This window comes from Capra hircus, chromosome 13 (assembly GCF_001704415.2).
Source record: "Capra hircus breed San Clemente chromosome 13, ASM170441v1, whole genome shotgun sequence".
In the NCBI taxonomy this organism is placed as follows: Eukaryota; Metazoa; Chordata; class Mammalia; order Artiodactyla; family Bovidae; genus Capra; species Capra hircus.
Window position 1 is genome coordinate 27,426,100 of NC_030820.1, and position 144,179 is coordinate 27,570,278.

At 43.9% G+C, this 144,179-nt stretch overlaps 1 protein-coding gene and 1 pseudogene across 5 annotated transcripts; both read right to left on the bottom strand.

Moving 5' to 3' along the window:
- Window positions 18,345-24,711, bottom strand: LOC102179492 (annotated as a pseudogene).
- On the bottom strand, window positions 24,918-109,966 carry BEND7 (BEN domain containing 7). 5 transcript variants are annotated; one of them, XM_018057123.1, is made up of 9 exons: window positions 109,475-109,961; window positions 107,000-107,083; window positions 80,220-80,519; window positions 77,126-77,248; window positions 73,295-73,560; window positions 61,775-62,000; window positions 39,724-39,843; window positions 30,560-30,613; window positions 24,918-28,826 (listed from the first exon to the last, which is right to left on the bottom strand). In XM_018057123.1, exons 1-9 carry the CDS (start codon window positions 109,533-109,535, stop codon window positions 28,813-28,815), a joined length of 1,248 nt encoding a protein of 415 aa, XP_017912612.1. In that variant the 5' UTR covers window positions 109,536-109,961; the 3' UTR covers window positions 24,918-28,812. The 5 variants fall into 5 exon arrangements, with proteins under 5 accessions (XP_017912612.1, XP_017912611.1, XP_017912613.1 ...); XM_018057122.1 differs by having other exon boundaries at window positions 24,918-30,613; XM_018057124.1 differs by lacking the exon at window positions 80,220-80,519 and having other exon boundaries at window positions 24,918-30,613; window positions 109,475-109,962.

The window sequence follows — 144,179 nt, forward strand, 5'->3', positions numbered from 1 at the left end:
GCTCTTCGCGACCCCGTGAATCGCAGCACGCCAGGCCTGCTATGTGTCTGGATGAACACAAATCTGGACTCTCAAAGTGTTCTCTGCGTGTTCAGTTTTCTTTTCACTGAAGATGTGTTTTCACTTTTCTTCCTTTTCTATCTTTTCTGCAGCCACTCGAGACGCTGCAGCCCAGCCTGTTTATCTTGTGAGCTGCAGAGGCACTCAGAGCCCCCGCTGCGGCTCCGACCCCGGGTGATTGCATCTCTCCTAGGTAATGGGGTTTTTGACCAGCCTTTTGTGTCATGCCAAGCCACAATGGGACAGGAATGTTCTCCCCTTATTTTTATCAGACGCTTTTATTTCCTGAGCTGTTTTATCAAGGGGGCCTGTTTCTGATTTTGCTCCTGGTTAGTAAAGGGGCCCAGGATTCAGGGAGATCAGATGCCCTGGAGTGTTGATGGGGCTTTAAAAGAATGAAACCAGAGTCCATCACGTGCTGAAGCCCAGGGCCAATGCAGTGCTGCCTCCCAAGAGGCCAATCAATTTCAATTAAGGAGATTAAAAGCCCTGAGCACAGGTCACGGGTTTCTGAATGCCTTGCTCCTCCAGCAGCCTGAAAGCAGGCCGCGGGCCCCAGAAGCGCTGGACGGTGTCATCTGGGTCAATGGCAAGACAGCAGTGAGGGGTCAAATGCAAAAAGAGAGCTGGCTTTAGGGACTCAATGATTCTTCAGGGGGCGCTACTGGCATATGGGGCAGGACTGACCTGTTAGAGTCCTCAGCCCTATTAAGTATCCAGTCCCAAGTCACTGGACTGTCACAACACCACACCATCCCTACTTCCAGATGGAACCACCCCAGGATCCCGGCAGCTGCCTCTGACCTGCTGTCCAGGCTGAGGGGCAAGCCTTCTGTGGCTTTTGGGTGGAGACCTGGTTCTTCTGGTCTGGACCCTCCTTCTCCATTGGGCATCCCAGAGGCTCTGGGTCTGCCTCTATCACTAGCTACTCAGGCATCCTAAAGGCCACACCCCAGAGGGGTAAGCACAGAGGCCAGGGCAGGACGTCTGGTGAAGGAGAAAGGCCTTTGATATCACACAGACCCAGGGCTGAGCTGCCTCTGCCTCTTGCACTGCGTTGACTGTGAGTCAGCACGTGACCACCCTGTGCTTGTTTTTTTTAAGCCCAGTGGACACCCCAAGTCATCCCGCTGTACCCAGGCACCCAAGTGAGCCTCCTTCCATGTTTATAAAAAGGAGCTTACTCCCCACCCCTGGCCTCATGAGGTTTGCCAGACCCACAGGAGGTACTTTATGTACATAAACCATCCCTGATTGCATGACCCAATTTTTGCAGGGCAAAAATTACACTCAGCTCTCAGATCTGGTGATTTTTGTTGTTCAGAAGCCAATACGTCAACAACATCATGAGAATTCGATGAATGTGCTTTGTCCATTGTAATGGACAAATTGTAAATGCTAGGTGGGTGTTAAAGGACGGGACGGGAGGACCGGGACCATGGGAGGAAGAGGAGGCAGGCTGCAGGAGAGGAAGGAGGAAGGAACCACACGAGGGGATGTGGCATGAGGCCGAAGGAAACCACAGGTATCTGTTGGACAGGAAAGAGAAACCAGATACAGCTTCCTGGGCAATGGAACTTCAGAGACAAGCACAGAGTTTGCTGGCAACTCCAGGAGGCTGAAGCCACCGGTCCCGCAGCCTTTGGGGGTGAGTTTATCTCAGAGGACTGGCTGTTTGTCAGGGCTCGGGTCTCTTCCTTCTCTTGGCTGTTTACCTTCTTGCTACTTTCCTATTAACAGCCCAGCCTGGAGACTGAAGGGAGCAGGAAGGGAGGCTCATTTCAGTCCATTTGGCTTCTTGTTTGATTATCTAAAGGACCGGATGGCTGCTGCAGAAAGTGACTTCATCAAGGATGCGGTCGCAGGGCTCCAAACCCTCATGGGGAGTCAGGGGCAAGGCAGGTCATGGACTTACCCAAGATCACCGTCAGTGAGGGCAGGGCCAGCCTCCTGCTGTCCTGCTACAGCCCCCAGCCTCCCGGCCTGCTTCCATTCCTGACCTACTTCTTCCAGGATAATTGAGAAATGAGTGATGGGAGCTGCAGGCTTCCACTGGTTGTCAAGAACTGGGATGGCTGCTCATAAACTTCTACAGCGTCTGCACTTTCCTCTAAAACAACAGCACGGACAGCCTTGTGCATGTTGTGTTGTATAAAAATGATCTCATTCTTTTTTTTTTGGCCATACTGCATGGCTTGTGGGATCTTAGTTCCCTGACCTGAGATTGAACCCAAGCCCTCAGAAGTGAAAGCGTGGAATTCTAACCACTGGGCCACTAGAGATGTCCCAAAGACCAGTTTTCTTATTTGCAATGAGATTTGATTGCAAATAAGATAAAAAATGAGATGCTTTTATAAACTACATGCCCGTTTCTCTTTTATGATAGGGCTCCACGGACCTAGCCCTGCTGTTGAATTGGCGTGGATGCCGCCAAGTGCTGCGCTCATTCTTGCGATCTGTCTCTATCCCATTCTGGAGCAGTGACCAAGCCCTGAGGGAGCTTCCTGCTGCAGACCACCCTTTCAGTGAGGCTGTTTAGAGCCCCACAGAAACCGTGCCACTAGCCATGGTGGAGCGGTGCCTGAAGCAGAGAGCAGAGAGCCTGAGTCAGAGAGCAGAAGGCAAAGTTGCTGCCTCCCCAGCTTGTGAGCCGTGTGGATTTGGGTCCAGCACTTAACTGGTCTGTGCCTCAGTCACTGCATCCAGCAAATGCCGGCGATGGCAGCTGCCCTCCTTAGGGAGACTGCGAAGACTAAGTGAGACGGTGCCTGGCAAGCACTTCACATGGTGCCTGTTACTCTGTCCTCTTCCTTCTTTAGAAAAAGGGCCCTAGTGGAGAGTCAGGACCCTGCCCCATGAAAGAGGGACACATGCCTAACAAGAGCAAAGGGGCCTCTTTCACAAAATCATAGGATGTCTGAACAGAAGGTCTGGGTGGATGCAACTTCTGGGAACCCAGAAAGGAGTGAAGTCTTCCCTGGAGAAAATTTCCCCAGCAAGAAGCCCTGGAGCAGGAAAACGAGGATGACCAGACTAGTTGACCAAATGGCTCAAATTTCAAATCCTGCATCCAGACTTGCTGAGGGATGACATCCTGACCAAAGAGAAGACTGATTTCCGTGGAATCTAAGATAAAAATCTAAGATAAAACACGACACACGTGAGCACCAAACAGTTGGTATGTCTGTGGTTTCTGGGTTTTGCTCAGTAAGCCTCAAAGGCACCATCTTAGGGCACTGAGATGAATGTCAGGAGACCAGGGGCCTCTGACATTGGGCCATCAGCACCAAAGTGGTAGCAGAGGCACCTGTGTCCATTTGTTCAGACTGCTATAATAAAGTCCCATGGAGCGGGATGCTTAAACAACAGAAACTTCTTGTCTCATGTTCTGGTGGCTAGAAATGTGAAATTGAGGTGTGGACAGGGTTTGTTACTTCTAAGGGTGATAAGGGAATGATCTGTTCCAGGTCTCTCTGTCTTGTGGGTGGCCATCTTCCCCCATGGTTTGTTTTGTTTTGTTTTGTTTTTTTAATTTTTCATTTATTTAATTTATTTCTGACTGCTCTGGGTCTTTGTTGTTACGCACAGGCTTTCTCTTGTTGTGGTGTGTGGGCTTCTTGCTGCAGTGACTTTCTTACTGTGGCTCACCAGCTCTAGAGCTCGGGCTCAGTAGTTGTGGCTCACGGGCTTTAGTTGCTCAGTGGAATGTGGGATTTTCCTGGACCAGGGACTGAACCCGTGTCATCTGCATTGACAGTTAACCACTGGACCACCAGAGACGTCTCCCCACCCCCTCCCCGTGTCTGCATCCACTGGACCTCCAGGGGCGTCTCCCCACCCCCTCCCCGTGTCTGCATCCACTGGATCACCAGGGGCGTCTCCCCACCCCCTCCCCGTGTCTGCATCCACTGGATCACCAGGGGCGTCTCCCCACCCGGCCCCTCCATGTCTGCATCGTCTTCCTTTTGTGCATGTCTGTGTTCAGATCTCCCCTTCTTACAAGGACACCAGTCATATTGAATTAGGGCCCACCCTAATCATGTCACTTTAAATTAATTACCTCTTTAACGGCCCTATCTCCAAATATAACCACATTCTGAGGTACTTGGGATGTAGGGATCCAGCATATGAATTCTGGGGCCAGTTCAACCCATTGCAGTCTTTTACCAACTGGTCTCAACTTCACCAGCAGAGAAATAATGGGTGAGCCTGTGGTTTCCCAGATTTCTCCCACTTTTAAGCAGTTTAAGGTTCAGCCTAGAATTGTGCATTGACCTGCCAAAGGCAACTGAATATGTAACTTAGACCGCATCATCTTTCCAGGTTAACATTTATTTATAAACTGCAGATAATAAAAATAACATCTATTTGTCTCCCTGAGAACACTCAAGGTGTTCTGAGCCTTAAATTATGGATGCAGCAATTATGCCTTTCAGAACCAAGCAAATCAGTCCTTAGGACAGACGACTCAGGCAAACCAGCCAGCACCACTGCCAGCAGCACAAAACAAGCTTTCAGACCCACACGAGAGAAGACAGGATTGTAATGCCTCCGTGACAACATTGCTTTATTGATGCAAGGCAAGGAAAACTACATTAGATTCTATTGATTCTCTTGGAGATCTAATAATATGCTTTATTCAGATCTTATTCACATCCCTCTTCCTCCACAGGGCTGTCTCAGGAGCTGAAATGGGCCAGTTAAAACAGAATTGGTTCTGCCGTCATAGAAAACCACAGAAGCGTATGTGCTTGCAGACACAAAAGCACCACACTTTCTTTGGAAAAGAAGGCACAGGTGAAAAAAAAAAAATCTCACTTCTAAACAGAATGGAAAGTATGGCTAACTTGAGATTTATCTGATTACAGTGTCTTTCTCCGGGCTAATCAGTTTTAAAACCCATTCCTATTGGTGCCGATGAGCCAATAAAAGATCCAGAAGAAAAGAAGTATTATATCAACTCAGAGACACAAGGTTTTTTTTTTTTTTTTTTTTTTTAAGCATTGACTTCATGTTTACACCACTGAGTCAGATTATTTATACATAGGCTATAGGTTTTGCGTCTCCAGAATTTGTTGGCACTTAAGAGTATGATAAATTGTACCTGACTGACTTGTGAAAAATCATCTCGAGAAAGATTTTTCCCCCTAGAAAAATGTGGGAATGACACATGGTGTGTACAGCCAGAAACAGTGAAAGGAAAGGCGGGTTTTGAGCTGTCACAGTGGATGGTTAAGAATTTCAGCTTTGGGGCAGAAGTTTTGCTCAAGTCACATTACCTCAAAACCTCATCGTCTTCATCTCTAGACTAGGTTCCAAGCTCAGGGTTTTCTGTATATATTCAATGGGATAGGGACTTTCCTGGTAGTCCAGTTATTAAGAATCCACCTGCCAATGCAGGGGCATGGGTTCGATCCCCAGTCAGGGAACTAAATCCCACATGCCACAGGGCGGCAAAGTCCACATGCCGCAACTAGAGAAGCCTGAACACTGGACAGCCAGAAAAATTCAGTGGGATAATTCATGCGCAAAGTTCAACATTAACCTCCCAGAGGCCAAATAAGAATCCAGTAAATGCCAATGTCTTTATCATTATTAAAAGGAATCTTTGCATGCTTTATCTCTCATCTGGAAAAAAAAAAATCACAAAAAAGGATTAAATTTGTTGGGGGGAATAGCACATGTGCACTCCATCCTTTCTAAAAAGTGAAGTTTGTAAGTTTACAGGTTTTAGGGAGAAAGGGAAGCAGCCAGAATGCTCCTACCTTACTGGTGGGGATGTCAAAGGTCACAGACCTTTTGGAAACTCTTTTGTGGCTCCTCAACAGTTAAACATAGATACAGCTCAGAAGTCTCACTCCTAGGTGAGGAAGTGAAAACATGCATTCATACAAAAACTTGTTCATAATGTTCACTTCAGGATTGCTGAAGTGAAATATTAGTTGCTCAGTCACGTCTGACTCTCTGCGACTCCATGGACTGTGGCCCACTGGGCTCCTCTATCCATGGGATTCTCCAGGCAAGAATACTGGAGCGGGTAGCCATGCCCTTCTCCAGGGGTTTCTCCCAATCCAGAGATCGAACCCGAGTCTCCTGCATTGCAGGCGAGTTCTTTATCACTGAGCCACCTAGGAGGCCCTAGCCAAAAGATGGAAAGACACAGCTCAATTGTCTATCGACATGATAAACAGATAAAATAGATTAAAAAAAATGTTGAACAGCCATACCATGGAATTTTATTTGGCAACGATAAGGACACAAGCTACAAGTGGATCAACCCTGAAAACGACTCTAGTTGTGAAGAAATCAGTCACAAAAGGCTACATACTGCATGACTTCATCCATATGAAACATCCAGAATAAACAACTCTATAGAGACAGAAAGTGATTAGTGATTGCCTGGGGCTGGGAGGGAGGGCAGTTATGGGGAGTGATTGCTCATGGAAATAAGGTATTTTTGTTTGGTTTCGCTTATCTTAATATTTACTAGTATTTGTTTGGCTGTGCCAGGTCTTAGTTGTGGCATTCCGGAACTTCGGTCTTCATCACAGCACTCAGGTTCCTTTTAATTGTGGCATGTGGGATCTAGTTCCCTGGTTCTCCAGGGATCAAACCTAGGTCCTTTGCATTGAGAGCACAGTCTCAGCCACTGGACCACCAGGAAAGTCCCCAGGGTTCCTTTTTGCAATGATGACAATTTTCTGGAACTAGATAGTGATGATGGTTGTACAGCTTTGTGAATAATCTCAAAAACACTGAACTGTACCTTCTAAAATGGTGAATTTTGTGGTTTACCAATGGTATCTGGAAAAAAATCAGTGAATGGTTAATGTGGAAAAAAAGAAAATAGAGAAGGCAATATTGTCATTGTAGCACCCAGAGATAATCACTGCAAATGCTTTGATGTAGATCCTTCCAGACTGATGCAGATATATATATTTAAAAAAATAAAATAAAATGGTGTCATACCATACATACTGTTGAATGAAAGTTTTGCTTTTTTTGTATTACTGTCACTTTTCAATATTAAGAAATTGCCTCTCTAAACATAGGTGGCATCCGACTCTGAATCTTCTCAAATGTCTTGCCTTTCCACTTCCCTCTGCCAAACTGTCTTTATTCTCTTTCCAGAGTTTTCTTAGGACTTTGCAGACAAATCTGTTCACCTTGGCTCGCCAAAATGTGTTCAGTGCTTGCTGTCACAACTTGACCTATGCTATAAGCTCTGTCATTCATATCGATGATATCAGTGGAATTGATCCCTAAATCCATATTTTTACTTTGACCTCTACCCCATATACTAGACCTTTATCTCCAAATGCCTACTAGAAATTCCCACTTGGACATTCATCACTGACACTATCATAAGACTAAAATCGAATTCATTATACTTTTTAGTCCTCCAGCTGGGCACAGAGGAAGATTGTGAATTATGAATTTTGAAATGGAGGTTCATGCCCACACTTAACCTTTCTCATTCAAGCCAAGCTTCTTACAAGCCATGGAAGCCTACCCTAGCTAACTTAGGAAAGGTTGATTTGGAGGGAGACAGGGTGGCTCACGCCATGGTCAGAAGAGAAGGCCAGGGAACCAGATTTGGAAAAAGAGCAGGTAAATGGCCTCCCAGGGCCTGCACGGCAGTGGCAACAGTGACGTTGGGCCCTGAGCACAGTCTGGGCTGATGTCTGCTGGCTGGGATGCAAATGGTCCTCATTCACCTCAAGTAATTCCTCAGAGTGCAGAGAGGAGTCGGATATGGGGCGATGTAAAGAAAAACAAACTCCTGTCCACATAGTCTGGGTTTCCTTAAACCAAGGAAAACAGAAGTAATTTTCCTCCCCACCTCATGGGATTGTAAGAAAGAGCTGGTGTGTTGGAAGATAGTCTGTGACCCACGGGTCCCTCCACAAAGTGTAGGTTGTTTCTACAGGTTTTCCTTCCAGTCTCTGTTCCTTACTTTGTGTACCTCTGTTCCTCCTCAGGGCTTCCATATTCCCTCAGTGTCCCCAGGCCCCCCTCACAGCCCCCACATCACCTCACTGATCCCCATCCCACTCATGGCCCCCGTATCTAAGCCATAAAGTCTTGCCTATAATTCCTTCTTCACCCCAGCTGTCCCTTATCGTCTTCATTGGCCCTTAGAATTCAGCTGCAACAGTGAAAACCAGTTGCTCCCAAGCTTGATGATACATTAGACTCACCTGGGTCAGTAACTGCTTCAGAGGAGCTGTGAAGAGACCTCCAAAGCTGTATTTTTCAAAAAACTGCTGAGGAAATCACAGCAAGAACAGACCCACTGACCCACCGACTGAAATCTACAAATTGAGCTTGTGACATGGCGCACTAGCCCTCAGTGAAAGGGTTCTGTATTGAAATGTTTGTAAAATGTAGCCTGCAACATACCCCTCCAGAGATGCACAATTGAAGAGGTCCTGCAGGTAAGATACCTGTGAAACCATCCAATCCAGGATATGTAAGACCTATGAGACTGCAAGACTCTTTTGTCTGGGATATTGTGATTTATAGTAAGAAATAGGCACATGGTTTTCATCCTATTTCTGGCAGAGAGCTTCTTGAACTCTAGGGATTTTCTAAGTGGTGATAGCCTCAAAGGTGTCTTTTGTTATCACTAGTGAGGTGACTTTTGGAGGCACATAAGGGTGGGGGCTGGTTGCCATGGAGTCTACCCTGTGATTGGAGGGCTGGAACTTTTAATCCCACCCCCCTGACCCAGCAGAGAGGGGCCAGTGGCCAATGATGTAATCAATCATGCCTACATAAGGATGTCAAACCATTAGAAATCAAAAGGAGTGGGTTAGAGAGCTTCTGGGTTGGTGAACACGTGGAGGTGTGAGGACAGTGGTACCTGGAGAGAGCATGGACTCTCCAGGCCCCCTTCCCTTTCCCTACCCATCTTGTCAGTCTAGCTGTTCCTGAGTTACATCCTCTCCTGCTGGTATAGTGAAATGAAAGCTGACACAGTGGACTTTTGAGCAAACTCCAGGAGATAGTGAGGGACAGGGAAGCCTGGCATGCTGCAGTCCCTGGTGTCGCAGAGTCAGACACCACTTAGTGACTGAACAGCAATAACAATGATCCGGTAAGTAAAATGTTTCTATGAGCTGCTTTAGCAAATTACTTGAACCTGAGAAAGCTGTGGCAACCTCTGGTTTATAGCTGGTTCATCAGAAGCATAGGTGACAACCTGGACTAGTCTGAGGGGAGCAGGGGCAGTCTTATAGGACCAAGCCCCTAAGCTGTGGGATCTGATGCTATCTCTGAGTAGAGACTGTCAGAACTGAGTGGATTTGCAGGATGCCTGACTGGGGTCCTGAGACTTTACCTGTTGGTATGGGTGCTAGAACCCATTTAGTCCCATAACATGTATTAAAATTCTTCCTAGAGAAAATTCTGTGAAATGTACTTCCACTATGGGGAAACCCTGGCCTATAGAATCTGTTCGGAATTAGTTACTCTAGTTTCCAAGGTTTTTGACCACTTGGCTGCAAGCTTTACCTCCTCCCATGTCTCTGTATATACAGTCAGCCCTGGGTGTCTGCAGGGGATGGGTTCCAGGAAACCCCGCAGATACCAAAATCCTTGCTTGCTCAATTCCCTTATATGAAATGGCCTAATGTTTGCATATAACCTACCTAATACCATTAATACCTAACACAATGTAAATGAAATATAAATAGCAGGCCAGGCATGGGGCAAATTCAAGTTTTGATTTGGGGAACTTTCTGGATTTTTTTTTTTTCCCTGAATGTTTTCTATTGGCAGTTAGAGGAACCTGAGGATCCAGAGCTCCTGGAGCTTGTCCAGCCTCTGTAATTGTGCTGTGTGATGTCCTACCCCCTCATCTACCCCTAAAAGGCAGGGACTGCATGTTGGGTACCTTAGTCCCCTTTCCTGGGGCAGGACCCCCTGCCATAGTGGCCTGGTAAATAGCTGTCAGTTTGCTGAATGTCTTTTGGGGTTTCTGGGCTTGGTTTCTTCTCCAGCTGATGCTGCCCAACCTCCTGGTCATCGTATCTGTGGGGTTTGGGGTCATCCTGGAGGGCAGAGTGCTAGTCAAGGCTGTGGAGTGGGTTATGTGACTGTCCAGGGCAACAACAGAAGGGATGGAGGGGAGGTCCAGAAGGAACACGCGCTGAGCAAGTCTAGGGGAGAGAGTGGCCAGCTAAGCATGTCGCCCAAGGGAGTGAGGGTTTTGGGGTTAGCCCCTGCCCTCTAGGGGCCTCTGTCCAGCAGCTAAAATAGAGAGGGCCCAGGTCTGAACTTCTTTACATGCTTGCCCTGCCTCCAACCAGCCACTGAGAGACTGGCACCTCCAGTAGCTTCTGTGATTAATACCTCCCGGTTCCCTCCGATCAGAAGGCCAGGGGCAGTGATGCTAGCCCGGGGAAAGCGCTGAATCCACCCTGACTTGTTAAGGAAGCAAATTCACATTGTCGTCCTTAGTCACTAGTTGCTGGTTGTCCACGTTGTGCTCTGAGGTTGGGGCCTCCCCATATCTCCCAGCTCTCCTGGGGCTGTGGCTCTCGAACTTCGGCATGCATCTGGGTGATCTGCAGGCCTCGTCCAAACACACTGAGCTTCCCACCAGATCTGTTGGGTCGGCAGACCTGGGGCGGGGCAGGAGGTTTTGCATCACTAAAAAGTTTCCCAGGTGATGCTGCTGCCGCCCATCTACAGAATCATACTCTGAGGGTCATTGATTTGGGGCATCACACCCTCTGGCTTGCCCAGCCCTGCCACCTGCAGCAAATGTTCCCACCGACGTGGAGGGTTTTCAGTGGCTCTCGTCATTCTGGGGATAGTCTGACCTGCATTTCAGTGTGTCTCCTCTAATTTTTTGAGTGGACAGATGGACAGTGAAGAGGCGGAGGAAATTAGGAATAAAAAGATAGCTGAGAGGACTTCCCTGGTGGTCTGGTGGTTAAGAATCTGCCTTCCAATGTAGAAGACTTGGGTTCCATTCCTGGTCAGGGAACTAAGGCTAAGATGCAGCCAAGTAAATAAATGTTAAAAAAAAAAAAAGATAGCTGAGTCAGTATTTAAACCATGGTCAATCTGATGACAAAAGTCTATCTGCTAACCACTCTGCTGTGTACATCTGGAATCCTTTTAACAAAGAAACTGTTTCAGATTAAGACACTGGCTATTTCCCTGGCTCTTTCTGACAGTATGTTGAGGGTATTTCAAACAAGATGATTTAGTTAAAACACTTAAAACAAGGGCTGACAGAGAACAGACATTCCCAAGACATGTACCTAGAAGTACATCCTATAGCACAGAGATTAGAAGCACAGGCTCTAGATCAGAATGCCTGGGTTTGAATCCCATCTCTGCCACTTATTAGCATTCTGGGCAAGTTACTTAAGCTAACCTGGTCTCCTCATCTGTAGAATGGGAAGAATCCTAGTAGTATTTCCAAGCTTAGAATTGAGATCAACTGAATTCTTGTCTGTAAAGTATATACAGACAAGAATATGTATAGACAGTGTTATCACTCCTGGTTCAATGCTTTTGTGTAAACTAAAATGCAGTGTAAATAAAAATGCAATGTAAAGGGCAGGTTGGGCATGGGGCAAATTCAAGTTTTGCTTTTTGGAACTTTCTGGAATTTTTTTTCCTGAATATTTTCTATTGGTGGTTAGAGGAACCTGCAGGTCCAGAGCTTCTGGAGCTTGTCCAGGTTCTATAATCGTGCTGGGTGATGTCCAATGCCCTCATCCACCCCTGAAAGCAGGGACCGCATGTTAGGTACTCTTAGTCCCCTTTCCTGGGGCAGGACCCCCTACTGTAGTGGCCTGGTAAAAAGTTGTCAGCTTGCTAAATGTCTTTTGGGATTTGTGGGTTTGGTTTCTTCTCCAGCTGATGCTGCCCAACCTCCTGGGAATTGTGTCTGTGGGGCTCAGGATCACCCTGGAAAGTGGAGTGCTGGTCAAGGCACTCTGACCAGCCTTGAGGTCAAGAATAAAGGGCTTAGTAAAGGTGACTCCTATAGGCCTGGCCCTCAGAGGGGTTATTCTGAGCATTTTACTGAAAGTCTGGGTGAATGGGAGCTGGTGTCACACTTCCTGGATTCAAATCTTGGCTAAAAATGACTCCTTAGTGAATTGGAATAAACTGCCTCCCTTTTTTCATCTGTTAAATGGGGATAAACGTAGTAGTTACTTCACAGGATGGTTTTGAGGATTAGGTGAGTTACACTGGACTTTAAAGCATTAGGACAGTGCCTGGCCTGTGCTATGTGTCCAATCTGTGTTGGTTGGTAGCCACAGAGAGTGGGTGTTACCTGTGGTCCTGACAGCCATCAGTCCCATCTGTTAGGTCCCTGTCACCTTGCACAGAGGGATAAGCATGTGAGTGAAGATTGTGGTGGCCTGGCTGCTCACGTCTTGGTTTCATTTATTACAGGAACCCACCGGTTTTATTTTTCTTAGGTAGCCATTCTCCCCAAATCCCAAGGGCCCTGGTGGAATTGTCTTCTGAACTGATGTGTCAGATGCATTTAGACGTCAGATGGGTTTCTTCTTATCTTGCAGCTGATACATTTTTTATAAAGCATCAGCTCCAGTGTCCTTTCAAGCTACAGAGACAATATGCGTTCCGTGTTAAGCTGCAGAATGACTTTTCCCCCCATTCAGAGTGAAGCACTGACTTCCCGAGCTCTGTAAATGGGTTCAACATACTTATTATTGGAGCAACAAGGTGAAGTTTTCACTGGAGCTTATATGATTCTTTGTAACTCTGTGTTATAAGACTTTACATCGATATTTCAGGTATTCCTAACAGTATCTAAGCAGTAAGCATGACACACATACACATAATATAGACCCGTGAGCCTTTTCTTCCTTTACCTTCAAATATTTAAATTTTTATTGGAATATAGTTGATTTACAATGTTGTGTTCACTTTTTCATTTTAGAAAATGATATGTGAACCCTGGTGTGCTGTAGTCCATGGGAATGCAAAAAATCGGACACAACTGAACGACTGAACAACAACAAAAAAGTGTTCATTTTAGAAAACTTACACAAATAATTTTTTCAGGCACATATAATTCTACCACCCAGAGCTAACCACTGTTAACAACTTCTTTTTTCTGTGTGTGTAAATATTGCTTTTACAGAATGTGATCAGGCCAATGGGTAACACAACGTCTGTACCTTTTTAGAGCTGTAGGAGGTTGTTGATGTAGGTATGTTTTTGAACATGCTGCAACTTGGCTATAGTTGCACACGATGACCATTAATCTAACTTTATAAAAATAAAGGCGTTTCTGAAATAAGAAGTGTGATCAGGCTGAACATACTATTTAATGTTTTGTTGTCATTTAGTTGCTCAGTCGTGTTCGACTCTTTGCGACCCTGTGGACTGCAGCACACCAGGCTTCTCGGTCCTTCACCATTTCCTGGAGTCCACTCAAACTCCTGTCCATTGGATGCCACCCAACCATCTCATGCACTGTCACCCCCTTCTCCTTTTGCCTTCAATCCCTCCCAGCACCAGGGTCTTTCCCAGTGAGTCAGCTCTTCGCATCAGGTGGCCAAAGTACTGGAGTTTCAGCGTCAGCCTCAGTCCTTCCAATGTATATTCGGGGTTGATTTCCTTCAAGATTGACTGGTTTGAGCTCGTTGCTGTCCAAGGGATTCTCAACAGTCTTCTCTAGCACTACAGTTCAAAAGCATCAATTCTTCAGTGCTCAGCCTTCTTTATGGTCCAACTCTCACATCTGTACATGACTAGCGGAAAAACCATAGCTTTAACTATATGGCATTTCTTCATGCTATGAATATTTTTCTGCACTATTAAAAAGTCTTAAGAATAACCTCCCTTTTCATTCCATGTTCATTACAGGAAAGTTAATTCAGGTAAATAACAAGAAAATTTTTAAGTTCCCATAATCTAACCATTCAGAGGTAGCTATCAGTAGTTGGGCGTATGTTCCCTTAGACTTTGAGTTTGTGTATTAAAAAAAAAAAATTAGTATTGTTCTTTTTGTTCATCTGCTTTTTTTTTGTCTCTAGACTGTTGATCTGTGTATACCACTGAAAATGGATGTGTAGTATTCTTTTCTAAAAACTTATTGAAGTTTAGTTGATTTACAGTGTTGTGTTCATTTCTGCTGTAAAGCAAAAGGACTCAGTTATACATATATATATGCATTCTTTTGCATATTATTTTCCATTATAGTTTATCACATGATATTGAATATAGTTCCCTGCACTATAATAGGACTTTGTTGTCCATTCCTTCTACAAATAATAGTTCGCATCTCCTAATTGCAAACTCCCAATCCACCCTTCTCCTACCTCCCCAACTTGACAACCACAAGTCTGTTCTCTGAGAGTCTGTTTGCTTCATAGATATATTCCTTTGTCCTTTAAACTCAACATATAAATGTTATCATATGATACTTGTCTTTCTCTTTCTGATTTACTTCACTTATTATGATAATCTCTAGGTCCATCCATGTGGCTGTGAATGGCATTATTTCATTTGGATTTTGTTGTTGTTGTTGAATTGTATGAACTGTTCATATATTTTGGAAATTAAGCCCTTGTTGGTCACATTATTTGCAAACATTTTCTCCTGGTCTATAGGATGCCTTCTTGTTTTGTTTATGGTTTCCTTTGCTGTACAAAAGCTTGTAAGTTTGATTAGGTCCCATCTGTTTATATTTGTTTTTATTTCTATTGCTTTGGCAGATTGACCTAAGAAAACACTGGTACAATTTATGTCTCAAAGAATGTTTTGCCGATCTATGTTCTTTTCTAGGAGTCTTATGGTGTTATTTCTTATATATTTAAGTCTTTAAGACACAAAATGCCTGTATAGTATTTTAATTTAAGGATGTATTATAATTTAAATATAAATTTATATTATAACATATAAATTATTTTAATTTTTAAAAATATTTAAACAATATTGTGATTAATACCCTGTACCTTGATTTGGGGGCAAATCTTTCTTTCTTACAGATGAATTCCTTCAGGTAAAATTGCTGGGTCACAAGTTTTAAACAAATTTGATATTTATTTCCAAACTGCCATCAGAAATATTGTAGCAATGAACATGCCTATTCATAATGGCTAAGAGTTCCCTTCAGCACAGAGAGAAACACTGGTGCTATCTTTCAATATTTGCCAACTGAATAACCATAATTTTCTTTCCACTATTTAATTTGCATTTCTTGGTTTAATTTTTAGCATTTAAATGTTTATTTGCCATTTGATTTATGAGAGTTGGATACGTGATAAGTATATTCTTTCTTAAAAATCATTTATTCTGCATATATTTTTCTCATCACTTGTTTTTCTTTGTAAACTTTTTGAAGTACACTTAAAAAATTTTAATTAAATAATTCTTAGTTGATTATTTCTTCCTATGGCAACATATTTAAGAAATCCCTATGGAATTTAGAAAGATGGCAATGACGACCCTGTATGCAAGACAGCATAAAAGACACAGATGTGTATAACGGACTTTTGGACTCAGAGGGAGAAGGAGAGGGTAGGATGATTTGGGAGAATGGCATTCTAACATGTATACTATCATGTAAGAATCGAATTGCCAGTCTATGTCTGACGCAGGATACAGCATGCTTGGGGCTGGTGCATGGGGATGACCCAGAGAGATGTTATGGGGAGGGAGGTAGGAGGGGTGTTCATGTTTGGGAACACATGTAAGAATTAAAGATTTTAAAATTAAAAAAATTAAAAAATAAAAAATAAAAAAAAGAAATCCTTTCTCTCCTCAAGCTTGTATAAATATTAATTTCAATTTTTCTAGTTTTTACTCAAATCCTTGAAATATCTGGAATTGTCACACATAGAGTAGGATAAGAGGGTCCAACTGTACTGTAATTTTTTAACAGCTTGATTGAGGTATAATTCACATACTATAAAACTTGCCCTTTTAAAGTGTATAGGCGATTTTCTTGGTGGTCCAGTGGTTAAGACTCTGTGCTCCCATGGCAGGACCACAGGTTTGATCCCTGGTTGGGGAGCTAAGATCCCACATGCTGCCAAAAAGTAAAATTTAGAAAAAGTTAAGTATACAAGTCAGTGGTTTTTAATGTATTCAGGGTTGTGCACCATCACCACTATCTAATTTTAGAACATATTCATAATTCCAAAGGGAAACTCTGCATCCCTTAGCAGTGACTTCCTATTACTGCTCCCCATCCTGGTGCTAAGCAACTGCTAATTACAATATTCTCAGTCTCTTCAGATTTGCCTAATGTGGACATTTCATATAAACAGAATCATAGTATATGTGACCTTTGTGTCTAGTTTCCTTCACTTAGCATAATGTTTTCAAGATTCATCCATATCAGCATGTATCAGTATTTCATTTTCTTTAATTGCTGAATAATATTTCATTGTATGGGTATACCACACTTTATCCATTCATCAGTTGATGGACTGATGTCCAGAAACTTGAGTCCAAATATTCAAGTTTCTGGGCTTTGGCTACTATGAATAATGCTGCTCTGAACATTTGTGTACAAATCTCTGTGTGCTCAGGAGTTTTTCAATTCTTTGACTTTCCCCTCCACTCTTTTCTTTTAAATTGTTTTGTGGGATCTTCTTGGATCACGGATTGAATCTGTCTCCCGCATGGGCAGGTGGGTTTATTTTTACCACTGAGCCACCAGGGAAGCCCCATTTCCCCTGCATTCTCCTCCCCTCCCCCTCCGCAGAGTCTTAAATATAGACTTGTGCTGGTGAGTCAGCTCTGACCACTTGGGTGAGGATGTCTCCCAGGGGTGACAGCACAATAAGATGGATATAGCTGGGTTTCTGGATGACCCCGTGAAGCAGAGCTGCCTATGACCACCCTGGACCCCGACACCCACTTCTAGGCTATTATCAGTTGGAGGGGAAAAAATCTGTTTTGCATTTGAGTGCCTTACTGGGTGGCAGGGCTCTTTGTTATAGCAGCTGAACATATGTTATGCTAATTATAATAATACTTTTAATATATGCTGTATAGAGGCGAATTTTTCCTTAAATCTCCACTCTGTTTCATGGATCTGTCTATTCTTGTACCAAAACCACAGCTTCAATTTCAATAATTTTATGTTTAAATGGGAGAAGGATGGGAGGGGCCTATGTCTCTCTCACAATTTCTAGAGCATTTCCTGACTTCTCTCCTGCATTCAATCTTTCAAATGAATTCACACTCATTTTATCAGCTTCCACCACCTCCAAAGTCATTGGGTACTGTCCAATCAAAAGTCATTTTTTGATCTCTGAGAGTTTGCTCATTTTCTAAAGCTACATGTCAAAATGCTAGCCTCAGCATTATCAAGGTGTATTTGGGCTCCTCTCTCTTAATATGCAATGGCAACCCACTCCAGTACTCTTGCCGGGAAGGTCCCATGGATGGAGGAGCCTGGTAGGCTGCAGTCCACTGGATCGCTAGGAGTCGGACACGACTTCACTTTCACTTTTCACTTTCATGCATAGGAGAAGGAAATGGCAACCCACTTCAGTATTCTTGCCTGGAGAATCCCAGGGATGGGAGAGCCGGGTGGGCTGCCGTCTATGGGGTCACACAGAGTCGGACACGACTGAAGCGACTTAGCAGCAGCAGCAGCAGCTCTTAATATGACCACCAGCCAACATCCAGGAGTCAGCTGGACATTTAAAATATACCCAGTCCTCCATGACCGTTGAGCCCATCAACCCAGAGAGAGGGAAAGACCAGCTGTGGTTATGGCTTCCAGGGAGGCAGGGAGGACACATACACTTGAACTGTCCATGATACAAACCACAGAAACAAGCAAAATCGTACTGAGTCCAAGATGCCCACAGCTCTGGGTCTGTGCTACAGGGAGTGTCTGTGAGGTCGCAGTGGAGGAAGGTGGCATTGCTTCACACCAGTGAGATACTTCTCCTAAAGACAGTGCAGTGCTGCAGTGTTGATTACAAGAGAGGAAGGGGACTGTTAACTGAGCCTGATTTCCCCCTATTCAGTGGTTAGGAATTCGTCATTGTAGAAGAATTCTTAATTCGGTCATATACAGAGTGAGTGCCATGTATTGTAATGTATCCTTCCCCCCTCCATTGCTCGAGGACGGCAGAAAGCAGTTCTCCTACTGGAATGTACAGTTGGTCCACCACTTCATTACCGATTTAGGATGCTCAATTTCCTTTTTTTTTTTTTTTTTGCTCCCTATTCACATCGAGGGCCCTCGACATTTGGAATCTGGAGGGCATCATTTTGGAGAGCATGCACATCTGGAGTTTAGGAATGTTCTCCGTTTAACACACTTGCATAAGCTTAATTGTTTTTCTAAAAGTCATTTCTATATTGTACAGATTGTTTACCTTAAAAACAAATTTCTCCTTATTTTTGCTATTGTTCACATCTCCATGGGTAACTTCATAGACTTGGGCAAAAGCCCCTTCTCCAAGAAGGTGATCAATGTAGACCAGCAAAGAGCCTAATTGGAATTCAATCTTGGGCTTGACGGCTGGAAGAGTACATGTCCATTCATAAGTATTTGGATAGGAACTCACTGGTTTAGAAAGCCTGGATAAAAGTTTGAGAATCAATTCCTCATCCCAGGAATTCTCAACAGTGAAGTTTGGAATGTCTACAATCCCAAGCAAGCCAGCCTGCATCAGTTCAGCCTGGAGCCCGGCGCTGGCTTCTGCCAGATCCTCTGCAATGGCAAAGTCAGGGGGTCCCATTCTGCCTTGCTGGTCAGCATGGCTGCAGGAGGCTGGCCCAGACGGAGCAAGGATGCAGAAGGGACATCTGTGAGGCACACTGAGTCTCGGCTTATCTCTTCAATTGGACTGAACTTTTTCTCTTTCAAGGGTTCCACCTTGTTTCTTTTGAAAGAATCCAAAGCCACATGGGTGTACTGGTTTGCTACCATATTTTCTTTATCTTCCAGTGGGTGCATGGGGTCCACAGGAAGCCTCTGGAAGGGCATAGACATGAGCTGCACGGCGAACCTAAAGTCTCCTGGGCTCTTGGGGCTGGGAGCCAGGGTTTTGTTGCAGTGGACACCCCCCATGGCTGAATCATCCAGAAACTCATCAGTGTGAGGCACTTCAGTTGGTTTTGTAGGAAACCAGCTAATGGAACGTTCTCCAAAAGTCCTGGCTCCTGCAGGTTTATTTTTTTGCCTGTGGTAACCCATAATTTTCTTTGTTTCCATCTTCAAATACAGGAAAAGCAGATGACAAAGAAGAGATGATTTTACTGACTCCCCAAGCCCCAGAAGATGTTACATTTTTTTGAAACTTGGCTTCGAATGCATCTTCATTTTGACCTAGATGGCCATTCCTCTTTGTCATCAGAAATATGAGGAACTGTAGGAGCCTGAAACATATTCACGATGAAATCGAGAGCTTACTTTGTGTGCACGGTGGGTGATGGCAGCACTTTGGATGGTGTTGCCTGAACCAGTGCCAGTGATGTGTTTGGAGTTGTGTGAAAGGAACTTGTGTTAATAACCTCTGTGTTTCACACCCTCCTTTGATTTCTGCTCCACTCTGTGGCCTAAATTCATGAGTACTTTTGTACACATACCTGGCATCTTTGCTGGCCCCTGAAAACATGGCGTCCATCACTGGCTGGCCTGCCAAAGGAACCGGGCAAGCTACACTCTGGTTGACGGCTGGGAACACCAAACCAGTGGTGACAGCATTTGCCATAACGGGAACAGAAGTTGCCTCTCTGGGTTTCTCATCTGCATTCTTCAAGGTCTGCTGAAGGATGGCTGGAAGACTCAGAGCTCTTAGCTCCTGTTGGGAGTCTGTGTGTGTCCCCAAACATGCTGGACTGACTTCAGACATCCCCTGGGAAGAGGGCAGGTTCTCATGAGACATCTCTGCTACTTGCTGTAACTTATGAAACTCATCCATTTTCTGTTTTAATAGTTGTTCTTCAAAAGCATTTGCTTCTTTCCTTTTCATATAATGTCTCTCTTCATTTACCATTGTTCATGCTTTCTCCGTAGATTGCATTTCTGGGCTCTCAGCTCTTTGAAGGAAAACTCCGATTCTCCGCGAATAAGCTTCTCCTTGCAATACATGACAAACTGCCGAACATCATCTTTGTCTGCCGTAGATGGGTGTGCAGAATATCCCAATTTAGAAATCATGATCACCCTTTGTTCCATGTTCGACCCTTTATCACCAGCTGCAGGTGTTGCTCCAGAAAGTTGTGGACTCTGATTCTTAGAAATGCAGGCTGAATTATTTCCTGGATTTGATTTTGAGTTACCTTTGATTTAAAATCTGAGCATCAAGCAGAGGTGCTGAGGTTCTCACTTGAGTTGGCAAATGGTTTTAGTGAGGCGTGTCTGAAACATCCTGTACAGTAGCTCCCTAGGTTTGATAGAGGAGCTGACCAGGTTCCGATCCCCTGGTTGTACAGAAACTCAAAAAACTGGTGATGGTCACTGTTGCACTCGGCAAATTTTAAACAATGGTTGATGAACCTTGGGTCACTGTGGTATCACTTCTTATCTAAAAATTCCTTCATTAGATGCTCTGATGAAGTTGTTCACAACAAACTGTGGAAAATTCTTCAAGAGATGGGAATACCAGACCACCTGACCTGCCTCCTGAGAAATCTGTATGCAGGTCAAGAAGCAACAGTTAGAACTGGACATGGAACAACAGACGGGTTCCAAATCAGGAAAGGAGTACGTCAGGCTGTATATTGTCACCCTGCTTATCTAACTTATATGCAGAGTACATCATGAGAAATGCTGGACTGGATGAAGCGCAGCTGGAATCAAGATCGCTGGGGAAAATATCAGTACCTCAGATGTGCAGATAACACCACACTTGTGGCAGAAAGCAAAGGAGAACTAAAGAGCCTCTTGATGAAAGTGAAAGAAGTGTGAAAAAGTTGGCTTAAAGCTCAACGTTCAGAAAACTAAGATCATGGCATCTGGTCCCATCACTTCATAGCAAATAGATGGGGAAACAATGGAAACATTGACAGACTTCATTATTTTGGGATTCCAAAATCACTGCAGATGGTGATTGCAGCCATGAAATTAAAAGACGCTTACTCCTTGGAAGGAAAGTTATGACCAACCTAGACAGCATATTAAAAAGCAGAGACATTATTTTGCCAACAAAGGTCCATCTAGTCAAGGCTATGGTTTTTCCAGTGGTCTTGTATGGATGTGAGAGTGGGACTATAAAGAAAGCTGAGCGCTGAAGAATTGATGCTTTTGAACTGTGGTGTTGGAGAACACTCTTGAGAGTCCCTTGGACTGCAAGGAGATCCAACCAGTCCATCCTGAAGGAGATCAGTCTTGGGTGTTCATTGGAAGGACTGATGTTGAAGCTGAAACTCCAATACTTTGGCCACCTCATATGAAGAGCTGACTCATTGGAAAAAACCCTGATGCTGGGAAAGATTGAGGGGAGAAGGAGATGACACAGGATGAGATGGTTGGATGACATCACTGACACAATGGACATGGGTTTTGGTGAACTCCGGGAGTTGGTGATGGACAGGGAGGCCTGGCGTGCTGCGGTTCATGGGGTCGCAAAGAGTCAGACACAACTGAGTGACTGAACTGAACTGATAGCATATTAAAAAGCAGAGACATTACTTTGCTAACAAAGGTCCATCTAGTCAAGGCTATGGTTTTTACAGTAGTCATGTATGGATGCGAGAATTGGACTATAAAGAAAGATGAGCACTGAAGAATTGATGCTTTCGAACTGTGGTGTTGGAGAAGACTCTTGAGAGTCCCTTGGACTGCAAGGAGATCCAACCAGCCAATCCTAAAGGAAATCAGTCCTGAATATTCATCAGAAGGACTGAAGCTGAAGCTCCAATACTTTGGCCACCTGATGCGAAGAATTGACTCATTTGAAAAGACCCTGATGCTAGGAAAGATTGAAGGCGGGAGGAGAATGGTTGGATGAGATGGTTGGACAGCATCACTGACTCAATGGACATGAGTTTGAGTAAACTCCAGGAATTGGTGATGGACAGGGAGGCCTGGCATGCTGCAGTCCATGGGGTTGGAAAGAGTCAGACACGACTGAGCAAGTGAACTGAAGTATTCTTTATTCTCAGGAAAATTCTCTTCTACCCATTGCATGTAACTTTCCCGTTAACCAAGTGGGTCATCGCCCTTGTAGCTCTGCATATGGGCTTCAAACATTTCAAAAACATTTTCCAGGTTATCCATGGTGAGAGGACCCAGGCCAGTAGCAGTTTCAACTGTTTAGCTTCATTTCTGAAATGTGTTTTAAAGGAATTAGCTTAAGTAGCTTAGTTTCAAAGTTTAAGTTTAAAATGTCCTTTGATGTCTCAGCATTAACAGATAAAAATGGCAAAAAAAAAAAAAAGAAAAAAGTAAAACACAATTAAGAGGCCCATAAGTATTGAGTCTATTTGGAACATCAGTATAAAAGCACAGAATGCTGTGGATTCTCCCACAAGGGCTCCATTTCTTTATTGTTCTTTAGCTTTCCCATTATGACTCATTTTACATTCTTTTAATTTCACCGGTAACGAAATAGAAATAAATAATACATGCATGCATATAACATGTATTTTGGGAGGGATGATCAATATCATACCTTCAGAGGTTACAAAAATGCAAACAGTTGGTTTGTGAAAATTCAAAGCTTTGTTCTGAATCATTAGTTACCGGATTCTACTGGGGAGCACCCATAACTCCAGCAGTTATGGACACATGAAGTGTCAACATAGGGACAGAAAGTCCATGTGATCGAAGGTTATGAGACACAGAAGAGGGTGAGGGAAGTGTGTGTCCTAGTCTGCCTCTGCTGGGAAGTGGGGTAAAACATGTTTTCCCCAAGGACTGAAATCTATGTGGCCTTAAACATCCCTGTGACATCATGGTGCTTAGATTCCAGAGGGAAAACAGATAATAAACATAAATAAGACAATCTCAGAGCATGGTAAGTGACCCAAAGGGACTGAAAGACTGTGACTTGATGGGGACTGGGGGCTTCTCGTGAGCTGACAGACCCCTCTGTTATGATGTAGTTTAGTTCAGACTTGAATTATGTGGAATGAATGGGGCTTCAAATCTTGATCAACTCTAGCTTGGGACAAAGCTGCTCAGTTTAAGTTCCCTCTTCTTGTTCCGGAACTCAGGAACTCAACAGAGTTAAAGCGCTGATGTTCCCTGGGGCTCACGGCTGTGCTCCCAGCCCCCAGACTGTACCAGGCAGACCCTAAGGGTTCAGCGACCACTCACTGAAGGAAGAAACAGAGTGCCCTGTGCACTCTGTCATCTTTTCCCAAACTGCCCCTCCCCCCACGTTTCCAATCTCATGGTTCTCCAGCCAGAGGCCTGGGTGTCATCTTCCACACCTCCTCCTCCAGCCGAGCTAGTGCATCACTGAGTCCTTGGTCCTCCTGTGCTTTAGCATGTGGGGCTTGGTCCTCTGGGGGTCTTCTATCCATCCTTAGTTGTTCCCACCATTTCTTAATGGGACTCCCTGCTCCTGAGTACCCCTCCCCTCAACTTAACATCCCAGACTTTGGCCAGACCCATCAAGGGTGCCTGTAACTCTGATCAGACCTCTTACTCAGAATCCTTCGGTGGCCCCCACAGCTGCCCCATTTTGTGGGATGGTCCCAGGCTGCCCCAGCTCCAGCCCTCAACCCTTGCTCCCCAACCCTGGCTGTGCTAAACCAACACAGCATCTACTGACAACGAGTATTCAGTAAATGCTTGGGCAGGACTCAGAGGGCAGGACTGGGAGATGAGTTAGCCGCCATCCACCCATACTTAGTTTTAAGGGCGGGCCTGTAGGAGGGAGACAAGTGAGGCAGGTGTGTGAGCTCTCATTCTAAAAAAATGCAAGCGGTGCCCCTTCTGGTGGTGAAACTCGACCCCCTCCCCTCACTGGATGAGAAAAGCTCTTCAGGGTGTCAACCAGGAGAACTAGAGAGCACAGATCTTCACCAGTAGGTGGGAACAAAGGTGTCCCGGGGCCAAATCACATGACATAGCAATAATTAAAAAAAGAAAAAATACAATTCCCCGGCAAAAGGGCTATGTCGAGCCCTGTGTGTGGCAGTGGAGTGGGGGCTGGGGGGAGGCAGGCAGGGGAGCAGTTACAGCGTAAGGGGCAGGTTGGGGCCAGACCCTCAGCTTCCAAGGGATGCGGGTACATGGAGGGTTCATGAAGGACCAGTTGGCAGGAGTTTCAATTTCCTTTCTTTCCAAGCAGCTCACCCTTGTCACCTTCATTCCTGAAGTCCAGCGTCTTTCTTACCCTCCTCCCAGCGGTGGACTAGCCCCACCACCCCCATACCCTCAAACGAGGGCCCAAGAACTGGACCTGAACCAAAGCCTGGACAGGGCTGACAGACCCTCCCGGGGGGGCCTTTGGAGGCAGGAGGGGGCAAGGACCCATGAAGAGTGGCGCCCTTCTGTGTTCAGAGAGGAGAATAAAAGCAATTAGGTTTCAACAGCCACTTTGCATTAGAGGAGATTGACTTGTCCTTCTGATGTGTTGTTTCCATAGAAGCGGGGCTTAACCTTTTAAGTGAAGATTATGAAGGCACCTAATTCATTTAAAATTAGGCTTCAAGCATATCAGTACTTACTGCTCAAGTGTTACTGTGGGGCTTACCATTGATCTGATCGCCAGGCATAGCCTGTGACTTGAGACGCTCCAAGACATTCTTTCTAGTGGAGATCTGGTCCGTGCGTTTATTTTTTAAAATTAACTTCATAAAGAGATGATAAAACTTTCACGTAAGATCACCAGAGTATTCATAAATACCTTTTAATTAATGGCTTGCACTGGCTCCTCTTCATAAACACGGGAGGGCTGGCACACAGGCACGAGACAGGCGCATTCAATTAAAGTAATTTATTGTTTTCTTCCAGAACAGACATAAAGGGCGTCTTGGGACTTGATATCACAACACATGTTATACACCATTTTCACAACTAGCCTTGCGTGGAATTTTTTTTTTAAAGAACATAGTAATCTTAAAAAAATCTAAATATTTACATATTAATAAAACATATATACAGAAGATTGAGACATGATCCATAGGTATGGAATAATTTTTTTTTTTTGCTAAGAAAGCCTATAAAAAGGATTTCTGAGTAGAGTCTGAACAGTAGTCACAGTTAAGTAAACACAAATACACTTTTAATTTACAAAAATGATTTTGCTGTTGCAGTTTTACAACACATATTTCCAATTTGTGAATCCATTGCACATATCTGTGAGCTGAACAATCCCCACCCCCCTCTCAAGTAGTGAAAAATTCAAGCTCTCGCCCAGTCTTGGCAGGAAGTGCTTTGAAGTTTCATGGTGTATATTTAACAGATTCCACAGCCGTAAGGTAAATGTTTCTACCTTTATTCCCAACCTATTCATCGTATTCATAGTATTGTAACAGAGGTGAAAGGTCACTAATTAATCTTTTCAATTCCCTCAAGACTTCCTTCTGAGAGGCAGAAGACAAATTTTAAAACACGCCTTGCAGAAAAACAAAAGCTTGGGTTCACAGTACTTCGTTAGACTCTGTGATGAACAGAGGGGTGGGTTTCAGGGAAGGGGTTATTAACTGGCCTGAAATGGAAAAGGCTGACTAAACTTGCGATGGAAACCATTTCTCTGAACCGTCCTGGAGGCTCCAAAAAGGAGACAAAAGACACACATGGATGAGATGTAGCACGCTGCGACCAGCATTGTCACTTCACAGGGACGCCTCCCATGGCCTTGGGTTAACTAGCTGGTCTTTAGTGGATTCCAGAATCCCCCTGGAGCTGTCCTCCTGGCTCAAGGTCAACTGCCCTGTGTCACATGTATGGCACAAGTACCTTGGGTAGGGTAGGAAGGAATTGAGGCTCCTGGTTTCGCTAGCTAGTTGACGAGTTGTTGCCCAGCCCAGGATGGCCCTAGCCCTCACTCCTCAGCCGCCTTACCGCAAAACGAGGGGATGGGACTGAAGGCCTGAGCTATAACTCTGAGCCCTAACACTCTCTGCTTCGATCAAATAAGTGTTAGGGACATGTGTTACGTGACAGTGTAGCATACCCCCTTTTCCAAGGTTTGGTGTTTGTGCTGTCCAAGTTCCTTTCAAGCCAACTTTTGGCCTTTGGGTCAAGTGTCAAAGATTCAAGGTAATTTGCTTTCTACAGTAAATGAGGTGTAAAAGTAATGCTTCTAAACAAATAGGTTATTTTAAATTCACCATCTCAACTAGAGAAAGGAATCTGGAGATAAATATCTCTGTAAAACAAATACCCACATGCCAAAATACTTCTTGGAAATGAACCCACATTTTCATTTGTTGGTTTTATGTCAAGTGGAGAGCACGTGTGCTAGAACTGAATGAAGTGTGAAGGGTAAGTACATTTGTGGCCAGTTGCCACATGATGCCACAAGCCTGGACTACTCAGTTAGAGCCGTATAGGGTATCATGTGGAAGGCTGCTTACTCTGAGTTTCTCACCTTTCAGTTAGGTATTTTGTCACTGTGTTGACACAACTACGTGAAAGGTTTTTCTTTCCTGACAATTCATGTATCATTTGCACTTATCAGGACATGATTATTTTGGGGGAAAATGATGTCACAAATGATTTCATCTAATTGGTTAGAGTCACCCTGTCTCTCAAAACAACTTTTCCATCTTCGAGGCTGATGACAGTTTTAATTAATCTTGGCTTTCACCACTGCTCCTTCAGTCCTGAAAGGGCCACTCTCCTTTATAAACTGCATTGAAGCAATTTATGTTAAAATGTGTGCTTCCAAACTCTCTACCATATTCATATTGAAAAAAAAAAAAAAAAGAAAACTGCTCCTTTTTGATGGACAACGAACCAACTGAATGATATGCTGGATGTCAAAAGGCTGAAAGTTCAACTCTAAAGATGATTTTTTAAAAATCTTAGACCAAATTGGAGGCTTGATTATTGCATATGACAAAGAAAGAATATGAAAACTATTCAGACATGACGGGTCAGCTCCACGGAACGCCCACACCTTGCAGTGACCTGAAATGCTAGTGGATCTTTGAGGAGATTCAAGTGAAAGAGCTGTGTGTACTAAGGAGCAGGGTCACTAAAGAAAGTCTAGGCAGTGAAAGCTGTCCCTGTGTCTTCCGGTTTTTCTCTCCTGGTGTCAAGTATATGACCTACAACAGAGACAAGAGCGTGAAGGGGGTCCCTTCTCTAGGGAGGGCTTGTGTGCTCTTCCATGACACAGCCAGACGTAGGACCTCTTGGGGAGGCGTCTGTGTCTTATCTCTAAATCACTATTTCTTAACCAAGGCTTTAGGTGTGCCAGATAAGCAATTTTAGGCCATTAGAAATCTGCAATAATGATTTTTTACAGGAAAATCCATGAATGTGTGTTACTTCTAGAGGATGTTCACATCTATTATCCAGCAATAGAAAATGGCTAAATAAAATATGATTTACCTATAAAACAGAATACTGTGCAGCTATTAAAAGAATGTGTATGGTGATTTGTAATACAATGGAAAATTCTTATTAGGTGGTCAACCAAAACAGAACAAAACCTTAGGGAACCAACTGGATGGATTTGACCTCCAGCATATAAATTTTTAAAAAATACAGAGAAAAGGCTGGGAAAAAAAAACACCCAATAATAATGACTGTGTCTGGGTGGCAAAAGTAATTTACTTTTTCTTTGTTACACTTTTCTGTACTTCTAAAAGTATGTAAATGGATGCCAAATGATGACCCCAAAATCTAAGCCTAGGTACACTCTGCACTAACCTATTTCAAATTCAGAAGTCTCCCAACTCAGTGCTGATTCCTGGCCTTGCTCAAAAACGCTTACTGAAAGGGTTGAGGGAAGAGAAATTAAGAAAATGTTTTTCCACTGTAAAATCTGTATTCATTTTGTTAAAACTAGACAAACAGAAGGTTGCTTAAGTGTGATGGATTGAGATTAATGTCATCTGACGCCTGACTATAAACTTGGCCTGGTTGGTTCTGGTTCATAGAAACACTTGGGGAGTTACACCCCTGCCCTAGCCCTCCTCAACACACATGAATTTGGAAGGAGCAAAAAGACCTTAACCGGATAATAAAGGCATTGTTAAATCTTTCATAAAAGACCAACTGTGGCTGGCTCAGATAGACCAGATGACCAGATGAGGACGACCTGGCCAGTGAGGTCTCAGATCTAGGAAGGAAGCTGCATGGGACGGTCTCAGACGGTCTCATTAGGAGACTCGTAAGAAGAGAGCATGCGGTGGTGGCACTGTGTTCAGAGAAGCCCCCGGATATGAGTTTAGGTTAGAGGCTCTGGGGAGACATGCTAGTCTCATCAAGATCATTTAATTCCACAACCGCAAGATTCGGGCACCAATCCGTGACTTCTTTTCCCTTTTCCGAGATGATTAAGTGGTATTATTTCTCATGCTGTCTAGTGATTTGTATCAAATCTCTAGCAGGAGTCTAGTGAAAAGACCTGCCGGGGGTGTCCCACAACTGCCCTCACTGGGACCTCACAGCCTCGAATCTGAAGACAAACCCGAGAGCTGAACTGCAGCAGACTTCAGGCCGGCTTATGACAGGGCGACACTGAAATGGAATCCTACAGGGATTAGTACATCCATCAATTCTTAGGATCTCTAGGAAACATGCAGAGAAGGTTTAAGAAAGCTACGCAGTGGACCGGCTGGGAGCTGAGAGGCCTGGGCTCCGGCCAGGCCACCAACCAGCTGTGAGACCTTGAGAAAGTCATTTAGTGTTTCTGGGCCTCAGGCTTTTTTACCTGTAAAATAAAAGGACTGGATAAAAACGGGGGACAGGACTAGATGATCTCTAACGTTCCTTTTTTCTCAGAGTCCTTGAAAGTGTTTTCAGTTCCATGAGGTGGTTCTACCATCCCAGATTCAATTTTCTCATCTGAAACATCTTTCTGCCTCCATCTTCAGATGGGAAAATGCAAAGGTATTATTTCAAGGGGAGTGGTTTTCAAATAATATACTTCTTAAAAGCTCACTGTGGCAGATGGTAGCCAGGATGGGCAGTGCAAATGCCCTGGGGACAATGAGGCTGGTTGGGGAGGAACCCTGAAAAGTACTGGGTTGGCCAAAGAGTTCATTGGGGGTTTTCCATAAGACTTTGGAAACAAAAGTTTCCAATGAACTTTTTGGCCAACAGATACAAGTAGAACAGCCAGGGGTTCCTCCAGAGGGCCTCCCGAAAGGGGACAATCTCATCATTAGTAGCAGCGCTTCCTGCCTCTACTGGGAGGGGGAGGTTAGAACAAGGATAATGGGAATTGTCCTGACACTCAGAGAAGGACAGGAACAATAGAGATCATGCATTTCAGTTCTCTTCCTTCATAAATATGGACACACAGCCAAACTAGAAGAGAAACCACTTTTCTGGCATTTCTGTAATGACTATATCCAGTGAGACCTTGATAGAAGCAGGTTGCTGTTGGCTTCTGCAGTTTATTTCATTTATCTATCCATCTAGCTGTTGCTTAGTTACTCAGTGACAGAGAAGGCATGTTCTCACTTGTGCAGCCGTGCCTACTCTGAAGTTCACTAATGTGTGTCTGTGCACCTTGAAGTCAGGGTGAGTGCTGCCTGTGTACACGTGGCCTGGCAGAGTTCCTACACATGCCTTTCATAGTTGCTGGCTTTATCATGTCAAAGGGAGCGAGAACACTGAGCTGAGCTTGTTCACTGACAGGGTTTTTGTCGGGGAGGTGCAGGGTAGGGGGTGTCTGGGTTTGGTTCGTAGAGGCTCTTCAGGTATTTCGAGAGCAGTCAATACAGAGTCTTGAGACCAACTGAGGGATAAACTCTGTCACGTGGCTCACTGATTGGACACCTGTCCCTCGGGCTTTCAGGTGAGAACTGAGGCACAGGTAGAGTCCAAGGTTGGAAGGATTACTGGAGAGTTAAATAATAAGTTTGAATGAAGTCTGCAGCTTATCCCTGCCGCAGATGCATCAGTGAGATGCTATATTCAGCTGATCCGGTTACAGTGTTAGCCACCCGGCTAAATGGATCAGCTTATTCACTCACTCAAAGCACAGTATTCAAAGGGTGCCCATTATAGGGAAAGTGGTGATACTGCCCCTCAAAGCCTTTTGGGGGAAGGAAGGAGAGGCCAGAACAGACAGGAGTCCCATCATAAAACAGATGATCCCCAACCTAAACAGAAATATCATTTTATGTTAAAATAGATATCTTTTTAATGTCCCAAGGTTTGGGAAGGCAAAATGTGACACTAAATTCTTAGGACTTGCTGTTCTGAGGTTTTGAAGAAGATGAAACAGAATGTGAGAAAACTGTAGCTTTTCATATTCAATTTGCAAAATCTCCCTGAACGCAGGGCACTGAGCTCCTCTGAGGACTAAGGGCTGGGTCTCTTAATGGAAGTAGTCTGCTCAAGCATCGGCATCTCTGATGTTAAAAATATTTTCAACGCAAATATTCTCATATGCCATATTTTCCAGTGGGTGATGAAAATGGAAATGTGTTTTACCTGTTGGGGTTAGAGAAACAGTGTCCAGCCGTTCATCACCGTCAACTGCCTCTGCTGGTTACAAACATAAAATACAAATCTCATTAGTTTCAAGGCATTCATTCATTCTGCCTAATACGGTAATACAATTTAAAAACTCCAGCATACATAATAGTTTTCGCCTTTCTTTTCCCTTCTCAGTTTACGCTGGATCACATTAGAGATTTTAGGAGCATTATTTAAATGAAAAAAAATTTTTTATTTTTTATTTTTTTGAAAAAAAATTTTTTTAATGATATAAAATCTTTTTGTGTGTTAAATTTTTTTATATCTTATGATCCTTATTATATCACTCATTGATGATTTCAGTTCATTTTCACTTATTTACATAGGCTTCAGTATATACCCAGAATCTGGGGTGAATTGTTTAAACATGATTGTTGAAAGCATGGAGGTCAGTGAATTCCTATGGCAGAATTTTACTGGTCATCCCCAGAAACATTCCAGTGGGGCAGGCTTATGACAGCTTGGGAATGAAACCTTTTTTGATGGCTGGAAACTCAATCTAAAATTGACATCAAGTCATGGATAAAATCAGAATAATAAGCATTTCTTCCAAAGATTCATGACTTCTATGCTTTAAAATGCAAAATGCTGCTCATCTCATATATTTCAATCGCCCTGAGGAGTTTTCCAAAGGTAGATCCTTTTGTCACAGAGAACCTTCCACCAAGTACAAAAAAAAGAAGGTGCCTGTTTGTTTCCTGGTAAGTGATGAGCTTGTCAATTTCCCGGACGTGCCGTGGACGGGCCGGAACATTCCACGGCTACTGGGATCACTCTGGCCTGCTCCCTCTGTCTGAAGGCTGTGGCTCTGTTGGAATTTCCTGCACGTGTGCCCAAGAGGGCAGTTGGGTGAGGGCTGATGTGTGCAACACGCTGTAATGCTGAGTTTGTGGGATGCAAACTAGTGCTTTGTTCTTGTTCTGCTTGCTGTGGTTTTGTTTTTTGGCTGCTTGACATCTTAATTCCCCCATCAGGTATGGAACCCATGCCCTCTGCAGAGGAAGTGCAGAGTCTTAACCACTGACTGCCAGGGAAGTCCCTGATCGTTGTGATTTTAGACACAATCAGGGTTCAGAGATGGATGGAGACATTCAGAGATTTCCCCTTGTTTACCTCTCTACCATCCTGTCTGCAGATTGCCACACGCGGGCCCGTGGAAAACCCATCGCCCCTCACCTGCTAAACCCTCCAGAAAGAGAAAACACCAAGAGAGTAGTCAAGACCAGTTTTGGTTGGAGAAGATGGAGATGTAGGTGAATGCTTAATAATGAAAAACATATCCAGATGGGACAAATGGTAAGATTAGAATTCTGACAATAGATTTATGGGCAAAACACGCTCACACTAAAATGTTAAGTGTTTCTCTCTGCATGAAAAGTTTATGGCTATTTAAAATTTTGTTCAAGTTTAACAAATTTTAAAATTTTATTTCATATTTAAAAAATAACAAGCATGTTATTTTCATATTTAGAAGACATTATTCTCTTAAAAATTATTTATTTATTTGGCTGTGCTGGGTCTTAGTTTCAGCATGTGGGATTTATTCCCCTCACCAGGGATTGAACTCAGGCCTCTTGTATTGGGAGTTTGGAGTCTTAGCCAATGGACCACTAGGGACATCCTGACATTATTCTCTTCTGATTGGTTTCAGTGAACTTAAATAGGAAGATGATCTTTCATTGGCTGGGATTTAAAATTTTCTTCAGTAATAATAATAGCTCTGATAGGCATCACCATTTACTAAACGCTTACCACCTACTGAGCACTTACTATATGCACCGTGTCATCTAATCCTTAGCAATCCCTACAAGGTAGGTCTAATTTATGCCCATTTTAACAAATGAGGCAATGGAGTCAGACATTAAGAAATTTACCTAAGGTAATAAAACAGCTAGTAAGTGACTCTACCAAGGACTTGACTCAGGTTAATGCCTTGACTTAATCTCTTTGCTATTAATAGTCCAAACATATATAACATGCATCACTATATGCTACATTTTTAAAACTTCAGGTTTTTTAAATTAATTTTTTAAATTGCAGTATAGCTGATTTTACAATGTTGTGCCAATCTCTGCTATACAGCAAAATAACTCAGTTACATACATAAAGGCATTCTTTTTTTATATTCTTTTCCATTATGGTTTATCCCAGGATATTGACTATAACTTCCTGTGCTGTACAGTAAAGGCTTACTGTTTATCTGTCCTATGTATAAAAGTTTGCATCTACTAATCCCACGCCTTCCCTCCCTCACTCCACTTCCCCTTGGCAACTACAGGTCTGCTCTCTAGGTTTATGAGTCTATAAAACTTCAAGTTTTAGTTCATTTTACACTTTAGTAACTTTCTCTACTTCCTATGAAAAACTGCATTTCACTTAGTGATGACAAAAATCAGTTCCAGGGATGAAGTTGATCACTTTGTAATTCAGCTATCCTCATTTTTTAAAAACAGGCCTGTGCAAATATGTGCTCTGTAAGAACCAAACATACACAACCCCCACATCTGTAAAGGATTATGTATAAATTAGCAGCTGACCGCTGCACGAACAGGGCCAAGTGTCTCGGATGAAGAACATGACTGTTACTTAAATTTAATTATAACATCTGTCTGTAACAACAAGCTCACAGTCTTTCTTCTCTGGTGACAGGCAAGTTGTGAGATTTGAGGAAGATTGAACAAGTCCAATAAAAATGTAATAGCAGCGACAGCTTTACTCTTAGATCCAACAACAACAAAAAAATTGTGATTTCCGTGCCAAGGAAATAATCTAATGAAAATTATAAAAAAAATCTACACCAGGAAAGGAATCATTCCAGTTATCGAAGAAAAATTATTACATGTGATGAGAGCCCTGAATGAGTTTCTATTTGGATTTGCAGAACAACCTTTCAAGCCTGTGGGGGGCACTCTTTTTTTTCTGGAGGCTGTGAGGGCTGGCTTTAGCAGTGAGTTGATTTTTTGCCCAGGTGGAGTTGTGTACCTAATTCCAGGAACTGGGCCAAATACGATAAATCAGGTCGAAGCTGTGGAATACCTTTGAGGCACTGTATTGTCACTTAGACCAAGAAGGAGACACAAAAAGAGCAAGCAATAGAATTGAAGCCCGGCCCCTTAGTTCCCATCACGTGACGACAGCAACACATGTGGCTCCTGCTCGTTTGCTGGGGTCCCACTTCCGTGCTGCTTGGAGAGAATGAAGTGGGGCAAGATTTGACAAAACTGGGAGACAGAGCCGACTTGGCAGTCACTGCAGACGCGCTGCCATTTTCGCTCTCCCGTGGTCTCTGTGTGGTCTCTATGTCACCTTCCACTTCTCAGACACTGATAGAACCTGCTAGAAGGGCAGGCGAGAACTGCCAAGGTGCCAATCACAGCTCTCTGCGCAGAGAATCTAAAGCCAGGGCCAGAAGTGAAAAAGTCCTAAATCAGATCAGACAACAACCCCAGAGCAGGGCAGGCAGTCATCTGGGCAGGTGAGATGGGGGAGGGGGGCGGAGACTGCACCCCATTCTGTACCAACAGGCATGGGAATTACTAGCCCAAACCCTGAGATGGTTAAGAAGTGTGTTCCCTGGCCAATCGGTCTGGGGATGTGGAGGAAGGTCCCCACTGTGTGTGTTACAGGGAAGGGAATGGAGGCCAGAGCTTAGAGTAATTGGTCTCAGCATCCGACAACAGAAAAAAACAACAAAAAAGAGGCGTGTTTATGTATAAAATATACACAGGAGTGGGGAACAACATCAAAACGGAGCCTGTTGCTCTAGTCCAGCGTCTCTGAGAACAGTGCTCTCCAGTGTACTCAGGGCAGGCCCAGCGCGCTACACCCGATGCACGTCTTCTGCCTTCGAAGGTGACTCTTCAGACTAGAACTTACCGGTCCTTTAGGGATCAGTGAGTCACTCGCCATCAGTCAGGTGCAGGCTCTGGGACACCGAGCCCGCTTCCTCCGGGTGGTCTCTGTAGCTCCTCAGGTAGCAGCGTCAGGATGAGAATTTATCCCATCCTTTCCCCACAAGCTTCCGAGGAGCTCCGAGCACTCCCTACACCCTCCGTGTGCTCCCATCAACCCCTTGTAACACAGGGAGCGGTTTTGGTGGAAGGAGCCTGTACAGATTTGCTGGAAGCTGATGGCACGACTGGGACCAGGGTGCAGGGACCAGGGTGCAGGGACCACAGGGCAGCAGGTGGCCGGGTGGGGCGGCTGTGGCTCGTGGGAGTAACCTTGTATTACATTTCAGTCTCTTCACAGTGATAAATCTCAATTCTGTCTGATAATAGACTTAGTGTCTTTTGTTCTGGGGGTTCGAGAATTTGCTCTGAAAAGCAACAGGTAGATACAAGTGCTCACGTACTCAAAACAGTCAGGATGGGTTAATGCGGAATTCAGGCAACATAAGACTTAATACTAACAGGGACAGTGTTCAGGCTTATTCTTGAAATTTGATTAGGGATCATCTGAGACATGCACCCAACATGACACCAGGGCTCACTGAACAAAGTGTGACGCACGGTGCTGTCCTTCCTAACACCTGTTAGTCAGCTGCAAAGAGCTCTTTCCTTGGAGCCTGAGATCTAAGGGGTCAAGAGTCACAAGGAGGCCTTTGTAAGGCATCTCCAGGTGGAGACAGGAGACCTTCAGTCTGAGAAGAGATGAGACCCGTGGCAGAAGGTTGATCTTCCCAGGTGTTACTCAGTTAATCCACTCGGCGTGAGGTCCAGGCATCCTGACCCACGACTCTGAACCTTTGGGGGAGGCTGGGAGAAGCGGCAATTGGGAGGGAAGAAAGAGGACTGAGGAGATGGGGGCACAGAAGTGAGAGGAAGGACCCGAGGAAGAAGGCCAGGCACCTGGAGAGTGGCTGCAGGGATGCCCAGGACACAGCCACCCCCAGGCTCTGGGGGTGTGGGGAAGCACTGGAACCTCAAGGAACTGACAGGTTATTCTCTGGGATTTCACGTGACTGCGATGAGCTAAGTCCTGTTTGCTGTGGACTGCTGTCCCTTTGTTTCTATTCATTGGTTCATTGGTTCATTCAACAAATATTCCCACGTGTCCACGCTGTGGCACACACTGCTCTAAACATTTAGGGACACACAGCCTCTGCTTCCAAGGATCTCGTGGAGGAGACACGTGTGTCCCTGTCATGATTCCGGTGGCGGAAGATCGAAGTGTCTGGGCTGCCTGTGAGGCCTCTGGGAGGAAGTAGCCTTTCAGATGCTGCATGTTTCCCAGGCAGAGAGAAAGTGGGTGTGGGGGTGGCAGCCGATTTCAGACCAGGGAGGGGGCTGATGTGGCTTCAGGGGGCAGAAGCTGATGGCAGGAGATGAGGCTGGTGCTAGATGGTGAAGAACCATGCATGCCGTGCTAAGAGGGGTGTTGAGCAGGGATTTTATTTGGGAGCCAATAGGAAGTCATATGTATTTAATCTGGGGAGGGGCATGAACAGACCCCATTAGCAGAGGCACAGGGAATGAAGACTCGGGTCTCAGGATATGGCCAAGCCTAGAGCCGAATGCTGGGGACGATGGGTCAGTGCACGTCACCAGGGAGGATGCAGAACAGAGGAGACAGGCAGAAGTGAAAGAGCCAGGGAAGGAGACCCCAGACACTGAGGGGGAATCTAGAAGAGAACCAGAATGAAATCACAGAACCTGGGGGAAGAGCGTGTCAAGAAGGAGACTAGACAGGGTAAAAATCACTATGGAGGTCAAGTTCAACTGTTAATATAAACAAGTGAAATCTGATGATCCGATGCGAACGTGGCAAATGTTCTTGTAGAGGAGTGAAGTCAGAGGGCAAAATGCAGTGGATTCTAAGCATGGGGAGCTTAGCCAGTGACCTGTGATGACCCAGCAGGGTCGGATGGGAGGGAGGGGATTATGTATATATATACATATAACCGATCCACGATGTTGTCTGCAGAAATTAACACAACATTGTAAAGTGATTATCCTCCAGTAAGAAATAAAGTGAACTGGGGATGGGGACATGAACTCTGAGAACACAGACCCTCTGGGAAGAAATCTGACCAACAATGCCAGGAGAAAGACACGGAAGTACTTTTAAGATGTGCAAGGAAAAAAGAGTCACTTTGTTTTGAGTTGGCAAAGGGAAGGAGAATAAGGTCATGGGCATTTTTTGAGCATTATATATCTGCTCTCCATCAGTGGCAATACTTTATCTAATTTTAACTCTGAAAACACCTCGTGGAAGGCATCAGCCTCGTTATATAAATGAAGAACCCAAGGCTCAGAGGTTGAGACATTGGTCTAGGTTGCCAGGAGATTGTAAATGGCAGACCAGAGCTAGCAGGGCAGCGTGTCCTCTGCACCGCACTATGCTGTTTATTGCTGATGATTTGGGGATGCAAGAGGCAGTGAAAACTGGAGACAAAGATGAGGTTGAGGGCATGACTTACTGTACAAGCCTGAAAACCTTTGAGAGCAAAAGGAGCATCACTTATAATCACGCCTGGACCATAAGAGCAAAGCAGCTGCCCTGGCATAGCAGGCCGGTGGGTCTCCTGACTCAGGATGCAACTGTGGCTGCCCCAGGGATCCCCACACTGCCAAGCATGGCTGTGCCCAAAGACAGACCTCTTCTGAGAGGTACGCTAACTTCATTGATAGACATTCCTGTACAGCACACACCAGGAGCCTCAGGACAGCGCTGAGACTGGCTGTACTTCTTGACCCCTTAGTGATGGAGACTCAAGGATAAGAAGGACCTAGTGACTTGTCTGAGGGCCAGAGCTGGTGAAGAGCAGACATAAGTCCTGGGAACTGGATCTACTGACCTCTCTGTGACTTGTTATCTAAAGCGATAATCCATTTGTTTACCAGTTAAATTAGTAGTCCACTGCTCTTTATAAAAAGAGAATCAGTTAAGTGTAAAAAGAAGCCAGAAGGGTAAAGAAGGAGGAAGGGAAAATTTTTAATAGAAAACTCATCCAGGAGTTGAGTCCTGCTGCTGCTGGTGCTGCTGCTAAGTCGCTTCAGTCGTGTCCGACTCTGTGTGACCCCATAGACGGCAGCCCATCAGGCTCCCCTGTTCCTGGGATTCTCCAGGCAAGAACACTGGAGTGGGTTGCCATTTCCTTCTCCATTGCATGAAAGTGAAAAGTGAAAGTGAAGTCGCTCAGTCGTGTCCAACTCTTAGCGACCCCATGGACTGCAACCCACCAGGCTCCCCCATCCATGGGATTTTCCAGGCAAGAGTACTGGAATGGGGTGCCATTGCCTTACTTTTATAGACCTGCAAGGGTTTATTTATTTATTTATTATTTATTTTTGGCTGTGCTGATGGGCTTTCTCTAGTTGTGGACAGCAGGGGCTATTCGGTGTTTTGGTGCGAGGGCTTCTCACGGTGGTGGTTTCCTGTTGCAGAGCACAGGCTCTCGGTGTAAGAGCTTCAGTAGTTGCGGTGCACAGGCTTAGTTGCTCCATGGCATGTGGAATCTTCCTGGACCAGGGACTGAACTCGTGTCCCCTCCACTGGCAGGTGGATTCTTATTCACAGTTGTGGTGCACAGGCTTAGTTGCTCCGTGGCATGTGGAATCTTCCTGGACCAGGGACTGAACTCGCGTCCCCTCCACTGGCAGGTGGATTCTTATTCACTGTGCCACCAGGGAAATCCGACTATAAGGTTTTTCACACCGAAAAACCACGCGGTCCCTCAGTGCTCTGTGTCCTGTCAAGGGCACTCTGAGCCTGAGCCCAGAGCTTTCCTTCCAGGGGCTGGTAACTGGGCTCCTCAGCAGGCTTGGTCACTGTTACTTCTACTCATGGTGAGAATTCCAAGAGGCTGTGTTACAGACAGTCTCCTGAGTTTGTACTGCTGTTCTCATGGAACCTCCAGATCTCTGTTGAATCCCAAAGTGTGACATTCTAGCATCTAAAATCTGTCTCCCCAGATGATGGGAAAATATATGGTACATATATGCAATGGAATATTACTCAGCCATAAAAAATGAAATAATGCCATTTGCAGCAACATGGATGCAACTAGAGATGATCATACCAAATGAAGTAAGTCAGAGGGAGGGATGCCGCGTGATGTCACTCATATGTGGAATCTGAAATATGGCACAAATGAGCCCGCCCACGAGACAGGAACAGACTTAGAGAACAAGCTTCTGGTCGCCAGAGAGAAAGGGGGAGGGGGAGAGATGGACTGGGAGTTTGGGGTTGGTAGATGCAAATTATCATATTTAGAATGGATACACAGCAAGGTCCTTCTGTACAGCACGGGGAACTATATTCAATATCCTGGGGTAAACAATAATGGAAAAGAGCATAAGAAAAGAATGTATGAGTTAGATGAGTCACTCTGTACAGCAGAGACTGGCACAACATTGCAAATCAGCTATATTTCAATAAAAATAAATAAAATCTGTCTGCCAAACTCTCACATCACAGCCACAGAAGCACAGAAGGCTCTTAGAAGGCCAGGGGTCCTGAGGTTTGATTAGGAATTTTTTTTTAATAATAACTACACAATGGCAGAAAAACGACTCCGAAGGGATTCTTCACTGGTAAACTGTCCCATTGCTAATTTGAGGAGACTGCAAATGCAGATACCCAAATCTAAATGGGCAAATGCAACCGCTGTTCACTTTTCCTGGAAGAATTATCCCAGAATAGCCAAGCCCAGGTTGAAAAAAAAAAAAGGTAAGTTAATATTTTACTTAAAAAGCCCTTTCTACTTCACATGGTATTTCTGGTAGGATGATTATTGTTATTTCATTTTTTTTAACCTTAAACAACTAGTACTTTTTATAAAGGCATGCAGATCCAAATAAAAAACCAATAGGTAACATAACAGATCATAAAAGAGGGACCTTGTTTCAAACTTAAAACTACCAATGAGATTAGCAATCTTTTTCATTTGTGCTAAAATAAATGGCCTGATGTAATTTTCACTGTTTAATCTTAGGGTGAATTTCAAAATCATTTGAATAAGATTTTAAAATACAAAACCAAGGCAAATTATATAAAGCTTCTCCTTCAAAAGACAAAAGACAATGAAGTATCCGAGAGTAAAGAACTGTATTTTGCAACATCTAAGAATTCAGTTGAGGGCTTCTGCAATTAATCTTCTTGCAGCTTATTCATACCTGAGCCTCTTTTTAACCTTCTTCTCGCCAGTTTGATTTGATCCTGCAGAATCTGAACCCAGTCTCTTGGGCCAGGAAGTTTATCCACGTGATTAGCAGTGCAATATTTTTCTGTGAAGACTGAAAGAAAATGTGAAATATTGTTAAACATTTGAAAAAAGAGAATGCATATTTGAAATAGGAACATAACCCCAAGAGGGGGGGCGGGGAAGAGTATATTTCTAAAAGATGTCACTTCTGCAGTGGCTATAGTCCAAATCCATATGACATTCTTTTGGTGAAGATGGAGCTTGGCAGGGCCCATCCTGCACACCATATCCTGTGCTTCTACTGAAACTGCTTTTTCTGATTGCTCCATGTCCATGTGTATGTGTCTTATAGACAGAGAAAATGCTTCCTAGGGGGTACCTTGGCCCCATGACAGAATTCTGCAAGTGTATTAATGTATTTCACTTTTCTGTTGTTAACTCAAAATCAAATGGAGGGGACTTCCCTGGCGGTTCAGTGGTTAAGACTTCCAATGCAGGAAGAGCGGGTTCAATCCCTGGTCAGGGAGCTAAGACCCCACACGCCTCGAGACCAAAAAACCCAAACACAAAACAGAAGCAATATTGTAACAGCTTCAATAAAGACTTTAGAAACGGCCCACATCAAAAAAATATCTTAAAAAGAAAATCAAATGGAAAATTACACAGAGAGATGATGTTCTCATGGTGATTCCCGCTAACTGTATCAGCGCTCAGTGGAGCAATGCAGTTGGGTCATAGTGAAAGCCCCAATCCTACTTTGAGTCAACTTCTTGCATCCTGAGCTAGCAGCTCCTAGAGAAGAGCTCCCTAAAAGCACAAAGGAAGCTCTGGGAGTTGTGTGCCAGGACACAAGGGAGCAGGACAATTATCTGAGCGAAGCCGCACAGCGTGCGGCGGTGCTGGGGCTGGCACTTCTGCTTCGCACTGCGTTCCCGAGCACTGTTCAGCCTGCTCCCCTCGAGGCCAAGGCCTGCCACGCGGTCACGGCACACTGCCTCTTCGGTGTTTAAAATAGTGATGGTTTTAATGTTTCAAAGGTTTCTTTTAAAAAGAAAGGACAGAGGGAAATGTCAGATTCATCTAACTGTAAACAATTTCTATTGAATAAAAAATAAAATTTTCATTTGAATGGGCAGAGCTAGTGGCACTAAATCCACCACCACAGGAAGAGCTCGTCCCAAATAAAAGTGTAACTTCAAGCCTCCATGGATAAATGGACAAAGCAGACTTAGCAAAAACAATATGGAAGACATTCAAGTAACATGTAAGCCTCTAAGCTGCAAAACACACTTTATACCTACTAAATTAGATAAGCGATTAAGATAACACTAAAATTGATAAAATTGTGTCAACCTGGCACATGCAAGTTTGACTGTCGGCATAAACTGGCAAAACCCTTTTGGGAAATAAGATGGCTGTGTATGACGAGGGATGTAAAACTGTTATTCCTCTGGATTGGTAATCCTACGTTGATAAATTTATCCTAAGTAAACAGTAATGTGAAAGAAGGGGAAAAAGTCATAAACAGTCTGGAATCTGTGGGGGATGGGTTTCAGGACCCCCATGGGTACCAAAATCCATGGATGCTTAAGTCCCATAGGTATAATTTGTATTATACGCATACCTTCCCATATACTTTAAATCATCTCAGGGATGATTTAGATTACCTAATACAATGCAAATACTATGTAAATAGATGCCTGCACTTGGCAAGTTTGTTTTGTTTGGAACTTTCTGGAATTTTTTCCCAAATATTTCGATTGGCAGCTGGTTGAAACTGCAGGTGCAAAATCCGAGGATGCGGGAGCGGGGTAGGGTTGGAGGGAGTGTACAAGCATCAACAATCCACTTGTGCAGGCAGAGATGCAGGGCGGCCTGGGGCGGGTAGCTATGTGTCGGGGTTGGGCGGGGGAGCACGGACGCCTTTGAGGAATGTGCAGAGTCATAGAGTCAGGGTGGCGCTAGTGAAGACAGAAGGGACGAAGGAACAGATGGGGAACTGGCATTTCTGGAGACTCACATGACTTGTAAATCCAGGAGGAGGGATTGTGAGGGGATGGGCCAGATGCATTAGGCACGGTTTGGGACACACTGAGTTTAGGGCATCTGTGGAGCCCCCACGGGGGATGGCTGGCAGTTGTTTCAACACAGATGCCTGTAGTTCAGGGAAGGGGTCTCTGCCGAAGACGTAGACTTCAGGGGCACAAATGTTGTGGTTGTTAAAATGACAAGAGAAAACACAGCGGGCAGGGAGGTTTCAACAGAGTGCTGGGCAAGCACAGAACAGCAGGAACCCCTGGGGTCTGAGGGAGGCTAAGGCACAGAGTCCAGGAAGCAGCTGGGAAGCATGGTCTGGTGCAGGTGGGAGTGTGTGAATACACTAAAGGGGAGCGACCCACAGTCCCCACTGCAGAAGAGCCAGGAAGGTGTGGAGAGGGTCCCTGGCAGCCAGCAAGGACGTGGGGAGGGTGACCAGAGTTAGCACTCTCCAAACACCAGGTTTGTGGGAGCAGGGAAGAAGAGGAGGAGGAGGGCTGGGGTGGGGGAAGGCAGGCAGCACTGTTGGAGGGGGTAGGATCCAGAGAGAAGGAGGGAACAATCAGAGGAACCATACACCAGAGGAACTGGGGGTTGGGATCCTGGAGAGAGAGGGGTGACCCTCAACCAGAATCAGGAGGAAAACTTCCTCCTCTGAACCCAGAGAAGGGGAAGACAGGGGTGGACTTGGAAGTGGCCAGAGGTGGTCATCACTGCCCCTGATGCCTCACTGAACCTGGAGAGTGTGGGAACATCTGTAAGGCAGTGAGGATGCAGGGTGCTGAGCAGGAGGGCTGCGTGCTTGTGGTGGCAACTGCAGGGCAGGCGTTTTCTCCAGGGCACCTGGCAATTCCTTGTCCAGAGTGGAGATAGCGATGGGAGGGCTGGTCCAGGGTTAGGCATTTGCTGCCTGGTTTTGGCAAAGGTACAGGATATAAAGGACAGCATTGGAGATGTTGGTGAAGATGCCCACTCCCCTCCCCGGAATGAATTACTGCTTCCTTCAGCCATTTTCCTTTCCACCCAAATCTAGGAAGCAAGTGAAGCCAGAAAATGGTTCAGACATAGGACGATCTAAGAGACCAGGGAATGGAAATATCAGTGGGGTTGGCAAGGAAGTGCCAGGGAGAAAGGGCAGCAGGATGTGCGGTTAGTGGTGTAGGGCTGAAGCGGAGGCTGAGAGCTAGTGCGGACGAGGTCGGGACACTCTAGCTCTAGGAAGTCACGTGGATGGTGAGGTTTTCCCAGATGCCAGCAGGACCTGGGGGAGAGAGGACGATGTGGAGTGGTGCTGATGGAACGGCTGTATCCTAACTCCCAACTGAGAGGAGGAGGAGGCAGAATTAAGGTCCAGGGAAAACATCGACAGGCTGCCCGCCACAGGGCACATGGGCCATGCAAGTAAGCAGCCTCCACCCGGGAGAGAGGCAGAGGGGACAACATCCTGGGGGTGGGGCTGCCTGTGAGTCTCCTCTACCAGGCTGTAGACAACTGCAGGGGCCTGTGTCTTGTCTCCCTAAAAGCACCTACTGCAGTGCCCCCAACTAAGAGCCCCATAAACATCTGAAGAATAAACAAACGTACTTTCTGCTTTTGTTTCTGATGGAAGTAAATACAATAGCTCAGACATTTAGGCCAACTGGAGGAGCAAGGCCTATCTGAATTAATAGAAAGTCTTAATGGCATATATTTAAAGTAACAGGTTTTATTATAGTCAAATACCCACAGTGACATTTCTTACTGTGACACTTCTTCATCAGAGTTGCAGAAAGGTTCTTGAAATTCTGTTTGAATGACTATAAAAAAGTACCTGTATTTGGCACCCTATTAGTTTATAAGAAAATTGTACCACAAAATGATTGAGTGTACCATCTTACAGGTAAACATCTCCCTCCTTCCTCATAATATTATTTATGTAATTAATTTCCATAGCAACCCCTCTCTTCCTAGACTGGGAAATGCATGCATCCAAATTAGCCCAGATTAGGAAGTAAAGATTTGAAATAAACCAAATAGATTTGGATTATGCTGACATCGAAGTGATTCTTAGCAGATGCATGTTCAGGAGTAGAGGGAAGGTCCCCTAACACGTGGGTGGCATCCAAGGGGATCTTTCTAATCTCATCCTGAGCTCAAGTATTCTGCTGCATGTTCAAAAGGCAACAATTGCTGGCTATTTTTTTCTCCTTTCAGCAAAAGCTTATCTGCTTTCAATCACAAGAGACCAGGGAACTCTCTGCCTCCTGGGTCTGCATCTGAGACCTTTGAAGGCAAAGTATTAGGCTTTCAGGAAAAAAATACATCTATAAACAATTATTTCCACTGAACATATTACTGACATTCCTGTTTCTGGCTTACATTCAAACTTAAAAGAAACTTTTAACTAGAATCTACCTACAGAGGACGAAATCCTATTCCTTGTGACATGGGTAGATGAGGCCTGAGAAAGGGGCCAAAGGTTTGTGGTTGGATTGATCTGAAAACATCCCATATGCTATGTGGATAGGTATTGGGTAAGCAGGACATATTTTTGCTATCTGAATCCATAGCTAAAGGTCAAGCTATTACCCTGCTAACAGTTTCATTAGGAGTAATGATGTGAAAAGAGGTACTGCAGTAATGCGTTGGGCTTCCTACTATGTTAATAGTGGGTCATTAACAATCAGAGGAGAACAATTTGCGTTTATCCTTAGAATGCGATAGGTCCTGGAAAGAAATTTCCCTTCTCTCCTAGTTTAATATATTAAGAGGAAGCGAGGGGTGATTTTACACAAGTCCAAATCTGAACAAGTGGATTAAGGCCAACCATTAAACTGAATACAACTGTGAAGCATCTACTCTGCTTGACATCATCTGAGGTCCCAAGGCACAAAGATGCGTGAAGTTGCCAGGGAAATGACAACAGTTCAGTTTCATCTGTAGACAAATAAGGACTTTTCTCAGATGCCTGCATGCATTCAAACCCTGCCCTTTAATTGGGCATCAATAATCAATAAGCTAGTGGTGGCTGAGCAGATCCTTCCCTGGGAACCTGGCATCTGATGTCATCATCAGTGAACACAGTGGTGTGACGCGTGTCTGGATGTAGCAGGGGAACAGGTCGGATTAGCCATGTTCCCCAAACAGCTGTCTGTTCAGTGATGGTTTCTAGAGCAGTGGTCCCCAACCTTTTTGGCACCAGGGACTGGTTTCTTGGAAGACAATTTTTCCATGGACCCGGCGGGGGGTGGGGGGATGGCTTTGGGATGATTCAAGTACTTTACATTTTGGGGCATGTTCTTTCTATCTTGGGGACCCTTGTTCTAGAAGGCTCTCCACGTGGGGTTTTCTGGCTATCTGCACTGGGAAAAGCAGGGCACTGTACGGATGTTGAAAGAAAGCCCCTTCATCACACAGACAATGTAAGAAGCAGGGGAAGGCTTGAATAACTCAAGGCAGCCCTGAGAGCCTACTTCTGATTGGCAGACTTGGTATAAACTTCTGATGAGAAAAACTAGCAGAAATCAAGGTTTATATCAAACAGAACTGAAAGTGGAGTCTTCCTTAGATCTGCCAAACACTTGGACCTTGTGAGGGGCTGGGGACTAAGAGTGAGAAAGACAACTGTCCACTGCAGGGTCCTGGGGATGTGCAAGTGGGGAGGAAGCTTGGGACCAACCCCAGAGGAGAGGTGGACAAGCCGACTAGGTTTCCCTGCAGGCTGCTTGCACCTACATCCACCCACCTAAGTGAGTATAAGACAGCCAGCACCCCAGCCCACAATCAACCATTCCCTCTTTCCTTTGCCTCTTTCCAAGCTATGATTTGAAACTCCCTATGTGCTGAGCACGGTCTATCTCATTTAAGCTTGGCAGGAGCCTGGTGGCACAGGTATTGTGATCCTATTTCTTTTGTGATGACAAGCTGAAAGCTCAGGCAGGTTAAATAACTGGTGCAAGGTGGCACAGCTAATAGGGTTATTTTCCATATAAGTTATTTAATTTTTAAGGCAGTCATGAAATTAAAAGACAATTGTTCCTTGGAAGAAAAGCTGTGACAAACCTAGACAACGTATTAAAAAGGAGAGACATCTCTTTGCTGACAAAGGTCCATTTAGTCAAAGCTATGGTTTCTCCAGTAGTCATGTTTGAATGTGAGAGTTGGACCATAAAGAAGGCTGAGCACCGAAGAACTGACGCTTTCAAACTGTGGAGCTGGAGAAGACTCCTGAGAGTCTCTTGGACAGCAAGGAGATCAAACCAGTCAATCCTAAAGGAAAACAATCCTGAACAGTCATTGGAAGGACTGATGCTAAAGCTGAAGCTCCAGTACTTTGGCCATCTGATGTGAAGAGCCAACTCATTGGAAAAGATCCTAATGCTTGGAAAGATTGAGGGCAGGAGGAGAAGGGGGTGATAGAGGATGACATGGTTGGATGGTAGCACTGAATCAATGGACATGAGTTTCAGCAAGCTCTGGGAAATAGTGAAGGACAGGGAAGCCTGGTGTGCTGCAGTCCATAGGGTTGCAAAGACACGACTTAGCAATTGAACAACAATGAGAACACAGATTCTGGAAGAGAACAATGGTTGAATTGTCCATAGGAACAGATCTATAGCTGACTGAGGTAATGCTTACGTATGACGGCTGTGAACACTGGTGGTACTTTACCCACACGACACAGAAGGTGGCAGCCCCGGGTCTGTAGGATCATGCCTCCCCCTCTAGAGCAAGGGGCCCCAGGTGGCCTTGGTAAGGGACACAGCCTCAGGCAGCTTGGGTGTATAGCAAGGATGAAATAAGACATATGCACAACAAAGATGGAAAGACAATGCCACATTGTGTTTCGGCATTCAAAGAATGGCCTAAGGCTGCACCTGAGGCAGAAGAAACAGAAGGTGGGGGGGAAGAACAGGAAGGGGGAGGGGGGAAAAGCGGACAGGACCTGCGGGATGGTAAGAATTACAGCAATGCCAGACTGATGGAGATTGAGTGGCACTGGCTCAGAGGCAGATAGAAGACCAAAGGTAGACATGGAAAAGGGGAGATTCATCTATCACAGAGCTGGATTACAATTCACATTAAAAGAAAAAAAAAGGATGGTGTTAAACAACTGATGACCCACAGGAAAAAAGGCATTCAATCCCTCCCTCAAATTTTATAGCAAAGGTAAATTCCAGATGGATAAAAGACTTGAATATGAAAGAGAAAACTTGAAAACTTTGTTGGGGGGAAAAAAAAAAAGAATATCATTACATAATCAGGGCAAGGAGGACTTCTTAAAAAGGGCACAAGAAATGCACTAGGCATAAAGTAATCCATCTGACTGCTAATTCTAAACTCTGGTATGATAAAGGTCAGAAGTTTCTACAAGCTGGAAAATAAGAAAAAAATATGTTTAACACCTGAAAACAGAGTAAAGAATTCATGTAAGTCAATAAGGAACCAAAAACCTGATGCGAAACACAGGAAAAGGATGGATGTTCACAGGCAAATAACCAAATAGTAATAAATCTGAAATGATGCTCAACCTCATTACTTATCAGGGAACCCACCCTTGAGGTGCTACTTGAGACCCATCAGACTGACAAAAGTCAAATCTGTTAACACCAGATGTCAGTGAAAATAAGGAAAAATGGGATTTTGGATCCATTGCTGGAGGATGTCTAAACGATACTGCTGGCATTACGGAGCTGTTGGACAAATCTCCGTGGTGATGACAACACTTCTACCCTGAGACTTGGTTCCACTGCCTGCTGCACATCTCCTTCCACAGAGAATCAAGAGCAAGGAGGACCAACATAACTGTCTCTTAACAGAAGACGGGAAAGAAAGTGCTTTATTTATACAGGGGTGAGCAGTTAAAAGGAATAAACTAGATTTATAATGGACTGATATGGATCAACTTGAGAAAAAAGGACACAAACTTGCAAAAAAAGTACCACATGAGGCCATGTATGTACACTCACAGATTTGCAAAATAGTAAATGTGATGAATGGATACATGAGCAGTAAAGATGGAAAAACACGTAGAACAGGGAAGATTCACACCAACTTCATGATACTCTGGAACAGGAGGGAGAAAGAGCAAGAGAGTCTGGTGGAGGAACACTGTGATTCTTAAAAAACTAAGGAGCAAGGCTGGGGTATGAAGTAAGTCTAACATCTGTTTTCGATCTCGGTGGTAAGACAGAAAAGGAATCTTGGAAAATATCTCCAACACACTCAAGATGAAGAGGAATGTATTATTTCCACTTTTGACCTCAAGACTACTTACTGCTAATTCGGACAAATGCTGTTTGAAGATCAGTCTATGAACGTATCAGACAACGTCTCCTAGGATGAGGTCGTGGATCTACCAGTGCTGACGGGTCTCAAGATCATGCCTTACACACACTTTCTCTTGGAATGAGCATCAGAAGCTTTCTGTAAAAGAGAGCCAGCAGGGACTTCTCTGGTGGTTCAGTGATTAAGACTTTGAGCTTCCACCACAGGGGACACGAGTTCGAGCCCTGGTAGGGGAACTAAGATCCTGCACGCTATGCAGCAAGGCCAAAATATAAATAAGAGACCCAAGAGAAGTCTGGGTGATTTGCCTGCTAGAAATAACAGGTGAAGGTGAGAATCCATCATCCTGCAGGTCTCAGCTGAAGTGTGACCTTCTCAGGAAGGGCCTCCCTGAGTTGGTTAACCAGTGGTTTTTAAATCATACCATCTAGTGATCGTCTGGACTATCAACTCAACAAGCGCAGAGATCGCAGCTCTCTTGTTTGTGGCTGGCACATGACAGGCAGCATAAGTGCGTGGTTGGTGGAAGAATACATGAGAGAAACTCTTTTTCTCAGGTCTGTGACTCAACTCAAAAAAACTGAAGGAAGAATTCTTCAGTAAATAGTCATCAATCTTGAAAGACACTGAGTCCTGGAGTTCATTTTGGGTTTGATTTAACAAGACTGAGCTTAAGTGTATCAACAAATACACCTAAATATGAAGTCTTCAGATTAGAAGGAAAGTTAAGGTAAAGCAGTCATGCAAACAATAATGTGTTTACTGATGAGATCAGAATATCATACTGAACTGCATACGGAGGAGCCTGCAGGGCAGTCAGCTGGCCCAGCAGAGTCATAGCTGACCTCAACGACCATGGAATACTTTGTCCTTGGTGCTGAGCCTTCCACAGGGCATGAACTTCTAGGTGGTTGTTGTAATGAAGAAGACTTTGGATAGCCATTTAATTATGAGAATTTGGACAAATTTGCTGAAGGTGGCATGAGTGGTAAAGAACCTGCCTGCCGAGAGACATGGGTTTGATCCCTGGGTCAGGAAGATCCCCTGGAGGAGGAAATGACAACTCACTCCAGTATTCTTGCCTGGAGAATGCCATGGCCAGAGGGGCCTGACGGGCCACAGTCCATGGGGTGGCAGAGTTGGACACGGCTGAAGCGACTTAGCAGCATTGAACCACAGAATTTCTGAACTGGAAGCAGTTGATAAATTAGCCAAGTCACACTTTTTTTTTTTTTTTCTCCCAGGAGAGGGTAGCATCTCAAGACCTTACGTGGCAGTCGGGAGTAAGTCTACATCCCACGATGCCCCTTTCATTGTCCCCAAACCGGTGGGACTTGGAGGTTGAACAGTCTTGGGTAAATCACAGCAATTCTCAAAGTATCAGAGGCCAGAGAAGAGTCAAGAGGAAAAGAACTAGATCCCTTGTCTCTTTTTTTAAATTTGGTTTTGGCTACAGTGGTGTGTGTCTAAGAGGAAGTGCCTCTAGTGGTGTCTTATATTAAACAAATTTAATTTTAATTTACGTTTATCTAAGGAAGCCCTCAAGGAGCCCTCGTGAAATACAGGAGATGCCAGAGACGTGGTTTCCATCCCTGGGTCAGGAAGATCCCCTGGAGGAGGAAATGGTAACCCACTCAACCCATGGACAGAGGAGCCTGGTGGGCTACAGTCCTTGGGGTCCTAACAGTTGGACATGACTGAGCGTGAGCACGCACACACACACAGGAGGAACCCCTCAGTAGGGCTCATCTGTAACACAACTAGTGAGAAGTGTAACACTTTCCTCTGACTTGTGGTGCAGCACGTGGAAACATGTTCACTTCCTGTGCTGGGTGTGTTTCAAGGGGATGAATTATACCTGCTAAATACTAAGGTCTGGTTAATAACAAACTTTGACCTAATGGTGTTTCACTATGTACCCCCTTTTTTGGCAAAGAGAAAATTTTCAAGATCATAGATGAAATTCTGCTTGGAAGGCATCCTGGAAATAATGTGACTCCTTTACTTCATAGATCAGGAACTGAGAGCCTCGGGTGAAACGAAATTTAAAAGCTCAGGAATCATCAGCTCAAATAGTTGGGCAGCGGCGTAAATCACGCATCCGTTGAGTGGCTAAGCATTGCTTGCCAGGACGCTTCTCTATGTATCTGTTCTTTATAGAAACAAATGAGGGGAAAGTGCTGAGTTTTCTTTCCTCTTGGTTTTTAAAGCTAGGATTCTCGGCTTGTGAACTTTTGAAGTCATTCCATGAGGTCCTGAGCACACCTGCTGGCCAGTTAATAGTCATAGGACCAGAATGAGTGATAACATATTTGGGAAGCTCAGGGACCACTCTGTCCCTCACCACCACCTAAATTCAGAGATGGCTGAGATGGGAAGGACAAGAATGACGAGCTGTGCAAGCAGTAGGGGTGCTGAGGTCTCGCCCATGGGGATCAGGCCAGCAGAGCAACACACTCACCCCATCCCTGCCTCCATCCGCCCATGGCTGATGTTGTTAGGGAGCATGGCAGTGAAGATGCTGGGCATTAGGACAGGGCTGATGCCTCGGAGCTGGGGTTCTATTTCCTCTTTTTTCTTAACAGTGAACAACTCCCTTCTAATTGAGATCGGCTTAAGGAAATTTGGGAGTTATGTTGAGACTGACAAGAGGAAGTTCTCAATCTTTCAGTACTTTCTTTTTGAGCCACTGAGGTGCTGTGATGATGGATGCTAGGGATGGATAACTATGCTGACATTATCAAGAAGCCTTGAGATGGTAAAGACCGAAAATGGCACAGTTAGCTTGCTTTGGAATTCAATTTGGGAGTTTATTTAAAATCAAAATCCCATGAGGAAATTATTACACTTTACCTTTTGGAGATGATGACTTTCTGGTGTGAATGAAAGTGGGAAAAACTACACTTCCTATATTGCATACTGTGGTGGCTGCTCTTTGATATATAATGATAATTCATGCTTTCAGAGCCTTCACAGAATACAAATTAGGCTTTACATTCAGGATTGCTTTGATGGTTTTGACTGACAAGATTTATACCATCCTCAACTGCTCTATACCACCTGATTTGTCTGTTACTGTTGTTTCTTCCATCTTCAAACTTATAATTCTGCCTTCTCTAATTTCAGTGGCTCTCTTCTAACTGGTCATGGAGAAGCTGTGTGCTTACCCTGGTTTCCTGTCCTGTGGGGTAGAGTTGTTTTGATTTTTAAGACACCAGCTTTTTCAGTGAGGATGAATTGACTGCCTAATTCCCTCCATCCATCTTTCCTTCCTTCCTGCATTTATTGATCATTAACTGCATTTCACATACCAAGGAGCACACAAAGCAAATAGCCCCCATGTAAGATTTGCCCTCTAGGCGTTCACAGTCTTGCAAAGATAAGATGCCCAAGCACAGTAGGATGACCAAAGATCCTGATTTTCACTGGAGAGTTCAAAATGCCCGTTTTCCCAGGGAAGCGATTAACAGCATTTTCACTCTCAAAGGGTTCCAGTTTGGGCAATAAATGATAGAGCCATCCTCCACCTAAACTATGAGTAGCAAAGCTAAGGGTGAGGATGTACTGCTAAGCTGGATAAAGGTAACGTGTGCTGTAAGAGTTTAGAGAAAGGAAAAATCGATGGAGGCTCAGGCACCAGGAGAGAGTCTCACCATCAAGGTAATGAGACCTGGGCTGGACCAAGAATGGGCAGGATTTGTCTACAAAGAGAGAAGAGCATTGTAGCCTGGGGAACATAGAGAGACTCAAAGTCCAAGACAAGCAAGTGATGCTTAAGGAACAGTGTCAGTGCTGGGCTGGTTCACCACGTAGGAGCCTGGGGGAAATGTGGTCAAGCTCCAGGGAGTTTGGGGAAAGGCCAGAGATTGCACTTGATTTAACAGGCAAAGAGGGGGTAGGAAAAATGCCATGGCTCTTATCTTACAAGTGGCTGTTAATATACCATTAGTACAACCTAGATGAAAAAGTGAGGGGTAGGAAGTATATTTAAAAAGTGTTTCTGCAGAGCTTCAGGGTCAAAGTGATAGACAGCTGGACTAGGATGGTGTCAGAGAAGCTGAGACCAGTGAACGGGAGAGAAAGGACAGAAAGCACTGATAGGACTGGGTCATGATCAGACCCAGTGATCAGTGGCAGAGAAGAAGAAAACGGCATTCATGATGTCTGAGCTTTCAAACTTGAAAAGCAGAATGCTGATGCTGCTGTCAATAATGATGTGTCTGGTGGTCCAGTGGTTAAGACTCTGTGCTTCCACTGCAGGGATTGTGGGTTTGATGCCTGGTCGGGGAACTAAGATCCTGCATGCCAAGTAGTACAGCCAAAAAAAAAAATTCCTGCCAGGGAATGTTAGTGTAAGAAGGCCCAAGCCACCTTTCAAGTGATGCACACTTGGGTAAGAAGGACCAGCCCTGACTCTAGAAAGGGGCCAGGACAGGTCCCCACATCTTCTAGTGGTTAGGTTGGATGGCCTGCATGTCTTGGTTCCTGCTGTCACCTGTCTCCTTAGCACCTGGCTTCCATTCACATTTCTAATTAAGATTTTCTCCTACTTAGTTGTAGGTGGCTAAGCTGCTTCCATGTGGGACGGGTGGTGATGGAGAGGTGTGGGGACTCCAGTACGTAACATAAGGCCTGCTGGATGGGCTCTGTGATCAAAAGCAAAGGGTTGCCAAGGGGACGATATGGTTCTGAGAAATACCAGGAGCTGATGATGGAGAAGCATCACAATTAAACCAAGTGCCAGAAGGAAGAAAGAAGATCCTGGAAACACAGTCAGCGTAACAGACTTGACTATAGGGAGAGTCGGTGTGAAAACCCGACTAATTCCAAGAGGCAGTCTCTCTCTCTTCTAAGACAGCTGCAGCCAGGCTTGCTGTTATACGGAGATGTCTTCCAGGCACCCACAATCCATGACAACTTTCAGTTCAATTTTAAATAAAGGCCCGTGGATTTTGAGGCATTTTCTTAATGGAAACTGACATGTATCCTAGGTTTTTTGTGAGCTGACCACCAGTCCCTGGTACCACAGTGACAGCAAATATCCCACGATCACTGCATAGACATCTGTGGGGCAGCTGTCCAAGCGAATGTCAATTCTCAAGTCTCAGAAGTCTGCTGAGTCTCTTGTAGGAGACAGTCAGCAACTGTTCATGGAAATGAATTAAAATAATTGCCAGATCACTAGCACCAATGATAGGTCCAGGAGAAAAGCAACGAGGAATGTAATTTGACTAGTTTGGGCCTTATTATCCAATTCCGCTTCCTGGCAATGGGAAGGAAAACAGAGACGAGGCATTACCTGAAGATGCTGATGAGCATTTCAGATTAGCCGCGCAATTCAGGGATTTAAAGAATAGTGATGTGGGCTAAGCAGAAAATACTGCTTCTTCTGTCCAGAACTGTGGCTAGGCCACATCATACTGTGCCGTGGCTAGAGATTAAAAAGGTACCTCTCCCTTAGGACATACGACTAGCATCTGCCGGAAAACTGTCATAAGAAATAAACAAAGTGACAATGTCCACCCTGGGAAGGGTGCCTGTAACGTCACAAAAAGCACAGTGATGTTGTGGTGGCCCTGCCTGTGTGACAGAAACAGGAGGCTGTTTACTTCAGCCCTGGCTGTGGTGTTGAAAGGCTGGCTGGGTGAGAATTCAGTACCCAGGACTTAGAACTGAGTCCCTGTGAGTTAATCCAGGGCAGGCTCGCGTCTGTGATGAAATGGGGTGGAGACAACATCAACAAAAGCCACAACATCCTTCTCAACAAACGTCTCCATGTGTCCCTTTGCTCCTTATGCAGATCGACTTGTCACTTTGAGGAAGGGGAGGAGGTTCCTTTTCTGAGCTTACACATGACCAGTGACAAATGAGGGACAATCTGGCTACTCCCTATGGCCCCAATCCCAAGTTTTCTGGTTCATTAAGTCCGGGATGGGGCTGAGGCAGCTTTAAGCAACTTTAAGAAGCACAGCCCCAGGGACTTCCCGGGCAGTTCAGTGGTTAAGACTTAATGCAGGGGGTGCAGGTTTGATCCCTCCCACTTAGCTGGGGAGCTAAGATTCTACATGCCTCCAGGCCAAAAAACCAAAACATAAAAAACAGAAGCAGTACGGTAGCAAATTCAATAAAGACTTAATACTTTAAAAAAATAAAAAGCACAGCCCAGGTGGAAAACCCCTGAGCGTAAACTATGTTGATGTCCATGGCAATTGGCGTTTATAGTCATGAAGTTAAACACTCGAAGGTAAACAGCTTGGTGAGGACTCAAGGCCCTATGCTTAGAATAGACTTTAAACTGTTCTGGAGGTGAAAGGCTCCAATGTCTTACTGTGTTGAAGCTTCATTAATCTTACTCGGTAAGTTAACCTTTTCCATTCTCTTTGCATCTAGGACAGTGCTCATCCTTCAAGGTTGAATTCCAACGCCACCTGTTCCGTGGGTCTTTCTCTGAACCGAGATTTGCAATCACTCCATCAGTAACGGGCACCTGACGTTCATCCTGTCCTGTCTTGGAGATGGTGCTAGGTTCGGCTCACTGTTTACAGGTCTGTGGCTCTGCGGGACTGCATACCCTGAAGGTCAGGGCACCTTTTCCCAGCTCTCAATGAGTCGGTAATAAGCCTGAGTGTTGTTACCAGAAATGTCTTGCCTGCTGATGATTTCTAAGTTTGTGAGGTCAATGAAACCACTGCAAATGTTTGGGTGTTCTTGTGACAACTGGAATCAGAAAAGCGGCCAAGACCACGTCTTCTGTGTGACACTGTTTGGTATGGAAGTTGGTGGCAAAGTGCTCCAGATATGCCATTGAGGAGGAGTCTAGACAAATGCTTGCCAAGAACAGAGATGACTTTCTGTGTAGTGACAGTAGAGCCTCCCAGCATCTACACATGTGTTTATTGATCCACACACTAGTCTCCAGCTGAGTCTGGCTATGCCCTTTTTCCACTTTGGGAAACGAGGCAGTTCATCCCTTGAGTTCTGGGGAGCCACTGAGGGTGTGTCTGAAACCAGAACTCTTGTGTCAGACGACAGGAAAAAATCAGGCTAAGCCCCAGACAGTCTGTGGACATAGGTTATCTTGTCATTTGCTCCAGGAGAGACGCAGGGCAGGCTTCAGAAAAGAAGCACTCTTAGCAAGTGGGGGATGGACATGTGCAGGAGGGCCAGGCGGCCCAGACAGACAGTGTCTCATTGGAACCAGTCATTACAACCTGAGCTGCGATGGCGCTGCTCTGCCAAGTGTGTGTGTGTTAGTAACTCAGTTGTGTCCAACTCTCTGCGACCCCATGGACCACAGCCCGCCAGGCTCCTCCGTCCACTGGATTTTCCAGGCAAGAATACTGGAATGGGTTGCCATTTTCTTCTTCAAGGGATCTTTCCAACCCAGGGATGGAACCCGGGTCTCCTACATTGCAAGTAGACGCTTTTCTGTCCGAGTCATCAGGGAAGTCCTGCCAAGGGGGTGGTCTGGAAATAGCTGCCATCAGTCATTGGCAGCTGCTTGCTCAAAATCCCGATTCCTGGACGACCCTATACCTACTGAATCAATCTCCAGGAGGGGACCCAGAAATCTGAATTTTGAACCAATACCTGCAGTAATTCTGATGCACCTTGAAATATGAGACCAGCTATGGCAGAGGTTGAACATAGAGGGTTCCAGGTGCAGAATAATCAAGGTTCAACATCCCCACGTGTTGCTGGGCCTCCATAAAAAGAGGAAGAATGCCAATAACAGCAACTCGGTAGTAGTCACAGACAAGTTATGAATGTGATGTCATTAAACAATCTCTTAGAGTTTGTCGTCATATAGTACGCAGTCCTGTCCTGTTCTAAGCTGATCTGATACGTAAACTGATGAACAGATATTTCACAAATGGTTCAGTTCAGTTCAGTCACTCAGTCATGTCCGACTCTTTGCAACCCCATGGACTGCAGCATGCCAGGCTTCCCTGTCCACAATGGTGAGTCATCTTCTAAAAGGATTCTTTTTTTTAAGTAATTTACTTTTTAATTGAAGGATAAATTATGTTTATCCTTTACAGAATTATGTTGGTTTCTGCCAAACATTAACATGGACACTTCCAGTATACAGAACCACAAGAACCACAGAGAAAGAGCATGCCAGTTGCACTGTGACTTCCAATGTTGTAACATGGAAACTAAAAGGATTCTTGAATGAAAGCATTCACTGATTGGCTCCAGTGGGCAAACACTTCACCTAGAACTGAATTTACATACAGTGCTGGAAGTCGCACATGCAGGGGGACCTGCATGCTCCTTCTCTGTGGTTCTATGTTCTGAAAGTGTCTCTTTCCCTAGGGAAAGGATCATGCTTCTATTTCCCTCCCTACTGTCAATGGGACTGATTCTCACTGTCTTCAAAGGAAGACCTGCCCTTGAAACTAGGAAATAAATGGAAGGAGAGCTAAGCTTATCTAGAAATTTGTTCTGAATACCACACAACTGACCAGTCATTTCAAATCATTAGCATGGCCACCTTCCCAGTGGAATTTATAAAGAATCCAAAATGCTAACATTTAAGATAAAAATTTAAAGTTGAGATACCTTCCTTTCTTTTCAATAGTCCTCATAGAAGAAACGAAGTAATGGCTTTGGGGAGAGGCCTGGGGTTCAATCTTGGGTTTCCCACTTACTAGCTGTTTCCTTTAAGTTTACTTAACTTCTCACAGCCTCAGCTTCCTTTCCCATAAATGGAACGAAAATCATCAGCATCACAGGCGTATCTGAATGCAAGCTGATGTTTCAGCCTTGTTCTTAAAGAGAGCTCTCAGAACACAAAGAAGTTACTATCAAGAAATAAGTAAGGGCTTCCCTGGTGGCTCAGTGGTGAGGAATCTGCCTGCTAATGCAGGAGACACAGGTCTGATCCTGTTCCAGGAAGATCCCACATGCCGTGGAGCAACTAAGCCCGTGCACCACAACCGAGCCTGTGCTCTGCAGCCCAAGAGCTGCAACTACTGAGCCCATGCGCTCTAGACCCAGTGCCCTGCAGCAAGAGAAGCCGTCACAGGGAGAAGCCCGTGCATTGCAACGAAGAGCATCCCCCGCTAGCAGCAACTGGGAAAGTCCTTGCAGCAACAAAGACCCGGCACGGCCAAAAATAAATATATAAATAATTATTTTTTTAAAAAAAGAAATGAATAAGAAACCAGATGTGGATTCCACCCCCAAACATATTAAAAGCCTATTAGAGACCAGAGAGAAAACAGCTATTCACTGTTGGGGAATAAATCCAAGGAAATGAGTGATGATAAAAAGGTGGAGAATAAAGGAGTTCTAAAATGGCAGGGACTTCCCTGGCAGTCCGGTGGTTAAGACTCTGCGCTTCCACTGCAGGGGGTGCAGGTTCGATCCCTGGTCAGGGAACTAAGATCCCACTTGCCAAGAGGCACAGCCAAAAAAGTTCAAAAAAATAAAATGACAAATATAGACCTTGGATGTCTCTTGAGTTTCTGGAGTAAAAGGAGAGCTTTTGGTTGTCTGTTCAGCAGAGCCTATGAAAGGGTGGGTCTCATGAAGTGTCAGAAACAGCACCACCCAAGGAGAGCACCCTCCTGGGGATGCGCTGATCCCTGTGGACCACCCCAGCAGGTCAGCAGCCTAGATGCCCCCAAGAGCGGCATCAAAGTCTGTGCTGCGTCATGTACTGCATGGAGTGAGCAAAGGGCAGTAGAGCGGTTCTTGCAATTGACAAGCAGACATAATTTGCTTTGAATGCAGGAGGATTCAAGAATCTTGTTTGTTGGATAGTACCGGGTTGGCCCAAAAGTTCGTTCAGGTTTTTACTTAAGACCATGGAAAACCCTAATGAACTTCTGGGCCAACTCAATAATAAAACTCTCTCAACTAATTACTCTGAAGCTGAATTAAAAACCATAACCCAGGCTCTAAAAACAGCTTTACTGCAACAATACTTTCTGAAGAGCCTTCAGACAGGAATGATTATGTCAATATCTAACAAAACTCTCACTAGGTCACCCTGCATGGTCTCCTGGCCTAAGACATTGAGAACCAGGTGGTCTCTGGCAGGTAAAGCATGAGGGAGGAAGGCCGGCCGAGGTTCTGACCTCAATGCTGCATCCTGGTTGTAAGATCATTCCCAAATTAAATCTAGGATTTAATTTAAACTCTCCTCAGCATCAAAACCCAAGACTCCACTTAATAAGATCCTAAGTTGCTTCTTCCCAGAGTTAAATTCAAAGTGCTCAGGTGGATGTTTCTAATTAAGGATCCTTCCATCACCAACACCTCGGGTCATAACCTATAAATGAATTTTTAATGAATTACCAATCAGTGTTAGCTACCATAAGACAGATGAGACTACGTTGAAAGCATGATCTCTATAAAGAGGTTTATATTTTATTTTCCAGGTACTATAGTATGGGGAATATTAATTATCACTACAAAGAGCTATGTTAACAATCGTACAATAAACTGTTTTTTCAGCACATTTCTGTTCCTATCTATAAGCATTTTACAGGTTTTCCTTCATCTTTGTTCCCATTCTTAACCAACCTTATCACTTCGAAACAAAATCCAGCCCCACTATTGTTTTCACTTTGAAGGTTTTATGAAATTGACTGGTCTTTGTATATCCCTAAGTTGTAAAACTAATATAGTTGCAAATTAATATAGTATTGGTGAACTGTCCCATAAAGGACAGAGGAAGGAAGACAGAACACTTAATATTTGCAAAATCTTTTCAAAGTATGTAGTAGACAGCAGGGGGTACATGAGTAGTTTTGCTATAATTATAAAGAAAGAAACCATTTTATTACTTTGCCAGATTACTGAGATTCAAAAGACTTGGTTGGGGAAATAAATTTCATTTTCGCTCTAATAATAGCAAGAAAAACTGGGTATAATTATTCTGTAAGACCTTAAAAGAGTTGCTTAGATTTCTTGGGTCTCTTTCATGTATGCATGTTATTTTGTTATTTTCTCTCTCTCTCTTTTTTTTTAAAGAACTGTGGGAATCCCTTGGTGGTCCAGTGCTTAGGGCTACGCTTACAGTGCCGGGGATCAGGGTTTAATCCCTGGTCAGGGAACTAAGACGCTGCAAGTCACACAGCACAGTGATAAACAAAACAAGACAAAACAAAAAACTTCAGTTAATAACTACTTCCAAAAATCACTTTATATTGTAGTATGTACGTCAATAAATTTTTAGTGAGTCAAAGTATGATATGAAAAGAAAATTAGGGCATTAAGAGAAGTGTCTTCAAATTTACATTCAATTTTTGTTTCCATATTTTTGGTTTCATTGGCACGTTATTAACAAGTAACAATTTATTACAACAACTGATGTCAGCTGTTCCAAATTAGGTGTGAGAAGCCCTGAGGATGGATGCTTAGTACTAGGCCCACTATGTCAATAGATTAAGGCAAAGTCAACATGAGAAACAAAAACTTAGGTCCATTTGCCCCGCATGTATTTATGGAAACCCGACTGGGGGTAGAGCTCTCAGTGAGGTGCAACAGGTAATAAAAAAAAAACAAAACAGGATGACAAAGCTTGTCCTCAAGGTGCTTGTAAGAAATTGTCAGAAAAATCAGGTAAAAATGCTGGCTGATTAGTATGAACAGAATGTTCTCGTTAGAGAGACAAACCCGACACCTCATTCATAGTTTGAACGAAGATTACAGGAATGCACACAGATACTCTGAAGAGCCGGGGGATGGAAGCCTTTCAGCTTTCTGTGTCTTTTCATGGTTTGGATTTCTTTTTTTTTAACAAGCATGTGTTATTTTTGTAAGAAGGAAAAGAAATCAAAATAAAAATGTTTCTATGAATCAACACTGGAAGCAAACAAGTGACTGTGTGGTATCTGTTGACTTAGGCTGTTGGTGCCTGATGGGTGGATTTCCGTCTGTCTTAAAGTTATTGTGTTTGTCTGTTGCCCTAAAAGAATTTTTGATGCCAGGTTTAAGTCAACAAAAAAAGAGTATGGAAAATTAAAGTTCTTTGGTTTGAATAATCTGCTCTATGATGAACTAGGGTTTGAAGAGGGCTCATTGCCATTTTTATTTCTAGCTAAAGAGGAGAGATGTGAAGAAGATTAAGGCATGTTTTTTACTTCTGATTGTAATATACTTTCTCAGGCTACGGTATCATGTCCAGTCTAAATGGAAAATGGCAGAAGAAAACCCGTATCGGTTTGATATATGTAACGATATATTTCATTATCATCTGTGATTAGAGTAACTCTTCTACTGTCATGAAAATGAAACGTGGTCTTTTATGATTCCCTAATTTCCAAACACTTTCATACTGTTAATATACTGCCCTGGAAAAAAAAAGAAAATTAAAACAATTCTTGGCTACACTGCAGCATGTTTAAGAGCTTCAGCATGAAAAGCATCATCAGCCTTGACCTTCATGTTTCCACAAGCCCCAGCCATATTAAATCCAAATGGGACCCTTTTTCACTTCAGCAAGCCCTAGTTACATCACTGACTATTTTTCAAATTCTGTAATCTTGTTTTCAGTGTCGCTTCAGGCTGAATCATTCTTTTTAGAAGTGGCACCGATTGTGATATCTCTGTAGCTTATTTACTACAACTCAACTGTCACTTTAAGTGAAAAAACTCTGTTGGAGAATAAGAAATTTTCTGCTAATGAAGGCTCATGTGCTTCTGGCCATGAACAAAGGCTGCCTGGTACTTGCTAGCTCCATTTAAAAATTGTATTATTTTCAAAAGTCAGTCGTGGGTTTCCAAGTATACTCTAAGTGCTATTATGTTCATTGACTCATTTTGCAGGGACCAAGAGATAGAGGGCTGGGGGTGCTTTCTGGGTGCCAGTCCCAGTCCACGGCCAGGAAGGCACATTCTAGTCAGTGATGCTAGAGGGACTAAGGCTTGACCCCAAATTTCATGTTCATGGTGGCTGTGTTTTACATTTGCCAACTCACTGACATTCTTCCTGAAAGTCACACTGAAATACTTCCATTACCTAAAATTACATTTATCAGAATCCTAAATAAAGACATGTTAAAATTAAGGAATAGGAAAAATTAAATTAAAAAATACATCCAGGATGTGGAACTGGAATTAAATGAAGATCCACGTATGCATGCACCTGGCTATACTAATGCAGTGAGATTCAGACACAGCTTCACAGGTGTGAATGGGGAGACACGGGGTCTTGTCTACATGCAACTGGCCCAACTCACGTCACAAAACCCCAGGGAGCAGAGCAGGGTCTGGCTTCACAGTGGGTTCACTTCCACTTAGGGTGTCTTTAGAAGCAGTGACCTGGTAAAGCAACTTCTCAACTTTGGAGAGAACTGTTTCACCTTCTTTCAAAAGAGCATCACAGCTGTATTCCTTCTGACAACTAAAAATCTAAGTAGAAATTCTGTGTTGAAAAAGTTCTTAGTGTGAAATGACTGAGAGGAAAACGTACTTTCATTTTCAAAGTTAAAAGGAACGACTTCATTTTGGTTCTGCAGCAGATCAGACTGGCTTTTAAATTCTGATTTTAACAGGTTAACATCACCTCGAAACAGCAAGTTCTAGTGGTATTTGGGGCGGAGGGTTAAGGAGCTCATACCCAAAAGCCATGCAGGTGGGCAGATGTCCAACGGCAAGTTAAGTTCATCTCTAGTTCACTGACTACCGTTTCAGCTGCATCTTTATGGAATGAAGGCAAAGCTTAACAAAGACCCCGTTAAAATGAAATGAGGCAGACCAACCTTTTATTGCACCCACAATATTTTGGTCTAGTCCTTTCCGGTTGTCATTGAGTCCTCTTTTCCTCTTCCCATTGGGTAAGGAGTTAGCCAAAGTCTTGTCATCAAAAAATGCACACACCAGTTTTCTAAACAGAAGGCTTCCTGAGCGAGTGTAGTTTGACAATATAGAGTCCAGCTGAGATTTAGGCATAAACACATCGAAGCCTTCAGCAAGTTGCACTTCTGGCTACCAAAAGAACATAAAAATGTCATTAAAAGCAAGATTTGAAGTTACCAATGTTGGGCATATGTGCAACAAAAAAACATCACCAGCTCTTGCAATGGCCATATATCGTGAAAACCACACAGCCTCAGCTTTCTGTGCCAGTGTTTGCGATTTACAAACCCAGTGACTAGCTGTAATTCACCAACAAGATGCTCTAATTCCAGTATTAAGTCTTGTCAAAAACAGTGCAAAGGAGTATACTGAAAAAGCATTCTCGTCCTCAGAAAGAGTTAAGATATAGCTGGATAACTTCCAAAGCATTTAAGTCTAGAGCTACCCAGGGGACTTGAGACTTCTGGGTGAAACGTCTTCATTTTGTAAAGAAAGGAACTCAGGCCTAAAGAGATCATAACAAAAATAACTTAAAAAAAAATTTAGAGGTATTCAATTGCATTACAGTTTACAGATCACTTTCTCCTGCATTAAATAACTTGATCTCATTTGCCTATGGACATGGGGCTACCCCAAAGGCCTCATGCTCTTCGTACCAGGCCAGTGGTTTTTAGCTGTGGAACTGTTATTCCCCCTCTCTCAAGGAAAACTTATGTCAACTAATGTATAAAATAAACCAAAATCCTGAGCAGGTGCCCTGACCCCTTCTTTGGGGAGGGAAATCTGAAGCTCTATTCCAGAGCACCATTGGGAGACCAGTGTGCTAGTACCAGTGCTTCCCTGCTGGGGATTTCCTGGCTGGGGGATGCTGGGTCAGAGGACTGATAAGGGGCCTTTCAACCTGAACTCTACCATATAAGCTCAGACACTGATAATACATTCTCTGTGTATATGCCATGGATGTTTACAACCCATCCTTTCATCTTTCAACCCGCTCATACCATTTCCTTTTCAAAGCTTTTCTTAGCTGCTTCTTTCCCAAGGAGGCTTGGGGGAAAAAAATTTATTTATTCGTTCATTTATTTGGCTGCGCCAGGTCTTAGCTGTGGCACTCAGGATCTTCAATCTTCACTGCAGTATTCACAATCACTTTTTTAGATGTGGCATGTGGGATCTAGTTCCCTCACCAGTGATCGAACCTGGGCCCCCTGTATTGGGAGTGTGGAGTCTTAGCCACTGGACTATCAAGGATGTTCATATTCATCTGACTGTATTTATTATATTATAATTATTGATTAAATTGTGGCCCTTCCTGATGCCTAGAACTCAGGCTTTATGTCTCCAGGGCCTGGAACACAGTAGGCACTAAATAAATGCTTGTTAAATGGATAAAAGTTAATTAGTCATTACATAAACTACTAAGTCATTTACTACTGATTAGAACATGATGACTTTAAAATAGTAACTTTAGGGTGAAGAAATGCAGTTGGTAAACTTTCCTTTGAAAAAAGTCAGCAGGAAATCTCACTTAAGATACACCATAAAAGCTAATTCTTAGATCTCTTATTGCAAACGTGGCTAACCTGATGCCATTTTAGATTTTCTAAATCATATGAGATATGTGAGGATCTGGGTCTTGTTTTTCTCCTGGAGAATAGGAATTATTGTTTGTCCTATTGCTTCTCAAAATGCATAGCTATGTGCACTATGCCCTGTGGTCAGAGCAAAGGTTCAGGGCGCGTGGTCAGTCACTGAGTCGTGTCCAACCCTTTGTGACCCCACGGACTGTACCTATCCATGGAATTTCCTAGGCAAGAATACTAGAGTGGGTTCCCATTTCCCACTCCAGGGGATCTTTCCGACCCAGGGATCAAACTCCAGCCTCCTACACCTCCTGCATTGGCAGGCAGATTCTTTACCACTGGTTGCCACCTAGGCTTGGGGAAAGGCTTAAATGACTCAGACTGTGTGGGGACCATCTAAGGCCCTGCTCCTCCTCCAAAGTGGAATTCTCAACTGGACTGTCCAGAAAATCATCTCCCTTCTTTGCTTTGCTCTCCCACTTGGCTTTTGGTCTCTGAATGCGCAGTGAATATCACTCTAAAAACAGTGTTGCCGGGTGGGTCCCTGACTTTTTGCCCCTCGATGCTGGTGATGGTCTGCAGAGGAGGCTGATGGGAGCCAGGGTCTGGGCCCCCAATTCCTGGGACAGAAGCTGTACACTCAGGCAACTCAAGGCACATTTGTTGAATGACTCAATGAAGAAACGTTAGGATTGAAGGAATTCTACATCCAAATCTAAGATAAAGTTGTATCCATAGTCACAATTCTATTTTGCACATCCCATGGTTGCCTAATTTAGACCTTTTATGCTAAACGAACTGACCAGATTTTGGCTGAATGCTTCTATATCATTTGAAAACCATTTAAAGAGTCCCTGTCTACTTTATAGAAATAGCAACTCACAGCTATTTGAAGATCCGGGGCTTTAGGGGGGTGGTACAGAAGCTCTTAAATTCACGAGAGAGAAAAGGGAAAGATGAACCATGGTCTCTCATTCATGTATGTCTGCTGGGCTCCGATAAGCACCAAGCAGGGGTTTGGAGCAGCCACCTGACCTCTGAGACTCCCAGTACCTCCCCTTGGATTCATCGTGTAGGACTTGAACCTGGTCTGAGAGACTGACCTAGACTAGCCCACCAGGCAGGACTGGCCACTCCTTTCTTCACAGGTGCAGTGTTTTCTATGAACTACATTTCTGGCACTTTCCATGATGCATTTGTTTAGCTGGGAGTTTGTTTCTCATCAGAATGTGTGCTGTCTTTTGCATTCAGAGTGCCAAACACCCAGCTAGCGCCTGATAGATTTTTCTCAGGATGAACAAAACACTATGGAAGAATTCATTCAAAATGGCTAGTATTGATTTCGAGGTCTTTTATCCCCACATAAAGGAAGTGGCTGTGGAAGTCGGCTGTGCCCCAGTCCAGCCCACCAGCTTTCTCCTAGCAGAGCCCGAGCTGGCTGGGGGAGCAAGCTACCAAGAGAACATGGCTCTGACTCAGTCAGTATTGACTTGGCATCCTCCATGTGGAAGGAGTTTAAGGTCGGGCTCACTAGGTGAAACATGTACATAAACCCCGATCATACAGAGTGGAGAATGACCAGTGCTGTAAGAGGGGTAAGGACCATATTAGGCAGAGTTGGCTGGTGACGGGAGAAGGGATTTGGGTAGAGGGGGCAGGATAGCATTTTATTAGGACCTTGGAGGTTTTAGGATTTCGGAGAGATGCAGTTGCTGTTTGGGGCATCTGCTCCGCCTCCTAAAACTAAAGCATCTGGAGGTTTCTGTGGAGCTGAGACTCCCTATGGGATCAGAGCCGTGCTCTGATTTCTGAGATGCTATCCCGATGCAACTGTCAATACTTTGTGCTCTACTTTCTACTGCCAGACGTTTGTTGTTATTTTGAAGACTTCCCTCCAGATCAAGGAACACGAACTCGCCCAGTTACGCCTCCTTTACAAAGGACTCAGTTTTATTAGTGGAGGCAACAGCCAGGGGCAGCAGCAGAGGCCAAGGTGACTGGTCTCTGGCCCTCCCTGCTCCTCAAGTCTTTTCTTTCAAGCAGATTTCTTAGCTGGTTGTCAGTGAGCACTAAGGTGTCACAAAACTACAAACCAATTCCTTAAAAAGAAAGAAAAGGGGTGGGGAGCCTTACTTCCTAAGGCACGAAGAATTTGATGGTTGATTAATCTCAATGTTTTACAATGAAACCTTTTTATCGCCTCCATTTTATAAATATAATCACAGTGGCCCTGGTAGTGATCCACAGCTTTGTACTTACATTTAAAAACAGGTTAAAACTCTGTATGCTTGAATCTCTTCTTTTTGTTTACTGTCTAGTCTAAGTGAGATCCCTCTGCTTACTGATGATGGCTGTGATAGAAACCACCACTATTCCAAATGAATATCATTTTAAAAGCTAGACTTCCTTTGACAGAATTACTGTCTGATATTCTAGCGAGGACAGACAGCTAATACACTGATTTACAGATTCTATTGATTACTGAAGTAATATGATTTTTAAATGATGACATTCAAAGTATGGGACAGGATTTACAGCTCTTGGAGTCATCTTTTTAAGAGTCGGGAGTCTGAATGCCCACTATAAATTTGGATTCCCATGGATGGCCTGCCTATTTTCAGTACCTCAGCCACTTAGCACAGTAATGTATCAAATGTTGAATTTTCCTATCCAATGGTGTATCTTATACCCAGTGAAGTTTGGGAGGCAAAAACTGCATGTAGTCATGACAATGCTTAAAAATGTTCCTGGCCCCAGGCCTATAGACTGACTATCTTATTTCTCTTCACAGTTGCATTTCAACTGTGGTTCCCCTTTGATTAGAAGAAGGTGGGGTCAAGATCTAGTTTGGTTGAGGGATCCCATAACACCTGGTAAATTAACAGATTTCCCCAGGGACTTTCCAGGTGGTCCAGTAGTTGAGAGTCTGCGTTTCCACTGCAGGGCCCTGGGGTCGATCCCTGGTTGGGGAACTAAGATCCCATATGACGCAAAGTGTGGCCGAAAAAGAAAAAACATTTTCCCCCTAAGTCTCTCTGAGTATATGACTCCCCTGTATAAAGAAAAATACATAAAACAATTTTGAGATCATACAAATTAATCACACAGGCAATATTTCTGACATTGGCTATTTTATGTAAGGCATTGATGGCTGCCAGTTATAGGAAGACATGTAAAAAGTGACATATAGTCATCAGGTTAAAGTAAACAGAAATACAGGAATATTCATCTTGGGCATTAGTCCCAGATTTTCAATCTCAAATTAATTAATTATACACAATAGTTTGTAAACTTGAGTTGCTACCTAGTCAAGTTTCAGACTGGCTTAAGATTGAAACCTATAAAGGAATCTATGGATGAAAATTTAAGGAGTCTTTCAAGTAAGACTACCTGCTTTTGAACTGAAAATGTATAACAAAACTTATAAGAACAGTGAATTCAGTCCTTCTGTTCATAACATTATTATATACAATGATCTGTTATTCTCATTTAAGAGTTTATTTAGCAGTGCACTAGATATACTTCTAGGAAAATAAGCTTTAGTTTATGAAATTAAAAAACACCCACAAAACCCTTTCATAACTGATTTTGTTTTGCTCGCAAATGTGATCTGCCTCTCTTTGAGAAATACTGAAAATGTTCCCTCTAACTCAGGTCTGCTCCAGGTAGATTTAGCAAGTGTTACTGTCACTATTTATTAAGCCATGCCAAGATCATGGCCAGTGAGCTGGGCAGACTCAAGAACCCACTGGATTGAAAGGCAGACCTGATTTTATTGGTTCAGCTGTCATGGCCCAAACAGTGTGACCTGTGGATGTGGCACAGCCCTGAACCACTGCTTTGATGGGGCAGAGTGGGTGGACCCACTGTGTAAAAAGGATGTTCTGTAATGAGTGAAAAATGCTCAGGCAGGAGCTGTATCAAAAAGTGTACATAATCTCTTAGACTAGCGTACACTGAATGTTGAATAGGGTGATAATTACCAGGAAGTCATTAAAGAGCCAATCCTTGATTGATTTTTGTTCAACAAAATGTTGGTAGAATTTAAAGTGAGAAAAGAAAACATAGGGGGTCACTCACTGGCGGTCCAGTGGTTAGGACCCACCTGGCTCGTTCACTGCCCAGGACCCAGGGTTCGACCCAGGGTTCAGTCCCTGGTCATGAAACTATGATCCTGCAAGCTGCAAGGTGTGGCTAACTAACTAACTTAATTAACTTAAAAAAAAAAAAGGGAAAGGCAGTACAGTTTGAAATTGACCCCACGCACCTGCAGAATGAGATATTTCAGTGCCTTCCTTTCTCAGGTAGTAAATTAATGACTCTGTGGACTTGGGCTTGATTTATGCTCATGCTATTTGAGCCAAAATGTTTCATAAGATTTCAACCACTGTGGTCTAATCTCTCCCATCACAACTCCATGGAAACTGCTCTTTGGAGAAAATGGCCACCTCGGAGAGCCTGTCCTTAACACCCCGAGCAGAGGACATCTCCGCTGACATCCCATTACCCTGTGATTACTGCCTATGTGTTTTCCTTATATGGTCCTTGAAGGGCGAGGACTGTTTCATTAGCCCTTGACAATGGTGCAATAATTAGCATGCCCATCCTGCATTACATGGGTTTCCTAATTCAATTCTCATCATCCTATGAAGCAGTCACTTTCATGATCCCCAATTTGCAGATGCAAAAACTAAGGTTTAGAGAGATTAGGTGACTTGTTAGGATTATCCAGCTAAGTGGTGAAGTAGGGCTGTGAACCCAGGCAGTCTGCACTAGAACTTTAACTCTCAAGCATACGTTGCCTTAAACTTCAATGTGTCAGTGAATAAATTAAAAAACTGCTTGCTTGGTGGACATGCTTTACCAGTTCCCAGTGGGTTACTTTACTTACTGGGCTATGAAGAAATTAAGAAACAGATTCTGAATTCAGTAGCTATTTATGTTGAAAGCACCAATTCATTTTAAATTATTTAAGAATGACATACATTAACAAAATTATCTTAAGTTGATGGATATGTAGCTTTATCTTCTGATAACTTTTGTGTAATCTGGGATTACTGGAAAATATTCACAGTAACTACAGAAAATAGAGAAACATCTTCTATGTTTTTTAAAAAATATTTAAAATATAAAAGAACTGATCTTAGTGTTTCATCAAGACCAATCAATAAGCCAAACAGGAAGCAACAAGAAGGAAGTAAACCTAAGCCATGTGTATCTACTCTGAAAAAAAAAATCAATAAATCCAACTAGGTAGGGAAAACTGTCAAACATTTACACCTGTCTTCTCTGAGTCCTGATAGAGTACTGGGTTGGGAACTCCTAAAGAAAGAATTGAATATTGTGTTTAAACCTGAAATTTGGTTTGGGGTTTCTGTTTTTGCTTCTGTGCAGTTCAGATTTCAGTTTTATTTAATGCGCTAACTTAAAATGGGTCAAGTAATCTTGCCCCCAGAGAGAACCATTTCTGGCCACTCTCTTTTTAAAAATACGATTAGTTCATGTGTATTTGCTCAAGTGTATATACTTGTAAGTTTACTTAACAAAGTTATATTTATCCCTATAAAGGTACTTAGCTAGGACTGCTACGGTTTAAAAAGGAACCAGTATTTACTGAGTGCTTAAAAAGGTACCAGGTACTATTCTAAGTGTTTTACATAGATAATGCCATTTAATTCTTCCAGCTGGCCCACACTGTGAGGTCAGTACTACTATTACTCTCATTTTACTCAGGGAAAACTGAGGGAGGTGAGGGTGGGTACCTTTGTCAGGGTTACACGCAGGGCTTCTAGCCTGGGGATCCTGACTAGACATCCTGGACATTGCAGAGCTATACCCTTGACCAGGAAGGTCTCCCCTGGAAACTTCCAAGTGAACAGCATACACGGGGACTTCCCTGGCAGGCCAGTGGTCAGGACTCTGAGCCTCCTCTGCAGGGGGCATGGGTTCAATCTCTGGTTGGGGAATTAGGATCCTGCAATCTGCAGGGTGTGGCCAAATAAATAAATAACCCAAACCAACCAACCAGCCAGCATACAAAGCCATAGTCTAACCTTTCTCCTCTCCTTTGTGTTGCCATCACCTCATGAACAGTGAGCGGTGGTCACACACCAGAGCTGGGCTAGTGCCGGCACTGAGTCGAGCACTGGTGGACAGGGTGCACTCAGCCCTGGCCTGAGAACCAGCTCCACCTCCGACTGCATGGGCTCGAGCAGGCTCCTTAGCCCTTTATGCCACAGTCTTTTCATCTATCGATTAAAAAAAAAAGGTATTTATTTGGCTGTGCCAGGTCTTAGTTGTGGGCATGTGGGATCTTGTTCCCTGACCAGGGATAGAACTTAGGCCCCCGGCACTGGGAGCATGGATTCTTAGCCACTGGACCATCGGGGAAGTCCTTCCTTATCTATAAATTGAGGATAACAATAATACCTCAAAGAGTAAGGATGAAATTTGAAAAATTACTTAACAAAGGATAGCACACAAACACAACTACAACTACTATTATTATTATTTTTTAATTTAATCCCTGCCCTTGAGAAGCCAAGGGGGAAGGAGGGAAAATCACATTAAACTGAGGAGAGGGTTCTAATTAAAGCCAAATCCTAGAACCAAAGTTCTATAAGGTGATTTCGTATATTGTGCTTAATGCAGCTGCGATGCGTGGCTGTTTACTGAGCACCTTTTCTGGGCCAGGCACTGGGGCAGGGTTCCCTGCGTGCTTGAGGTTCTTTACTGCGGGTAGTGCTGACTAGGACGCCCTGCTTTTCCGCACTGAGCAGGGCTGCCCATCAGGTGTCAGGGGCTCGGTGGTCCCCTTGCAGTGATCCACAGCCCCTCATGTTCCTGCTTGTGCCCAGACACACAAATTTGTATTTGGGCAATGCTAAAAGCCACAGCATAAAAAAGGTAACTTCATACATTGTGAACTTTAAACAATTTACAGTGAATTTTTTTTTTTTTTTTTTTTACATTTAAAAAGCAATAAAGGAGCATCCCTGGCAGTTCAGTGGTTAAGACTCTGCACTTCCACTGCATGGGGCACGGGTTCCATTCCTGGTCAGGGAACTAAGATCCCACACTCTGCAAGGTGTGGCCAAAAATAAATAAATAAATGATTTTTTAAAAATTCTGATTAAAAAAAAATTTTTTTTTAAGCAACAAAGGCACAGGTTTTATGTGTCCTTTTTTTCATTGCTTCCAGCTCTAATATTTTTCCTGGGCTTCAAACATCTACTGGACTTTTTGAAGATACTCAACCTCGTGTTACTTCCCACCCAGAAATGAAGGCCTGCTCCTGCCTTCCCTGTCTCAGTTAAGGAAGTCAGTACTGACTAACCTCATTTTCCAGGATAGACATGTGGGGCTTGCTTCTCCCAAGGCACCAGGTCCCCTGTGGGGGGTACCTCCTGGGCGCCTCTCACTTCTCTGTCCCTTCACTGCTCATGGCTGGACTCTACCCATCTCTTGCCTGGCTGCCTGGAATTATCTGTCTCCTGGTCTCTGGTCTCTTCTCTGTGTTGATCAGTCATCCACAAGGCGCTTCCAGATTCCTGTCTAAACATGGATATATGACTATTCCTCTACTTGAAACCTGCAGTGGCTTCCTAGTGCCCACAAGATAAAAAAGCCAAGGGCCTCGGATAACACGCTGGGGCTTTCACCGTCTGATACACTGCTGAGCCCATGTTCGCGTGATCATGTGCTACCAGCGCAGCCACAAGGCTGCTCCAGACATACTGGCCCACATGCCCACTCCTACAATTCTGGACCTAATCTCCTCAACACTGGGTATTTTCAGAGCCTGTCTTCAGATACATAATGCCCATCTACTTACATATAATCCTGCTTTATTACTTTTTTCTCCAAGCAGTTTTATAGAAGAATTCCTATAAGATCATTATCTATTTTCTATTTTCTCCTCTGGACTTCCACAAAAGTGTAAAAGGTTCATGGCTAAGGAATAATAAAAGACGAGAAGGGCATCTAAATTTAGACACCTTCAGCACTGATGGACCCACCACCTAAGGGGCCAGCCTCATCCATGCCAGCAAGACTCTCGGAGGACAGTTTCCACTGATGGACTCACTGTGTGGTTCTCTAAGGGCAGTTAGTTTCCATTCAACAGATGACTCAAAGGGCCAAGCAGTTGGATAACATAAAGATAACATCTATATACAGTTTTGGGTTTTTTTTTTTAAGAAGCATGTTATTCTTCTATCAAAGATAGTCAGCCCCTGAGTCTTCATGAACAATTCTGAATGAACTTTTTTAAATTTAATAGTTCTTGTTAGCAAAACTCATCATGAATAAAAAGCAAATTATTTTTTTGGCATTCTGACATTGGTAAAGGAAAGTTCTATTTCACTAATGTACATATAGCCTTTATCAGATCTTTCTCAATTTATCTCTGAAGTATGTTTAGAGCTTAAAAATTTAAAAAAGGAGGAAGTTCAGTGATTAGCATGAGATTGACTCATTTAGAAGATGATTTTCACAGCTCCAGTGATTGCTACTGATACACTAATGCCTATCACAGGAAAGAAGGCTCTAAATAATTCAAGAAAAATATAAAAGTATTGTGAAAGCTGCTTCAGGCTGAATGTACTTTGTGCTGGGGTATCATCTGCCTCTGCTTCCAAATGTGTGATTGACACGGGTTTTGAACCTAGGGCCTCAGCTACAATAACAACCGGATAGGATGAAATGAACCAGCTAGTCCAGGGTGGAAGGCTGTCACCATTAATGACTTTCTAAGGCTAAGTTTTTAGTCTGGAAGGACTTCTTAACAATCGTGTATGTTTGTGGATAAAAAACAAACATGAATTCTTCTCATCAAGGAGGGGATAAAAGTTCAAGTGATTTTCTAGTCCAATAAAGTCACGAGACGATCATTTTCATTGCCTCCCTTTATTAAAGACCCAAGCTAGCAGCTTGTCTTTCTCCAATGTGAAAGGAATGCTGTTTTAAAATAGCAATGTATTTCTTATTTAAAGTTGAAGAGTAGGACCACACTTGCATCCTATATAGGCCTGTGGGAGTTCTCAGCAGGGTTCTCATCCTATGCCATCTGGTAATAATAGCCCACTCGTTCTGGTTTATTTTAGGAACTCTCCCAACAAGTTGGGGTTCACAGCATCAGCGTACTCAGACACTAAGGCAAGTTTGCTGTGGCCAACAAAACACGTTGCTAAGTTCGTTTATGGCCGTGTGACTCTAAAACGGTAAGTCAGACGGTTGTCTTAGATGCCATCCAGTATCTTGGGCTGTGACGACCTTCGAGCTATGATATTAAAATAGAAAAACCTTTGCAGAGTGTTAACCTATCATTACACAGACTCAATGGCACGGCACTGCAACCTAATTAGCAGTGTGGCTTGCATCCTTGCATCTATAAAATAGAATTAGTGTGAGTACTGCTCTTTTTTTATTATTAGTTTGTGTTTCTAGAAAGGTGTGACCTTATCTGTAGGGTTCTGCTCATTTATGTCCATCTACAAAGGATTTAATTACATTCTTTTAGCTCTCTATGCTGAGGAAATTGAAAACGGCCGCTTCGAAATTACAAATGTTAACGAAATTAGTGAACAGAATATTTACTCCATCACCCTTCTCCTTTCAGAGAGAATGGAAACATGCTGAGGTAAATAAGGCCTAAGATTTTCAGAAGAGAAAATTCTGCGCAAGGAGAGCATTAAGAGTTCTCCTTTCCTCTTTCCCACATGTATTCTGCAAGTTTCTCTGGTTTTCTTGGGCAGAACTAGTGAAGGGCAAAGTGTATAAATATGGCACAGTGTCTGAAAGTTACATATTAGCATGAGCAGCTAGAAAACATCAACTTACATCGGAGGCTGGTGATTCGAGCACGATGCCGAATCCTAGAATGTGGCTCTCCCCAGGGGAGGGGTGCTCAGCCACGGGGAGACTGGAATTCTCGGGGGCCCCTGCAGCCTTCTTCTCAGCTTCCAATGCACTGGGCTTCTGTTTCACAGTGAGAGGTTCCATAGTCTTTGGGGGCACTTTTTTCTTTTTATTTCTCTTGCGCGAGACGGCAGTTCGCTGGGAGCAGATAAGGGAAATTGGGGGTTGTTGTCTGTTTTGGGTTCCAACTGTGAACAACAAACAAAAATATGGTACAGGCATGTGTGTCTAACCTAGGAGAATATTCTTGCTCCATCAACTGAGGCTGAAATGGGTTCACTGGAGGATGAGGCACATCAAGATCAATCTCACGCTGAACCTGAGCGTGACCAAATGCTGCCTTCAAAAGGTCTACAGGCAGAAAAAACCCAAGAGAAAACTCTCCTCCAAATGCTGGTGGCTAATTGATTACCTGGTGGGTAACTGATAGGAGGAAAGGATGATGAGCTATAGGAAAACAGCGAAGCATGATTTTACACATCACATGACATTTTTGTATAACCAAGAACCCCAGAACTTAAATTGAGGTGTAGACATCTATGTTTTTTGGAAAGCCAATCTCGGGAATACTCCACTTGAGATTAAATTGATTGGTAGCCAGCAACCTATAGGTGCTGAAATCAACAAAAGTCGGGTAATGATGCTCATTTGGGCAAGTCTGATCAAAAGCATCACTTGAGAATGACCAGTAAGCATGTGGGCTAGGTCTGCTGGTCAATTTCAGGTCCAGTTACTCCTGCCTCACAAACCAATACAGTGCACACATCAGCCATCTCCACACACTATGCTACTGCGTTCTGACCAGGCTGCTTCTCCATAATCCAGTTTTATGTAGCTGAAAAATAGGAAAAATATAGTTCAGTACAAGAACAAATCAGTAAGGTCCAGGAACAGTCTGAGTTCCAAAGACGAGAAGTGCTCATTGAGAGCTGAGTGCTGATGTTGAATATATACTTCAGGGAATCAAGGATGGTAATTACAGTTCTCAGAGGTGCCCTTCAAGATGTAGTGTTTGTTAACCATTTAAAAATACTCTGATTTAAAGTTTAGTAGGGAAATATGGCATTATTACTTAAATCTTCATGTGTTAATACGGTTTTTAAAACTATGACCACAGCTGCTTTTTCACAGAAATACAGCTCTGAAAGTAAGCCAGATGAAAACCTAAAGATCTTGACATGCACATATGGATCATTTCTTATCAGGTTGTACATGGGGAATATTTGTACTCTGAACTTGATATCTGCATCTCTCAGCTGGACAGAAATTTATAAATAAGTATTAGAAACACTACTTGCACTGCAAATGAGCACTGAAAAGTTTTTTTAATCACCCATGCAGTAAGCAGTCTAGCTCACTGGTTCTCAACCTCAGCTACACATTAGTCTCATTGGATTCACCTTTAAAAGAAAACTCAATCCAGACTAATTGGGACTGGAATTTCCCAGGGAGATGCCTGGGTATCAGGATTTTTTAAAAGCTCCTCCAGTGATCCCCAATATATAAGCCGGACTGGAACTTTTCTCTGTTAGATCTGAATTTTCAGCTGAGGCTAGGTCTCCATTTGGAAAGTTAGACAACTGAAGCAGTCATCAGTGATCTAGGACTCCAGCCTCACCAAGCCTCACTTTCCAAAATTAAAAGCGAAAATGTTTCGAGTTTAAAGAACACAGGGTCTGAGGTTTTCTTCTCCTTCTGCAAGTCTGGACAGAGCTGTGTTCTTTCGAACCAGATCTTATCGCTTGATCTTATTCCTTGCCTTCTCCCTGAAGTAAAAGTGAAACTTTCTAAGTAGAAGGTAAATCTACATTTTATAGGTAATAAACCTTAAAGTCAATCTACTCACTCAACACAGATTCTTCAGCTTAAGAAAATTAAAGGAGACTAATTTATTCAGTTTATCCTTTGGGATCCCTGACAGCTCTGGGATCGTTTACTGCCCTAATCTGCAAAGGTTCTTAAAAGGAAACAGGGAGACACAGTGGCATTTACTTAATAGATTCTCAAAAGGCTTCAGTCAAGGATTTAAATGATTGCAATTTGTAGTTTGCCATTTGGGGAGTAAGGAGCTTAAGTAACAAAATAAATCATTACCATTTCATACGCATATTTTCTTAAGTGCTAACAAATTCTTCCTCTGAGGAAAGAAATCTGTACAGAATGAAGTAACCTTTCTTTCTGAGCTCCTTATTTAGGAGATGTTAGCCTCTGCTGGGTTAATAAGAACACAGATTATCCTTGTGGAACAAGGTGAGTTAAATGCTTACTGGCCTGACCAAAATGCTTTTATTTTTTCCCTTAGGATAAGACTAAATCCAGTGCATAAAATTAGATGTTGCTTCTCAGAAAACCTTTTGCTCATTTTACTTGCACGTGATCTTGGGTGACTGATATGTTTAAGTTTTTTAAGTATCAAACCACATCACTGAATATTAAAATTTTACTAGAATTAACTAAACGGCACCAAGGACGATTTCTGAGCTGTCTGAATACCTTTACAGTGGAAAGGGGGGAAGTTAGTTACATATGACTGGGCCACTTTCCAGCTTAAGGAGCAGTTTTCCCTGATGAAGTGGAAGGCTTAATGAAATGATTTATTATTTTCTGTTGCTGTTGTTCAGTCGCTAAGTTGTGTCTGACCCTTTGGGACCCCATGGACTGCAGCACGTGAAGTTCCCCTATGACAAAAAAAGCTTTTTCTCTCCTAATTTTGGAGACTAGAAATCACAGCCACTGTAATAAGGACCTAGACTTCCAGACTTCTAAGAAATGCTCCAAGTCTTCGTAACAACACTGACAAAATAGCTGAGGCTCAGATCATGCTTTACCGAGTTCAGCTGCATTTACTATCTCTTCTATTTTCAAAACAACCCTGTGAGTTAGATATTAATACTCTAGTTACAGATGAGAAATCTGAGGTTCAGAGAAGTCACCCAAGCCAAGACAGGGGAGACTGGGACTCTGACCCTAAAATGCAAGTTCACTGCTCTTCTGTTCCTCAACGTGTCTAACAGGAGCGAGAACAACAACAACAAAAGCATCGTGTAAGTAAAAAGACAAAACCGGAGGTGTCTCGGAGCCTCTCTGACCTTAATGTTAGGGAGAAAAGCCACAAGCAGAGCCTGAGTGTCAGCTGATACTCTGGAATCTTTACCAGCAGAGCCCAGGCTTCCTAAGGGCTCCTCTGCATGTACAGAGCTGCTTGGCTCCTCACTTGTCACAGGGAGCCCAGTGTGGGAGGCAGGGTGGGCTTGTGCAGAAGCGAGGGTTGTAAGATGCACACAGCCCCTCAAACCGAGCCCCTCAGGAGGGAAGATGAGCCATTCTCACCTCCTTCCCCATCATGAACCTCCTCGTCAATTTACAGTAGGGAGATGAGCCAAAGGGCTCTGCCCACCTTCGGGTGTAATTGTTCCAAAGTTTAATTAGCTGACATTTGTGAAGTACCCGAAGCGCATGTACAGAAGGACTGAGCAGTATCAGCCAGAAAGCATTTGTGAGACTGGCTAACAGGAAGGTGGGTTCTGGAAAAAGCAGAGAAAAATGGATGCTTGAAGAAGTACCCCATCAACTATACTTCCATGAACATTTTTAAAAATAAATTATATATATACATATATATATATATATATATATATGTATATATATAAAGGAAACCTTGCTGGTGAGACAGCAAGGTGGGAGGCACAGCGTAATCAAAGCATAATGAACATCCCCACTGAAGATCCTCCCTCTGAGGCCGGATCTGCGTACCTGCCTGAATCTGCATCAGTTTCCGCATGGTCTTGAGCTCTTGGAGGATGGCCTGCAACGTCGACTGGCAGTTACAAGTGCAGCAGTTGGATCCAGCCGATGAATTCACCACTGGAAGTTCTCCTGAGCACGAAAAGAGAGAATGATGGCCGCCAAGCAACAGCAAGATTATAAAGAGGAAAATAAAAAAGGTGCCCGGTGATTTTCACAGCCTGCTGGGGTCTGACTTTAGCTAGCCGTCCAGGTTTCTCTACTGCCAGGCGTGTGGCGTGTCATGGGGTGGCGGAGCCTGTGTGAACGGACACACACAGTTTGCTGTCACAGCGCCCCACCACCACTGTCACCCAAGTTCATCTCAGATAACGATACAGAAAACATTTACCAAGAACACACTTGTGCTATTTTGCACAAAAAACTAGCTCTTTATCTAGTGAACAGCCTTTATCTAAAACCAAACAAACTGGGTAGCTGCACACGTCCTGAGAGTTTATACTAAGAGTTAAATGTATCTAACTATTTAAAAGATAGCTTTAGCATTAACCATATGATTCCAAAAATTAAGAACTGTCAACACATTGCTTTTGTGCTGGGTGTGGTATGTCTGGGTAGGGGGAAGCGGGGGCAGCAGGGTCTGGGAGGGTCCATGTGCTGCTGGTGTGTTGGCTCTTCTCCAGCTTCATAAAAGAGTGCCCTTCTACATCGTCCATTCCCAGTTCTTCAGTTTCATTTTAGTCTCGTTTTCACTGTTTGAAAGGGAAAGTCGCTCAGTTGTGTCCAACTCTTTGCGACCCCATGAACTATACAGTCCATGGAATTCTCCAGGCCAGAATACTGGAGTGGGTAGCCTTTCCCTTCTCCAGGGGGTCTTCCCAACCCAGGAATTGAACCCAGGTCTCCTGCATTGCAAGCGGATTCTTTACCAGCTGAGCCACAAGGGAAGCTCAAGAATACTGAAGTGGGTAGCCTATCCCTTTTCCAGTGGATCTTCCCGACCCAGGAATCAAACCGGGGTCTCCTGCATTGCTGGCGGATTCTTTACCAGCTGAGCTATCAGGGAAGCCCTTTTCACTGTTTAATATGTCATACAATTGTCCTACTCTGTTTTCCTTACATGTAAACAAATATCTTCCTATTATTGCTGGAATAAAACAGGACATTTGGAAAAGCATGCTTTCAGTACAGTACCCCTGGCCTCAGTATCCAGGTTCCCTTAAAGGTGATCAGGATAACAGACGGCTCTCACTTGGGTTCTTTCACAGGTGGAAGAGGGAAGTACTCCAGTTTTGGTCCAGCTATATTCTTTACTATATATTAAATGTAATTTACACCCTACAATATGCATTCTTTGCAAATATTAATTATTGAAAGTTTCACCGCAGCAGAACCATGGACTATTTAATGTGTGGAGCAGCACAATTATTTACATTCAGAGTTGTAGCAAAATGAGATGTTACAACTTTAAAACTACAAATGATTAAATTAAAACTCCAATGAGATACCAAATGTATTCCAATCGACAATACTCCATTAACACAGAAGTATTTTAAGACAAATATGGGGGAATTTAGGTTTGTACCTCTGACCATTACTAATATTTTTCAAAGTAAATCCACCATCCTTGTTGGGGCCTGGAAAATAGAACACTATTCACTCAATACTTCCTGATGGGGGCGCTTATTAGCTTCATAGATACCTGAGGCCATTTTATTTCTCTAGTCACGGCAGTAGAGTTAGGAGGACTTTGTGAATATTCCTAGTCATTATTCCAAGTCTATATCATTTAGAAGGCAAAACCAATCCTTTTCAGCTTGCTATAAATCATTTTCTAATTTTAAAGAGAACTACCTTTTTATTTTTAAGGACTCTTTAAAGAGCCATCTCTTTCTAACCTGGAAGCACGCCAGCATGAGAATCTGATATTGGCTTATGTAATATTAAGAGAGACAGAAGACACCCATACATCTCTTGGGGTCCCTCCCTCTCTCTTCAGCAGTGGCTAGTGATGGCTTTTTATACCTTTGAACTGGTTATCACAAACTGTGTTTAAAAAAAAATCACAATAGTTGTCTTTTTCTTGAAGGATGTTGAACGGCGGGGGGTGGGGGGGGAGGGAATCCTTAACTTTTTAAAGAAACTAGAAATGTGTTCTTCCTTTCTTCTCATTCCCTTTGTTAAAACTACAGATCTGCACATCTGTATGTAATTTATAACACGAATAACAGTGTTACTGGAGGGAAAATTAACATGAATGGAGAAATCAAGTTTTTCCTTATGCTTTGGGAAAAAAAAAATTGCCATTTGAGTTTTTTCCCCCTTAACAATTAGGAATTTAAAATAGATAACTAATAAGAACCTACTGGATAGCACAGGGAACTCTACTCAATATTCTGTGGTGACCTACATGGGAAAAGGATCTAAGAAAGAGTGGATATATTTAAGTGTATCGCTGATTCCCTTTGCTGTACACCTGAAACTAACACAACACTATGAATCAACTGTACTGCAATTAATTAAAAAAACCCATTAGGAATTTAAATTAAGGAAATTTTACTTTAAAGGAATAATTGTCAACCTGAATGAAGCAAGTTATAAAATATGGATCATTTGGTTCAGGAGCTTGAAGGGGAGGTTAAAGTCAAGGTGTCACTTGACTGGCGGGGTCATGAGTCCTCCCTTTAAGTGACTCGTCCTGTAATGAAGAAAGCCCAGGACTTAGCAAGGGGATGTGTTAATAATGCACCATGTGACCAGGAAGCTTCTTTTAATGACACAGTGGAGCTCTTTCTGCCCTAATGTTCAGCTGTTTGTGACAATAATATCTGTATCTCAGCCAGTGATGGCTTTGACTTCTTAAAGAGCTAAAGTGTCTATCAAGAAACTATCCCTTCTAATAGAGAACCCCCAGTTTTTCCTGCATCTCAAGTCTAGATTTTTTTATACTCTTTTTCCTTTATATCTTCCCTGTCTTTTAAAATAACTCAATTAAGGTACGTGATTAAAGGAGGGTTTACTATATAGAACTCGAAGAACATACTGAATGTTTCTAGGCAGAAAACATATTGGGACGACTGTGAGCATCTGAGGATGGCCATACCATTGGAGCTCCCAGCGGTGTGGGGCTGGCTCTGGAAGGTTCTGGAGCGGGTGCCATACTGCCCTGAGAACTGCCCGCTCTGGGGTGGCAGCTCGTTCCACGCACCCCGGGAAGATGGGTGGAGGCTCGGGGGGGCCTCTGCAGAGTTCAAACGCTGAGGCCAGATCGCATCCAAATCCTGGGGTTCCTCTTTAAGTTTCTCCCCCTCCTTGCCCACACGCTGATATATCCTCCCAGCGCTGTCATTCAGTAATCTTCTCATTCCTGTAATTTGTTTTTTAATTTCCATGCTTTCATCTCCTAATGGAAACAGGGCCAGAGATAGCACTGTAAATTAGTGAAAGAAAAAATAATCCACTACCAGAAAAAAAACCAAAACGAGACACCCTCCCCTTCCTTCTTTGGAATCGGGGGAGGATTACTGACTCCAGATGCAAGCTTCTCTTTTAAGAATCTTCTTTCCTCAGAGGATTTTTTTTTTTTTTGAACCAAGGTATCTGTATTGCACCGAAGGTGCTTAATAAATATTACTTAAAGATGACTCTGAAATTATACAGATATAAAATATTTTCTATAAATAATATCATTAAAGGAGCTATTAGATCTAGACCTATTAAGGGCTATTGCACACATGTGTGCATGCTTGCTCAGCCTCTCAGTTGTGTCCACCTCTTTGTGACCTCATGGACTGTAGCCCACCAGGCTCCTCTGTCCATGGAATTCTCCAGGCAAGAATACTGGAGTAGGTTCCCATTCCCATCTCCAGGGGATGTTCCCAACACAAGGTTGAACCCTTATCTGCTGCACTGGCAGCTAGGTTCTGTACTGCTGAGCCACAAAGGAAGCCCACCGCAAACATATGATCTTCTTAACTTGTCATCAGCCAGTAACTTTACAAAGGTTAAGGGAAGTAGTCTTTTTTTTTTTCTCTAATCTGGGTTTTAAAATAAAAGTCTAATGCCACGGTACACACTCATACAATCACTCTACTATATGCTTGAGATTTCAACTATGAAGAAAGGAAAAGCCCCGCAGAAAGCATCTATTACGAAAAACAGCTCCTACAAATAAATCTAGCACATTTACTTGTTTATTTTTAATTTTTGGCCGCGTCTGTGTAGCATATGGGATCTTAGTTCCTGACCAGGGATCAAACCCATGCACCCTACATTGGGAACTCAGAATCTTAACTACTGGACCACCAGGGAAGTCCTGAGTACATTTAATATAATTATGTTGTTATACCCTCAGCATCATGTTAGCCAGATTTCTCTGTCACACTGGTAACTGCACAATGAATGTAGGTATTTTGCATTGTCTAGTTAGATATTCAGCTTATTAATACGCAAATACATTACTGAATGTAATGCAGAAGGAAATGGCAACCCACTCCATTATTCTTGCCTGAAAATGTCTGTGGGGTCACAAAGAGTCGGACAGTTGAACACGACTCAGCAAACAACAACAGTAACAAAACTGAATGTAAGGAAACTTTTCTATTTTTATGCTGTGACGTTAGTATCTTCAATTTTTAAAATGGTAACAAAAGTATTAATTGTCTTTAATATCTAACATGAACAAATGCAGAATTAATACAGATTTCCAAATTTACAATACTGCTCTGTGTTGGCATATGCTTGAGAGGAGAAATATTTTACTTTGTCATAAAACTCTTTTCATTTCAAACACCTGTGAAAACGACAATACAGAAACAATAAATCACGTTCCAGATTTTTATGAGAACGAATGACCGAGCACAATTGAAGAAATGCGGAGCCAGCATTTACAACTTTCTCAGGATGTCTGGGGAACAGGGTGTGTCTGGAAGAGGTCCCAGAGGAATTCTGAGAGATAAATCTGTAAGCCAGTGTGGCTGCTGTTACTTTCAGCATCCAAACCCGCCCTTTCCCGGCGACTAACAGCATAGTTTGGGCAGGAAGGAGCTTCTTTCCTGCAGGGCTTTTATTCTGGACCAGGGACGTCACACACGCATCCAGGCTGCAGCGTGCTGATCTCGGTTGACACTGGCTGGTGGCTGCCACTCCCCTCCCTCCCAGGGCCCTGGCAAGAACCACACCAGCCAAGCCAGGCAGAGGTGGGCACGCTGCCTGGGGCCTGGATCAGTGCCAGCTTATTCCCCACATGAACCCTGACACATCACAGCCAAAGGGCCACTCTCTTTTCAAAGGTTCCACTTCTGCTCCAGTGTCTGAATCCTATGATAAAGTGCTGTCTTCAGAAGGAGGGAAAAAAGGTCATGAGGATCCTGGAACTTTCTAAGATCAAAGCTGCTTTGTCATGAGCTTAGTTGCACAGTCCCAGAACCTACAGCTCTGAAACTTACAAGACTGAGAGTACAGTGTGAATTCTGCACACTTGATACTTTCAGGAGGACAACCAGGACTGTGGAAGAAAGAGGGGAGATCCTGGCTTTGGGCTGACACTTAGAAACATTTCTTACAAAATCAAAACAAGAGGCAAACCATGGCAACAGATTAGGACCTGGGACTGAGGAGGAAGAAAGGCAGGGGGCTGTGAAGGCAGGTAGCAGAGCTGGCTGACTTTGAGAAGAGAGCTCACAGTCTATCCAGCTGCGGGACAGCTGAAAGGACAGAAAACAGCTAAGTGTAAGAATTGCTGGAGTCAAGGAAAGCTGAGAGACGCGGAGAAGGCTGGAAACGGGCTGGTTGCGGGGCAGCCTCTTAGAGGTGACAGGCTGGGCGTCCCCAGAGGGCAGCGGGATGAGCTGCCCTTCCTTTAGCCGGAGAAGTCCGGAGCAGCCCTGACCACACCACCTGGGGAGGAGGCCCTGGGACCAAATCTCTCTCTCTTGAGCTCTGTCTCTGTCTCTCTCACACACACACATGGGGCGGGGGTTGGGGGGTGGGGGTAGGGTGGGGATGATGCACTCTGCAGAGGGAGGGGAACTGAGTCCTCACATATTCAGGAGGGATGCGGCAGAGGATAGGAGGGAGACCTGAAGACTAAACGTGGGGACGACAGAGAAAGCTGAGCAGCCTGCACACACTGGGATGGAGAGGGTGAAGCTTGCAGGCTTGGACCACGGATGCTGGGGGGTGGGTCAGGGGTTAGGCCGGGGCTGGGGCTCCCCAGACCTGGACTCATTTCCCAACTGTACTGACTTGCTACTTGATACGAGACGAGCCACCTGCTATTTTCAGGCTTCAGCTTCCGGAACCGTAAAAACAAATTCTGAACCAGACCATGCTTGGCATAACCCAGGGAGAGCAGTCGAGGAGGGATGTAGGTTTTTCCCATTACCAAGATGTTCACAGGGCACCAAACAGCTCTAAAAGTCACGTATGTCCTTCTCAGAAAGAGTGGGTTTATTCTGATTGCTACAGTGAAGCCAAGTTCTCTGACTCAAAAAAAAAAAAAGTGGGATAAATTAAGATATTGAGATTTGAAGCACTAGTTGACCTCTTTGTCTTTCCAGTTCTAATAAGTTGATGTCCTCTCCATATATAAATGCCAGGAAAAAGAACCTCTAAAGAAGCATGATTCCAGGGAATTCCCTGGTTGCCCAGTGGTTAGGACTCCACACTTTCACTGCCAAGAATGTTTCAATTCCTGGTCGGGGAACTAAGACCCCACAGGCTGTGCAATACGGGCAAAAAACAAAAACCAACAACAACAACAAGAAGCAACAATTCCATAAGGAAACCTGTTCACTTTCCAAACCTAACCATGCCTTTTTTCATGTTTAACCACAAAGGGCTGGATCTTTTTAGAAAAAACGAACAGGAATGTTACAAACATGGATCCATGGTATGTGGCTGCACTACAGTAAAACAATCTTAAATGAAAAACGGTTTGTATGTTTAGTAACTGGACTCCTTGGACAAGACTGACAAAAGATTACAGGTTGGATTTTACCCTTTGCTAAATTTCAAGACTCACTTTCCTTTACATAGATCACTTTCCTTTACGTAAATAATCTGCATACTACACAACAGAGAGCCTTGCGACACAGAAGTCATCACACAGGATGGCTTGGTCAGGAGAGAAGAACATATCACACAGAACACGATTATTCATGGTTTGGGCTAATGAAAGAAAAAAGGCAGTCATGCTCAAAGACAGAGTGAGATGGTGTACCTTAACATGATATATCCATTTCTATATACCTTCTTTTCACAAAGACTCAAAATAGTCACCATATCTTTGCATCGAAAATTAACTAGTGTTGAGCTGTAACAGTCATTTCATACACCTTCCTTACGTAAATGAAAGAAATGTTGTATCACAACCAGAATAAAGTCTAGTAGAATTAAATGATACACGATGCTCGGGGCTGGTGAACTGGGATGACCCAGAGGGATGGTATGGGGAGGGAGGTGGGAGGGGGGTTCAGGATGGGGAACACATGTACACCCGTGGCAGATTCATGTTGATCTATGACAAAACCAATACAATATTGTAAAGTAGCTAGCCTCCAATTAAAATAAATATATTTATATTTTAGAAATTAATTAATTTAAAAAAGGATTAAATGTGATACTAAGATTATAAACAAACCATATACAGAGAAAAATCCAAATGAATCTTTTGGCCAACCCAATATTAATAGGATGGAGTGAAAAAGTACCAGAAATACAGTAAGAAGAATAAATTACTGAATTAGAGGCATAAAGTTTGGAATAAGGGGAGTGAAGTTATTCAGCTCCCATTCCCTTGGGGCTGGGGAGGGTGGCCCCTGAGCATCACTCTTGCAGGCAGAAGCTCACTGTCTGGGTAGATGCCACGGCTGTACCACTTCCCCCTCTTCTTCCTGAACAGCGGTCTGTGTGCCGGGAGTTCAAGGTTCATAAAGAAAAGTGGCAGGTGATGAAGGCAACACATATAGCAAGGTCATCCCATTAAGGTGCCAGGTTAAGGAAGAATAATTTTGCACTGGAGATACTGGGTTATTTCTCTGGGTTATTTATTTCAATATTTTTATTTATCTGGCTGCACCCAATCTCAGCAGTGGCAGGCAGGATCTTTAGTTATGGCATGTGAACTCTTGGTTGAGGTATATGGGATCTAGTTCCCTGACCAGGGATTGAACCTGGGCCCCCTGCATTGGGAACATGGAGTCTTAGCCACTGGACCACCAGGAAGTCCCTGCTCTGGTAATTTCAAATTCACTCTCTCTTTAACATAAGGATGGTAAACAATCAGATCTTTCCCTTAGAAAAACAAATCTGGCAAAACTACGGTGAAAGTAGCGTGGGGAGAGGAAACCAGCTAGAAGGTTATTGCTAAAGGCTTCATGAATGGCCGTGACAGTCTGGGCCAGGATGGGGGATGGGAATGGAGAGGGAGCCACTGAAGAAGGTTCACCAAATAGACTTGCTGATTCACTGGATGTGGGGATGGGGGTGAGGATGTGAAGGAGAACCAGTGAGAGATAAATCCGAGGTTTCTAGCTGGGGTGACTGAATGGATGCTATCTAACATTGGTCAGAGAATTAGAAGGTTGCAGGGGAGTGGGAATACAATGAGGCTAGGTTTTTTAAAAATATATTTATTATTTTATTATTTATTTGGCTGTGTTGAGTCTTAGCTGAAGCATGTGGGATCTTTAGTTGTGGCATGTGGGATCTAGTCCCCTGACAAGGGATCGAACCCAGGCCCCCTGTACTGGGAGCACGGATTCTTAGCCACTGGACCACCACCCTGAGGCTAGTTCTGACAAAGGAAATTTATATAGTCGGCAGGCAGTTGGGAATGCACAAGAAGCTGATGGTGATGAAATGGGAATACTGGCGGCAGCAGTAGCTACTGTTGCTCCCAGTGGTACCTGGCCCCTCTGGACTGAGACAACCCCTTGGGCTCACAAACGACTCAGGGGGTGGCAGGACATCTTATATGGAGATGCTAGGTTTCCTGTTAATCTAACACGTAGAGAGCTCATCACCCTCATTTCAACATTAAAAGCTATGAGCTCATGTGTGTCCCAGCTGGCCAAGTGAGTTCCCGGGGCAGGCAGCAGTCACCATGGTCACAACTGTGTCATCTCTAGCTCCTTGCACGCCCCGACCACCGTCCAGTCCATCCCCAGGGTGCCACTCCCTAACTCACGTCTACAGAAGGACTGACGGACACTGAGAGTACTGAGGGACAGTCACCACTACATCCAGTATGCTTTGGCACTTACTGTGGTATCATGTCCAGCCTTTTTGTTTGTTTTTGGCTGAACCACAGAACTTGGGGTATCTTAGTTCCCCGACCAGGGACTGAACATGGGCCACAGCAGCGAAAGCACAGAGTTCTAACCACAGCCACCAGGGACCTCCCATCATGTCCAGTTTTGCACTCTTTTAAAGAGGCTGTCAAGAAACTTGAGATCATGCAAAAGTCAACAAAAAAGATGAAATGTTCAAAGAAAGGTTAAAGAAGTTGGGTCCTTTCTCTGAGAGACAAATAGCTACTGAGTGACTCCAAACACTTGACGGGTTATCGTAAACACTGTTTGTTATCCATAGGAAAAAGTGGCCTCAAACTGTAGTGTCTAGGCAGGAGGCTGGGCAACGTTATGGTCTAAAGAGCTGACCCTTCCAGTTCTAGAAACAGAGGTGGAACCTCTAAGAAGATATGCTGAAGGAGTGGCATTAAGGATGCCTCCTGTCTGGGATGCTGCAGAAGTTCTGGAAACAGTGGCGATGGCTGCATACCACTGTGAACATCCTTTTTGGAAAAGGCCTTTTAAGGGAACTTCCTGGCAGTCCCGTGGTTACGACGCGGGGCTTTCGCTGCTGTGGGCCCAGGGTTTGATCCCCAGTTGTGGAACTAAGACTCAAAAGACACAGAGTGCAGTCCCCCAAAAAAGTTTAAAACTCATTGCAAACAAACAAAAAACAACTTGCATTTTCCAGGTAATGGTAGTTAAACAGAAAAAAGTTGAGTTTATCAATGAGAAATACTGAGATAACCATGATTTACACTGAACAGTTCAAGTACCTCCTTCTCAAACACTAGCAGAAGCTGGCATGGAGCCGTATTGTAGAAAAGGCTGAACTCTGACCTGTCAAATGGCAGCAGTGAGAAAAAGAGCAGGAAAAAAGGAAGCAGGGTCCATCAAGACCACACAGCAGCTCTTTCCACCACAATGCTCGACACGTGAGTGGAATAGCCAGGCATCGGCAGTGGACTCTGCACTCTGAGAAGACCCGGGTTAGCACCATTGCCCCAAACCTGAGCTGACTCACAGACACTATCAAGGCCCTGACTGGCCATCCCTGGGGGCAGCAGCCACATTTACCAGGGACATGCAAGCCTAGGGGTGCTAATGGCAAGAAGGGGCTGAAAAGCATAGAGAACAGAGTGATGGCTGCCAAGTGAACCCTTTGCCCTGAAGCAATCTGAAGTGGAATCCCCCAAATAAAGAGGACCCAAGATCTACTGAAGAGACTGTGTCAGAACCTGCATTCCCAGAACAGTCCTTGGAGTCCAGTTGAGAACACTGTGTAGTCTAAATGCCACTGAGAAGGAAGGACGCAAACCTCGGCTGCAGGATCGGTGAACTGGTGGAATCAAATATGTTGATCAGGGGGAGTTAACCCGCACACGTGCTGCCACGTGCTGGGGGACCCTCCTATTCAACTGAAGTGTTAGATGGAATATAATTAAGAAGCCCAGGGCATAGATAGTGTTTTCATTGAAAAGACGAGGTCCCTTACAAATCTGTTTAGATGACATCAGGTTCATTCATCTATTCAATAAATGTTTACTGTACTACTACTACTAAATACTACTACTACTAGATTTCTGTAGGACCAAAGAAAGAAAAAGACAAGATACCATCACTCCCCTCCGGGAGTTTACAGCCTCGCTTGGAACCCAGATGAACGCACAAGGATTCTGCGGACCCAGGGCCTCTCTCCTGACACGTGGGCAAGCTCACCCAGCCTGGGCCACCCATAGCCAGCGTGGGAGGCAGGAGCTTTTTCTAACTGAGGCTGAGGAAGCGATGCCAAGACAGGTCCCAAGACAGAATGCCACGGGTCCAGGCTGGGAAAATGGGCCTGCAAAGCAGAAAGGGGAAGAAGGCCTTGAGACAGGTAAGAAGGGCCAGGGGAGCAAAGAAACACCAGGACATGAATCAACACGGGCCGTCATGCTGCTCCTCCAATGTGTCCCTCAGTGGGACGAATTGAGAGAGTAACACTGACATGCACACTGAAGTGAAGTCGCTCAGTCGTGTCCGACTCTTTGCGACCCCAGGGACTGTAGCCTACCAGGCTCCTCTGTCCATGGGATCTTCCAGGCAATAGTCCTGGAGTGGATTGCCATTTCCTTCTCCAGGGGATCTTCCCAACCCAGGGATTGAACCCGGCTCTCCCACATTGTAGACAGACGCTTTACTGTCTGAGCCACCAGGGAAGTCCTCTACCGTGTGTAAAACTGATAGCTAGTGGGAAGCTGCTGTACAGCACGGGGGGCTCAGCTCAGTGCTGTGATGACCTAGAGAGGTGGGATCAGGGTGGGGTGGGAGAGAGGTCCAGGAGGGAGGGGATATATGTATACATATGGCTGACCAACTTCACTGTACACCAGAAACTAACACAACATTGTAAAACAATTATCCTCCAATTAAAATAAATTTTAAAAAGTATGTCCCTCAAAGAACATCTACAGACAGAGCAGGAAAAACATCATGAGAAGTTTAGGGGCAAAGCCCTAAAAGGGGATGAAGGAACAACTTTCTTTGATGGCTTCATGCTTTATCTAAAAAAACAAACGCCAGTATTCTCTGCTTTGAGCCCACTGAAATATGCAGATCCTTATATCCATGGAACAACCCAGGGCCCCATGGTTCCCAACTCAGAACCATTACAGACGGCAAAGGGCTGTTGCTTATGACTGTCCCCAGCTACGTGCTCTAGGAATACATTTATAGCATGATTGGACAGATTAAACCGAGAGAACACAGGATAAATGCCTTGGATGATGCCTAAATTACAAGCGTTTTGGGAATTGACAGGACGAGATCACTTTGTGAGGATTATAGCTGACTCCACGAAGACAGGAAGCCCTGAGTTGGAGAAGAACATGTGGTCAGTAAGTCCGTGGGCGCTTTGAGGGAGAGAAGAGGGAAGAGCACTGAAGGCAGAGGAAAAACCAGGCGGGCCGTGGTGAGAAGCTGATTAGCTGGACTGAATGATCACCGAACGCGCAAACAGAGAACACGGGGACCTTGATGTTTTTACTTTATCCTGAAAATGACAGGGTATCAGTGAAGAAAGCAATATGATACCACTAGAACTACCTAACCAATTCAGAGAGTTTACCTACTTTTCTCTTCCCCAAATGTACTTATAACAAGGAAAAATTTGACTTTATAACAAATACAGCATGGCCTCCCAATCAAATGTTCCTTCATCAGACATGGACCGTAACTCCAGCCACATTAAGTGGGTAGGTCAGAAGCCACCACTTCAAATAATATTAAGGAATAATCAAACCGAAGAGTTCAGATCCCAAATGTACAGGAGAGGTCTTACAAATCAGTGAAGATGACGACACATACCTACTAACAATGGAAAATGGGCACAAGACATGAACATACAATTCACAAGGGAAATAAACAGTTCAAATCTCCTAATGCCCCTAGTGATTAATGCAACAAAAATTACATAATGTGAAATTCTTTGTCTATTAATTTGGCAAAGACTATAGATTCATAGGGCATCCCAGATGGTGTAATGGCAAAAAATCCACTTGCCAAGCAAGAGACCCGAGTTTGACCCCTGGGTTGGGAAGATCCCCTGGAGAAGGAAATGGCAACCACTCTGGTATTCTTGCCTGGGAAATGCCATGGACAGAGGAGCCTAGAAGGCTATAGTCCATGGGGTTGCAAGAGTTGGACATGATTTAGTGACTAAACAACAACAAACAAATAGATTTTAAAAGCCCATTTTTGATGAAGGTGTAGGGTTACAGTCCCTCTCATATGCTGCAGGTATGGGCCCTTTTCGGGGAAATTCGGCAATTCCACTCATAGGTATTTATCCTACAGAAACATTTAGACAAGTATTCATGACATACTTAAAAGAACATTCACGGTAGTATCATTTTCACTAGTGAGACATTGCAAACCACCCAGACATCAATCAGTGAGTATTAGATACGTGAATTATGGCATATCTATAGACTGAGATTACAGTGTATCTTTACATGTCTGAAAAGGATGAAGTGGACCTTTTTACAGTCATTTCGAAATAAGTGCAGGATTATCCTATAAACTCCACGAAGGCTGAGACCATGATTATTTCCTTCAATACTGGATAGTCAGAGCCTGCCTGGCTTAAACTAGGCACTCAACCTGTGTGGAACAGATGGAGATTTGGTTAAGCAAAAAAAAAAAAAAAAATTACAAAACATTACACAGGATAATTCTATTTTCCCTGTTTTATGGTTAGTTTATTTTGCACTCGTTTCTGGCTGTGCCGGGTCTTAGTTATTGCGTGCAGGCTTTCTCTAGTTGGAGAGCGCGGGAGCTACTCTCTGGCTGTGGTGCTGGGTTTCTCACTGTAGTGGCTTCTCCAGCTGTGGAGCATGGACCCCAGGGTGCACAGGCTTCAGGGGCTGCAGCTCACGGGCTCGACAGCGGGGGCTCAGCAGTTGTGGTGCAGGGGCTTAGGTGCTCCACAGAATGTGGAATCCTCCTGGACCAGGGATTATCAAACCTATGTCTCCTGCATTGGCAGGTGGATTCTTCTTCACTACACCACCAGGGAAAGCCCCATTCTCCTTTTTGCAATACACATGCCTGTATTTTTTACACATACTCTATGGTTATTGCTGGAGAGGGTGACTGGGACAGGATTTTTTAAATTTTATATCTTTTTTTCAACTTTATAAATGAAAACTGTAAAAAATGATTTTGAAATGAATATGTATTAATTTTTGTAAGAAAAAAATAATCTGGAAGAATTATGTACACTCTTTTCCCTGTGGGATTGTAAAGTTGGGTATAAGGCAACTGGTGGAAACAGTTTTGGACATAAAAAAAAGCTTCTTTGACGTTTCCCAGGAAAGATGAAGCTGGGCAGGAGTGGGAAGTAGGTGGCCAAAAGGAAGTCAGGGGCTGCCTGGGGTGCACTTTGAAATCCAGGGGTACAGGCCTAAAATGATTTTCTCTTGAAGCTTACAAACCATGGTTGTTTTTTGGCTGCATCTGGTCTCAGTCGCAGCTCACCAGATCTTTGCTGCACCATGTGACTGCCCCTGTTCTGATGCACAGACTTTCTAGTTACAAACATGGTAGTGAGCTTAGTTGCCCCATAGCCTGTGGGATCTTAGTTTCCCAACCAGGGATCTAATTCGCAACCCCTGCATTTCCAGGCAGATTCTTAACCATTGGATCACCAGGGAAGTCCCAAGCTATGTGTTTTTTAAAGGAATTTGGACGTGCTTAGGAGGAAAAGGGTTAGAGTCACCATTTACGGACCACCACTTACTATGTATGGGGCCCTCGGGCAAGCACACTGCCTACCCTTAATCCTGATCACAAGCTAAGAGGTTCAGAGGTTGATGAATACATCCTCCCCAGGAGAAAAGAGAGACTTTGAGTTTAGACATTTGAGACCCATCATGCTCCAAGGTCCATGAGCCTCACTGTTCTACCAGCGTGGGCAGGAAACTAACCAGCTGGCCGGCAGGAAGGGCTCCATCCATGAAGCCCACTGTACTGCATCCAGGAAGCTATAGAGACCTGCACTGGGCACTGCACGAAGTTGTCACCACCGTAACCACCCACTTATCAGAATACACACGGTGGAAACAATGCAATCTCTGGACCACACTATCTCTATGGACTCCAACTTAGTTGTGTGGTTTCAAACTAAGAAGGCAGCTCAGACATGTCCTTTAAATTCAAAACAGGGCTCATGTGAGTCCTGTTAGTCCTACAAAAGATGAGAATTTATTTGTGCTCATGGTTCTATAAGACATAAGGCAAAAGTCTTCAAAGGCTGACAACACACACAGGAAAAATATAACAAGACTGCAGACCAAGAGCTGCTTTTATTTTCCGAGAGGAGCATAAACAACTTGCCCTCATTTAATCAGAAATAAAATGTTCACAACTGACTGTCTGGAAAGAGACAATCTGTTTCCATATAACCTGAAATCTTGACCCTCTGCTCTGCTGCACAGAAAACTCTTAAAGAATGCTAGAACAGAACTGCACATTGCCCCTACTGACTTAAATATTAACTTACATATCATATTGTGGGTCAATCAAGGATGAACAAGATTTAAGTACTGGCGGTACTGTTTCTTCGGTCATTTAAATTTTTAAAATATTCCAACTTAAAATACACATGCTGTTGTACAGTTTCGTCTTCAGTATTCAGTTCAGTTCAGTTGCTCAGTCATGTCCGACTCTTTGCGACCCCATGAACTGCAGCACTCCAGGCCTCCCTGTTTATCACCAATTCCCAGAGTTTACCCAAACTCATGTCCACTGAGTCGGTGATGCCATCTAACCATCTCATCCTCTGTCATCCCCTTCTCCTCCTGTCTTCAATCTTTCCCAACATCAGGGTCTTTTCAAATGAGTCAGCTCTTCGCATCAGGTGGCCAAAATACTGGAGTTTCAGCTTCAGCATCAGTCCTTCCAGTGAACACCCAGGACTGATTTCCTTTAGGATGGATCTCCTTGCAGTCCCAGGGACTCTCAAGAGTCTTCTCCAACATCTTCAGTATAAATAATGTTAATAAGGATGAGAAATGTATGACGTTCACAGCATCTTTCTCTTCCACAAATCTCAAGAAACTGATAATTGTGGGCCCGAAGGCACCTGGAGACTGCAGTGGCCTTCTTCCCTGAGCAAGGCCAGGGATGAGGTGACTGCGGCTGTAAGCAGCAGCTTCCAAACTTTCTGGACTGTGAATCACAGCAAGAATATCAAAGTTTCATGAATTTACCCTTTCTGCATACAAGACACTCTGATATTTTCTAATCTATTTCTCTTATTATTATTGTATTGATAGTTTGTGTGGGTGACAGTCTGCTAAACTGACTTCATGACCCACTTACAGGTCACGGCCACTGCCTTAAATGCTGAAGTTTTCTGGGACCCTGTCCCACGTGGGCCTCTCCCTCTCCACACACGTCCTGGATTCACCCCACCCACCCCACCTCTCTTCTGGCTCCAGTGACCATCTGTCTGTGAGGACTTCGGCCCTGATCCCACTTCAGGGCTCCAGACCCATACATCCAATTGCCCACTGGACAGTTCCACTTGGACATTTCAAAAGCAATCTTAAAACTACGTCCAAGAATGTATTTTATGACTATCACCAAGCCTTGATAAACAGCACCAACTTGGCTATCCAAGCCAGAAAACTGGGCCTCATCTTCCATCTCTTCCCTCCCACAGCCACTTAGACACTGAGTCCTGCTTATTGTAACTTCTAGATTACTCAGGAGTTCTTCCACTTCTCTCTCATCATCACTTGATGGGGCGACGGCCAAAAGCCTGCAGCACTGCTCCACCCCACCACAGTCCATGCTGAAGCCAGGGTGATCTTTCGGAAATGCAGACCTTGTCAAGTGACCTGCCTCGGTAGGAGGTAATGGGGCCCAGCTCTCGCACTGGGGGCTTCTCCAGCCTTGGCTCTGGCCACGTCTCCCCCTGTTCTAGGCAGTGGCTCTTGGGTCTGATACACATTAGAATCACATGGATAGCTTTAAAAAAAAACAGGTCTAACTTCAGGACAGTTGAATCCAAATCCCATTAGTGACTATACTGGATGGGGAGGCAGAGGGCTCCCCACTTCAGCTCTATGGAAGGTCTTCAGGGACTTCCCTGGCAGTCCAGTGGTTAACACACTGTTCTTCCAGTGCACAGGGCGGCGGGCTCAAACCCTGGTCACAAGCCATTTTCACGGCCAAAAAATTTTTTTAATAAAAGAAAAAACGAATTACTCTAAGGAGGGTCTTTAGCTCCTAGGATGGGCTTTCACTTCCATACTGTCTCATAGCCTCAGCCCCACCTTATACTTACTCTTTAGGTCCTTCTTTGCTTAAATGTCCTCTTCTCAAGGGTCACCTCCCCCAGGTGGGGTCCCCTGGCTCTGTCTTTCTATCACAACCTATGGGCTGTCAAATTTCCCAGCCTGGCACCAAGGGCTTGCTCAATAAAGACCTACCAATGAGTATAGGAATGGTTAATTCTACAATCAGATACACTGAAGCTACTGTTGAGGAAAGCTAGGAGGGAAAAAAAAAACAACCCCCAAACACCACTGATGTACTAGGCATAAACTGACATCTGTAACAGAAGTTCTCCTTGCTTCCGTGGGGTGCGTGGGGTTAGCCAGATGAGGCTACTTGGTGCCTGAAAGTGAAAGTTGCTCCGTCATGTCTGACTCTTTGCAACCCCATGAACTCTACGTCCATGGAATTCTCCAGGCCAGAATACTGGAGTGGGTAGCCTTTCCCTTCTCCAGGGAATCTTCAAGACCCAGGGACTGAACCCAGGTCTTCCGCATTGCAGGCAGATTCTTTACCAGCTGAGCCAGCAGGGAAGCCCAAGAATACTGGAGTGGGTAGCTTGTCCCTTCTCCAGGGGAATCTTCCCAACCCAGGAATGAGACCAGGGTCTCTCTTTACCAACTGAGCTATCAGGGAAGCCCCACAGATGACAGTGTCTTCCTACAAAAGCTCCCCAGGGGAACATGTCTCATTCTCTGCCTCTTCCCAGTTCACCCAGGAAGACAGACAAGAAATCTGCACCCTCAGGCTCCCGCCAAAACAAACAGATAGGGGCTTCCCTGGGGAACCTTCCAATGCAGGAGGCAGCGGTAGGGTGGGGTGAGGGGGATGATGGTTCTATCCCTGGACGGGGAGCTAAGATCATACATGCCTCGCAGCCAAAAAACCAGAACATGAAACAGAAGCAATGTTGCAACAAAGTGAATAAAGACTTTAAAAATGGTCTACGTCAAAGACTTGAGTTGCCCAAAATGGCCAAAGGAAATCAGAGGAAGATGGATTAGGTCTGGGTCCATGTCCCTGCCTCTCATAGGAGGAGTTTAACAGTTCACAGGGACACTTCAAGCTCCCACTCCCGCAGCAACAACGGCACCGCTATATTTCACACGGCGCTTATTAAGGTACCCATTAAAGTCTTGCTAGTAATTGAAAAAATTATATATGTGCGAGGAGAATGAGTTAATGTTCACAGAAGAACCTTTACTCGTGCACCTCCTGACTCCTTACTTCTAAGGTGTGCCTTAACCTTGCATTTTTGTGGGGTTCTTTACATCTTATACGTGGGCGTAAAGTCACATTTGAGATATAATTCCATTAGCCACACAAGCAACTTCGGAGGCTATTATGTTGCATCAACTTTTTCTGTAAAAAATAAATTGTTCAGGATATTATTCCTGGAACAGAATAAATTCTTGGAATTACCGAGTAACTTATGTGCCGCACCACTGTTCCAAGAACACATTACTTATTTTATCATGACAAAGTCAAGTTATTAATCTTCTGGCTTCCATTTCAACAATGAGAAATTCTGCGAGATGCACAGCAGACACCTGCATTCCATCTCAGTTCAACTTTATATCGTCCATAAACATCTCTGTTTTGGACACCTCATCCAAACAAATGCTCACGGAATACTCGCTGTAGCATTCGATTTTATGAAACTATAAAAGCTCCTTGCTGTTAATTACAGAGACAAATGTCCCATCACACATTCGGTTACCAGATAGTATAATTAGTTTTCTCCATTAACCTTTCAGATGTAAAATTTGATTTCCAAGTTAAAAAAAAAAAAAGACATTGTAAACCCTTGGAATTCAGAGAACACACTATATATTTGTACATGCTGGGGGAAAAAACTGCAATACTCAGAAAACAATTTTATGGATTCTTATTTACCAGGATACTGTCTGGAATCTTGAAAGAAAACCTGTCTAAACTTCTTCATGGTTTTAAAATATACGCTCAGATATGCATGCAGTAAGCCGTCCATTGTGTGGAAAGGAGGTGCAGTAACCTGACCATGAATGGAATGCGCCCTTTGCTCTCTCCCTTCTCGGAATGGTGATGCAGCTGAATTGGTCCATCACAGCCTCTGTCTTTGTTGTCCCCCTTCACACAGGGCATCTGAGAGAGAATGGTGAAGGAAGGATTATCCAGGCTTTTTCCCCACTCAAAGCTAAAGGACCTGGACTTCCCTGGTCCAGTGGTTAAGAATTGGCCTGACAATACAGGGGACACAGGTTCAATCCCTGCGTCCAGGAAGATTCCACATGCTACAGGGCACCTAAGCCCATGCGCTGCAACTACTGAAGCCCATGCTCAGAGAGTCCAGGCTCCACAACAAGAGAAGCCACCGCAATAAGACCACACACCGCAAGAAGAGAGTAGCCCCTGCTCGCCACAACTAGAGAAAACCCGTGTACAGGAACCTAATCCCAGCACGGCCAAGAACCCCACAACTCTGGCATGCTAAGGACCATGTGCTGGAGGCCGATCATCACAGTGACTGAGTGGGAAGCTCTCGACCTGCATGTGTATCTATGATGCCAACATTCAGAGGGTGCGATCCTAACCTCCTTCAATGTGTAAGACAGTCCTGTCCAAGAAAACCTGCTCGGCTTAACAAACCATCCCACTCAGATCAGCTGATAACTGGAGGCAAAGTACATTTCAACAGGTTTTAACATGGTACTCATTTATTCAAAATTAGCAACCCAGAGTCTACTTGTCACCAGGTATTGTGCCCTGGGAACAGGAAACTCAAAGTCTTGCCCTGCAGGAATTCAAGCTCAGACTCGAGGGTCAACAGAGATCTCACAGACAAGGCAGTTAAGTAGAGGTGATGGCAGGCAGGGACCAGCACTACAGTACTACAAAATTTCAGGGATACCTTCACACGGTGGGGTCTAAGTCTCCAAGACCCTGGGGGCAGGTGCAGGAACACACACAAGGGCATCCTAGTCTTGAGTTCAACTTTAAAAGGGGGCTAGCTATTAACTTAATAGGAAAGAAAAAAACATGTAATGAAAAGTAACCGTGGACCTCCCTGGTAGTACAGTGGGTAAGAATCCACCTGCCAATGCATGGAACACAGGTTCGATCCCCTGTCCAGGAATATTCCACATGCCTCAGAGCAGCTAAGCCTGTGCACAGCAACTACTGAGTCAGCACTCTAGTGCCTGTGAACCACAACTACTGAGCCCTCGTGCCTGGAACTCCGCAACAAGGGAAGCCCATGCACCAAGCCCACAATGAGGAGCCCCAGCTCTCTGCAACTAGAGAAGGCACGAGCACAGCAGTGAAGACCCAGCACAATCAAAAATTTTTAAATAAATGAAATTAATTACTTTAAAAATTATTTTCAAAAAAAAAAGAAAAGTAACTGTTCTGTTGGGTATTTTACTTCTGACATGTGAGGTCCAGATAACTCCTGAGATGGAGATGTATATTTTCACCTTGTGATGCCAAGATGGGAGCTTGGAGGTAAAAGAGGTGAATGATAAAGCTTCAGAGTAGCTGATCTCACTATTTTTAATTTGAAGTGGAACTCCTTGCTCATTCACTGAGCATCCTTGGATGTTTGTCATGTGCCCAGCATGGTGCTGGAAAGTGGGGACACAGGAAGAGAGAGAGAGAGAATTAAACTGGCAGTGCCTTCACTTTGGTAGAAATGGTGTGGAAGGAGATGGGAGGGGAAAATCAAAGGGACTGCCTGGAAGAAGCAACGTCAACTTGTGTCTTCAGGGATAAGAGACAGCCAAGCACGGAAGAGGGAGCATGGTGCAGGTACAGGGTTGCAAGCAGAGGAGGTGGTCAGTGCAGGCAGTAAAGAGGGGAAGCGAGGTGGCTGCAGGAGTGGAAAGTGGTTTGGAGTGGCTGGAGCATAGGAAGTGGGAAGAGCAGTGTCAGGAATCAGCCTGAGGCAGGAAGGTGACAGATCCTGTGGGATCTTAATCTGTCTTCTGAGTCCTGATCTTAGAGCCAGAGACGATAGGAGGTTCAGCTGGGGGCCGGGGAGAGTGGATCCTCCAAGGGCCCTCCAAGCGCCCCTGTGTCAATTAGCACGGGTCCCTGCAAGTGTCCTGCTACTGTGTAACCTTCCTTTACAGGTAGCGTTCTCTCCAATACTGTTAATAATAACAGATGTGCTGCGTAAATGTCCTAGGTCTATTTTTAACTTTGAGATGTGAAACACACTGTTCCCCGGTCTTTTTTCCCCTTATGAATGACCATACTCTTTCCCTCCAAAAGGAAAAAAAATCCATATTCCTATGGGAACCAGGGAGGCTAAACTGTTAAGACACCTCCTTAGAGTCTGTCCCTTGTGAAGATTTGTTTTAGTGATGTGGTGGTGATCGGTAGGGGGAAAGCCAACTCTTAAACCCCACCCCAAGTTTCACTCACAGGGCGGTTGCTGAACCACACCGAGCTTTTAGGAGAAACAGAAAGAGGTGTGTGTAGACGCAAGCATCGGGGGTGGGGACAGGGGACCCAAACGGGACAGTTCCAGGGTCTGTTGCCATCTGATGCATGGATTTTCTTAAATGCAGGTAGGAAAACCTGCTGCAAGTGGGGCCCAAGAACCAGTTGGTTCTAAACATGGTCTTACGAACAGGGCAGGACCATCTTCAGCTCCTTTGTAAAGTTCTGCCAAGATCGTGGTGAATTACAGAGCCAGCAAAACATATGTTATTTTTCAATTTGGGTTTTCAACATGTGTTGCTTTCGTATGTGAGTGCCTCTCCTTTTTTGTCTTTACTAGATTTGAAAAATAAAAAATTAGGTTTCAAGTTGTCTCTCACCCATCAACATCAGAAACCCCCAATTTCTATGTTAGTTTAATATACGACCAAAGCTTCTTTGGTTAAATGAGACATGTCTTTGGCTCACTGCTGCTGCGGCTGCTAAGTTGTTTCTGTCGTGTCCGACTCTAAGCGACCCCATAGATGGCAGCCTACCAGGCTCCTCCGTCCATGGGGTTTTCCAGGCAAGAGTACTGGAGTGGGTTCACTAACCATCTCTAAAATCTCAGGATGGTGCTGTATTTTAAAGCACATCTTCAGAGTCCTACAGAATTGTATCCGTGTCCAGTATACTCATGCACGGAGATAACATGGATTTGAGTACCCATCATGTGGGGTACCTATTGTATTCAAACAAATCACTGTGCTAAGTGGTCTAAAGCAGTGGTCCCCAACCTTCTTGGCACCAGGGACCTTTTTCATGGAAGATGACTTTTCCATGGACCGGGGGCAGGGCATGGCTTTGGGATGATTCAAGGGTATTAAGCTTACTATGCGCTTTATTTGTAATCTAATGCCACCGCTGATCCAACAGGAGGTGCCAGTGCATGGCCCAGAGGTTGGGGACCCCTGCTCTAAAGGATTCAAAAAAGAGTTCAGGTCCCACTTTCTCTGGGATCCTCCAATGTACAGGAGGAGAGGTGGGTTAAAAACAACCAGAGTTCAACGTGGGATGTGTTCAGGGTGACATGAAGCACAGTAAAGGCACGTACAAAACAAGGAACTATTATAGGCAGTCTGCGGTAAACGCTATAGGACAGCGGTATTTCTGTTTAGTGCTGAAGTGCCCCAAAGAAAAGATTACCTCTAATTCAGAGAAAAAGGGGACAAAAACAAATGCAGTGTTTTCTAGTTTGAAAATGTGTTTCACCGCAAAGGATGTGTTGAGTGCTGTGGGAGCACTGGATGAGGGAGTTAGGATCTCTATTAGCATTTCATTACAGACGATAAAACTCTCACGAGTCTGTCCGAGGTGTGCTGAACTGTTAACCTGAGATTCAAACCAAGGCTTCACCGACCACAGTAGGCATTAAACAAACCTGAGTCTCTTTCTTCCCAAATGGGTCCCAGGCTTCCCATCGACCAAGCTTTTGGCCACGCTGTTCCTTCTACCTGCACTGGGGCCCCCTTTCTCACCTGAAATCCTACTTTGCTAGGGGTAGGGGGGCAGTGGGGCCCAGGGAGATGAGTTACATCGAAGTTGAAGATGGAGATGGAGATTAGGGGCAGACTGGATACTCAACACTAAGTTAAGGGGTTTCAACTTGACCCTAGAATCCATGAGAAGACAGTTTAGTCTCTGAGCATGGGGTAAGATGATGAATTACATGTTAAGATCAGCTTTTGTGAGCAGAAGGCGGGGGTGGGGGGTGGGGGTGGGGAGGCAGCTCTGGCACAGAGAAAAGAGGACAGAATGAGGTGTCAAAGGATCCGATTTTAAAGCCTGGTCAGCTACTAATTCGTGTGACTTTGGGCAAGTCGCTGTCATCTCTGAGGTCAGCTTCCCATTTGTATTCATCTAAGGGACGTAACACCTACCTTCTGGAGGGGTTGTAGTATTAACTCAGTGATTAGTGGAAGTATGAGACAGCCTAGCAGCAAAAGCTCTCAAACTTCAGGCAATAAAGTGAGTCCTCTCCAAGGACGACTAAGCCTGCGCCCACAGCCACATAAGCGCAGGTACTTATGAGCACTTATGTTTAAAGAAGCCACCAGTCCTTAAGGCTCCTCAAGAGGCTCTCAGATTGGACTTTGCTTGTTCTTGTTTTTGAAACCATTTCTGGACCCACAGTAGAACCAGACATAGCATCAGTGCTGTAGGAATTCTCCAAAACCATCTGAACCAGAGGCTTTCCCACGATGCTGAGGGTACCCTGACCGTTCTGCAGAGGCCAGCAGAGGAGATGGGACATGGGACAGGTGCTCAGGACCTCCTCCACCTGCTCCTGGCTGCTCTGCTCCCCTCCAAACTTTGTATCCCTGGGAGCTCATTTCAACAAGCTTCCCATGTGGGTAAGAGAGTTTTGGAGACAACAGACCCTGGTTTGGATCCTGGGTCTGTCACTGAGTTACTCCGTGAAAACCTCAAATTTCTCAAAGTGGGAATAATAATACTTTTGGGGGACAATTAATGGGATAACATGCAAAGTTCTCCACATGGGGACTTCCGTGGTGGTCCAGTGGTTAGGACTCAGGACTTTCACTGCTGTGGCCCTGGGTTCAATTCCTGGTTGGGGAACTAAGATCCCACAAGCCTCAAGGTGTGACTCCCTCCACCTCCCCCCCAAAAAACTCCCAAAACAAAGTTCTTAGCATGGTACCTGGCACCCAGATAACTTGGTGAATGATACTACTCTGGTTGGCTGGATTCCTAACTTTAGGAGACACTTCGAGATTCGGGGGACCCTGGCTGGCTGTCATCGAGAAAGCCATTTAAATATTCAAAACATCAGAGATCTCGACCCTGCTTGCTCAGCTTGGCTACTGCACCTTGAGCTTCGTCTTCTAAAAGCTGTTTCACAGAATCAACATTAGAGAGAACAGCCAGCACAGCACATAACCGGATGTGACTAAACAAATGAATGGGACCAGACACCTGAAAAGACATGTTTCACATCTACTATTACACTAAACCTAGGACAAAATCTAGATATAAAAGGATTTTCCAAAATGTTTGCTACTGTTATGGATAATAAATTCGTTCTTGCATTAAAATACTTCCTAAAAGTGCCCTGATGCTGGCTGAGGTCTCTCCAATGATCCCTGGATTTGCCCGGCTCAACCAGGCAGAGGGAAAGACCTTGGGACAGGAGTCCTGGGTTTAGTCCAGGATCTGCTACTTATGAGCAAGTCACTTAACTCTGAGCTTCAGTTTCTTCCTCTGGGCAATGGGAATAATGACATCCACCCAAGCTACACACAAGTCCGTTGTAAAAGTCATGAGATGGAACTTCCCTGGTGGTTCAGTGGTTAAGAATTCACCTGCCAGTGCAGGGGACATGGGTTCGATCCCTGGTCCAAGAAGATCCCACATGCCATGGGGCAACTAAGCCCACAAGCCACAACTATTGAGCCAGTGCTGTAAAGCCTATGCTCTATATCAAGAGAAGCACCACAATGAGAACCCCATGCACCACAACTACAGAGTAATCCCCGCCTGCCAAAACTAGAGAAAGCCCACACCCACGGCAGCCCCCTTCCCCCCCCAAAAAAAATCAGGGGATGTGACCTCCCTGATGGTCCAGTGGTTAATTAACACTCTGTGCTCCCAATGCAGGGGGGCTGGGTTTGATCCCTAGTCAGGAACTAAGATCCCACATGCTGAAACTAAGAGTTTGCATGCCTCAACTAAAGATCCGCATGTTGCAACAAAGATCGAAGATCTCAGGTGCCACAACTAAGACCTAGTGCAGCCAAAAACAAAAAAAAAATCATGACAGCTGGGCCAGTACTGTGCAAACTTCAGAGCGCAACCCTCACTTAAAGTCTGATTATAGTGATACTGAGCTCTCTTCTGAGGCTCCCATCACCTCTCCCACCTGGAATCTTCTCCAGCTCCCCTGCCTATTCAAACCCTCCCTGAGGTCACAGTGTCGCCTTTCCCGCATTCTCCACCCCACCTGCAATGTGATCCTTTCCTTCTAGCTCAGCTTTTGCCCTAAAGGCTCACGTCTGTCATTTAACACACACACATGCTGTGCTGTGGGGTGTTCCCAGCTCACACAGACTGGTGAGCTCCCAGCGATGGCACCTGACCCTTGGGAGACCTGTGGCAGCCTCCCTGACACCTCTAGTGAAAATTGCTCAGTTGCGTCCGACTCTTTGCGATCCCATGGACTATAGAGTCCATGGAATTCTCCAGGCCAGAATACTGGAGTGGGTAGACTTTCCCTTCTCCAGGGGATCTTCCCAACCTAGGAATTGAACTCAGGTCTCCCGCATTGCAGGTAGATTCTTTACCAGCTGAGCCACAAGGGAAGCCCAACACCTCTAGTCTTGTCTACAAAACACAGATAGTGAGGACTCTTAGAGATTTGCTCGGAGGGGTAAATGAGACCCTTCTTGCCAAGGACTCAACTCAACGCTGGGCACACAGGAAGTGCTCAGACTATGGCAGTTGTTCGGATGACTGAATTTTGCTTCTTCACTGTGTCCTGAATTTGTTCAACTGGATTTTTTATATTTTTGGCTGCACCAGTTCTTAGTTGCAGCATATGAGGTCTTCACTGAGGCATGTGGGATGTAGTTCTCTGACCTGGGATCGAACCCAGGCCTCCTGCATTGGAAACACAGTCTTAACCACTGGACCACCAGGGGAAGTCCCTGTTCCGCTGGATTTTAATCATTGAGAGCAGGATCCCTGTCCTATCCACTTCTTTGGTTGCTCCCAGTACCACTCCCATTTCAAAAAAGTGCTGAGTTTTTCATATATTCTCAAAAAAAAAACAGAAAAATCTGTTACATTGATCAAAAGGAATTAAATTTTCTCCAAAATAGTACTCAAATCTTCATAATGGCCCATCACGGCCAGCCGGACAAGGTGCATGTCCACAGGGTAATCTCTCCTGACCCTGTCAGCAAGTTAAACATGTGGGAGGGACGCACAAAAAGCTCACAGTCAAGTTGTTCACACCACTGAGCAATCCTACCCTGCTGAATATGCTGCCTTAGTCAACAGCCTAAAAATATCCCAGGGAAACTGATTTGAGGTGGGAACCTCTGCCAAATTCTGGCGCGCTCTCCTTCCCTGAGGCATGAACTGTGTAATCTTACAGGTGCAGATAGTATCAGGTATGACACATGGACATTTGAACACAGAAAGTCCCATGCAGCATGCCAGAGGCCCTGTTTAAGGAATGTGTCACAGGTCAAACAGCTTCTGCTGTTTTGCTAACAATCTCCCTTGGGTGTCACAACCTCATGCAGAATTCTACACCACGATGAGTAATATCACGGGTGGACTCAAACCATTTACAAAGCAAACGTGACTGACATTTGCATAAAAGAACTATAACCTAAAAAAGTTCACTTTACGACACCATCAACAACAGAACTGTGTTTCATACGTTATCAGTAATTATTCTCAATTACTCTAGAAATCAGGTTTGCATAATCGTTTGCTCTTCTGGTTTTGTTTTTTTCCAAATTGACCTGAAGATCACAAAATAGAAATGTTCTATGGAAGCCATATCCCACTTTCCCCAGAATGAGCAAAAGACTGAGAATAACCCAGGCACTTTCATCCTGTTCCATCTTTTGTCTCTTGATGTCTAAGGCCTCTGTGACCAACAGCGACTTAGAAACTTATCGCAAGCCTGGCCTTACAATGATGTTTTCTTACCTTCCTGGGCTCAAGCTAGGAAAGATGAAGCCAGGCCTGCCCCTTGGAGAGTTTGCCTCTTACCAAGTCCCGAGCACTGGCGCCTGCTTGCTCTACACCCTTCACTCTCTCGTACCCGGAGTCCACCCGCTGTATCGCATCCTCACCCTTCTCCGAGTACCCAGCAGACAGGGGGAGCAGCCTGCTGTGTTGGAGATGAACTAAACCAAGGATATGATGTTCCTTTTTTATGATAAATGTACCTCTTTCTACTAATTGGCAAGTTCTTCCTTTCAAATGGCTAGATTGAGTGATGCTTTGATATAGAATTCCGACTGATCGAGTTAAGGGAACTGAAAATACAGGGTTCTGAATAAGTGGAAGGAACTGAACAGAGTGCAGTCCAGGAATATTCTCCTCCTGGGTCACAGCACCTCTCTTGACTGTGAACCTTTTGGGTTCTAGACCCTCAGAACAGAAAACAGGTGCTGAGAGCGGTGCTGGCCCCAGCCACAGTCTCTGCCTGGATGGAAAGATCCACACACCTTCGGTGCTTGCTGGTGGAAGAAATGTCATCATTCCCCTCCTGTTTTACCTCTGTTCCAGCGGTCCCCTACCTTTTTGGCACCAGGGACTGGTTTCATGGAAGACAATTTTTCCAGGGACTGGGGCAGGGAGATGGTTTCAGGATGATTCAAACGCACTCCATTTGTTGGGTACTTTATTTCTATTATTATTACATCAGCTCTACCTCAAATCATCAGGCATTTCAGATCCCAGAAGTTGGGGGCCCCTGCTCTATTTAGTACACATTTGACTTCTCAGTCCTTTGCCACCCACCCTTTCTCTTCCTTCAAGCAAGATCAAGAGAACCCTCAACTGCCTGGCTTCCTTGTTGTTTTAACTAGCGGTATCCTGAATCTGAGCACCCATCTTGCTTCCAAAAGACCTACTATGTGTAAAATAGATAGCTAGTGGGAAGCTACTGTACAGCACAGCGAGCTCAGATTAGTGCTCTGTAATTACCTAGATGGGTGGGATGCAGGAGGAGGTCCAAGAGGGAGGGAATATATGTATACATTATAGCTGATTTACGTAGTTGCACTTCCCTGGTGGCTCAGATGGTAAAAAATCTGCCTGCTATGCAAGAGACCCAGGTTCGATCCCTGTGTTGGGAAGATCCCCTGGAGTAGGGAATGGCAACCCACTCCAGTACTTTTGCCTGGAGAATCCTGTGGACAGAGAAGACAGGCGGGCTATAGCCCCTGGGGTCACAAACAGTCAGATACAGAGCTAACACTCACTTTTTCACTTTTCACACTAGAAATTAATAAAATACTGTAAAGCAATTATCTTCCAATTGAAAAAAAATTTTTTTAATGACCTATCAACTCTCCCCAGAGACACGGCCATTCTGGCCCTTGCTTTCAGTGGCTCTTGCCAGGATTGTCTCTCACTTCTGCTTCCTCATGGGGCACCCAGCTCTCACACAGCCACTCAGGCTCTCGGAGGTGCTGGGAAAGGGTACCGTGGAGGCCCAGTGCCATGATTTGTCCTCCACTCCGACCTCACAGGTGCTTCATCCTTAGTGGCAAAATCCTAATTTGTTTCATTTTTGGTTCCTCTGTCCATGGGAATTTTCAGGTAAAAATACTGGAGTGGGTTGCCATTTCTTTCTTCAGGGGATCTTCCCGACCCAGGGATCAAACCTGTGCCTCTTCTGTCTCCTGCATTGAAGATGGACTCTTTACCCGCTGAGCTATCGGGGAAGCCTTTTTGGCTTATGGTCTACAAGTAACAAACTGCATGGGCAAGGCCCCTTGGGTACAGTTTCTGTACTAAAAACCACACGTGGACAGAGCGGCAGCATTTTAGAGAACCTACTCATCCATCACGCAGTTCCTCTTGTCGGAGGGCCTCCAAGGTGCTGCTTTGCTCCACTTGACCCTGGGGTGGCTCAGGAAGGAGGGTGGTGAGAGCACTGGCCTCCCTTCTCTGACATGGTGCGAAGTGAGCACAGAGCTGGGAAGATGAACAAGGAGCGGCTCCATGATCACCAGTCCTACCTAGAGGTGGTTCAGCGGACCATCACACTTTCCTTTTCCTTCTGCTTTTTGGCTGGAGAGTTAATTTAATTTTTTCATGGCAGGATTAGCAATCAGGCCACAACGGTGAAGGGACATTATCATCAGACAGCATATTAATTCTCTACCCCACCCAAGGAGGAGGCAAAAACCAAACAAATAGCAGCTTTCTGGAAATTGAATTTCTGTTATCCAGATGTCAAAGATGTAATACCCCAATTACACAAACTATTGCCAATGAAGCATGCCAGCGAATATGCGATGTAAATGGGGTGAACACAGAGCCACAAAACTGCACGGTCAGCTTCTGGCTCCGGGAGTGAGTGATAATTAGCACTGTGTGTAGACACTAATAAACATTTATGTCTGAAATTACAACTTTTAGCCATGTTAATAAGGGCTCTATTGGCAATCTGTAAAATAAAAGGTCTTGAAAAGAATGTCATACATTAAGCGGTGGCAGACATTTCCCATTCTGGCACAATCTTTTTTTTTCCCCCCTTCCCCCTAATTGCAAATGGCCACACTGTTTTGCTGAGAAATTAATTGACATAAGAACCTACCTAAAAAAATGGGTTGTGTCTCTTTGGCCTCCCCATTAACATCGCTGCTGAAGTCTGAGATCTTATAGACCTCATGGTGATAATCTGGGGTGAGAAAACAGCCAAAAATTAGAATTCTAATGACCTGCAAGATATGAATAAGCAAGAAAGGCGAGAATCTCATTATATACATTATGTGTAAGCTACACTTTATAATTTTTTGAAGTTCATCACAGAATTTGCAGTCACTGGTAATCTCTACTGCTCTGCTTACTCTGGAGAAGTACACAAACTTGAAATTATTATTTTGACTTTAGAAAACAGCTCTGCTTGATCACACAGTTTTCACAGGAAATTTAGTCCACAGATGCCAATTACATACCACGCTTCTTTTCTTCCAAATGACAAGTATTTTTATAAGGAAAAGAAAAAACCTTGCCCAATCATAGACCAGGAGAAGATTCCAAATTTATCTCCACAAGCTATTTGCATGAGTAGATGATAGTACGCTTCAGAGTTACCTGGTACTCTTAGTTTATCCAGAGAAATCCTAGCCTTTGAGCAGCTTGCAGGCAAGCACACATGAAAAATACTGATTTGTTACTTCAAATATAGTATAATTTGGAATAAGAAAGCAAGTCTTGCATTCGGCTACCACACTTCAACATACAATCGTTTAAGTTCTAAAAATGCACCTGCAGAGCAGAGAGAAAAATCAGACCCGTAATTTTTTTTTAAAAAAAGGAAAAAGACAGACTTGCTATGTCAGTCAGACTTTAAAATACAGTATTTTACAAGCTTCTCTAAAGAGGCTACTGCACTTTGGCAACTGTTTCCAAAAAGTAGGATTGCTTAAGTAAGAAACTAGACAATCCTTCTTAACAGTGATTCCCTTTTGGGGGCCTTAGCCCTCCCAGAACAAGGTCTGCAAAACTTATCTCACTTTTAAGATAAAGTAGTAAGTTCCATAAGTTTGAGCAAACTCCAGGAGATAGGGAAGGACAGGGAAGCCTGGCATGCTGCAGTCCATGGGGTCGCAGAGTCGGAGGCAACTCAGCAACTGAACAACAAAGTAAGTTCCCTGAGGTCATAAATAAGAAAGCCACCTAGATTCCAGAATGAATCAGATAGACCAACAGGCCAGTCACAAATGGAGGTGCTTTTAAAGTACAAATGACTGAGTAATCAACACTGCTGGGGAAAAAAAAAAAAAACTGTACAGAGTAAAAAGCAAAGCCAAATATTTTGAATATGTACAGCTACGCCAGACTTTTTTCATCAAACAGTATCCAAACTAAATCGGAGTTAACAGATAGGAGTAGATCTTCAAAATGTCTATAATCAAAATCAGTTTCAGACTAACTGAAAGCAGGCTTTATTGAATCTACACCATAGTTAGCTTAGCTGGAAATTGCAATCGCCCTCTAATTTTCATCAGCTAACATGTGACTTCTCCAGGTTGTTAAAACAATCGCCTTGCTCTCTAGTCTGATGCCAATGCTAGATACTACAACAGAGGAACAAAGTGGACAGGTTCTCTGGTTTGGTTTTGACTTCAAGCTGATTTAAAGACGACACTTCAACAGGATTATTCTAAACTCAATATTACGACTTGTGACATGACAGGGAGAAAAAGTCACCTGCCTCTAATTTAAGGTGACACGATGCATTTTGATAGACATAATTTTTTGTCTGCCCTTACATTATCGTTTTATGAAAAGTCAAATCAGGAAAAATAAAGACTCTTTAACAAGTCACTGAACACAAGCAGGACTATTCAACTTTCCTCTCCCCTAATAAAATAAACCGAAGTCCAGAGACCGCGGTGTACACCTGTTAAATCGTCAGCTACCGGCTGGATTTTTTGTTTTTGTTTTTGTTTTTCTTTTTAATGATAACTTATCTGACTGTTACGTGATCTATTCGAAAACATCTTTCCTGCCCAAATGACATATCCGGGAAAGATGCTGCATGTCAACAATTCTTCTCTGGGCTTGGACACCTAATGAGCTTCTTTCTCGATCTTACAACAGCCACCACCACCTTTTCTCCTTCTTTTTGTAGGAGGGGGGCGGAAAAAGCAAACCAACCCCAAACCACCACGACCATTGGTCCGGGTGGGTGTCCGCACGGCCTCATGGAGACGCGTCCTCCCCCACCCGGCCGCCAAGCCACAGGAGAAGAATACCAAAGAAGGCTCCCCGCTCCCCAAGTGTCATTGTTTGCTAATTTCCTGATGTGCCCTCCGACTTGTTTACGCGGAATCACATCCTGCCTCCCCCCCTCACCCCCAGCCGCACAACTTTCCTCGCCGCCCGGCGTGTGTGCGGCCGAAGCCCGACTCGGGGAGGGGACCCGGGGGGGTTGGGGGGGTGTACCAGGAGCCCCGGCCCTCGGAGTTGGCCGCACCGCGGGCCGGGGGCTGTTTACGCGGCGGCCAAGTCCTCCCTCGGCCGCCCGCACGCCCCCCGCCCGGCCCGGCCCGGCCCCGCTTACCTCGGTTGACCAGTTTGAAGCTCTGGGATTTCCTGCTCCGCTTCCTCTCCGAGAACTCCATGGTGCGGCGGGCGGGCAGGGCAGGGGCTGCGGCCGGGGGCGGCCGGGCGGAGGGACAGAGCGAGCGGCGGCCGAGGCGGCGGCGGCGGCGCTGGCTCTTGTCACCCGGCAGCGGGAGCGCGGGGACCAAGGTCCGTCTCTTGGATCCGCAGGGGGGAGGCACAAGCAAGGGAAAAACCACTCGAGCCCGCCCGGGGGCTGCGGCCGGCGGGGCCGGGCGGGAGGCGCTCTCCCGGGCGAAGTTGCCCCCTCCTGGCCGCCGCTCAGCTCGCCCCCCGACCCCGGCTCATCCCCGGCTGCCGGGCTAGACGCCGCCGGAGCCGAACTTTCCGTTGGGGAGCGAGTTGGGGGCGGGGAGGGCGGGCCGGGGCTGCCGGCGCCCTGGGCGCTCGCCGCGGGCCGGCCTGGGTACAGCTTCGGACGCGGCGGCGGCGGCGGCGAGCGCGGCCCCGGGGACGCGGCGGGCGGGCCGAGGGCGGCGGCGGCGGCGGCGGCAGGGTGCGAGCCGGGTCGGGGCGCTGACCGCCCCCGCGGGAGGAGGGGCGCCGGGAGGAGGCGGCGCCGCCGGGACCCCGGGGCCACCTGCTGGCGGAGCGCGGCCGCCGCCATCCCCCGGGGCCCGGGCAGCCGCCACCCACCGGCCTGGCCGCGCGGCGCCCGGAGGAGGAGCCAGAGGCCGCGGCGCAGCGCCCTCGGCCCGGCCGGCCCACCCGTCCCCGGGGACCGCCGGCTCTGCCAGGCGCTGGGATCCCGACGCCGGGATCCCGACGCCGGTGCCTTGGGGGCCGGCGAGTCGGGGTGCGGCTGCCCGGGGGGGCCTGGCTCCCGGCTCCGAGCTCGCCTGCATCTTCCCGGGGCCGATCTTGTTCTCAACGGCTCTGGGTGTCGGCGACCCTTCTAGCCAGCCCACTCCTCTCGCCATGAGATTCAGGGTGTCGGAGGGCCAGACACTGGTTTCAGGCAAGTTTTAGGGGGGAAGAAAAATCAACCAAAACCCAAAAACTTACCCATCTGAGCTCTGCAAGGAAAAGAGATTTTAGAATTTACTGATCAGACGAGTATGGAAAAGAGTGAGCTTCAGTTCTTTACTCCAATGCGAGGAGGGATGTAGGAAGATTGGGAGTTAAGTTCAGGGAGAGAACTTCGAATGTGGGGCTTGGAGAGGGTGGATAGGGTGAGCAGTGCGACGTCAGTGGGTGCCCCACCTCTCTTCTGACTCTTAGGGAAGACATGGCCAAGGCAGGTGCAGAGGGCTCTGCCATTGGGTGTGCTAAAGCCAGAATAATCGGCAGGAATGGAAAGCTTGTGTTAGTTTTATATTGTATTCTTGTCTAGGGAGCTAAGAGTACTCCATTGCTTTTTCAAAACAACTTTATTGTGGGAATGGAAGAGAATTCTATACTAGCGGGGACTGGCAGGTCAGAAATGTGATCTGATAAGCTTGAAAAGTACCGCCACCAAACTGGTCATCTCTAGACACAAATACAAGGAGAGTAAAGAGATGGACGTCGGAACCAGCAGTGTGACTAGTTCAAGTGACCTCAAAAGAGTGGAGAGGAAATAAAGGGGGAGAATATGTTGATAAATGTGGTAACACTGCCAGTCTCATGCAAATGAGGAGGCAGCTGCTCAGGACTCACTCTTTTTCCTTTTTTATAATTTTGTGTATTATTTATTTTTGGCAGTACTGGGTCTTCCTTGCTGGGCAGGTTTTTTTTTCTAGTTTTGGTGCTCAAGCTTCCCTTTGCAATGGCTTTTCTTGTTCTGGAGCACCAGCTCAAGGGCTCGGTAGTTTCAGTTCCCAGGCTTTAGAGCACAGGCTCAGTAGTTGTGAAACTTAGTTGCTCCGCAGCATGTGGGATCCTCCAGTATCAGGGATGGAACCCGTGTCTCCTGTATTAGCAGGCAGATTCTTGACCATGGAAATACCAAGGAAGCCCCAGGATCCGCTCTTATTTAACAGGGACACCTAAGAGAAAGAGGTAAGTTGGAGGCAACCTGCATAAGCATATTCACACCAGGAAATCAAGGAACCAGATAACCCATCAAACAGCAGAAGCAGAGCCTGGTATACCTTCTGAGGTCTTATGTTAGGCTGTATGTATATATGTAATAAGTGGGGAGGCTGGTTTCAAAGTGAGAAAAAGGACAGTTCAGGGGGCTTCTCTGGTGGTCGGGTGGTTAGGACTCCACGCTTACTGCGGGAGGCTCAGGATCCATCCCTGGTCAAGGAACTATGATCCCGCATGCCAGTGCAGCAGGGCCCCAAAAACAAAGAGGAGTGTTCCTTCTGTTCCCTAAAATGAACCCTTAAATAAGAGGTTTTTAATCTTTTGCTCACTGTCTCCTTGGAGATTATATTCAGAGTTCAGGGCTCTTTCCTAGAAGATACGTGTAGGACAAACAAAATTGTATACATTTTTTGGAGTTCTAAAAGGTAGCAGAAAGGATTAAAGTGATAACAAGGATTGGTCAACTACTCTATTTGGTTTTCTACTGTTTTGTTTTGTCTTTAAAACCATGTACCTGAAGGTGTTTTGAAGCTTTCTAAAGAAACAAAGCACCTGATTCTGTCCCCTGGGCAGAGACCCTTTCTTTCTTTTTTTAGTGCCTTTAAAAATGTTATTCCAGAAGCCACAGGCTGAGGACTGTACTGATTGAAGGACGTTCAGGATTGTTCATGCCTTGGAGCATAAAATGAGACTTTATTATGTTTGCTATGATAAAATCGTTGAAGGTACCATACCAAGAAGCAGATCCCTAGGGGGATATTAACAACTTAGCATTTTCAGTTCAAGTGGGAATATGAATTCCGTTTGCTGAAGAAAATATTTTGTATATAGTTAAAAAAAGATATTTCATTGTGATAATGTTTTAAAATAATGAGTGTTCTTCTTGACCCTTCTTCCTGGCTCAACAGAAATGGTCTATGAGCAAGTTGGGCTACTGAGGCCATAGATCAGGCCTGTCCCTATTAACAGGTAGAGAAAATCAACAAATATTTGTTTATTCTCCACATTGTACAAATCACCATGCCTTTATATAACAAAAAAAGGTAATATATTCAAAATTACCATTAATAAAAGATTAAATAAGAGGGCTTCCGTGGTGGCTCAGTGATAAAGAATCCGCCTGCCAATGCAGGAGATGCTGGTTCAACCCCTGGGCCAGGAAGATCCCCTAGAGAAGGAAATGGCAACACACTCCAGTATTCTTGTCTGGGAAATCCCATGAACAGAGGAGCCTGGCGGGATACAGCCCATGGGGTCCCAGAGAGTTGGACACGACTTAAGCGACTAAACCAGAACAAAAGATTAATAATGATGTTTAATTAGAGATTGCTTTAAGTGGTAGATATTAGTTGCTTGAGCTGCCATACAAAATGCAATAGATGAAGTGGTTTCAACAATTGAAATTGACTTTCTCATGGTTCTGAAGACTAGGAGCCCTGGATTCAGGTCTGGCAGAATCAGTTCCTGGTGAGGGCTCTCTTGTTGGCTTGTAGACAGCTGCCTTCTCACAGTGACCTTCTCACGGTGGAAAGAGTTCTGATCTCTTATAATCCCATCATCAGTGCCCCACTCTCTTGGCCTCATCCAAAACCTGATTACCTCCCAAAGGCCCTACCTCTTAGTACCATCATGTTTGGGGGTTGAAACTCCGATGTTGAAACATAGGAGTTTGGGGGCAGGGCACATAATTCAGTTTGTAGCAGTGTTTTGTTTGGTATTTGGTTTGGTTTGGTTTGGTTTTTTTGCCTGCCGTGCAGCAGGCAAGATCTTAGTTCACTGACCAGGGAACTTGTGCGCCCTGCAGTGGAAGTGCAGAGCCATAACAGCTGGACCACCAGGGAAGTCCGTAAAGTATGTTGTTTTTGAGTTTTTATGTAGGGGTGTTCTGCATAATCCTACAGGAGATGTATTAAGGTCATTTCTCTGTCTCAATCGTTCAGGTATCCCCAAAGATTTTAGAACCACAGGTTCACATATTATTAAATCTCAGGGAAAACTGGTCAAATATTTCATGACTTCAGGTAGGCCAAATATTTTATCATATGACCATTCTAAAATTCAGTTGATTATAGATAAAGATTAGGTTTTAATCTCTGATATAGGCAGGTAATTTGGCCAGAGAATATATAAGCAACTGTAACCCTAATTTTTAAAAATCCTTTTCTGAAAACTCTGTCCTGAGAAGAACAGTGTTAAAAAGATCTCCATCTTTATTTAGAGCCCTGCTGTCCAATAGAAATATAATGCAAGCCATGTATGGAATTTAAAGTTTTCTATTAGCCACATTTTTAAGAAGTAAAAATGAGTTAAATTTATTTGAATAATACATCTTATTTAACACAATATATTAAAAATATTATCATTTTGATATGTAATCAATATAAAAATACTCAGTGATACAATTTACATTTCTTTTTCTTTGTACACTATTTTGAAAATAGTGTGTATTTTACACTTAGAGGACAAACCAATTCAGATTAGCCAAGTTCACATATTTAATAGCCACATGTGGCTAGTGCTACCACATTAGATGGCTCAGATTTCCAGGAACTATATGATTTGAACCACACTGTGTGCATATATAATGACTATAACCTGGCTGTTATATATGTAATAACCCTCAAAAAGGAGATAAGTGGGATAGTATTATGGCTTGAGGCTGTTTATAATCTTTGATTGGAGTCTCTGGAATTGAAAATCCTGTCAGTTGATTCTGGAATCCTTCAGGAAGATTAATAAGTATAAATATGAACTTTTCATTTTGTGACGATCACCCATCAGAGGGGTCATGGAAAGAATAGAAGTAAGCCTTACTCTAGACTCAGTTTATCACTTTGTGGCTGGCATAACTCAAGTTTCCATTTTCATTTACTTCATGGATTTTAGCAATTGTAACTTAGAGGAGGTAGTATTTGTAAGAGATTACTTAAGTGAAAATGAGATCTTGAAATGTGCCACCAAGAACATTGCCGTATATTTATATGAGGCTTCTTATATAGGAACTCAAGAATACTTATACATTATCTAATGCTGTTAATTGCTATCGGAAGTTGATAGGTATTAATGTCCCAAATTTGCAAATGAGGAAAATCAATTTTCATGAGGTTGTGTTTTAGTGAAGCATGAATGCCATATAGGTTTCCTGACTCTTAAGTGTGATGCATTAACCTTACTTACTTTCTGCCATTTCTTTAAAATAAAAATTTAATGTTTTTTAAATGAAGATCTAACATATATAGTAAAGAACATAAATCTTAAGTGTTAACTTCAATGAATTTCTTTTACTTATGTCTACATCCCTATAAAACCACCCTCTGCCAGGTTAAGATCTAGGACATTTTCAGCTCCACTGAGGTCCCTCCCAGCAGATAATCTCCCAAGGACACCGTAAGTCTAACTAACCACTATCACCAGAGCTTGGTTTCCTGTGTTCCTGAACTTCATATAAATGGAATCATACAATGCGTATCATTTTGTATCAAGCTTTTGCTCAGCATTAGGTCTGTGAGATTCATTCCTCTTGTTGGGTACAAGAGTTCATTCATTTTCTTTGCTCTATATTATTTCATTATGTAAATATACTGCAATTATTTTATCCATTCTACAGTTGATGGGTATTCTTGTAATTTTAGTTTATGTCTTTAGGTAGACATAAGCACACTGTATCTTGTGTATATGTTCTGTTCATGAGTGGAATTTCTGGATTAGAGTGTGTGTGTATTAATGTTTGGCTTTAGTAAGTATTATCAAATAGTTTTCCTGAGTAGTTGTATCAAAGGTTGTACAGTGGTAAAGAATCTGCCTGCAATTCAGGAGACTTGGGAAACTTGGGCTGTATCTCTGGGTCGGGAAGATCTCCTGGAGAAGGAAATGGCAACCCTCTCCAGTATTCTTGTGTGGGGAAATCCCATGAACAGAGGAGCCTGGCTACAGTCTAGAGGGTTGCAAAAGAGACACGACTGAGCACGCACTCACGCACTCTCACCTGCAGTATATGAGAGTGTTAGCTATCCCATATCTTCACCAACATTTCGTGGCGACTGGAGCATAGTGGTATATTTTTGCCTCTTTGGGATTTTAATTTGCATTCCCCAATTGTCCAGTGACACTAAGTACATTTTCATGTGCTTATCGGTCAGTTGGACATCCTTGTCTTTCACAAGCCTGTTCAAGTCTTTTGGCCATTTAAAACTTTAATTTTATATTGGAATATGGTTAATCAACTATTAATGGGCTTCCCAGATGGTGCTAGTGGTAAAGTACCCGCCTGCAGATGCAGGAGATACAAGAGACACAACGACTTCAATCCCTGGATTGTGGAAATCCCCCCTGGAGAAAGGAATGGCAACCTGCTCCAATATTCTTGCCTGGGAAATCCCATGGATGGAGGAGGCTGGCAGGCTACAGTCCAGGGGCTTGCAAAGAATCCAACACACTGAGCCCATGCAGCACATGCTTAATTAATAACAGTGTGTTAGTTTTAGGTGTACAGCAAAGTGATTCAGTTATATTATACATATACACGTATCTATTCTTTTTCAAGTTCTTTTCCCATTTAGGTTATTAGAGAATATTAAGCAGAGTTCCCTCTGCTATACATTAGGCCCTTGTTGGTTATCTGTTTTAAATATAGCAGTGTATATACATCAATCCCTGTCTCCCAGTCTATCCCTCCTTCCCACCCTTCCCTGTCTGGTACCATAAATTCATTCTCTAAGTCTGTGAGTCTGTTTCTGTTTTGTAAATAAGTTCATTTGTATTTTTTTAAGATTCTGCTTATAAGCGATATATGATATTTGTCTTTTTCTTCTGACTTCACTTAATATGATGATCTCCAGGTCTAACCCTGTTGCTGCAAATGGCATTATTTCATTCTTTTTAATGGCTCATTTACCAGTTGTTGGTCTTTTTTCTTTCATTTGAAAGAGTTCTTTCTATATTTGGATATAAGTCCTTTGTAGAATATTATTTTGCAAATGTCTTCTAATCTGTAGCTCGTGTTTTCATCCTGAATGTACTTAAAATTCTGAATTTTAATGACTTCACTTTCACATTTCACTTTCATGCATTGGAGAAGGAAATGGCAACCCACCCAGTGTTCTTGCCTGGAGAATCCCAGGAATGGGGGAGCCTGGTGGGCTGCCGTCTATGGGGTCGCACAGAGTCGGATACGACTGAAGTGATTTAGCAGCAGCAGCTTTACAGTTGACCCGTGAACAACTCCGCAGTTAGGGACACTGACTCTTGGCATGGTAAAAAATCTGAATATAACTTATAGTCCACTTTCCACCTATGCAGTTCCTCTGTATCCAAGTTTCCACATCTGAGGATTTAACCAACTAGGGGTCATGCATTACTGTAAAACTTACCACTGAAAACACTCCAAGTATAAGTCCGAAAATACTCCAAGTATAAGTGGACATGCACAGCTCAAATCAGTGTCGTTAAAGGATCAATCATGTAGATCTTTTCCAGTCACATAAGAAACTTAAACTTGAATTTTTCAGTGTGTTAGTTTCCTGAGACCGATGAAATTACCATAAACTAGGTGGCTTAAAATAATGGTAATTTATTCTCTCCTAGTTCTGAGGGTCAGAAATCGGAAATGAGTCCCTTGAATGGACCTGAGCTGGCGTCACAGTTCAGGTGGCAACGGGGGGCTGTGTGCCCTCCCGAGGCTCTGGAGGGGATCTGTTCTTGGCCTCTTTCTGGGCCTCACCTCTGCTAGCTTCTGGAGGCTGCAGGCATTCCTTCGCTTGTTGCCATGTCATTTTGATCTCTGCCTCAGTCTTCACGACACCTTCTCCTCTGTGTGTGTGACGTCCCACTCTGCCTGTCTCTTTTGTTTATTTATTTAGCTGGCTGTGTCAGGTCTTGGTTGCATCATGCCGGACCTTTCACTGTGGCACCCAGACTCTCTAGTTAGGGCACACAGGCTCCAAGGACTAGGACGGGGGTCTTTCCGAGATCCAGTTTTCAGTCTCTTGGTCATATGGACTCCAGAGTAACTAAGCTTCAAGACAAGACAGTAGTATTACAAAGTCCCAGCTGGGAGTCGGGAGACTTAAGTACAACTGTGCATGTAAATTTTTAGTGTCTCTGGGCCTCAGTTTCTGTATCTATAGGAATAAAAACATATGCCTTATCACCTCTACAGAGCTGTTTGGGTCAAATCCTGTGTGAAAGTGATCTAAAATATTAAAATCTATGGTGGTGTGTGGTTTTGTGCATGCTAAGTGGCTTCAGTCATGACAAACTTTTTACAACCCTATGGACTGTAGCTTCTAGGCTCCTCTGTCCATGGGGGTTCTCCAGCCAAGAATATTGGAGTGGGCTGTCCTGCCCTCCTCCAGTGGGTCTTCCCCACCCAGGGATCAAACCTGCATCTCTTCTGTCTCCTGCACTGGCACTTTACCACTAGCGCCACCTGGGAACCATACTTGAGGAGGGGCATTTGAGTACCTTCCCCCTCTAACACTATTATTTTTTGCCATTGAGTGAGATTCTAGGTAAGTAAGTACTTCCTGTGGCATGAGTGGTGCCCAGGCCACAGGGCAAGTTAACCTGAATTTTCTCCTAAATGTTTGAGACAACTTAGCGTGGAAGTTTGGAGTGTGTCCTCTGGTTCCAGATCTCCTGGCTTTGAAGCCCAGCTCGATTGCTTCCCACCAGCAGCATCTTGGGCGGTTCATTGTTTGATATAGCATCCTCCCAGCACTGTATCTGAGGACAATTTAATGTGAAGGCTTGGTAATTAGTAGAAGGCGCTGAGCTACTGACCAGGGTAAAAAGCATCCGAGGGCTACAGAGGCTGCAACCGTGACGTCTTGGCTGAAGGAGAGGGGACAGTAAAGGGACAGAGGACCAAGGCAGGGGCCACCCCAATCCCACCCCTAAACCCAAGGCTAAGAGTTGGCCCCCTTCAGCGAGGCTGTGGCTACCTCATGTGCTGCAATCCGTGGGGTCGCAGAGTCAGACACAACAACCAATGACAACAACAACCTCGTGTGGGGGAAGACATTCCAGAAGGTGGGGCCAGAGCTGGACTGCAGAAACTGTCCCCAGTGAGGACAGAGTGGCCGGAAGTGCAGCTGGACTCCTCCAGGCTGGCCACCAGCCTCCAACATCAAATACCAGCCATGGAGGGCCAGAAGGTGAACAGGATGTCTTCCTGGGGTGGAGGTGTGTCCCTCTGGCGCCCTCTGTTGACAGCCTTGCATTCCACCAGCCTCCAGCTCAGAGAAGGGAGAGTTTGGAGCTGGGAGACACAATACATTGGTAACTGCCAATTATTCAATAATGCTCTTAAAGCCTGATGTTATGAGCTGGAAACTGGGGGATAAGACTTGTAACCCCCAATATAGAATTACTGTAAAAAACAGTAATTTAATTAACACATAGAAATGCCCAAATCAGGGACTTAAACAGTCCAGGCCAGCTATTCCAACTGGTTCTTATTTATTACTTTATCCCAGGTCCACATCATGAGCTGATATCAAGAGAAAAATGAGACACTGTCTCTGCCTTCATGAGCCTTATCTTCAAGACCATCATTAGATGGACAGATCTTAGATGCTTCCCAGTTACCTTTAAGGACTAACACTATCTTAAAGCCCATCTTTAGGAAATTAAAGAGCTTTTCCCCATTCTGTATTAGTTTTAGGGGGGAGAGTTAGCTCTGTTTAACGGAAAAGTACACATGGTATCTTTCTGTTTTGTTCCTTAACCAGAGAATCAGTGCCAAGCTATATCTTCAAGCTGTATTCATTAGCTGTCTATTCTGTGTCAGGTCATATCTAGGTCCCCTGGTTATAGAGGTGAGCAAGACAAAACAAAATTTCTGTCCACATGGAGTTTGAATTCTAGAAGGGGTTGGGGGAAAGAATAAAAATAAAGATATAGAGTAAGTGATAAATACTATGAAGTATAATAAAACTAGGAGCAAAAATGAATTTGATCATTTTCCTCAAGTCTCACTACCTAGAAAGATGTGTATGTGTGTGTTTGTGTGTGTGTGTGTGTGTGTTTGTGTGTGCACATTTTGGTGCCAGTTCCATGTACATGCTGTGGTTCTGTATCAGCTGTGAAAACCAGAAACTCCAGGATCCCTGATGAGCCTGTGCTGAGAATAGTTTCCTTTCCACCTAGCAATTTTGGTAAATTTGAGTTAGATTCTCCTTTTTAAAATCTTTCCTTTGCAATATAAACACCTTTGCTTCTCAGTCAACTCAGACTCATTGTACCAAGTTGCACAAATACTCAGTGGGTGAGAAAGTTCTGTCCTGCTTGTCAATACTCTTAATTCTCTTTACTGCCAGATTGGTGGTGATAATGTCTGGTGAGTCGCTAAACCCAGTTTTTCTCACATGTATGTCTGAATGTCAACATCTCCGTAAATCTGAGTAGGTCCTCTGTGTTAAATTCTCTTTTAAAAATTCTTCCTCTTTTAAATATTCATGGGAATGGCTGATCTCTATCCCATGAAATAAAAGTAGAAGTTTTAGACTAATCTTCCATTTAATTCCTCCCTTCCAAAGACCTTAGAAAACAGGCCCGAAAGTTATATGAACCACAAATTTAAGAAGTGTTGGTTTGATATGTCTGAAATTAATGCTTTAATTTATTCACCACGGAATGTCTTCACACATCGCTGTTTTCTGTAATTTATGCCATATACTGTCTACTCAAGTTAATGTGTGAAGCATGGTTAAATTATGCCTGAAAAGGAATGTGAAAACGATCCACAGTGTGTTGACAAGGGACCGGTCTAAGTAGGAGTAATGGGGCAAAATTGAAATAAGGCAAACTGAAATGGAAATCTCAGAATAACCCTCAGGTGTCAAAGTTGTGCCTAACTGGAATAAGGAATCTTTCCCTGATGGTTCAGTGGTAAAGAATCTGCCTGCCCAAGCAGGAGATGCAGGTCTGATTCCTGGTTTGGGAATGTGCCCTGGAGTAGGAAATGGCAACCCACTCCAGTATTCATGCCTGGGAAATCTCATGGACAAAAGGAGCATGGTGGGCTACAGTCCATGGGGACGCAAAGAGTTGGGCACTACTGAGTGATTAAACAAAAACAACTGGAATAAATTCTTCAGAAAAAGACTGAAACAAGAGCAAATCTACCAGAAATGGATTAGACAAAAGTTCTAGAAAATATTTCTAGGAACTTCCATGGTGGTCCAGTGGCTAAGACTTTGCCTTCCAATGCAGGGAGTGTGGGTTCAATCCCTGGTCAGGGAACTAAGATGCCAAGTTAGTTGGGTCGCTCATCATGTCCACCTCCTGGCCAAAAACAAAATTTTAAAACAGAATCAATGTTTTAACAAAATCCAATAAAGGGTTTTGAAAAATCTTCCACATAAAAAAAATTCTTTAAAAAAAAGTAGAAAATATTTCCCTAGGGAACACACAATTTGCACACAGGGCCAAAAAATGTGGACTAGATAATCCAATGGGCTTTTGTTTGTTTCCCATCTTCAGTTTTCAAACTTTGGTTAATCATGTCAAAGAAGGTTTGGGAGAAAGATCCAATGAACAAATTTTATAGAAAGATGAATTTTATCAATGTGATTTCATTTGTTCTTTCCCCAGTGTGTGTGACATGCTAACAGGAACTTTATTCATTTTGTGTTGGCTGATTTAGTGCTGGTCAAAGTTTGGTAAAGCCGCAGCCATACCTTCGGTGTCTGCAGTCTGTTTTCCTCTCCCCTGACCTCATGCTTCAGTCTCATTCTGAAGGAGTCTGGGTGAGAGGTTAGTACAGATCCCAAGAATATAAAGACCTTCTTTGCATCCCCAGCAGGATGGTCTCTGTGATGCAGTCTGGTTTGTTTTTGGGGATTAATAATATACTGCTAGTTAGTGTTTGTAAACGTTAACCATTTGGAGATTGCATTTGTTAATTCTCTGAAACTCCTATCTATGTGCAAAGCACTTGCTTCTGGGTTTTAGAACCCTAGGAAATACAGATCTGAGAGACTTCTCCTGCCATCAATGAGTATACACTTTGGTTAGCTGCCAAAGTGAGAAAAAGCTGCTGTTTTTCACACGGACTGTCACTTCTAAAACTGAATGAAAAATAGGAAATGGAATTTAGATGGTGAGTGGTTGGGGCTGGGCGAAGAGGATGTGCCAGAGGAGGCCTCCAGGTTGGCAAATACGGGTTCATGTCCCTCTGTGATGCTTCATGGACTTGTTTTTACTCTCCTATTAGGGTTTTCCCAGAGAAATAGAACCAGTCAGTTCAGCTCAGTTCAGATGCTCGTCATGTCCAACTCTTTGTGGACCCATGGACTGTAGCATACCAGGCTTCCTTGTCCACCAACTCCTGGAGCCTGCTCAAACTAATGTCCATCAAGTTGGTGATGCCATCCAGCTATTTCATCCTCTATCATCCCCTTCTTCTGCCTTCTATTTTTCCCAGCATCAGGGTCTTTTCCAAGGAGTCAGTTCTTCTCATCAGGTGACCAAAGTATTGGAGTTTCAGCTTCAGCATCAGTCCTTCCGATGAACACCCAGGACTGATCTCCTTTAGAATGGACTAGTTGGATCTCCTTGCAGTCCAAGGGACTCTCAAGAGTCTTCTCCAACACCACAGTTCAAAAGAATCAATTCTTTGGTGCTCAGCTTACTTTATAGTCCAACTCTCACATCCATACACAACTACTGGAAAAACCATAGCTTTAATTATATGGAGCTTTGTAGGAGAGGTATAGCCATAGATACATGGATACTATGCAAATGAATGAAGGGAAACTTCACTGAAATGGAGTTGGGAGGCAGAAGAGTATTCACACACATGCTACTTGAAGTCAATGCAGATACCAATAATAAGAGACCTTTTTTGCATCCCCAGCAGGAAGTGACACTTCTTTAATACTAATAGCAAAAGCAAAAAAATTTTCTCTCTGCCTGGCAACAGCTCAGCCAATCAGATTGTTACAACCCAACCAATGATTATACAGTGGAAGTGAGAAATAGATTTAAGGGACTAGATCTGATAGACAGAGTGCCTGATGAACTATGGACGGAGGTTCATGATATTGTACAGGAGACAGGGATCAAGATCATTCCCAAGAAAAAGAAATGTGAAAAAGCAAAATGGCTGTCTGAGGAGGCCTTACAAATAGCTGTGAAAAGAAGAGAAGTGAAAAGCAAAGGAGAAAAGGAAAGATATAGGCATCTGAATGCAGAGTTCCAAAGAATAGCCAGGAGAGATAGAGCCTTCCTCAGCGATCAATGCAAAGAAATAGAGAAAAACAACAGAATGGAAAAGACTGGAGATCTCTTCAAGAAAATTAGAGATACCAAAGGAATATTTCATGCAAAGATGGGCTCAATAAAGGACAGAAATGGTATGGACCTAACAGAAGCAGAAGATATTAAGAAGAGGTGGCAAGAATACATGGAAGAACTGTATAAAAATGATCTTCACAACCAAGATAATCACGATGATGTGATCACTCACCTACAGCCAGACATCCTGGAATGTGAAGTCAAGTGGGCCTTAGAAAGCATCACTACGAACAAAGCTAGTGGAGGTGATGGAATTCCAGTGGAGCTATTTCAAATCCTGAAAGATGATGCTGTGAAAGTGCTGCACTCAATATGCCAGCAAATTGGGAAAACTCAGCAGTGGCCACAGGACTGGAAAAGGTCAGTTTTCATTCCAATCCCAAAGAAAGACAATGCCAAAGAATGCTCAAACTACCACACAATTGCACTCATCTCACATGCTAGTAAAGTAATGCTCAAAATTCTCCAAGCTAGGCTTCAGCAATACGTGAACCGCGAACTTCCAGATGGTCAATCTGGTTTTAGAAAAGGCAGAGGAACCAGAGATAAAATTTCAACATTCACTGGATCATGGAAAAAGCAAGAGAGTTTCAGAAAAACATCTACTTCTGCTTTGTTGACTATGCCAAAGTCTTTGACTGTGTGGATCACAATAAACTGTGGAAAATTCTGAGAGAGATGGGAATACCAGACCACCTGACCTGACTCTTGAGAAACCTATATGCAGTCAGGAAGCAACAGTTAGAACTGGACATGGAACAACAGACTGGTTTCAAATAGAAAAAGGAGTATGTCAAGGCTGTATATTGTCACCCTGCTTATTTAACTTCTATGCAGAGTACATCATGAGAAACACTGGCTGGAAGAAGCACAAGCTGGAATCAAGATTGCCAGGAGAAATATCAATAACCTCAGATATGCAGATGACACCACCCTGATGGCAGAAAGTGAAGAGGAGCTAAAAAGCCTCTTGATGAAAGTGAAAGAGGAGAGTGAAAAAGTTGGCTTAAAGCTCAACATTCAGAAAACGAAGATCATGGCATCTGGTCCCATCACTTCATGGGAACTAGATGGGGAAACAGTAGAAACAGTGTCAGACTTTATTTTGGTGGGATCCAACATCCCTGGAGATGGTGATTGCAGCTATGAAATTAAAAGACACTTACTCCTTGGAAGGAAAGTTATGACCAGCCTAGATTGCATATTCAAAAGCAGAGACATTACTTTATCAACAAAGGTCCATCTAAGCAAGGCTATGGTTTTTCCTGTGGTCATGTATGGATGTGAGAGTTGGACTGTGAAGAAAGCTGAGCGCTGAAGAATTGATGCTTTTGAACTGTAGTGTGGAGAAGATTCTTGAGAGTCCCTTGGACTGCAAGGAGATCCAACCAGTCCATCCTAAAGGAGATCAGTGTTGGGTGTTCTTTGGAAGGCTGATGTTGAAGCTGAAAGTCCAGTACTTTGGCCACCTCATGCGAAGAGTTGACTCATTGGAAAAGACCCTGATGCTGGGAGGGATTGGGGTCAGGAGGAGAAGGGGACGACAGAGGATGAGATGGCTGGATGGCACCACCGACTCAATGGATGTGAGTTTGAGTGAACTCCGGGAGCTGGTGATGGACAGGGAGGCCTGGCGTGCTGCGATTCATGGGGTCTCAAAGAGTTGGACACAACTGAGCGGCTGAACTGAACTGAACCAATGAAAAGCCACTACTTCCTGCTCTCAGTTTCCTCCGTTGGACTCTGTAATAACCCCTCCCAACTCTTCCTTCTACTCTATAAAAAAGTTTCTTCTCCTTTGTTTTACCACGTGGTTCACCATCATTGTGTGCCCTGAATGGCAATCCTTTGCTGCTCCAGAATGAACCCATTTTACTGGTAAAATAATTGGCTGCTTTATTGTTTTAGGTTAACAATATACATGTAGGGAAAGAGATTTATTTGAGGAATTGACTCAAGTCATTGCAAAGGCTGAGAAGTGCCATGAAATGCATCTATAAGCTAGAGACCCAGGTAAACTGGTGGTGTAATTAGAGTCTAAATCAGAAGGTCTGAGAATCAGAGGAACTGATGGCGTAAATCCTAGTCCAAGTTCAGGAGAAGGTCAGTGTCCCAGCTCAAGGAGGTAGGAAGCAAAAAGGGTAAATACCTCTTTCTCTATTCTGTTTAGGATTCCGCTGCTGCTGCTAAGTCGCTTCAGTCATGTCCGACTCTGTACGACCCCATAGACAGCAGCCCACCAGGCTCCCCCGTCCCTGGGATTCTCAAGGCAAGAACACTGGAGTGGGTTGCCATTTCCTTCTCCAATGCATGAAAGTGAAGAGTGAAAGTGAAGTCGCTCAGTCGTGTCCGACTCTTAGCGACCCCATGGACTGCAGCCCACCAGGCTCCTCCGTCCATGGGATTTTCCAGGCAAGAGTACTGGAGTGGGGTGCCATTGCCTTCTCCCGTTTAGGATTCTACAGCAGCCTTCATATCCTATGAAGATATAGGATACTGGATAATGCCCACCAGCACTTGGGAGAGTGATCTACTTTAGGAGCCTACTGATTCAACTGCTAATCTCATCCAGACACACCCTCAGGCACACCCTGAAGTAATGTTTAATCAAACTAGTGAAGTTGACAGATAAAATTAACCTTCATGGCTCCAAAATCATATTTCAGCAGAATAGAGTCTGTTTCCTTCAAACAGAGCTGAGCATGTGGAGTCATTTTTGGACTTTTTCAAAGGAAACATAAACAGCACAATCTTATCTGTGACTACCTGAGCCTTCACTTTAAAGCCTCCTACTGCGTCATTCTTTTTACTTGCTCCAAACACCTCTTCCTGTTTCACTGATCTGTTCTCAGGGAAGCTCTGCTTTCACTTGCACTAAATCTCATCTTTGACTCAAACTCACCCTGGATTCACCATCCTATTGGTGCCGCAGGGAATAGCTGTGGGTGCAGGAAGCTGCTTCGCATTCATCATTTTCCGTAGCTGCTGCTACCACTGAACCAGCACATGTTCTGTTCCATCCTCACCGGGAAGCCAAACAGTCTCATTTCACCTGTAAAATCCTTTGTAGTTACACCTTTACTCAAGAATGCTTTGATACCTGTATCTAATAGAGGTATGTATTGGTAATCTTTAAAACAGCAAAACAAGACAAATAAATTGGATATCTGCTATGAAACTTAGGTAATTTGGTGATTCTTCTGGCTTTATAATTTGATGATTAATAGTAAATAATCCATATAGATATATCTGTGTTGTTTAGTTGCTAAGTCCTGTTGGACTCGTGATCCCATGGACTGTAGCTGCCAGTGTCCTCTGTGGGTCCACTGAAGTGGGTTGCCGTTCCCTTCTCCAGGGGATCTTCCCAACACAGGTATTGAACCTGCATCTCCTGCTTGGCAGGTGGATTCTTTACCACTGAAACCACCAGGGAAGCCCAGATATATCTATGCAATGCTAATAATTTTCACTAATTTAACTGAAATTGTTTATAATTACATAAACATATATTATGTATTTGTCTTTAAAATAATGATTTGGCTCCATGAAGTGACTCTGTAATAGTTTTATTCTCTGAAGAATTAGGGTCAGACTCCTTATTTCCTCCTTTTTATGAGAATAATCAAGATTGAAGATGAGAAAGTGAGAATTAGCCAGATTAGACTGGATTTATCACTTCAGATTTTCACTTTTCTACTCAATTAGTGTTCTTTAAGGGGGGAAAATAATCATGTTTTTTTTTTTTTTTAACACATTGCCTGATACCTACCCTCATCCCTTTTAAGTTTTCCAAGTCATTGTAGTTTCATTTTATTGTAGTAGGATCTTTGATCTATATCATCTCTCAGTTTGGCAATGTAGATTTCCCTCAGATTTTTAAACATTTCTATAAGCATTTTGCTTTGAAATTCCCAACTCCCCCTTCCAGGAACCAAGAAGAGACTTTAAGCTCATCTATACTTATTGACAAGTAAATTTTCATGTGCCTACAACACCATATACTCTTTTAGGACAAGCTGACTTGGTCTCTCTAAATGTAGGAGACCAATAAGATATGTCTAGCTACTTAAGCATCTTAGCGCTGCAGACTCCCTCTGTCTGATCTTGGTATTTTCAGAAACTGCTTTTTTTTTTTTTTTTTAATTGAAATATAGTTGATTTACAATGTTGTGCCAAATCTGCCGTATAGCAAAGTGACTCAGTTATATGCATACAGACATTTTAAAAAGCATTCTTTCCCTTTATGGTTTACCCCAGGATGTTGAATGTAGTGCCCTGGGCTACGCAGTAGGACCTTGTTGTTATCCATCCTATACATAGTAGGTTTCATCTGCTAACCCGACTCCCAGCCCTTCCCTCCCCCTTGGCAACCACAACTCTGTTTCTGTTTTGTAGAAAGGCTCATTTGTGTCCTAGTTTACATCCCACCTGAGAGCGATATAGTATTTGTCTTTCAGAGACTGCTTTCTTGATATTTTCATGTTTCAGGTACATTTTCTTGTGGGCAACTCAAGAGGCAGATTATACATGAGAATTCCCATTTTTAAGCTTAAGATTTTTTCACTCTTGGTTGATTCTCATAAATTAGGGTTACCAGCCTAGGTAAGAACAGATAATCAAACAGGAGCATCCAGTTAAATTTGAATTTCACATAAAGAACGAGAGCTTTTTAAAATAAGCTTCTGTTGAGTTCAGTCGCTCAGTCGTGTCCAACTCTTTGCAACCCCATGAACTGCAGCACGCCAGGCTTCCCTGTCTGTCACCAACTCCCGGAGTTCACTCAGACTCACGTCCATCAAGTCAGTGATGCCATCCAGCCATCTCATCCTCTGTCGTCCCCTTCTCCTCCTGACCCCAATCCCTCCCAGCATCAGAGTCTTTTCCAATGAGTCAACTCTTCACATGAGGTGGCCAAAGTACTGGAGTTTCAGCTTCAGCATCATTCCTTCCAAAGAAATCCCAGGGTTGCTCTCCTTCAGAATGGACTGGTTGGATCTCCTTGCAGTCCAAGGGACTCTCAAGAGTCTTCTCCAACACCACAGTTCAAAAGCATCAATTCTTCAGCGCTCAGCCTTCTTCACAGTCCAACTCTCACATCCATACATGACCACAGGAAAAACCATAGCCTTGACTAGACGGACCTTAGTCAGCAAAGTAATGTCTCTGCTTTTGATTATGCTATCTAGGTTGGTCATAACTTTTCTTCCAAGGAGTAAGCGTCTTTTAATTTCATGGCTGCAGTCACCATCTGCAGTGATTTTGGAGCCCAAAAAATAAAGTCTGACACTGTTTCCACTGTTTCCCCATCTAGTTCCCATGAAGTGATGGGACCAGATGCCATGATCTTCGTTTTCTGAATGTTGAGCTTTAAGCCAACTTTTTCACTCTCCTCTTTCACTTTCATCAAGAGGCTTTTTAGTTCCTCTTCACTTTCTGCCATCAGGGTGGTGTCATCTGCATATCTGAGGTTATTGATATTTCTCCTGGCAATCTTGATTCCAGCTTGTGTTTCTTCTAGTCCAGCGTTTCTCATGATGTACTCTGCATAGAAGTTAAATAAGCAGGGTGACAATATACAGCCTTGACATACTCCTTTTTCTATTTGAAACCAGTCTGTTGTTCCATGTCCAGTTCTAACTGTTGCTTCCTGACCTGCATACAGATTTCTCAAGAGTCAGGTCAGGTGGTCTCGTATTCCCGTCTCTCTCAGAATTTTCCACAGTTTATTGTGATCCACACAGTCAAAGGCTTTGGCATAGTCAACAAAGCAGAAGTAGATGTTTTTCTGGAACTCTCTTGCTTGTTCGATGATCCAGCGGATGTTGGCAGTTTGATCTCTGGTTCCTCTGCCTTTTCTAAAACCAGATTGAACATCAGGAAGTTCACGGTTCACATATTGTTGAAGCCTAGCTTGGAGAATTTTGAGCATTACTTTACTAGCATGTGAGATGAGTGCAATTGTGTGGTAGTTTGAGCATTCTTTGGCATTGCCTTTCTTTGGGATTGGAAAGAAAACTGACCTTTTCCAGTCCTGTGGCCACTGCTGAGTTTTCCCAATTTGCTGGCATATTGAGTGCAGCACTTTCACAGCATCATCTTTCAGGATTTGAAATAGCTCCACTGGAATTCCATCACCTCCACTAGCTTTGTTCGTAGTGATGCTTTCTAAGGCCCACTTGACTTCACATTCCAGGATGTCTGGCTCTAGATGAGTGATCGTACCTATAAGCTTATCTCATCAATATTGGGAGCATACTAAGAAATTATTCATTCTTTATGTGAAATTTAGGTTTAACTGGGTACCCTGTATTTTATTTGGCAACCCTGTAATAAATAGGAATTTCTGCTCCTGCAGCTTCCCTATACGTCAGTCCTCAGAACTTCACCCAAGGTTCAGAGTCCAGAGAGAGCAGAAGGGTATGGGGATGTAGGAGGGTTCCTGGCACTTTCTGGAGCTTTAAACACTGTTTCAGGCCTAGAAAAGTGGTGCTGAGGTATCAAATAAAAAGAAGGGGTCCTGAGGAATGAGGTAGTCCCAGGCATGAGATAGTTCCTTGTATGTAGTGGTAGTAGTGTCAGTCGCTTGGTTGTATCTGACTCTTTGCAATGCCATGGACTGCAGCACCAGTCTCCTCTGCCCATGGAGTTCTCTAGGCAAGAATACTGGAGTAGGTTGTCATTTCCTCCTCCAGGGGATCTTTCCAACCCAGTGATTGAACCCACATCTCCTGCATTAGTAGGCAGACTCTTTACCACTGAGCCATATTTTATGTAAATGCATGTAAACCCATCCATGTAAATCAATACCAGTCTAATCAGCTCCCAGCAGGGCTGCAGCCATATTTCTAAGTGACTACATGGTCCCTGAATTGTTCACCTGGACTCTATAGCCAGGCTTTGTGTACCTGATGATGTCCTAAGAGTATATCTGGTTAAGGTTATCCATCATAGTTTGTAGTGAAATGTAATTCTGCCTGTCAGATGTTGGTATGACAAGAAACAATAATATTTGAGGATTCACAGCCTCACCCCCTTGTCACCTTCAGTCAGTTCAGTCCCTTAGTCATGTCAGACTCTTTGCGACCCCATGGACTGCAGCACCCCAGGCATCCCTGTGCCATCACCAATTCCTGGAGTTTACTCAAACTCATGTCCATTGAGACGGTGATGCCATCCAACCATCTCATCCTCTGTCATCCCCTTCTCCTGCCCTCAATCTTTCCCAGCATCAGGGTCTTTTCAAATGAGTCAGTTCTTCGCATCAGGTGGCCAAAGTATTGGAGTTTCAGCTTCAGCATCAGTCCTTCCAATGAATATTCTGGACTGATTGCCTTTTAGGATGGACTTGTTGGATCTCCTTGCTTCTCTCCTTGGCAAGGCGAATTCTGTCTTCACCAATGCTGTGTCCCTGGTCCCAGGATTGCACTGGACCAGGTTAATGGGAGAGAGAGGGAATTAAAAACAGCCCAAAACAATTACATTGATCTCAGGAAGTGACAAAACAAGAACAGAGCAGATTCAGAAGATGAGAGCAGAAAAGGAAGAAGTTGGTGTATGTATGGAAGGGGGATATGAGACAGAAGTGGAGAAGGAAGATGGCAGTGGGCGGGTGGGGGTGGGGTGTGTGCAAGGAAATGTTGAGAAAGACCAGGACAGTGTTCCTGCCAGGCCCAGTGACACACCAGAGGGGAGAAAGCAAGCAAAGATTTTCAAGAAGTTTTGCTGTGGGTTGTAAGATCTATCCCCCTTTTGGCAATTTTTGAAACACTGTGGTTACTATTTATATTTATCCAGTGACTTTCTGCCATCACAACGATGCTTCCTCTGAATGTAAAGGGTCCTCAGGTAACCCTACCTACAACCTAGCATATGCTGTTTAGACAAAGTGAAGAGAAAGGAAGAAAGCAGGGCCATAAGGATCCATTAAATTCTGATCAAACAAACATTGAGCAGCAAAACTGTAGCACTAGTGCCTCATTTATTCCATCTTTATAAGATTCCCTGAGAGCACTAAAACTGATTCTCAACAGGAATATTAGAAATTAGATTGACTATCTATTCACGTCTTCATGACATTGTGGATTTCTTTACTGTCTTCCCATTATCCTCATATAGATAAATATATGTGTTACATGATGTGTAACCATGATATAAACACATTTTTGTCATCCCAAGTAGCACTAATACTCCAAGTGGAGTTTTTCTTCAGTTGTCAACATGTATCCATATGTCATTGCTTTGCATTGCATTTGAACATTGCATTGTTCAAAAACATGGAGGTCTCTGTTTGGAATTACCTTCAGAGTTTATGTCAAATTATTTCAGTTCTCAGCAATGAAAAATTTTCATCCTTAAAGATGCATAGGGCTTTCAGAAACAGTCAAGGACAATTTGGAACATACTTTGGGGTTCAGTTCAGTTCAGTTCAGTTCAGTCGCTCAGTCGTGTCTGACTCTTTGCAACCCCATGAATTGCAGCACACCAGGCCTCCCTGTCCATCACCAACTCCCGGAGTTCACTCAGACTCACATCCATCGAGTCCGTGATGCCATCCAGCCGTCTCATCCTCTGTCGTCCCCTTCTCCTCCTGACCCCAATCCCTCCCAGCATCAGAGTCTTTTCCAATGAGTCAACTCTTCACATGAGGTGGCCAAAGTACTGGAGTTTCAGCTTCAGCATCATTCCTTCCAAAGAAATCCCAGGGTTGCTCTCCTTCAGAATGGACTGGTTGGATCTCCTTGCAGTCCAAGGGACTCTCAAGAGTCTTCCCCAACACCACAGTTCAAAAGCATCAATTCTTGGGCGCTCAGCCTTCTTCACAGTCCAACGCTCACATCCATACAAGACCACTGGAAAAACCATAGCCTTGACTAGGCAGACCGTAGTCAGCAAAGTAATGTCTCTGCTTTTGATTATGCTATCTAGGTTGGTCATAACTTTTCTTCCAAGGAGTAAGCGTCTTTTAATTTCATGGCTGCAGTCACCATCTGCAGTGATTTTGGAGCCCCAAAAATAAAGTCTGACACTGTTTCTACTGTTTCCCCATCTATTTCCCATGAAGTGATGGGACCGGATGCCATGATCTTCATTTTCTGAATGTTGAGCTTTAAGTATATAATCATAATAGGTTACACTTTTGGATAAAAACATGATAGCAATATTAATGAAACTTTCTGTATCACTCCTCAACTGAAATAAAGCTGAAATAAAAATGTCATTCTAAATTATTTTTTGAGCAATGGATTGAGTTGAATGAAAGTATCAGTTCAGTTGCTCAGTCATGTCCGACTCTTTGTGACCTCATGACTTGCAGCACGCCAGGCCTCCCTGTCCATCACCAACTCCGGAGTTCACCCAAACTCTTGTCCATTGAGTTGGTGATGCCATCCAGCCATCTCATCCTCTTTTGTCCCCTTCTCCTGCCCCCAATCCCTCCCACCATCAGAATCTTTTCCAAAGAGTCAACTCTTTGCATGAGGTGGCCCAATTATCAGTGTTTCAGCTTTAGCATCAGTTCTTCCAAAGAACACTCAGGACTGATCTCCTTCAGAATGGACTGGTTGGATCTCCTTGCAGTCCAAGGGACTGTCAAGAGTCTTCTCCAACAGCAAACATTATCCTCAATGGTGAAAAATTGAAAGCATTTCCCCTAAAGTCAGAAACAAGACGAGGGTGCCCACTTTCACCACTACTATTCAACATAGTTTTGGAAGTTTTGGCCACAGCAATCATAGCAGAAAAAGAAAGAAAAGGAATCCAAATTGGAAAAGAAGAAGTAAAACTCTTACTGTTTGCAGATGACATGATCCTCCACATAGAAAACCCTACAGACTCCATCAGAAAATTTCTAGAGCTAATCAATGAATATAGTAAAGTTGCGGGATATAAAATCAACACACAGAATCCCTTGCATTCCTATACAGTAATAATGAGAAAATACAATGAGAAATTAAGGAAACAATTCCATTCACCTTTGCAATGAAAAGAATAAAATACTTAGGAATATATCTACCTAAAGAAACCAAAGACCTATATATAGAAAACTATAAAACACTAGTGAAAGAAATCAAAGAGGACACTAATAGATGGAGAAATATACCATGTTTATGGATCAGAAAAATCAATATAGTGAAAATGAGTATACTACCCAAAGCAATCTATAGATTCAATGCAATCCCTATCAAGCTACCAACGATATTTTTCACAGAACTAGAACAAATAATTTCAAAATTTGTATGGAAATACAAAAAACCTCGAATAGCCAAAGCAATCTTGAGAAAGAAGAATGGAATTGGAGGAATCAACCTGCCTGACTTCAGGCTCTACTACAAAGCCACAGTCATCAAGACAGTATGGTACTGGCACAAAGACAGAAATATAGATCAACCAAACAAAGTAGAAAGCCCAGAGATAAATCCATGCCGGGGGCCAGCGTGAGGAATTCCGCCCATGGCAAAGGTCATGAGGAAGGAGGCTTGGCATACGCAAAGGCGTGATCAAGCCTCAGGAAACCCTCTGTTCCCGAGCATCTAACCCCAAAACCAGAGTCTGTTTTATGCTCTCACCTACACCTCTGACTTTACAGAGGGCTCTCCCCCATAACCGTTTTTCTCGGAGAAGGAGTAAACGTGCAGCTCCAAGACAATAAAAATTCCTGGGTGTGACAAGAGTGTTTCAGCTTACGGACTCCTCTGAAGGTTATCTAGCCCACCTGTATAGGTTTGTCCGGCCACATGTGATTGCTTACAGCCTCCCAACCTGAGAGGCACGAGATGTTTTAGACTTACTAAAGGCAAATTCTTTTGGGGAGTTAGAAATTATTAGTATAGTTGGTTAGGAATTATATTGGTGAAGGGTTTCTTCATTTGTTGTGTCAATAATTGCTGCTAATTCCCTGCTCTGGGTAGGACAAGGATGTCTCAGGTCAAACCTCTCTGCTGACAGACTAGCTTGTGTGACAGGATTATCCTTACTGCTGCCACTAGGCACATGATTGTTTACTACCTCTCAACCATAAACAGCACAGAGAGTTTTGGAGTATTTTGAGAGTCTTAATTAGCATAGGACTTTTTCTTCTTGTTGAGTCAATGATTGCCGCCAGGCCTCCATATCCTTAGGCACTTGGGAATATATTAATCAATGTATCTGGAATATAGCAAAGGAAATATAGTAGTTTTTGATGTTAGCAATACTAGACTTTTTGAGTTAATGGATTTTCTCTTTTGTAATAGATCACTGTACTTTGTTATATATCACTGTGTCCTTGCTATCTAAAAATGTAATTTTATCATATCTTAAGACTAAATAGATCTTAAGGGGAGCATTGGTGAAAGGATTTTCATTTGTTGGGCTGATGTTTGCTGCTAAATCTCCATGTTCCCTACCCTTATAATGACTATAACTAACATATAGGAGAAATAAGTATTAACCTTTAAGCATATAGGAGAAATAAGTATTAACCTTTAAGACTAATCATGTTAACCTTGGGTTAAATAAATTCCTTTCTTGATTGTAACTCACTACACCCTCACCCTATAGGAATGTAACTTTATTTGGAGCGCGGTGCTTGGTTTAAGAAAAAACACCCTTGGAAGAAATAAGTTTTTTTGATTATCAGAAAGAAAGGATCATAAAATGTCAGCAGGTCTCACTCATGGCCAGAAGATGATGTAATATCCCTAAGACCTTTTTTTTAATACATTTATGTGAAGCACCTGATTTTGATAAAGGTCAGGACTGCTGACCCCCGCGTGACTCTGTATTCATCCCTATGTGTAACAAAAGGTACATAAGCAAACCCCAAAATAAAGAAATCGGATCAGTTTCCAGAAAGACTGATTCCCCCATGTCGCTTCTTTCTTGCTCCCGTTTTTCTGGCTGAATTCCCATCTGGAGCATGGATGCTATTCCACGTAATCCAAGTTATTCAGCCTCTTTTTCTCCACTAATTTTCCTACTACACTATCCATTTCTAATCTCTCTATATCTGTGATTAAATATGTATTTTTCCAAAGACGCCAACTCTGTCCCCCCACCTTCGAATCACCCTGGATCCACCGGGGCTGGACCCCGGCAAATCCATGCACCTATGGACACCTTATTTTCGACAAAGGAGGCAAGAATATAGAATGGAGAAAAGACACTCTCTTTAACAAGTGGTGCTGGGAAAACTGGTCAACCACTTGTAAAAGAATGGAACTAGAACACTTTCTAACACCACACACAAAAGTAAACTCAAAATGGATTAAAGATCTAAACGTAAGACCAGAAACTATAAAACTCTTAAGAGGAGAACATAGGCAAAACCCTCTCCAACAAAAATCACAGCAGGATCCTCTATGACCCACCTCCCAGAATATTGGAAATAAAAGCAAAAATAAACAAATGGGACCTAATTAAAATTAAAAGCGTCTGCACAACAAAGGAAACTATAAGCAAGATTAGAAGAGAGCCTTCAGAATGGGAGAAAATAATAGCAAATGAAGCAACTGGCAAAGAACTAATCGCAAATATATACAAGCAACTCCTGCAGCTCAATTCCAGAAAAATAAATGACCCAAGCAAAAAATGGGCCAAAGAACTAAACAGACATTTCTCCAAAGAAGATGTACAGATGGCTAACACACACATGAAAAGGTGCTCAACATCACTCATTATTGGAGAAATGCAAATCAAAACCACAACAAGGTACCATTTCACACCATTCAGAATGGCTGCGATCCAAAAGTCTACAAGCAATAAATGCTGGAGAGGGTGTGGAGAAAAGGGAACCCTCTTACACTGTTGGTAGGAATGCAAACTAGTACAACCTCTATGGAGAACAGTGTGGAGATTGCTTTAAAAACTGGAAATAGAACTGCCTTATGACCCAGCAATCCCACTGCTGGGCATACACACTGAGGAAACCAGAATTGAAAGAGACATGTGTACCTCAGTGTTCATTGCAGCACTGTTTATAATAGCCAGGACCTGGAAGCAACCTAGATGTCCATCAGCAGATGAATGGATAAGAAAGCTGTGGTACATATACACAATGCAGTATTACTTGGCATCAAATAGAATACATTTGAATCAGTTCTAATGAGATGGATGAAACTGGAGCCTATTATACAGAGTGAAGTAAGCCAGAAAGAAAAACATCAATACAGTATACTAATGCATATATATGGAATTTAGAAAGATAGTAACAATAACCCTATATGTGAGACAGCAAAAGAGACACAGATGTATAGAACAGTCTTTTGGACTCTGTGGGAGAGGGAGAGGGTGGGATGGTTTGGGAGAATGGAATTGAAACATGTATAATATCATATATGAAACGAATCGCCAGTCCAGGTTTGATGCAGGATACAGGGTGCTTGGGGCTGGTGCACTGGGATGACCCAGAAGGATGGTATAGGGAGGGAGGTAGGAGGGGGGGGTTCAGAATGGGGAACACGTGTACACCCATGGTGTATGCATGTTGATGTATGGCAAAACCAATGCAATATTGTAAAGTAATTAGCCTCCAATTAAAATAAATAAATTTACATATATTTTTAAAAGTGTCTTCTCCAACACCACAGTTCAAAAGCATCGATTCTTCAGTGCTCAGGTTTCTTCACAGTCCAACGTGAATGAAAGTATAGTTCCCCACAAAATTATTTTTGAAAAGCCATGTGTTTGGAATTGTGTTTATTCTTTTGTTTATTTACCTATTCTTCAATAGACATGTCTTGAGGATCTACACAATCTTAGATGTTGGCTTTGAGAATGCCAAGATAAAAGGACAAGCTGTGGCATTTAGCTGCCATTTCTTTTTGTTCTATAGATCAGAGTAAATCAAGAAAAGCTCACTGTGAAGATGGACATGAGTTGTCACACTGTCCCTTTTCTTTAATCTATTTTTATTTATTTATTTATGCTGGTTTCCACAAGTGAACTTTCAGCTGTGGCATGTGGGATCTAGTTCTGTGACCATGGATTGAACCCAGGCCCCCTGTATTGGGAGTACAGAGTTCTAAGCCACTGGACCCATAAAGGAAGTCCCCTGACTGTTCCTTTTCTAATTCAATTTCTTATCCAAGTAATGCATATATCATCTTTACAACATGAAACAGCACAAAGCACAGAATAAAAGCCAATGTTCTCTGTACCACATCTCATTATCCCAGTCTTGTTTCATTAAGTCTCCCATTTTTACTCCTGTAAATGGTTTCTTCTGGGATTTACCTGCATGACCTAAGTAATGTGCTCCATCTGTTATAAATAGCAGAAAAAACAATTGAAAATAACTTAAATAAGAACATATAATCTCACATAACAAGAAATTCAGATTGGAGAAGCTTCAGACCCTGCGTCTGCCTCCATCTCAACTGGCTCCTCTCATGATCATAAGATGAATCCTTTGGTTCCAAGAGTCACATAGAAAAAAACTCCAGTGGAAAGCAAAGGAGGACTGTCCTTACTGCAAGTATTTGTTTTAGTTTATCAGCAAATATTTTTCAGAAGCTCTCTAGCTTTCTTCCCCTCCTGTGCCTTTGGCTGACTTGGGTCAATGCCCTGGGTTGGATTATCCCCTGTTGATTTGGCATCATCATCACCCCTGCTAAGTTCTCCTTTGCTTTGAAGAGGAGAAGCCAGGAGCTACATTTGCCAGAATCCCCTTTATCATATGGTTCCATATTAGAGCGTGTGTACAGGAGGAACCCTTGAGCCAGAGTGATGGAAAGATCATTATTCTCCAGTCTGTTTCAGCCAGAATTGTGAGTAGATGTGATACTCAGAAACTTCAAGGTGAGTTTTGAGAGCCATCTGCTTGAATGCTTCAGGTTGAGAAGATGAGCAGTGATTTATCTGACCATTGCTCTCTTAGGCCTTTTTTTTTTTCTTCTGAGTAATCCACCAGTTTCCTATATTAGAACCCTTTATATCTAGCCTGCAAAACATAGCTTCTAGTTTCCTGACTGATAGATGACCCTTCCTAAACATATCACTGAAGCAGGGGAGATGAATTACAACACTGATCTAAATGAGTCAGGGTTTACCCCCAGAGATATGTGGGAGGAGAAAGGACATTTAAAAAATATTTATGTATTTGGCTGCATCGGTTCTTAATTGTGGCACTCAAGATCTCTGGTCTTTGTTGCGGCCTGTGGGATCTTTAGTTGCAGCAGGCAAATTCTTAGTTGTGGCATGTGGGATCTAGTTCCCTGACCAGGGATCGAACCTAGACCCCCTGCATTGGGAGTGCAGAGTCAGCCACTGGAAAGTCCTGAGAATGGACATTTTAATAAAATTCATGTATACATACATTCCCTCCCTCTAGAGCCTCTATACCCCCCTCCCATCCCACCCCTCTAGGTCATCACAGAGCACCAAGTTGAGCAACCTGTATTATATAGCTGCTTCCTACAAGGTATTTATCTATTTTACACATGGTAGTGTATATATGTTAATGCTGCTCTCTCAATTAGTCCCACCCTCTCCTTCCTCTCCTGTGTCCATAACTTTGTTCTCTTTGTCTGCACCTCTATTCTTGCCCTGCAAATAGATTCATCAATAACCACTTTTCTAGATTTCATATGTATGCATTAATATATCTTTGTTTTTCTCTTTCTGACTTACTTCACTGTGTATGACAGCCTCTAGATTCATCTACATCACTTCAACTGACTCAATTTTGTTCCTTTTTATGACTGAGTTATGTCTCATTGTATATATGTACCACATCTTTATCCATTCATCTATCGATGGACGTCTAGGTTGCTTCCACGTCCTGGCTATTGTCAATAGTGCTGCAATGAAGATTGGAGTCTATGTATCTTTTTTAATTATGGTGTTCTTAGGGTATACATATGCCCAGTAGTGGGACTGCTGTGTCATATGGTAGTTCTATGTTTAGTTTCTTAAGGAACCTCCATACTGTTCTCCACAGTGGCTGTACCAATTTACAATCCCACCAACAGTGTAAGAGGGCTCCCTTGTCTCCACACCCTCTCCAACATTTATTGTTTGTAGATTTTTTTGATGATGGCCATTCTGGCAAGTAGTTCTTAAATACTACTAATGTAATCATGAGAATATACCAGTTTTGATGACAGTGTTGTGATCATGCAGGATAAAATCCTTTTCTGTAGGAAATACTATTTGAGAGTGAAGAACATGATATTGGCAACTACTCTCAACTGGTTCCAGGGAGACTGCATTTTGTACTTTATCTGCAACTTTTCCTAAGTTTGAAATTATTTCTAGAATACCCACTTCTAACAAAAAATAAATAAATAAATAAAACCCATGAGATACCATTCTAATGGCTAAAATATATTTTTTAAAATGAGGGTGGAAAATGTTGAGAGGAGGATGTGAAGCAATTGGTGAGATGTAAAATTGTAATATCACCTTGGAAAAGGTTTGATAATTTCTTGTGATGTTATCCCTTTCTTTGACCCAGCAGTTCCACCCCTAGTTATTTACCCAAGAGAAACAAAGTTGTATATCCATTCAAACATACAAACATGAACACTTGCAGCAGCTCTCTTCATATTAGCCCAAATCTGGAGACAAAATATCTATCAGTAGGAAAGTAGGTTAAAAATTGTGATATAATCATACAGTGTGATACTAGTAAGTAATCAAAAGGAATGTACTGCTTATACATGCCTGAATGTCACAGGCATGCTGAGTGAACAAAGCTGGAATACATACTATTTGGTTTTATTCAGTATCTTGCCTGGAGAATCCCATGGACAGAGGAGTCAGGCGGGCTACAGTCCCTAGGGTCACAAAGAGTCAGACGTGACTGAAGCAACTTAGCATGCACACATATTAGGTTTTAGAAAAGACAAAGTTAATCTATTGTAGAAAAAAATCAGAACAATTCTGTGGAAGGGTAAAGGAACTAAAATATCCAAACCAGTCTTGGAAAAGAACAACAGAGATGGTATTCCTCAATTGCTCAGTGATCATAGGTTGTCCTTTTACAGTTAAAAGTCAGATATTTTAGAAGTCCTACTTGGCAACTTAATAAGTATGAACAAGGCTTGTTGTCTGGAGTGCTTGCTTCACTGTAGGGTAATTGGCAGGCATATAGCTATTTTATTGGTTGACCTTCAAATGCAAATGTATGTGCACTCCATCCCCAGGAAGTTAGAGGCAGGGATGGGGAACAGCGGTGAGACAGGTTGGTGGTTGGTGGTCTGAGCTTGGGAGATGACAGTGGAGTAGGGGACCTTGAACTACACCATTCACTATACAAACTTTCATGCAAAGAAATCTTAGGGACATTTCTTCACTGCCTTCCTCTACTCTGTCTTGTGTCCATGTGCAGATTGTAGGGTTAAATTTCTCCAAAAGTAAACCTCCCACTCCTTCTCTGAGTTGGTGAGGAGCACCCAACTTCATAGAGTATGGAAGAGACTTTTTACAGCCACTTTCAACTAATCCATCTATTAAAAAAATTTTTTTATTTATTTGGTTTTGCAATGCAAGATCTTTTTTTAAGTTGTGGCATTCAAATTTTTGGTTGTGGCATGTGGAATCTAGTTCCCTGACCAGGGATTGAACCTGGGCCCCCTGCATTGGGAGTGCAGAGTCTTAGCCACTGGAACTAATGGGAAGTCTTGGTCCCTCTATTTCTAGTTTCATTTCATGCCTCCCTCTGCCTTATTTAGTGCCTCTAATTTCCAGGGCTTCCTATGTTTCTTTGAGGTGAATAGCTTGCTTCTTATTGATTATGAAAAGCAGAGACATTACTTTGCCAACAAAGGTCCATCTAGTCAAGGCTATGGTTTTTCCAGTAGTCATGTATGGATGTGAGAGTTGGACTGTGAAGAAAGCTGAGCGCTGAAGAATTGATGCTTTTGAATTGTGGTGTTGGAGAAGACTCTTGAGAGTCCCTTGGACTGCAAGGAGATCCAACCAGTCCATTCTAAAGGACATCAGTCCTGGATGTTCTTTGGAAGGACTGATGCTAAAGCTGAAACTCCAATACTTTGGCCACCTCATGTGAAGAGTTGACTCATTGGAAAAGACTCTGATGCTGGGAGGGATTGGGGGCAGGAGGAAAAGGGGACGACAGAGGATGAGGTGGCTGGATGGTATCGCCGACTCAATGGACGTGAGTGAACTCTGGGAGTTGGTGATGGACAGGGAGGCCTGGCATGCTGTGATTCATGGGGTCGCAAAGAGTCGGACATGACTGAGCAACTGAACTGAACTGAACTGATTGATATCCTATTACCAACAAGTCTGGCTGATTTTTAATTTCTCCAACCTACCAAGTAAGTTACCTCTACCATCTGTTTTCCTGGGTCTTGCTGATTAGCCTTTGGGACCCCCAACTCACTTCCACTTGGTCTATAAAGGTTATAATAGAATAGTCAAATTATACCAGGTGATGGAAGGCAGACAGAGAAGGATATCTTAGGTAAGAAATTGATGTGACGAAAGTGGCATTTTTGGATAATTAATCTCTTAGTGTTATGCAGGATAGATCAGAAGCTAGGGAGACTGACTAGCATGTGAATTCACTCATGGAGCTATGTGATGCTTAAGATCTGGCCTAGAGTGGTAGTAAATACAAGAAGTAATGAATCTAAAATACTTTATGCAAATAAAATTCCATTTGCATAAAGATGTTCACTGCAGAATAATTTATAATAGCAAAAACTTGCAGTGATCTAAATATCCAACAGGAGCAGAATGATTTAAATTAATTTTGGTTATATCTCACTTAATGAAATATTATAAAACTAAATAAACTTATGAAGACTATTACTCAAAATGGAAAAGTGCGTATGATATAATATTATTAAGAAGGCAGGATATGAAATAATATGCATAGAATTATTGCAAAGTCTATAAATATGCTTATAAAATATGTATATAAATGTTATCAAATGATAACAGTGATTATCTGGTAGAATTCAAATTGTGCGTGATTTTATTTTGTTCTATTTCCAAATTTCTATGATGTAGTTGTATTCATTTGAAAGATTCTATAATCCTTACTTCCTATTTAGACTAATGCTTTCTTTGATTTAAATAAATCTTTTTTTTTTTTGGCTCCACTGGGTCTTTTCTGCAGTGTGCTGGCTCTTTGTTGTGGTGTGTGGGCTTTCTCTAGCTGTGGTTCTTGAGCTTCTCATTGTAGTGGCTTCTCTTGTTGCAGAGCATGGGCTCGAAAATGCGAGAGTTTCAGTAGTTGCAGTTTGTGGGCTCAGTAGTTGCAGATCCTGGTCTCTAGAACACAGGCTCAGTAGCTGTGGAGCCTGGGCTTATTTCTCCACGGTGTGTGGGATCCTCCCGGAACAGGGATTGAATCTGTGTGCCCTGCATTGGCAGGCAGATTTCTTAACCACTGGATCATCAGGGAAGCCCCTAAATAATTCTTTTCATAAACTTATTGCTGTCCTGGTGTTTCTTGGGTCCTGGATTGTGCCTTCAGTGAGTACTGTTGTTGTTCAGTTGCTAAGTCATATCCAACTGTCTGTGACCCCATGAACCACAGCACCCCAGGTTTCCCTGTCCTTTGCTATCTCCTGGAGTTTACTCAAACTCATGTCCATTGAGTTGGTGATGCCATCCAACCATCTCATCCTCTGTCATCCCCTTCTTCTCTTGCTCTCAATCTTTCCCAGCATTAGATCTTTCCCACCTAGTCATTTTGAGAAACTCATCCTTTAACCAGCAAAATCAAGTTTGGCTCTTGATTTAAAAAATAAAAACAAGCAGCAATAACAAAAGAACTTCTTTTTCCAGGCCCCTCAACAAAGGTTTATGGAAAATCCCCATACTGGATTTAGATGGATTCTAGAATAGCTAGGTCCTTCTAGACCACCAGGTGCCCATCATTTATACACACTTTCTCTTCCCTTTTGGCTGTGATTGGAATTAATGTTGAAATCAGCAAGCCCTGACCAGTGTCTGACTGATGTGTCCTTCAGCTGTGCTTTTTGTCCCCCAAGACTGTTCTCTACCTTGAGGCAGTACTAATTTAGTTGGTAAGATCATGGACTTTGAAACAATGCCAACCTAGGTTCAAGGTCTTCTGCTCAGTGCTATGTGACTGGGCAAGTCACTTGATCACGTCGTATGTCTTTGCCCAGGGGTGATATTATTCACCTCATGGGATTGGAGGGTGATTGTAACAAGGTCAAGGAAGAGTACTGATAGGATTGTCACTGTGCTGAGGGGGAAGGGGACTGACCCCCAAGTGGATCCTCTATCCCCCATTCTGGGGAGGTCAGGGCAGGGCTGTGCGCAAGGACCCTAAGGCTTGTGACTTAGCGGGCTCTGAAATATTGTCTGCATTAATGACTCTCCTGGGACAGTTTGGAAGTCACCATCATCAGTGCCCAGATGTTCTTAGGCAGCTGTGGAATTTATTGAGGACGACACTTTTCAGAGGAGGTTCGGACAGTGGCACTCTTTGTATTTAATTCCAGCAAAGATGAACTGGTAAGTGAGTTATCCAGAAATAACAGCTCCCGGAACTCACCTTCCCTGGATACTCCCTTTTGTGGTATTTACAGTTTTACCTCCACTTCTTCCTGGTATCATCCTAAACCTCTGTGAACCCAGCTCCTGGTCAGATCCCTGTAGGTACTCAGGTTGCTCAGAAATACCTACAGTCCTCCATTAGCATGACAAGGGACATTACAATCTAAGGCCTGATCAGTAAGTACCAGAGAGCAAGGGGAGGGATTCAGATGGGAGAGCTGCTGACTCTCCTTCCACCATCCACCCCATCTGTCTTTGCCAGAGAGTCTATTACAAAGTTCAGAATTACAGTGTTCATAGCTCTGATTGCCTTCCCCATGCAGTTCCCCTGGTATGTGCTGTCCTACACATTTCAGCACCTGGCCTCTATTATACACCCTGAAGACTGACTCCAGCAGTCTTACATGAGGCCCCAGGTAAATGCTTAGTGAAGTTGATGTAGCCACAGCCTTCAAGACCTGTTCCCACTCTGGTCCAGTGGGAGGGGCCCCCTGAAGTGTGCCCTTGGATACTCATACACACCCAAGAGAGCAGCTCCGTCCTCCATCAAGAAAACTCAGATGGGCAACTCTGGGTCTATCCTGTCTGATAGGAGGGATCTCTTGGACAAGATTTATCAGCCCTGTGTCCTTAAATTGGTTAGCTATCCTAGCACACGAGTCCAGGTCTCGGGAATGCCTGCTCTGACATGCTGTGCATGCCTAGTGTTTATTTCACGATTGCACTCTGCTTCATGAAAATATTAGAAATATTCTGGCTTTGATCCCTTGCCCCTCCTCCAATTTATGGCCTTAGACTTGTCTCTCTGATCCCATGCTTGATGCTATCCTTTCAGCATGAACTTCCGCTTTCTC

Bases quoted from the DNA above. Each gene is read 5' to 3' on its own strand.
- BEND7 (XM_018057122.1), bottom strand. From the start codon at position 109,535: ATGGAGTTCTCGGAGAGGAAGCGGAGCAGGAAATCCCAGAGCTTCAAA. The intron at 62,001-73,294 runs GTAAGTTGATGT...TTCTTTTGGTAG, and splicing joins TCGAATCACCAGCCTCCGAT to CCAGAAGTGCAACTTGCTGA. The intron at 30,614-39,723 runs GTATGAATAAGC...GTTTGTAACCAG, and splicing joins AAGGTTAAAAAGAGGCTCAG to CAGAGGCAGTTGACGGTGAT.